At 32.7% G+C, this 120,776-nt stretch overlaps 10 protein-coding genes and 4 pseudogenes across 21 annotated transcripts; 7 read left to right on the top strand and 7 right to left on the bottom strand.

Annotated features, from left to right (window-relative positions):
* Positions 1-7,737: 7,737 nt before the first annotated feature.
* On the bottom strand, positions 7,738-9,477 carry LOC120174667. Its single transcript, XM_039181444.1, has 4 exons — positions 9,069-9,477; positions 8,826-9,016; positions 8,223-8,668; positions 7,738-8,086 (listed from the first exon to the last, which is right to left on the bottom strand). The coding sequence occupies exons 1-4, from the start codon at positions 9,475-9,477 to the stop codon at positions 7,738-7,740; spliced, it is 1,395 nt and encodes a 464-aa protein (XP_039037375.1).
* Positions 9,478-12,320: 2,843 nt separating this feature from the next.
* Positions 12,321-14,719, top strand: LOC120174609 (probable RNA-binding protein ARP1). Of its 3 annotated transcripts, none has more exons than XM_039181413.1 (6): positions 12,321-12,649; positions 12,753-12,897; positions 13,018-13,147; positions 13,451-13,493; positions 13,835-14,066; positions 14,509-14,719. In XM_039181413.1, the coding sequence occupies exons 1-6, from the start codon at positions 12,467-12,469 to the stop codon at positions 14,547-14,549; spliced, it is 774 nt and encodes a 257-aa protein (XP_039037344.1). In that variant the 5' UTR covers positions 12,321-12,466; the 3' UTR covers positions 14,550-14,719. The 3 variants fall into 3 exon arrangements, with proteins under 3 accessions (XP_039037344.1, XP_039037345.1, XP_039037346.1); XM_039181414.1 differs by having other exon boundaries at positions 12,322-12,649; positions 14,515-14,719; XM_039181415.1 differs by having other exon boundaries at positions 12,322-12,649; positions 14,489-14,719.
* Positions 14,720-16,531: 1,812 nt separating this feature from the next.
* On the bottom strand, positions 16,532-24,130 carry LOC120174601 (mitochondrial substrate carrier family protein C-like). The gene is made up of 9 exons (XM_039181405.1): positions 24,060-24,130; positions 23,877-23,971; positions 22,499-23,731; positions 21,579-21,999; positions 21,018-21,162; positions 20,141-20,256; positions 19,964-20,042; positions 17,198-17,431; positions 16,532-17,065 (listed from the first exon to the last, which is right to left on the bottom strand). Exons 3-9 carry the CDS (start codon positions 23,628-23,630, stop codon positions 16,766-16,768), a joined length of 2,427 nt encoding a protein of 808 aa, XP_039037336.1. The 5' UTR covers positions 23,631-23,731; positions 23,877-23,971; positions 24,060-24,130; the 3' UTR covers positions 16,532-16,765.
* LOC120174602 (elongation factor 1-alpha-like) lies at positions 23,672-34,781 on the top strand. Of its 2 annotated transcripts, none has more exons than XM_039181406.1 (3): positions 23,672-23,711; positions 32,957-33,435; positions 33,546-34,781. In XM_039181406.1, the coding sequence occupies exons 2-3, from the start codon at positions 32,974-32,976 to the stop codon at positions 34,425-34,427; spliced, it is 1,344 nt and encodes a 447-aa protein (XP_039037337.1). In that variant the 5' UTR covers positions 23,672-23,711; positions 32,957-32,973; the 3' UTR covers positions 34,428-34,781. The 2 variants fall into 2 exon arrangements, with proteins under 2 accessions (XP_039037337.1, XP_039037338.1); XM_039181407.1 differs by lacking the exon at positions 23,672-23,711 and adding an exon at positions 31,967-32,037 and having other exon boundaries at positions 32,954-33,435.
* On the bottom strand, positions 23,672-54,402 carry LOC120174600. 8 transcript variants are annotated; one of them, XR_005521188.1, is made up of 8 exons: positions 53,828-54,402; positions 52,282-53,145; positions 49,970-51,082; positions 46,207-48,932; positions 46,110-46,113; positions 45,911-46,052; positions 24,306-24,310; positions 23,672-23,682 (listed from the first exon to the last, which is right to left on the bottom strand). XR_005521188.1 is itself a non-coding variant. In XM_039181397.1 (7 exons), exons 2-7 carry the CDS (start codon positions 54,000-54,002, stop codon positions 45,973-45,975), a joined length of 4,962 nt encoding a protein of 1,653 aa, XP_039037328.1. In that variant the 5' UTR covers positions 54,003-54,123; positions 54,197-54,402; the 3' UTR covers positions 45,714-45,972. The 8 variants fall into 8 exon arrangements, 7 of the variants coding, with proteins under 7 accessions (XP_039037328.1, XP_039037329.1, XP_039037331.1 ...); XM_039181397.1 differs by lacking the exons at positions 23,672-23,682; positions 24,306-24,310 and having other exon boundaries at positions 45,714-46,052; positions 53,828-54,123; positions 54,197-54,402; XM_039181398.1 differs by lacking the exons at positions 23,672-23,682; positions 24,306-24,310 and having other exon boundaries at positions 45,714-46,052; positions 53,828-54,103; positions 54,197-54,402.
* LOC120174603 lies at positions 35,963-44,906 on the top strand (annotated as a pseudogene).
* An 8,652-nt stretch (positions 54,403-63,054) lies between the features above and the next one.
* LOC120174547 lies at positions 63,055-64,084 on the top strand. Its single transcript, XM_039181358.1, has 2 exons — positions 63,055-63,784; positions 63,869-64,084. The coding sequence occupies exons 1-2, from the start codon at positions 63,146-63,148 to the stop codon at positions 63,959-63,961; spliced, it is 732 nt and encodes a 243-aa protein (XP_039037289.1). The 5' UTR covers positions 63,055-63,145; the 3' UTR covers positions 63,962-64,084.
* A 795-nt stretch (positions 64,085-64,879) lies between these two features.
* LOC120174546 (probable serine/threonine-protein kinase PBL7) lies at positions 64,880-67,189 on the top strand. The gene is made up of 5 exons (XM_039181357.1): positions 64,880-65,049; positions 65,261-65,442; positions 65,585-65,774; positions 65,851-66,242; positions 66,585-67,189. Exons 1-5 carry the CDS (start codon positions 64,950-64,952, stop codon positions 66,843-66,845), a joined length of 1,125 nt encoding a protein of 374 aa, XP_039037288.1. The 5' UTR covers positions 64,880-64,949; the 3' UTR covers positions 66,846-67,189.
* Positions 67,190-68,810: 1,621 nt separating this feature from the next.
* LOC120174556 lies at positions 68,811-72,037 on the bottom strand (annotated as a pseudogene).
* Positions 72,038-81,062: 9,025 nt separating this feature from the next.
* LOC120174666 lies at positions 81,063-84,462 on the top strand (annotated as a pseudogene).
* A 9,623-nt stretch (positions 84,463-94,085) lies between these two features.
* On the bottom strand, positions 94,086-96,446 carry LOC120174620 (patatin-like protein 6). Its single transcript, XM_039181422.1, has 2 exons — positions 95,281-96,446; positions 94,086-94,362 (listed from the first exon to the last, which is right to left on the bottom strand). Exons 1-2 carry the CDS (start codon positions 96,394-96,396, stop codon positions 94,090-94,092), a joined length of 1,389 nt encoding a protein of 462 aa, XP_039037353.1. The 5' UTR covers positions 96,397-96,446; the 3' UTR covers positions 94,086-94,089.
* A 3,846-nt stretch (positions 96,447-100,292) lies between these two features.
* Positions 100,293-104,682, bottom strand: LOC120174621 (annotated as a pseudogene).
* Positions 104,683-105,971: 1,289 nt separating this feature from the next.
* On the top strand, positions 105,972-108,534 carry LOC120174581. 2 transcript variants are annotated; one of them, XM_039181380.1, is made up of 3 exons: positions 105,972-106,307; positions 106,532-106,931; positions 108,087-108,534. In XM_039181380.1, the coding sequence occupies exons 1-3, from the start codon at positions 106,169-106,171 to the stop codon at positions 108,373-108,375; spliced, it is 828 nt and encodes a 275-aa protein (XP_039037311.1). In that variant the 5' UTR covers positions 105,972-106,168; the 3' UTR covers positions 108,376-108,534. The 2 variants fall into 2 exon arrangements, with proteins under 2 accessions (XP_039037311.1, XP_039037312.1); XM_039181381.1 differs by having other exon boundaries at positions 105,975-106,307; positions 106,535-106,931.
* A 2,976-nt stretch (positions 108,535-111,510) lies between these two features.
* LOC120174715 (auxin response factor 18-like) lies at positions 111,511-114,118 on the bottom strand. The gene is made up of 3 exons (XM_039181484.1): positions 112,948-114,118; positions 111,946-112,844; positions 111,511-111,868 (listed from the first exon to the last, which is right to left on the bottom strand). The coding sequence occupies exons 1-3, from the start codon at positions 114,040-114,042 to the stop codon at positions 111,799-111,801; spliced, it is 2,064 nt and encodes a 687-aa protein (XP_039037415.1). The 5' UTR covers positions 114,043-114,118; the 3' UTR covers positions 111,511-111,798.
* Between the last annotated feature and the right edge of the window lie 6,658 nt (positions 114,119-120,776).

The following is a 120,776-nucleotide window of genomic DNA, read 5'->3' as shown; positions in this document are numbered from 1 at the left end:
TATTTTACTGCATTGACAAACGAACCACAAAAAGAGATTAAACTATTGAAAGACCACAGACAAATCGCAAATCAGAGTCAAACAACGTGGAAAATTTATACACGAATGCAAATCACATATCCAAATCCATTTTGAGGGTCCAAATAGAGAAGATAAACATGATAACAAATAAGCACTATCTTGATTAGTCGTGACAATATCAAGTTCAACCTAAGAAAAAGGATAAACGAAAATAATGATCAAATGATTGAAAATATACCATAATGACTGAGGTATTAAAAAAATAAAAAAAATAAAAATAAAAATATAATAAAAGAAAATAAAAACAATAAATACTGACGGTCGGCGAGCAACATCAAAATTAAGTCTGTCTCATGTCATAAAGATGAAAAAGAAAAGAGACCATTGAGGATTAAAGAAAAATAGAAAAAAAAAACTAAGACAACCAGAAAAAAATATCATTTCATATATTTAAATAATCTTAAATCTAACAACTTATAATTCTAAATATGATACATAACAACATTAAAATATCGTATTGTGAAAATACTACGTTATCCAAACAATTATCATCATTAACAACAACTAAAACATTAGGAGAATAACTTCTCAAATAAATCAGTTCACTCAAGAATACCTTAAAATAAAAAACAGCAAGAGATAAATAAGGAAAATTAGATATATTTAAAAAACAATTAAAAATATTGATATTAAAAAAGTATTTAAAAATAAATTAAAATTAACAAAATTATGTAAAATTATCCTTAAAATGTAGGATTTTGTCAAAAATATTTTGTGGTGTTTTAGATGTGAAAATCGTTGACCGTTGTCGAAGTTGTGAGTAATTGTTGGTGATTTTGAATTTGGTGTAAATCTTTACAAATCACACATTAATAAGATATTCATTTTTGTTAATATTTAAATACATTTTTTATATTTTATTTCATTGGATGATTGATGTTTTGTCTATATATGCGTTTTATTATCTGATCCGATTAATGTTTGTGTAAACATATATGTGTGACACGTAATAACACTTTTTTTCCCAATATTTATAACCAAAGTCATCGGCATTGAAATGATTTTAGCAGAATCATTAACAATTCGAATCTCACGGTGGACAATTCATAATTCTGACTGTCGAAGGTCTCCCACAGAAGCTGCTCTCAACCTGACGTTGGGGGCATCCTACTATCCTACCTCCCCTTATCTCATTACATATGAGAATAGGGTCAGCTAATTAACAATTCGAGATAACTTTACAAATTAATGTTTGAAGTGATTTATTTTCTAAATAATTTTCAGTTCAATTTCTTTATTTTTTTAATTCTTTTATTATTTCTATAAAATAATCAAGGGTAAACTATACGTTTAGTACCGAAACTATTATTTTTATTTTATTTGGTACCTAAACTTTATTTTGTTTCAAAATCATACTTAATGTTTAGTTTATGTTTCATTTTGGTACCCTGTCATTAAAAACTTAGCATTAATGTTGGCATGTCACCATAAGATATTGCCTCATCATCATTGAAAAAATTTAAAAAAGATTCACGTCAATAATTCTGTTAATTTTTAACAACGAGGTACCAAAATAAAATCTAAACTAAATGTTAAGTGTAATTTTGAAACAAAATAAACTTCAGGTATCAAAATGGAATAAAAGTAACAGTTTAGGTACTAAACATGTAGTTTATCCAATAATCAAGTGGGTATTTACCAGGTAATGTGCGCATATATCCCACGACGTGAGCATCAATTGTTGATGCACGAGGCAGGCCAGCTCACTCCCTCCACACTTGTCACCCTCCCCTTTACTTCTCAATCATATTAATCTTAATTCATTATTCAATTAATATTATTATAGAAATGGATCGAGGGAGACAGTGAAACAGTTACTCCCATTTTTTTAAAAAAAAACTTATATATATTTTAGAGTTTTTATGTTTATTTTCTATTGATGTTGAATAATTTGATTTTCCTTATTATTTGATCTTACATTCATCCTTATGTATTACAAACAATTTAAAATTCGTGAGTTGGAACATATTGAAGTGCAACTGTAAGTCTAGTAATAAAGATTTTGATCGAGGATGAAAATGATGAACTTGGAAATGGATATCTCATCACGGATCAAGAGATCTTAGTGGTTAAAAGATTTATTTTTATTTCTTGAAGTCTCGAGTTCGAACATCGCATATGTAAAAGGATATGAGTGTTAGTCGTCAAATGATTGAGAATCTTTAAACATATATTATTCACTCCAAATTTATATATAAAAAAAATGGACATCCCAAAGATAAGAGTAGTTAAGGGCAAAAAGGGTTGATGGAAATGATATTATATATATGTATATATTATGTCCTACAATATGATCATGTTGGTTGAACCTTTGCCAACTCAAACCCTAAAAGGCACCAACTCACACCACTTCCACCCTAATTGATCCCTCATCTCTCATTTTCTTTTATAAATTTCTCTCATGACAGTTGGTGGTTGGCCAACACATTCACCCCCAACTAAGAGAAGAATATTCACCCCTAAAAATATAGGGTTATTATCCCATTAAGTGATATCAGAAAGAAAGTTTCACAATATCAATTTGAACGATATATTAAATCTCTTAAATAAGATTATGAGATAAAACTCTAATATTGTGAATAGAATAAATTATGTTGAGAGATTAACTCTTATAATGTGATACACGAATTAGGTTAATCGATCATTGATCAGATACTGATAGATAAACCTAAAGCTCTAAAATTTATATCACTAAATCTTAAATAAAATAATAACATTAAAATCTCTCGTTTATAAAATATTTGTCACCGTGGTTGAATAATAATTTTAAAAACAATATTTATTATTATGTTTGATAAAATTGTATTTACCAAATAGAGGAACACAATGGGATTTGGTTTCTGCAATACAGTTGGCCACGTTTCTTGTGTAATGCAAAGATAAAGAGGGATGAGATATTTGAATGATATGTACCTGTGCACTCCTCACGTGGTCTGCCATTCTTCTTTGGATTAGAAAATTTATATGTATGTGAGTATATGTTTCGTATTTGTTTTACACTAATATAAATTAGGGTAAAGTACACAAATGGTCCCTCAACTACTTTGTTGACTCCCCCAACAATTAAAAATTACAAAATAGTCATCTGATTATTCATATGTTCCAGATTCATCATTTTTCGTTAAAAAATTGACGTTAGTCTAAGCTGGACGTTAACCTGATGCATGAGATATGATAATTGTTTGAGATTTTGTGATCATATTTTAAAATATCTCAGTTAGACTATCATCATTTTTTTAACGAAAATGACGAGTTTGGAAAATATGAATAGTCGAATGATAATTTTGTAACTTTTAATTTCCGAGGACTCAATAAAACAATGCCCTATAGTTGGAGGACCATTTTGTAACTTTAATAGTTGAGGGACTCAACAAAGCAACACCCTATAGTTGAGGGACCATTTGTGTACTTTACCCGATAAATTATTAAATATATTAATTTTAGATTAAAAAACTAATTTGACCCCTCAAAGTTTTTAAAAGTTCTCATTAGCTTTTAATTTTTTTTTGAATATTTTTAATTAAGTCCTCTTTTAATTTTCTTTTAAAGTTCTCATTAAGTCTCATTTAAAAAAAAACATTGTTTAGACTTGTAAAATTTTCAAAAATTTGAAGTAGACCACTCAAATTGTTCATTTTTTAAAAAAATTCAAAAAAATTCAATTTTTTTTTAAATTGTAGTTATGATTTAAAGAGTAATGTTATTTTTTCTACTTTAATTGGAGAAAAAATCAATTCTAATAATATTTTTATATATTTTAGATTATTCATAAACTCAATTCATTCTACCCACAATTGAAATGAGTAGTTTTCTTCTTTCTTCTTTTAATTTCCTTCTTTCTTTTTAGTTATTTCCTTCTTTTTTATTTAATTTTCTATTGATGATTTTGTTGTAAAATGTCTAATTTTTTTTATTGGTTTTTCAAGTTTCGGTCGTTGATAAGTTGAGTTAAATTGAATGTTGGGCGGTGAGGGGTGTGGGTTACGGTTTAGCAAAATATGGTAAATTGATAACGTAAGTGATTAAAATATATATTTTTAAAATCGTTAAAAAATTATACACAACTGAAACGAAAGTTATGATTCTTGTAGTTTACTTTTTAAATTTTAAAAATAAATGTTAAAAAAATAGAGTATCAGCTCAAGTTGTAAAAGTATATCTCAAAATCCAGATCTTTTTCTTCAAAAAGGTTGAATTTTCGGATAATCCAAAAACTTGTTCCCATTCAATTTTAGTACAATGTTGCAAAGTAGATAGTTTTATAACAAGTAAATGAGGCGGTAATTTAGGTTTAAAGACAAAAACACATGGGGGACACCATTTTTGTATCACATGGATTTGTAGAAGAAACATAGAAAGGACAATGAAATTTCCAATTGCAAGAAAGTGTTGCAACCAATTACTTTTGGTCATGAAAGATTCCCCCAACCCCAATCTTCAAAAAAAGAAACCTACATTCACCTTTCATATCTAACTCCTTAATTTGCTCGTTCATTTCTTCTTCCTTTTCGTATCTCTGTCCATAATGGGAGTTGATGATAGGAAAATGCTGTAGATGCATGGATTAGGGACGGTAACAGAGTAGGATTAGGAGTCGGCATATATGATCGTCTCGATTTTGATTTGAAAGTTAAATGTATTCAATCGATTCTTTCTCGTCTTGATAATTGATGATATTTCATTCGTTTCGAATTTTAAATAAAATCTCATTCTGAATTCGATCTAACACAAATAAAAGCTCAATTTTTAAAATTTTATTTTTGATTTTTTTTAGAGACCTAAACCTCTAGACCTAAAAACAACCTAAAAAAAAAAAAAAATAAAAAAAAAAACTTGAAAAATAAAGAAATCAACAAAAAAAAATCGAACCTTTCATATTTTATATATCATTTTAAGCGATTTTTGAAAAAAATCAGACTCAAGATATCAAGACGAGTCAACTAATGAAATTTGGTAACATTCGGTTATCATCGATGATAAACGGCTAGCGATGATAACGATGGTAACTGATCGCCTTTTAGAGAGAAGACACAGAAAAATTAGAAGAGGAAGAGAAGAAAAAAATAAAGGAAAAATTTAGTAAGTAAATATCATGTCAAAATAATATTATGATTTTTTTATTAGTAGGAGGCGATTACAAGATAGCATATGATCAAAATTTTATTATTTTATTGACAATGTATAATTGCACGCACACTCTATAGACGTAACTGCTAGAATCCAAGACTTTTAAAGAGAACAACATTCTCTTTTGCCACTGAGATCACTTGATGAGTTTAAATAACATTATAATTTTAAAATATAAAGTAAATAATAGATAGGGTAAACTACAAGTTTAGTACCTAAACTATTACTTTTGTTCTGTTTTGGTATATAAACTTTGTGACATGAAATTTATTTTATTTTATTAATATATAATTAAAATAAAAAATTAAATTTAAAATCTAAAGTGATTAAATTAGGAGTAATTTGAAATTTAAGTAATTAAATTAAAAGAATTTAAACTTCAGTGATTAAATTAAAAGTTAGGTTTGATGAAAAAAATAAAAGTTTAAGTACTAAAAAAGGGCAAAAATAATAGTTTAGATACTAAACATGTAGTTTATTTAAATAGATAATATCACATACAATGCATGTAACTTTATAATTAGTTTGCATATGTAAATGAGTAAATGACAGCTAAGGTAAGGGATTAAGGAGTGGTTAAGCATTTTATGAGTCTAATTGGAAAGTGAGACTCACACCAATACTAGAGAAGACGTGGGTTTCCATGTGACCATCTGCATCGATGTTGGACGAGAATCTCATTTCTCTTTGACTTTGACCACTTCTTCTTTTTTATTAAAATAAATAAAAATATTATCTGAACTTCTTATGTCATGTATTTTAAAGAGGGAGATGTATTGTTCATTAGAGTAATGGAACTCATTAATCTTACATTAAAAAGAATAAAAAGGTTTTAGAATTTAAAAATGAATAACGGAGGTCTTCCACGGAAACTGTTCTCAACCTGTCGTTGGGGGTGGCCTATTACCCTACCTCCCTCTTATTCCATTACATATGGGAATAGGGTCAGCTAGCTAGCATATATTCTTTAAAAAAAATGATAAATGTACGTGACAAATGAAAATATATTCTTGATTGTTCGACGTCGAACATTCCAATAAATAAGATAAATATGATGGATCGATAATAAATATGAATTCACGATAAGTGTATTACAAGATTAGATGATGGATGTTACGTCCTACACTCTAAAAGGAACACGAAATATTTATAAAAATAATAAATTATATTAATCCCAAAATAAAAATATATATATGAAAGATCATAAAATTTTAAAACAATGACGTTACGCATATTATCATACACATCTTTTGAGAAAATAAAAATTTTAAGTGACACTTATCATTAGAGCTAAATATTGTCATCATATTAATACGACTATTAAATTTCACTATTCATTATAAAATACATATAGATTTCATTGAGAAAGACTAAAATGTCATTTATTTATAAAATATTTTTAGAAATTAATTTTAATTTATTCCGACAAAATATAGGATTTTCTTTAAAAAATACGTGTAAGATATTTTAATTTAATTTTAGTGAAAAAATATATTTTTTGGATGACAATTAATTAATTTATATGTGTAGATGTGACATGAATTAAGCAAACTCAATAATTAAATGAATGCTTGTTATCTTTAAAGGTCTCACATTTGAACACGATATCTGTAAAGGAATCTAACTATTTTTTGTTAAATGATTAGAAGTTTTTCGAATATACATTATCTTGTAATCAACTAAATTAATAAATAAAAAATATATATATACATATATATATATATATATATATATATATATGTATAGACGTGCATGCAAATTAGATAAAATAGCGAGGCGGGGACATTTCCTTGGGACTTCACGTTGCGTACCTCAAAGTCAAAATTCAGTTAACTTTGTGGGTCTCTTCCCGTTTTGTTCCCCGGGTTTTAGCTCTCTTACCCTCTTTAGTTGTTGGGTAAATTATATTCTAGGTCAGTCGGTTATTAGTAGGATTATAAACGAGTCATTTAACTTTAAAAATATAGAAATTGGTCATATAATTAATCTGATTGTAACAATAAGATAATTACAAACCTCAAAATTCAGTTAACTTTACGAGTCCCTTCTCGTTTTGTTCTCCGAGTTTTAGTTGTCTCTAACCTTATTTAGTTGTTGGGTAAATCATATTATACGTCACTCAATTATTATTAAGACTATAAATGAATCACTGAATTTTAAAAAGATAAGAATAGATCACTCAATTAATTGATTATTACAAACATACTACGTTGTCAGATGTGAATTTTTTAGATATAACGAGATAATCTGATTATAACAATAAGATAATTGTGTACCTCAAAATTCATTTAACTTTGTGGTCCCTTCCCGTTTTGTTCTCCAACTTTTAGTTGTATCTTACTCTCTTTAGTTGTTGGGTAAATTATATTATAGGTCATTAAATTATTTTTTTGGATAATTCCATTTCATTACCCAAGAAAAAGAGAATTGCTACAGTTTACATAATACAATAAACACGGATACATAATCAGCAACCAAAAGAGACAAAATTGCAAACACAGTAAGAGTAGCAGAATAACCGAACTCCCACTAAGTGATACCCCAACTAGTACAAAGAGCTGTATTATGTGGGTCGGAACTGCTAATATTGCATCCCATCAACTGAATCCGAATGACAACTTTGATATCCTGCAGTAACGCATCCATTGGGCGAGCACAACCCCCATAGAGCCTGCAATTCCTTTCCCTCCAAATGCAATAGACATGGCCTGCCCAAGCAAGTCGAAGAATTCTCACAATAAGGGACTTGCCCTTAAGGTAACAGATTGCCCAAGCCAGTTCACTATCCCAGCCTCTAACGCCTCTATACAGACCACATAAAGTAAGAGTAGCTCCCCATAAGTCTTTAGCAAAATTATAGCCAAAGAACAGGTGGTCTCTGCACTCAGCCACAATACCACACATTAGACATTTATCATTCTCGATATTTAAGCCCATACTAAGGAGCCTAACACGAGTAGGGGAGACGATTAAGAATGGCCATCCATACTATAATGTTGTGCTTAGGGATACACCCAGGAAACCAAATAAGATGCTGCCAAGAGACTTTGGGGATATTGATATGCAAGTCATCCCGAATACTTTTAACACTTCGGTTCTGGATTAGGCCAGCAAAGAGATGAATAACAGTAGGTCTGATTTTCAAGATGTACTTGAATGACCAGCTTACATTTGAAGGAATTCTCATCTGCCAGATGTTTGCATCCCCGACCATATAGGCACACATCCAGGCCACCCAGAGAGAGCCCTCACTGTCTAATAATTTTTTGATAAGGCGAACAGTGCATGATTTATTCCATTCGCCTACATCTTGGACACCTAGGTCACCTTCTGACTTCAATGTAGTACAGACCTTTTTCCAGCTGACACGAGCGCCTCTTGCAGGTAAGTCGGACCCTTTCCAAAAGAATATGGAACATAGCTGCTCAATAGAGTTAATTATCTCTTTAGGAAGAACGAGCTGCATGCACTAGAAATTTGCCATGTTGAAGAGAACAACACGGATCAATTGAAGCCTCTCTGCAAAGCTAACGTGTTTGTTGGCCCACAAATTCAACTTTGCCCTTATCTTGTCAATTAAGCTTTGGCAGTCCTTAAACAGTGAGTTTCCTAGTTACCAGAGGAACACCCAGGTAACGAACAGAGAGATTACCCAGTTTGAAACATGTTAACTCCTTAATGGCAGCACATTGTTCAGCAGAAATCCCAGCATAAAAGATTTCACACTTACTAGCATTTAGTTTTAGTCCAGACATGGAGTAGAAAGAGTCAAGAACAATTTGTACACCAATTACAGAGTCCAGAGAGCCTTTGCAGAATATTAGCAAATCATCAGCGAAGCAAAGGTGAGTGGGCCCAACCTTTTTTGCACTTAGGATGATAGCTGAACACTCCCTTCTTAGCAGCTACATTAAGGAGGCTCGATAAAACGTTCATGGCTAAGACGAAAATATAAGGAGAGAGGGGATCACCTTGTCTAACACCCCGAGCCCCTTTGAAATAGCCAACAATAGTACCATTGAAAACAATGGAGTAGCCTGGATTAGTAATACAAGCCAAAATCCAGCCTATGAATTTCTCAGGTAATCCTAGAGCATGTAAAACAATTCTCACAAAATCCCAGTTTAAGTAATTGAAAGCCTTCTGCAAATCAATTTTGAGAGCACATATTGGAGAAATTTTCTTCCTAGAATAACCCCGAACAAGTTCTTGAGCAAGTAGGGTATTATCAATTATGCTTCTCCCTTTCACAAAAGCAGATTGGTTCATTGAAATCATGCTAGGAAAGACAACAGACAGTCGATTCACTAGAATTCTAGTAACAGTCTTATATATGATAGAACAACAAGAAAATAGGCCTAAAGTCTTTGACCATACTAGGATTAGAAACCTTTGGGACAAGCACAACAGTTGTAGGATTGAAGGAAGGGAGCATGAATGAGTTAGTGAAGCAATATCTAATTGCTGCCAAGAAGTCATTTCCCACAATATGCCATGTCCGTTTAAAAAAGAATGAGTTGTATCCATCAGGACCGAGGGATTTATTGTTCCCTTGTCCCATAAAGCATCTTTGATCTCAACATCAGATATCTCTCTGATTAAAGCCTCAGAAGCACCATCGGGAAGGGAATGGGCCCAGAAGCTCCTTTACAGTGGTGACATTGCAACAATTGACCTCAAGATCGATCACCCCCAATGGACATATCATCAAAGTTTCTAAGTCTAACACCTTCTTGATTAAAAAGGACTCTAATGGTGTTGTTCATCCTCTTGCTAGCCACCATGGACTGAAAAAACTGAGTGCCCTGATCACATTCTCTATTCCAGTCAGCCTTTGCTTTTTGTTTATAGAAGAGAAGCTCCATCTGTTCAAGACCTCTAACTTCTCCTCAATCTTAAGTTCATCAATCATGAGGCTGCCAGCAGTAACAACATCCAAATTGGCAAGCTGAATAACCCTCAATTCATCCCTTTTACACAGAACTCGCCCCGAAATATCAGGAAAGTGAGCTCTATTTAAGAGCTTAAGACAACTCTTCAACCACTTTAGCTTTAAGAACATAACATGGGCTAGGTTCCCAATAGCTGGTGCCTGCCACGAATCACTAACAATGGATAAAAAATCTGGGTGCATAGCCCATAAATTAAAGAACTTGAATGGCTTTGGTTTTTTTTGCAGCAACTTCCTTGTGCAGCCAGACTAAGGCTGGACTGTGAAAAGACTCCCCAGGCGCTTGAAACTCAACTTCAGAGGACGGAAAAGCCTCAGACCAGCAATGATTAACCATAACACGGTCTAGTTTGTGGGCAAGGAAGGAGTCTTGCTGCTTGTTAGACCATGTGTAAAATGGGCTAATAAATTGGTGATCAAAGATTCCCAGGTCCTCAACACACACTTCTTAAACTCAATGATGTCACTGCTAGTGATAGAGCTGATAGGATTAGAACTTTCCTCCATTTAAAATGACATTGAAATCGCCCCTACCAACCAGGCTACATCACCCCTACCAACCAGGCTGCATCACCCACAAAGCTATTTATACTACCAAGTTGCGACCAGAGTTGCCTGCGGGTTATGCCATCATTAGAACCATACACTACGAATGAAAAAAGGTAAACCATTGAAGGTGCCTTTAAAGGTGATACACTGCTCGAAAATATAACAGATGGAACAGTCTAAATTTCTTTGCCATAAAACCCTGATTCGACCATTCTCAGCATGAGAGTAATTACAACAGAAATTCCAGCCCTCAAACTTCTTAGACAAAATATCAGCAGCATATCCTTGACTCTAGTCTCCAGAAGACAGAGAATATTAATGTGAAGCCTTTTTGCCCATTTTAGCACAATGCTTTGCTTTAGGGGACTATTGAACCCCCTTATATTCCAGAAGCATATTAGCATGATAAAATTGTAAAGGATGAGGCACCAACCCTTTTCTCTGCTCTTTTAACCTTTTCAACCTGTTCTTTCTTTTTTAGTTTCAGTTCTTGCACAATCTTTGCAACACCCAAAGCATCCCCTCTCTGTTTCTTTCCAGAGTCAACAGGAAGGATCCCAATCAAACTGTCAGGGTCAATCGAGCTTAGGGCGTCAAATGTGTTTTTAGACCCACCTCCCACAGATTTATCAGCTTTAGCAGGCCTTCCCCTGCCTCTCTTTGCATGGGGATCAATAGCCTGTATAGGGAGTTCATATTGTTTAGAACCCTGGCCAATCCCCGCAACATTCCCAGGACAGATCTCAACATGTGCTGAACTATCAACCAAGCTTTCGATATAAACCCCAACTGACACCTCATTAACAAACGAGGTCCCAGGACAACCCCTTCAGGATTTGGAGCAACAACCGGGAGACTGACACAAGCCTCATCAACAACATAAATCAAAGCATTACCAGAACCGAAAGACTTATTTACCATATTAGCACTAGCAGAAACAAAAATGCCATTCAAGCATGCAGGAGCAGTCGATGAACCATCCTTCAAAATGTTTTAAACATATGTAATTTAATTAATCAATTGTTACAGACATATTACTCTAACATTAATTATAATTGAATAACTCGATCATAACCATAGGATAATTGATTGATTTGAATTCGTAATTTCTAAAATCAGCCCACACTTTCAAATGTATATTTCTATCGATTATTTACTATATAAAATATTTATTCATTATTAGAAATAAAAAAGAAAACTTAAATCTCAAACTCTAAATTTGATTTTATTAAATATTTTAAATAGTCTAAAATGATTAGAACATAATATATGTTCATAATTTTTTTAAATCATTGACTACACATATCATATAAGTACAATTTTTCGAGTCCAATACCTCTATAGATAATAATCATTCTTAATAGATTTAATATATCTAATAATTTTTTTCATTGATTGAATAAAAAATCGAATGATTTTAAACCCGAATTGATTAACCAGGGTTAAGTGGTTATGAAAAGATTAGTTAATAAAATGTGTGATCACGTTGATAATGTAGTTATGAGCACAAAGTCTATCTGTATTTGCCAATCTGTCTCCTTTTTGTTTTTCTTCGTTTCTTTATTTCTTTTCCCTCTCTTCCTCCTTATATTCTCCGTTTCCCTCCCTATTTCCTTCTTGGGTTCCTCTCCTTTCTTTCCATCCCAAACCCAAACGCCTTGTTCTTCGCAATTTCCTCTGTTAGATCTCAGTAAACAGCCAGGATTTTCATATTTTTTTCTTGCTTGCTTGTTGCTGCTGCTGGTACTGTTAAACGCAATGACTATGAGTACCAATATTGGGCAATTCGGCGACACGACTTTAACCAAAGTTTTCGTCGGCGGTTTAGCTTGGGAAACTCCCAGAGAGGCCATGAAAGAGCATTTTGAGAAGTACGGTGAGATCCTCGAAGCCGTCATTATTTCCGATAAACTCACCGGCAGATCCAAGGGTTATGGATTCGTGAGTTCTTTTTTTTCTCTCTCGCTTAAATGCATCCGGTTTCAGTTGATTCGTTTCTGGAAATTTCCTTTTTATACCCTTTGCTTTTGGGGGCTTCTTTTAGGTTACCTTTAAGGATGCTGAAGCTGCTAAAAAAGCTTGTGAGGATCCCAATCCTATCATCAACGGCCGCCGCGCCAACTGCAACCTCGCTTCCCTCGGTGCTCGCCGCCCGAGGTCCGTCTCCACTGCTCCTCCGCCACAACAAGGTATTATTTACGTTTTTTTTTCTATTTTAAGGGAAAAATGGTAGGTGGTGGCGTTTTTGTGAATATAAGCATCATGGGGGGTCTAATATTTTTGGGGTTTTGATCAAATGAAAATGGAAGGATCAAACGTTGGACCGAGGGCCACATCGGCTGCACCTGCTAATCACGTGCAGTGGTATTACCCTGCACTTGGGACACCAGCGTCACCCTTTCATCATCGGCAGCATCCTCAGGCCGTTCCTTTTTATGGGTATATATTCCATTTTTTTGTTAAATTACATCAGAACTCATTCAACTATGTTTTAAATGATTATTTTGGTCAGTTAGTTTTTAAAATTTATCGAATTGTTAAATGATGAATGTAATATTATAATTATTGTAAAAGTTTGATAAAATTGAACAATCATTTCATAATCTTTGAAAATTTAGTGACCAAATTAAACTTTTAACATATTTAAGTGAACTCTAATGTAATTTACCCTATATTTTGTATTCATGGTATAAAGGATAGACTTTGCCCTATCTAATAATTGTCTCTGCTCACTTGTTTCAGTTACTCCCCCACCTACATTACCACTGATATGAGCTACAATCATGTAAGTGTTTTTCTGCAGTTTATATTTTCCTTATACATTTAAAATAGGGTAAATACTCTATTAGGTCCCCGAAGTTTGTTTTAGGGTTTAAATAGATACATGATTTTGGTTACATAATTCGAATCGATACTTATACATTTTCTTTGTCCAAATTGATATTTGAACATAGGTTCTGTAGTACATATTGGTACTTGAATTTGATTTTATTACGCATTTTGTCACATTCAGTAGGAGTGTGAGGGAAATTAAATTTAGACATAATCTATCAATGACATCAAGTTTAGATATCAAATAATTTTCGAAAAAAAATCTAAAATTTCTTTTTGTATATGATGCAATAGAAGCTAAGCTACAATGGGGGATCCTACATGAATGGACATTTCTCTCAAGCGTATCCAGCAGGGCATTCTATTGTAGGTGCAAACACATTGATGCCAATGTACCCCTTCTATCATTACCATCAATCACAAACAATGGGGTTGCCGGCATCCGCCACCCACATCTTCCCGTCAACAACGGCCGGGGCCATCACCACCATCCCAACTGCTGCCGCCACTATCGCTCCTAATTCAGGTAAACAATACATTGATACTTCATGATGGTCACTCACATGCTAACATGCTCACCTTCTTCGCATTATATTAATGATTATGTATAATATGGTGTAATGAAATGAATCATGGTGTCACGTGAGCTCCTGTTTGAGTTCTGTGGGGGGTTGGTTTGGGTCCACTCGCCAACCGGCTCTTTCAGGATACCATGTGCGGGGAGTTGGGATTGAGTCCCAACTCCAATTAAAAAAACTCGATCATGATTGAATCATATCGAATCAGAACTTGTCGAATTTATTTGCCAACAGGTTCTTTTAGAAAACCATGTGCTGGGGGTTGAGATAATCCCAACTCGTATAAAAAAAATTTATCCGGACCGAATCAGATCGAATAAGAACATGTCGAAATAAAATGAAATAAAAAGAGCTGATAATAAAAAGACAGTTTATTTGGATGTGGAATAGGTACAGTTGGCAGAGGTGAAAGCTTGAAGATGATTGGCTAAAGAGGGAAGCTCATTAGTTGGCAAAAATAACGTGCGAGGTTGGAAAAGCTGCTCAGACCAACATGATATATTATCTGATCTGTAATTTCCAATTATATTTTTTATGAATACCCAAAAAAAATATTTAATTAATATTTATTCTTAAATAGATGTTTCATAACATTCTTTCATTCTCTTTATCAATCCCTAACATCGAAGCTTGGGTTTATGAAGAAAATAAGCTCTTTGTAACAAAGTAGATGTGATTCTAATTACTTGTTTTTATTATTATTATTATTATTATTATTATTATTATTATATTATTATTATTATTATTATTATTATTTGGATTTTGTGGATTAAGTGTCAATCATCAAACCATGTTTTAGTGGGATGAGATTGTTTTTCATTAAGATTTAGATGGATTTATTATAAGAGACTATTTTAATTCAATTTACTATGTTTATAATATCAAATTTTCAACTTTTAATCTTAAGAAATTTAATATCTCATAATTAAATTAATATATATATATAATTTTGCTTCTCATTCGAGTATTCCTATAAGAGAACTCGTCAAGTGAGCTCAGTGATAAAGAGAATGTTATTCTTCGTAGAAGTCATGAGTTCGAGTAGTTGCATCTGCAGGGTGTGTATGTGTTGTCAATTAGTTGAGAAAATTCTAAACAAATACTACTTTATAATCACCTCAGACTATTAAAAAGAATATATTCATACAAGAATACTTCTCATGTAACAATTACACTTATTAAGTTTGGTAGGATTCTTTTTAGACTCAAGCAACTTTTACAAATATAATAGGGATGGATGAAGGATATGTTGGGAAACAAACCATCGTACAATTAGAATATTAAAAATTTTATATAATTTAGGTATTTTTATATTTTCTATTGATGATATAATTTCACCCTCTTGAAATTTTAATAAAACATTTTAAAATGTAGCACCGCTAACGCAAAACCTTATGTTCCTCCTTATCTTAAAAAATACAATTGGAAAATGAATAAATATGTCATATAACTTTATATGATATAAGTAGATTTTAGTAATAATTTACATGACTTGGTGGTTAAGGTAGGGTTTTCTGTTTATGAGCAAGTTTAAATAGAGAGAATTTTTGTTTGATTGTTTTTTTGTTGTCCTTTCAAATTTTCAAGGTTTTGTTCAGATTAATTTGGGCAGATCAAACGGTCTGTTTTGATGGGTGAATTTTCCAAAAATGATTTTCTGCATATACAAAAACTCGAACTCAAGACAGAGAAAACAATTGTTAATAAGAAACTTAAGTCTTGATTTTAACCTGATTTATGTCCTACTTAGTTGGTACTAAAATTCAATCGTTAATATCTTATTTAATTCATCAATTATAATTAAAATTCTATTTATCATTTTTATAATACCTTTAAAATACGAAACATAAAAAAATTATGATCATTTTTTAAAATATAAAATATTTTATAGTTTTATAATTCTGTATACAATTTCATTTTCAAAATATCCAAAACTTTTAAAATATTTGAATGATATTAACATCAATTATTGCAATTCAATCAATACTTTAAATAAAATATTAATTAATGCCTATGTGACAGTTAAGAATTAACAAAAAATGTCATTTCATCACACAGTTAAAAGAAAAACGGTAGAGTGATAAAAAAAATTCAATGTTTACAGTTCAATGAGTAAATTGAAAAGTTTTTAAGTTTAGTGATCAAAATATAGAAGAGAAGAAAGTACAGTGATAATTTATGTAATTTGCCCTTAAAAATATATACCCACATACTAACACTCATTCATATCATGTATATCCCATCTTACTCGATTGAATCTTAATTCGACTAATGTTATTGCTATTAGAACATACACGAGAATATGAGTTCGTATGCACTTAATCGCACTTTGGTATGAAGGGATGATGGATTAGGATCATATCAAATATAACCTCAAATGAAAAAGTCAGAAGTTACAAAGATTGGTATAAACTGCAAAAGATATTACAACTTTTGGCAAGGAAAATGGGTGGAGCTTTCGACAAATTAAATTTAAACAGCTTGTTTCCATTAGTTTTGGGCAGAAAAGCACAAAATTTCCAGCAGCATTCAGTTGCTTCGATCAAAAAAGAAAATCCCAGAAGCCATTGTGGATCATATGTTCTTACTTTGGAAGGTATTGCACCTACCCGGAATTCGTCCCGGCGAGCTGATTCATAGCCGCGTCTTAATTTTTGTCCATGGCTTTCTTTGCCAACTCGTAACCAGCGAAGTTCATGGCACCTAAGGGAGCAATCCAAAAAAACCGGGGTACTGCTCCTTTAAATAGACCAAGGGGTCCCTCGTCTCGGAGTATAGAAATGGCTATTATCGACATTGATATTGGTTGGCCTCCCGGAGCAGTCATCGTTCTAGTTTTCATGACATCAAAAGGAGTAGTGACAACGGCTGCTAACCCTCCAGATAGAGCTCCAACTGCAATTGTTTCCCAAGGTTCTAGTTCCCGTCTTAGAAGTTGTTGCGCAAGCTAAAGAAGCACGCAGAACCGAAATAGTTCTTAGAAAACTAATGATCAAAACAAGTACGGAGTCTTGGCAGGCATTAAATTACTCAGAGGGGAGAAATAAAAAATAATCGTCGTCATGAAAAACACCAATACCTTTTTAGATTCAGCATAAAGCCCCATCCCTGCGACGTAGAATGGAACCTCGCGGCAAAGAGTGGCCCCAGTCCCACGGAAAAAGCCCTTTAGACCATCCTGGTGCCACGTACCAACAAGAGCTTCTCCAACATTGTCAAATAGGCCAGCCTGCAAACGCTGTTTTAGTACCTCACAAGGAATCCGCACAGCCGTTCCCAGAACTGTGCTGCAGAATGATGCCATGGATTGAACCTACAATGCATGCAAATGACTATAATTAGAGTCATCCCTTTCCCTAATCGTAACATTGTGGAAGACCAGCTTCTTCTCCATGTACAGAATATAAATCCACTCTCATAGAAGGAAAAAGCAATAGCAAAAACAAGAGGAGCAACTACAGCACAAGCATCACAACTTTTAGGAAGATATCGGTTTATTATTAGGAGAATTTCTTTCAAAGTGTCCTTACGGTTATAGGAGTCTATCTTTATTTAGAGTAATTGTTTTATTTGACTTAATCGTTTATTCAAACAAGAAAACCTATGTAACAAGTCTAAGGTCTAAATTAAGGAGGAGATTTTTAACGAGGCCTTCAATTCCTATAAAAAAAAAAAGTCCAAGGTCTAAATTTCATTCGACAAGTTCCACCTGTTCATCATAGATCATTTGCAAGGAAGAAGTAGAAATCAGGGAAAGAGTCCCCTGCTAAGTTAAAACAGTTTTCCGTAACATGGGACCGTAACAACTTGGCTTCAGAGCTTGGCACAATGGGTGATTCTGCAAACAGAGGAGTAGAGACCAGGATGACTGAACGTAACAACCCGTTAAGCCATACGGTGCATCAATTGCCGTTGCAAATACTAGAACTGATGGCTTCCAACCAAAACTGTGAAAGAGGAAAAGGGATTGACAGCATAAAAGACAGTGCCAACCAAACGAGTAGTCAACCAACTAGGCAGGAGAACATGACTGAAACGATAGGTGGATCCGGCGTTGTACTACAATATACAAAGCTAGATTTCCCGATTTTTGATGGTACCCGAAGATCCTTTGATTTGACCACACAAGTGCGGAAAAAAAAATTCAAACCAGAGAACAGCTGAGGTAGACAAACTGGGTTTCAGGACTTTTCACATGATAGGAGAAGCACGACTACTGTACTACCAGATGGAACAAGAAGGATCACCTCCACGAAAACACCCATAGTCGCATCAAAAGCCAGCTCAGATGGAAGCTTGGCATCAGCGAGGGGTTCCGATGATAGTAAGACAAGCCCTCCTGTCTTCAAATAATTGAGATGCTCAAAGATGGTAGAGCGGAGGTCTAAGGGTCTTTGCTACAACTGTAACTAGCCCTACTTAGTAGGACATTAGTGCAAACGATTATTCTGGTTAGAGGTAGTAGATGAAGATGACCCAGAGTTGGATCTGGAGAGGGACAGAGTAAAATTTCCTTGCATGTAACAACAGTGCGAACAGATGCATAGACTATGCAATCCCGAACTCGCAAACGAACTCTTCTTTAGAGAGAAGAGTAATAATACGTTAGCATTAATTACGTTTAGGAAAAAGAAAATACTAATACTATCTTCGGAAGATAGGTTGATTGGCAGCAATAAAATTAGATAAGAATTTATTTTTTAATTGTACGAGATTTAAGATTCTCTCTAACGAGTCTCAGGTCTAGAATTCCCTTTGACGAGTATCACTTGTTTATCCTAGGCAATTTGAGAGGAAGAAATAGAAATCAGGGAAAAAGCCTCTCTAAGTTAGACAGTTTTCCTACGTATTGATCAGTGACTAGATCCCTAACGCGAGACCGTAACACAAACCATTCAAGGATAGTTGGTTAAAGTTCTGTAATTATTAATATTCAAGCATGGGGTGTGCTTTTAGCATGCACCATGCATGATTGTAGGAAACCGGCTAAATATCTTAAGGTAGCCTGTTCAATGCATAACTTTTCTACTTTTACTTAGTTTACATGACAATTCTAGCAACATCAATGAAATCAGGGGCAGTTCTAGGGTGAGGAAGGTTAATTTAAGGTAAAAAACAGTAGGCTATTAAAAATGTTACCAAAACCTACACAAATCGTTATCTAAGACACATAAATTGTAACAACATTATAACATTTTGATTATTGACCCAAAATGTTGTTAATTTTCGGTATATACTCAAAATGTTACAAGATCCATAAACCATCAAATCAATTAGACAATTTAACCCGTCTTCTCTTGGGGGAACAGAAGAAAAAAGCATTCGTACTCTCATAACTCAAGTCAAATAACTCTCAAAATGCTCCAAAACCTTAGGCAATCTTTTCTTGAGTGGTATCTTAGCCCTTTTTGGTTTGCCTCGCTTGGAATCTATTCTGATTCTTCAATTTAATCCAGTTGTTGAGAAAATTGAAAAAGGTATACTAAAAATGTAACAAAGTTTGTAACAATTTATGTATATACACAAAATTGATACCATTTTGGATATATACTCAAAATGTTACTGTTGTAACAATTAATGTATCTTGGTAACATTTTATGCATATTTTGGTTAACATTTTTTGACCTCAAATTAACCTCCCTTTTTTAGAATTCCCCATAAAATCAGGGAAATCTAGTAAACTGGTCATAATGACAAATAACCACATGGAAGGAGCTTGTAAAACAACATAAGAGACTTAGGATATTCCCCATGGAAAGGAAAATTAAGGAAAGCTATGTTACAAAGAAACAAGAGAAATTCAATAGAAAATTTCACAAAATAAAAATAGTGCAGCAAAATGTACCTGGATGTCAGGGAGGTCTGGAGCAACATTGACCAATACAAGTTTACTTGCTTCAAATATTCCTGTTCGAAGACCATGGCTGCAATGTTGAAAGAAAATCAATCACACCCAAAAATGATGGAAAGCAAAACCAAACCAGAGAACAAAGAAAGGTAAACAACAAAAAATATGTAAAACCTTGAAAACTGGCCAATAATGGCAGGGATTGAACCCCTATATAGCCCCCTAACTCCAATTTGTGGAAGCTTTGATATGATTTCTGGGAAGGTCAGAGTTGATGCTTGCACTCGAGTCTGATGAAACAGAGAAATAGAAAAGAGGCGAAACAAATAATCATGAGAAAACCCTATTGACATATCACAAGAAGCATTCCATAAAAAGATAAGGGACGAGCAGAAAAGTCAACAGTTTCAGTAAGAAAACCTGCAAGAATACATGCATGTATAAGCACAAACATTCTTACAACTTCCTTTAAAACTTAAGTGCTTTAAACCTTTAGTGTTGAGAGACTAAAAAGAATTTGAACTACCAAAAAGGTGCCTCCACCAAGGGGTGGAGACAAAATCCTGAGGACAAATATTGATCTACAAGATCTGACAGGAGCAGCGACTAGAAGACACATATAACCAGTTATGCCTAATAAGTTGAAATGCTCCATAACATGCAAAATTACCCAAAGTCCCAACCATTTATCGCAAAAGAAAACTCTGCTATTGGAAAACAGTATCAAAATTCAGGGATACTTGTATAAGGCTTCCTAGAAGGAAAACCCACACTATAATGCACGTGTCTAGCAACATTTGAATGTTTCTAAACCCAAATTTTTTTAACAAAAGCCATTTGCAGCCAGTATATCATAAATCTCAATAAGAAACTGCTTTTCACCGTATGCAGCCTAAAGAATATCATCTCACATGTGAGTACTCTACAGTTCAGTGACAGTAAATTCTAACATGGGAGGCTGCAGACTGTACTCACAGAAATGGATTCTACAAGGTTTTCAAAAACAAGCAGAATTTATTATGTAAAAACAGCATTAAGCTGAAGAATGTGCCTTTATAGTATCAACTGGGTGCAGTAAAGATGTTGAGAGTGCACATGAAAGACCCCCTGCCAGTGCAGATTTAAGAACACTTCCAGCAGGTATTTCCACAGGTGGTGCAACAGCAACAACCGTGGCAGCCTCAAACCAGATATTTCTGTATGAAATACAGAAGGAATTTACTGTCAACAGTTAATCACCAATAATTTGTTCAAAATCAGTGCATGTGCAAAAAATTATACATATGTTCGCTAATAGAAAGGGGGTAGGTAAGCTGCTACAAAAAAGTTGATGACCCTGCACTAAAGTTCTATACAAATTCTAATAATTGATCAATTAGAAATAACAACTTTTCTCAGAAGGTATCCAAACCGATGAAGCACAGAGCACTACTGCAGTAAATATACAATTCCACAAACTGTGCCTACATACTATAATTCAGAGACCAAAATGCAAAACTAAAATTTGGACGTCTAGCCTGAACCAAGATAAGTCATTAGAGAACTAAATTGGAGCTTGTGCTTCAGCCAGAATTTCAGGGTAAGACTCTTCAAATGGAAAACATAAGCTCACCGTGGATCATCTTGAAGAAGCCGGTCTGAAGGCAACAGAAGCATAAAATTGCGGAAGTGTCCATAGGAAATAGATTCTTCGGTGTCTGCATTCAAAAATCTCATCATAGCAACAGCATTGTCTTCATTTGCAGGAAGTCCAACATTTTTAAGTGATGCCAATATTTCACTTTTTTGGAGGGTTCCAGACTTGCTCAACCAGAGAGAAGTATAAGCTCTGAGAATGGTTGGCTCCTTCTGTTCCATCAAGGACAAAAACTGCTTCCAACCAAAAGATTTTGAAAAGAGGTTTCTTCTAGTGCGGCACATGAATTCCCGAGCATATTTCTGAGGCAATTTTCTTTTCTTCATAGCAACTTCAAGATCTTCTAAATTTACTTGGCCATCACCATCTCTATCTAGTTCTTCAAAGAACCTCCTTCCTGAAATAAAAATGCATCAGTAAAAATCAGAGCATATCGGACATGAGTGATATATTACACTGTAGTTAGTCACATTTGACCATAATGAATTACCCAACCTGAAATTAATGCTATGAAAACTCAAATTATATGAAGTTGTGAACTTATTTAGCATAAAAGGTTTGATAAGGGTATTAATGAGTAATAGATAATAGTAGCAACGGCACGGCAAAACACAAAGGCAGATTACTTATGCTAATCTAATAACTTACAAACAGAACCTCCAAGTGCAAGTAGGATTGCACAAATGATATAACAGAAACAGAATCCAAAATTACCCAATTCCTGCACTTTCAGCATGAAGATCCACAAAATATAGAGTTTAAGAAAACTATAATTTGAATTATGCTACTAATAGTCTAAAACTGATTCTGCAATTCAAGGCACCAAACAGAAAATATATATACACATATATATGATGCAACACTAATCGTTTGGTGAGCTGCCCAAGAAACCTTACCTTCAGATTCTGTGTATCTGAAGAAATCCTGGACAGAGAATAACTTCTTCTTGTCAGGATGGTCTTGCAAAGAGCGACCCAAAGGTGGAAGAAGCTCAATTAGTTCTGCGAGTGAGACAGTGGATAAGGTGGATCTCAGTCGCTCCACATTTGATAGAGGAATGCTCAGGATTTCACTCGCCAATTTCTGAGGGGAATTTCTACCTCTTTTTTCCGTGCTGCCGGTAACACCATCATCATCACCCTCTTCATTCACTGAAGAAGCAACTCCTATCATACCCTGAGGAACACCTCCCACTCTAGCAAACTTCAAATTTCCCAAAAATCCATTTACATCAACCTTTTGATTTTCCCAAATACTTGTCACCGCTTTTAAAAGATTGAACTGTGATGGTGGAGATGAAGTCAGTGGACTATCACAATGCTTCTTATTACTTTCCTGTAGAAGTGGATCAAACTTCTGAAGATTTTGAATCAACTGGTCAAATATGAACCCTACAAAGCATTCAATTGATATATTTTTCCCATCATTATGTTCCAAACCCTCATTCTTTACAACAAAATGAGTTTTTGACTCTCTATACTCGAATAAAATCTTTGATTGCATATTATCTCTGTCACCCACTTTCTGATTTCGCTTCCTCCCTGACTTAAATGAGCTTGGTAAAGCCAGGGAAAAACTGTTAATCAACACTGACCAAGTCACTGCAAACTGCAAGCAGTTCATACAAGACCTTTCATCTCCATCCATATTTGTCTCTTTCAATCCTTTTCTATCCAAACCGACTTTCTCTTTGTTCTGCCCATTTGCAGGCGAAAACAATCCCATCAAAACCTTGATGGGAACCTTAATACACCGCCTTTTCTTTCTTTCTTCACAACCAACACAACACATCCCATTACTAACACCTCTACTCTTCTTCACACAAAAAATTTGAACCTTATCATTCCTATCACTACCATTCAAATGAGCAGTCAATTCAACATTATCGCCTTTGACATGTGAAGCTCCCCAACAACTCTGGAGATCTTTTGCAGCTTTCTTAATGCCCAATTCAAGAGGTAAAAATGTTTCTTTTATAAAGTGAATCGAATTTGAAATTGACTCAATTGGATCATTCTTAGACACCATTACTCCTAGTTCCACCACCTCAAAGACTCCTCACTCTTTAGAACAAATTCCCCTTATCTCTCTCCTTCTCTATCGAAGTTCAACAAAAAACCATATTCAACCTACCAAAATAATAATAAAAATCAAAAGACAATTTGAAAAACCCAATCTTCAGCTAATTCAAAGGGTGAAAATAACTTCTTTTACCACTTAAAACAAATCGAAAATGGATCCCATTTCAATAAACGACAGAAAAAAAAAACTCACTTTCTTGTAATGTAAACTCGAAACGTTCACTTCTCCTTAAGGTTCAACAAATTCTCCACACCAATTAAAAAGATTCCACCAATATAGAAACACATCTACAAGTATACAACACAAAAGAAACATTACAAATCAAAATAAAACCCAGAGAAAATTTGCACTAAATGAACTAAAAGGAGATTTTACTTGGGGGAGGAGGATCCGATGGAGAAACTTATGCTGCTTCCTAAAGCGAATCTGCCTTATCTGTACGGACAAAAGAACCGAATGGGTATTAGTTTTTTTTTGGGTCTATTTTATGGGAAAAAAATATTTCATTACCCAACGAACAAGAGAAAAATTATGGCTTTAAAATGGATTCTTCTGAGTGCCTCTTGAAGTGGCAACATGTGTAAGTGAATCAATTTTAGGGGTCTTTATTAAATTAAAAACAAAAACTGAAGGATTATATCGCTATTTAGAGATTATGAATTTTATATGTTTAGAGTGTTTTCAAATTTTAGAAATATTTTAGAGCTTTTAGAATAATAATAACAATTTTACATTGTATGAATTTTACGTTTTTTTAAGTCACTTTACGTATAACATCTTAAGTAGTTTATGAGAATTTCATACACTTAAAATAATAACGACAAAAATATTGAAAACCAACATTGATTAAAAAAACGTTAGACGCGTAAACAAAAAAATATAATTTGAACATTTTCTTAATTAATCCTTTATTTTATTAATTTTGGAGAAAATTATCAAATAAAAATAATATTTAGGGGAAACTACACCTATAACCACACTTAGTTATGGGGATTATATTTTGATCACTGATATTTCGATTTTTTTAATCATACCATTTAAGTATTTAAGTGTTGTCAAGCTATATGTTTTTAATATTTGACGTGATAGTTAAAAAAATTATATATTTATACATATGATCATTATTACTTATATATTAAATTAATTTATTTTAAAATTTTATTTAATAAATTTATTTTTCTAATCAATTAGTGACCTGTGCTACTTTTGATTGCAAAATAAAAAAATTAAATAAGAAATGGCGTCGGATATTGAATATAGAATTTATGAGTAGAATAGACACACCTCTATCACTAAGTAAATCCTTATATTTGTTAGTGAGTTGATACATTTGATATATATCTTATTAAAATTAAAAGAAGAAAAAAAGGAAACAAAAATAAAAGTCTTGATGGCTTCTTATGTAGGAAAAGCCGTTGTCATGAGAAATAATTTTTGATGAGATGTTTTTATGAGTACACGTTTTTCTTTTATATGATATGGGTGTCATCAGTGTCGGAACATAACGGGAATATGTTGGGGTCTTGCCTCTCAAAAATTTGAAAAAAAGTATTAAAAATAGGTAAGTCCTTACAAAATTTTTAAAAATTCATATTAAACTTTAAAATATTTGAATGTTTTTAATTAAACCACTACCATAATTTTTAAAAAATATCATTAATCCTCTCAAGTTTTTTTAAAAATTATTTAAAATCAATTTTAATTAAATATATACATCACCACTGGGTGCCATTTTGAAAATCCAATATTTTTTAATATTATTTGAATAAAAAATAAAAAAATTAAGTAAAAAATATTATTTTAATAAATTGTCCATGCCTTAACCACTAACGACTAAACTAAATATAATATTTAATAATCAATTATAATATTTTATATATCCTATATTAGGGTTTTTCTCTCTGCCGTTTAATTAAATTCTTCCCCTCCTAGTGAATTTAGACCGTCAGATTTCGATACGATGATGGATAAAAATGAGAATTTACATTCTGTTTGGTTTTATTATGATGGGCGGCTGACGGCTTTCAGGCTTAAGACTTTGCTATAAAACAATTTTACTCACCGAGTTTAACAATGTCTACCAATTTAATCCTTAAATTTTGTTTTCATCCATATTAGTCCATGAATTTGGAGACATATTTTTATGGAACTAAAGTTGCTTTACCCCTAATATTTATAGAGTAAACTACATATTTAGTATTCCAATTATCGCTTTTGTTCTATTTTGGTTATATAATTATTTGACTCTTCTTCTTCTTCTTCTTCTTCTTCTTCCTCCTCCTCCTCGTCCCCTTTAACCACCCATAACCATTTCAGACAAAACCATGCAAAAAAAAAAACACACACACACACACACACAACGACAAAAAGATAACATCAAAAGTAAAGACAAAACCATGGTGGCCACCTGTTGTCTTCTTATTTTTTTCATGTTTCAACTACTCCTAATCTTGCCCTAAAACCAGAAGTATAAACCTAATGTATCTTTAAAAACTAAGCATTCCAAGTAGCTTATCTGTAACACCCCCAACCCGTACCCGACCCGGATACGAGTCCGACGTGTCACATTGACTTTTCAAATCTTGACTCTTAAGAAAAATCCCGGGAAATTTAAAACTTTATTTAAAACAAAATACAGACTTGATCAGAGTGCTCGTACTTAATGACTTATTACATGCCAACACTTTATACATAACCAAATACATACTTTGTCAAATACTTCTGATCTGATCTTTTAGTAATGATACTGTCTTTGCCACTTCTATTCTTTCACTTCTCGTTCTTGGTACCTACGTGTAAATTACTTACACGCTAAGTCATAGACTTAGTGAGGCATACAAAACATATAATATAACCATATATCATTTCATATAAATAAAAGACATACATATACAAACACTATCAATAATCCTTTCCACTTACCATATACTCATCATATAACACATATAATTCATGTATGTGCATTCATATCATTGAGTCACTACATATCAATATGCATGAATCTATGGTATGATAACAATATACAATCAGGTCATGCACACATGCAACTTACCTTCTTTTATCACTTTCACTTTCATTTGTTTGTCAATTTCATTGCCCATGTATATTATTGAGAATAGAGGTATGTGAGTACATTGAGGTTATGCACTAATGCTGTCACCACAGCTCGTATAATCCCGAAGGGACCTATCCAGAGGTCACACAGACCCGGTAACTATCCAGAGGTCATAAAGAACCTCGGCAACTGTCCATAGGTCCCAAAGAACCTAGGTAACTGTCCATATGTTCCTTAGAACATAGGTATACTGTCCATATGTCTCGAAAGACATAGGTAAAACCCTCGACTCTTGGCATGCCAACTATACCTATAGCTCTCGTATCATATACTATGGGCATTTATTTATACATTTCGTATCACTTGCTTTCTCTTCTGTACATATCACATGTATGTGTAACCATATATCTCATATATCACATGTATTATATATACATGTATTCATGTAAATCATTTCATGTAATTCATATCACGTATATCACATGTGCATATAAGCTTATAGCTTCTTTCACATATATATGTAGTCACATAGCTTTCTTTCATGTAACCATGCATGTCATGTCAAATAACATATATCATATGTTGCATTTTCACTTAAGCATATAAATCATATAACATAGCATCTATTTCTATGTATTAATGCATACATGGTAATCACATAACAATTAGAAGTTACTTCTTACCATAGTAACTCCATCACTGGCTCATCACAAGCCAATGTTAATTCAATAAAATAAGTACAAAATAAATTGCACTCACCTTAGCTTTGCTTTGATTCGATTCTAATTCCTCAATTATCCCGAAACGATCACTTTCTATCTCTACATAACAATACACAGATTCATATCAATATTCCAATTGATATATTCTAAAACTGTCACTTCTTAGGCTAAGAGAAAAGCCCATTTCCTCTTTCAATGAATGTATGCATCGATGCACTACTTGTGCACCGGTGCATAAAATGCATTCGATGTTTTTTTAATGGGGATGCATCGATGCACTACTTAGCATCGATGCATAAATCCTATTCGATGTTTTCTATTTAAAATCATGCATCGATGCACTGCATGTGCATCGATGCACCTTAAACAATTTCTGGTATTTATCATCGATGCATCGGTGCACAATGAATGTGCATCGATGCACATTGCCCAGAACTGGCATTTTAACACGTAAATCATCAACTCTTCCCTTAATTCTTCTATTTTAAGCCCCTATTTTGACATTAAACTCAACTACTATAACTTGAACCAACTTATATCCATGTAAATCATCTTTATCCTCAAAATCCTATCTTCTTTATGAGATTCAAGAATCATACCAAATTTTCTATATGATCTAAATCCAATTCTATCACTCCAAATCTCTTAATTTAACCATTGACAAGTCAAATTTAACTTCCAATCTAAGAAATGAACTTTATTCCAAGATTTCATTTGTAAACTCTAAATCTTTAATCTCTCCTAACTCCACCATCCTTTGCTTTAAAGATGATTTAAGCTTTCCTTAAGCTTAGTTATCATCTAATAATTAAAACCCAACCTTAAAATCAACAATTCAATTATAAACAAAGAAACTTACCTTTGGCTCTTGGCTTCCCCGTGAAGAAGAAGAAGAGAAAGGAAAAGATAACTCTAAGCTTAGTATATCTAATAATTAAAACCCAACCTTAAAATCAACAATTCAATTATAAACAAAGAAACTTACCTTTGGCTCTTGGCTTCCCCGTGAAGAAGAAGAAGAAGAAAGGAAAAGATAACTCTGGAGAATTCTCTCCCTTTCCATGTGCCTTTATCCTTACCAATCCCATTTTTATTCATTTCTTGGTTAATTGACCCTTTTGCCCTTTATTTCCTTTACTAATTACTAAATAACCTTCATCTTATATATCCAATAATCATTGAACTATTTCATTCTTATACTTTAGTCACTAAATTCTGAAACTTTACAATTTGGTCACTAACCCGGTATTGCGGATGTTACATTATCATTATCATTTTTTCACTTCTATGTTTTGTTGCTCCTATACATATGTCATGTAATGTACACAATAGTATATATAGTGTGTTAATGTTGGATTTTTTCTGAAAAATCTGATATTAACATAGTATTACAAATTTGTAATACTAACTGAACTAGGGCTAATAATCTAATGTCATGCCCATGTGCAACTGCTGTTGTATGAATTCTCAGAGTCTAATGCCATGCTCATATGCAACTGCCTCTTCTTCTTTCGAAAACTCTTTGATGTTCCAACAATTTGCAGTCATACATAATTAACCAAAAAATTAGTTCAAATTATGATATTCATTTACTTGGCTACCAAACAGAACCCGAGAAAATCATAAACAAGGGAATTGTACCTTGTAACTGAGAGAATATAACCGAAAGGAGTCCACGAGGCTACGATCACAGACCTCGCACGATTTGGTCACGCCTTTTTTGAGCCTTGGTTGTGGCCTCTCGTTCAAGAAGACGATATTGGCACTGTTGATAATATACGTTTGAACTCCATATATGTCTAGATACTTCTGTTTCTCGGATCATGCAATCTAAGCAGACATTGTTCTCACTCATGTGAAAATCAACACGGTGCTTGCATTGAACAAATAATTGTTCTCTCAACAAAGGTTTCAACCATGTCGACCACTTGTTGTCTTCTTTGTACGGACCATCGACTCCTTATCAAAAGAAAATCAAAGCCATTAAACACCATTCCAACGAGGAAAATGGATTTTTTTAAGAATGTGAAATTACCATAATTCTTCTGCTCTGGGGCTTGATTTCACGGACAGTAGTTAATGGAAGAAGAAGAATAAGAAGAAGGTCAAACAATCGGTCAAATATACTGAGTCAGTTGGTTTAACATGCCACGTTAACATTCCATTACTACAGTAACAATTTGTTAACGACTGTTAACATCGAGTGATCATTTTGTAACATACGATAACGTCAGTGATAATTTTGTATCAAATAATAACGTTAGTGATCGATTTATGACTTTTCAAACATTATTGGTGGAAACAAATATTTACCCATACATTAGTGACCATTGGCGTAGTTTACCCTTTATTTTATTGTTTAAAATCACTAGTTTTCTTTAACGCGTGTTGCACGTGTATACACACACATGCAAATTTTATTATTTAACAAATTTTCTTATTTTATATAAATATAGTTTAAATATGCAACTGTAGAATATTCTAATTTTTTAAAATAATTAATTCATAATTAAAATAATTGTATAATATTAAAATTTATATTTTTATAATATTTAAAGATATATATTTAACTGGGTTGGGAGGATCGCCCTCGCCTCTACAGTAATCGAATTTGGATTAATCGGTCAATAGATCGGATACTAGTGATTAATTAAAAAATATATAGATTTAAAAAAATGTATTTTATATATTCAAATTTTAATATTGATAGGATAGAATATATTTTTAGTGATAATTAAAAATGATGTTTGTCTCTATAAATTAATTTATATTATCGATTAATATCAATAATCATTCATTTTAGAGTATATGTATCCCCTAACGCATATTTAATGAGAAATAGGTAATATAAATGATTTATTATTAAATTTATCTAAATAAATATTTTTAATTGACATAAATTAATTCTCATTAAATCCTTGGCGAGGTGAGAAATATTCTAGTTTATATAAAATGTTTAAAATAGAAAAAAAATCAAATTATACTTTTCATAGTTGTACAATATTAGAAAATAGTATCAAGTAAAAATAAAAATATATGATTATAACTATATTACTATAAAATAAAATTATACTATTTGATTATCTATATTTTATATTTTTTTGATTGGAGAAATCAGTTAATTAATAATAATATATAAAATCAATGATAATTTAAATTTAGTATGAAATTTAATAAAGTTATCAAATAATTGTTGTGAATTATCCATTTTTAGTCGTATCAATATGTTTTTTCCCTCTAAATTTTATCACGTTATCGTTAAATATCAATTTTGAATTTTAAATTTTTAAAATAATAAAAATCAAAATATAAAATAAACATCTCAATAAAAATTCAAAATTATTTAGATTTATTTTTTTAAATAATTTGAGATAATTTAAACAAAGTTATTCAAAATCTAAGTTAAATTGAATCTTTATCTAATAACAATTCAAGTACCATCACAATTCAATCTCTTTTCTTCTTTTTTATAAATCACAAATGAAAAGTATAATGACATTTTCATCCTTGAACTTTTAAAAAAAATATATTATAATAAATTTGTTTTTTTTCTTTTAACCTTTAATTTTTAATGCTTTTTTCCCTTATTGATTATGTCATATAGGAGAAGACATATAATGTAAGGCACGTTTTTAAAAAAAAATGCATATTCACCTTAAGTAATATAAAAAGATACTGTTTTAATAGTAAATAAAAATATATATTTAAATAATAAAATCAAAAAATAAAACAATTAAACCAAAATATAATTTCCAATTGTTCTCGAAATCTCCCTTTTCTCTGTCCCCAAGTATTGCTAAGTTGCTTTGTCACCAAGTATTGCTAAGTTGCTTTGTCAAAAAACACATCTCTTGCCTATGTGTCATATAACTTTTCTATTTACCCACGTCATTCGGATCATCTAATCTGGTTACGATCCGAATTTGATACCAAAATAAAATCAATATCACTCTCAGGTTAAGCGCGTGACAACACATCATCAATATCAACCGTTCGTTCATATCACACCAAACGTAAAACAAGTGCACATGAAAGCCAACCTCCACGACTTCCTCGTCCATGTAATGCGTTGGAAAAAAGTTTTCCCGGACTTTAACCAAATTATTTTTTAAATTAGGGTGTTTGTTACCGAGATGACAATAAAAATACAATGTGATTTCAATTTTTTTCTGATGAAAGATACATAAATTACTATGTGATTTTAAGTTTTTCAAAGTTAAAAATACATAGATTACCATGCGATTTGACTTTCTAAAATTAGAGACACTTAAAAATCTTGGAGCCTTTGCAAGAGACTAACAAATACCTTATTTAAGGGAATAAATTATGAAAAACACTATTTGAAGAATTCTTTTTTTCAAACGTCCTACAGGAGCCACTTCCTCCGTTCGCCACTAAGAAACCGGAGAACTAATCTATCAAAACAAATATAAAAAGGGCATTTTAGGAACATAAAATAGACAAACCCGACTATAAATAGCAACGAGAGGCACACTCAAATCCCTGTTAAACTCTCTCTCATGCTCTCTTCTATCGACTGTTTCGGCATTTGATCTCTCCCTCTCTCTTTTGAAGGGTTCGGTTCTAAGATCCTCAATTTCGTTTTCGATTTTGTTTTGGACGATCAATTTGTTGTTCTGTATTTCTCGAATCTGATTCTAACGTGTCGGTTTCTGTTTATGATCTTATTTCCGTATTTGTTATGATTTTGATTATCTGTTGGCTTTGATTATTTGATGAGAATGCTTTTGATTTGTTTCTCAATTTGGTTGCGCTTCGATTCGGATATTTTGTTATTAGAAATCATTATAGATCCGATATTTTTATGTGAATTGTTTTGATTTTTTATCTTTAGATATATTTATAGCATGACTAAATCATGAATTATTATAAATTAAAGTACAGTAAAATATCTCGAATTGCGTTTTAAATAAAAAAGTATCCAGGATTTTATTGTGATCGAGTCATTTCTGTGAGAAACTCTGTTTTATTTTTGCTTTAAATCTGCGAGTTTTATGTGGATCATTTGTTTATTTATTTATTATTTTTATGTGAATTATTTTGATTTTTTATTTTTAGATATATTTATAGCATGAATAAATTATACCTAATTATAAATTAAACTAAAATAAAATATCTCGATTTGTGTTCTAATTAAAAAATCGTCCAGGATTTTGCTGTGACTAAGTCATTTTTGTGAGAAATTCTGTTTTTATTTTTTATTTTAATCTGAGACTTCGATGTGGATCATTTGTTTGAATGGAGTTAATGTATTATTTAGGTTTGATGTTTTTGCTAGGCGACATAATTTATAATTGTTTTATATAGAATTAAAATCATTGTATGTTAGATTGCATGCTAGTGCTTGTATTTTGTTCAATTTTGCCAATGATAAAAAATAAAGTGAATATTGATTATTTTTTTGTTTGTTTTATCTGGTGATTGTTTGCACATGATTCTTCTTTAACCTTCTTTTATATTTGTTTATGCAGTTTCTAGTTAATACTCTTTAATGGGTAAGGAGAAGTCTCACATTAACATTGTGGTTATTGGCCATGTTGACTCTGGAAAGTCAACCACCACCGGTCATTTGATCTACAAGCTTGGAGGTATTGACAAACGTGTCATTGAGAGGTTTGAGAAGGAAGCTGCTGAGATGAACAAGAGGTCATTCAAGTATGCCTGGGTGCTTGACAAGTTGAAAGCTGAGCGTGAGCGTGGTATCACCATTGATATTGCCTTGTGGAAGTTTGAGACAACCAAGTACTACTGTACTGTTATTGATGCCCCTGGTCATCGTGACTTTATCAAGAACATGATTACGGGTACATCTCAAGCTGACTGTGCTGTCCTTATTATTGACTCCACCACTGGTGGTTTTGAAGCTGGTATTTCCAAGGATGGACAGACACGTGAGCATGCTCTCCTTGCCTTCACTCTTGGTGTCAAGCAAATGATTTGCTGCTGCAACAAGGTTAAATTTTGCCTTTTCCTTTGTTTAAATGCGATGTTCTATGGGTTGAGTTCCATTTTAGTTATTATTTAATTGGTTTTGTTCTAATGTTTCTGTTAATTTCTGCACAGATGGATGCGACAACCCCCAAGTACTCGAAGGCAAGGTATGATGAAATTATTAAGGAAGTTTCTTCCTACCTGAAGAAGGTTGGTTACAACCCTGAGAAGATTCCATTTGTCCCCATCTCTGGTTTTGAGGGTGACAATATGATTGATAGATCCACCAACCTGGATTGGTACAAGGGTCCAACCCTCCTTGAGGCTCTTGACCAGATCAATGAGCCCAAGAGACCCTCTGACAAGCCCCTCCGACTCCCACTTCAGGATGTCTACAAGATTGGTGGTATTGGAACTGTCCCAGTGGGTCGTGTTGAAACTGGTGTCCTCAAACCTGGAATGGTTGTTACATTCGGACCTTCTGGATTGACCACTGAAGTGAAGTCTGTTGAGATGCATCATGAAGCACTTCAAGAGGCTCTTCCCGGTGACAATGTCGGGTTCAATGTGAAAAATGTTGCTGTCAAGGATCTCAAGCGAGGATACGTTGCCTCGAACTCCAAGGATGATCCTGCCAAGGAGGCAGCCAACTTCACTTCCCAAGTTATCATCATGAACCACCCAGGGCAGATCGGAAATGGTTATGCACCTGTCCTCGATTGCCACACCTCCCACATTGCTGTCAAGTTCGCCGAACTCCTGACCAAGATCGACAGGCGATCTGGTAAGGAGCTTGAGAAGGAGCCCAAGTTCTTGAAGAATGGTGATGCTGGTATGATCAAGATGGTTCCAACCAAGCCCATGGTTGTGGAAACTTTCGCCACATACCCTCCGCTCGGACGTTTTGCCGTTAGGGACATGAGACAGACTGTTGCTGTTGGTGTCATAAAGAATGTAGAGAAGAAAGACCCAACCGGAGCCAAGGTGACCAAATCTGCAGTTAAGAAAAAGTGAACCTCGAGGGTTTTGGTCGATTCAACGAAAGTTTATCATGGTTATCACAATAAAACATCGGTTCAAGTTGGTAGGAGCATCATGCGATGCTTAGTTACATATTTTGATGGTTTAGTTGGGTGTTTTGATTGTTCACCGTCATGTCGAGGATATTGTTCGCAGAACTGGGTTCTTGATAGGCGGTGGAGAGGTTTCATCTTCAGAGTCCATAGTCTTCTTTAATATTTTAAATGTTTTTTTCGAGTTTTATAAAACTACAATGATGTCTAGCCCTGGTCTGTTCTTGGGCTTTTTTATTGAATCAATGACATCTAAACGTTTTATATCATATCCTAGTCCACTAGTTGTTTTATTTCTCTTTGTTATTTGTTTTATGATCTTTTCTGTTTTAGCCGAGGATATTATCGAGTTATATATATATATTCTCATTTAGATTGAAATTTAAGTAGGCCTGAATTTAGTTATAGTTTATTATTAATTAATTTTTAATTGAATTAATTTATAATTGAGTTTTAAAAAGAATTTTAATATTTAATTAAATTAAATTTTAATCTGATCGATAAATTAAAATTAATATTGAGTAATAAATATCTCTTATCTTTCAACAAGAGGAAAGACAAAAAGTTGAAATGACATCTAGTGCACATAATTTTGATGGTTCAATATGAGAAGAGACATCGAGGCGATATGAGATTTTGATGGTGCGGGTATGATTTTCCGCAACTATGGAAGTTTGAGGGACCAAACCGAAGAGACATCAAAATCAATTTTTTAATTGATGATTAAAATCGAATGAATCGATGACATAATAACATATCTAGTTTACCCTATTTTAAATAAAAAAATATATCTTAATAATTATAGAATAAAAATAATGTTATAATAAAGTTAAAATCAATTTAGAAACTATAACGATGTTAACAATTAGATTTGACTAAATTCATGATCATAAATTTGGTTTCAAGATGTTACTTGATATCTGAATATTTTTAGTGCATTAAGTACTTCATCTAAACTTCATTATTTGATCTTAAATGATACTCACTATAAATAATTTATTTGAACCATGAAGTTAAGTTAGGTATCAATTTGAACTTAAAATTATAGTTTTATATCTAATTGGCTAAAAAAGTATCAAAGTGAATCTTGAAGTCAAATTTAGATACCTAATTAGATAAAAAAAGATTAAGTAACAAATTACACATAAAAATCAAATTGAAGTATCGAATGTATTTTTTTTAAATCATATATGTTTTAGAAATTATATATTTTTAATTATAATATTTTAAATGTCTCAAAAATTATAAATGTTGTTTTATCCTTTCATCATTTCTGTTTATAATTGGATTGGGAGTGATCAAATAACAATTTATAACAATAATGACATAAATTGAAGAGAATATAAAATTAAATGATCAAAATAGAAAGTAATCAATAGTTTGATGACTATTCGTAGAAATTGCTCTAAACTGAAATAGAGACAAATGAATCATTTTCCAGCTTTTACTTTCACTTCCAACACTTCAAAAAAATAAAAATAAATGAACGAACAAAGGCGAAGATCATCCGAACCCGCAAAGCTTGAAGGATTTTTCATACCTTTCTTCATCATTATATCCGGTAATCTGTCTCTCATTTCATCTCTTTGGAGTTCATGGTCTTTTCTTCTATTATTTGTTTCCTTCACCCTTTGTTTCAAAAGTGGAATCTCAAATATTGGCCAACTACACATTGAGCTTTAACCTTCATATGATGAAAACCCAGGAGTTATTTGATCTGGGTTTTCTTCATTTTTGTTTAATAAGTGTTAAGATGACATTTGTTTTCCCTTTTTTGGGTAGGAAATGGAAAACCCAGAGGCAAATCAACTTCCTGAAGTGGATTCATTGCAAGATGGCTTTGTTGAGAGTCCTTCAGATCCTTTGGCTGCTCAAAATCCAGTTTTGGAACAGGAAAAACTTTTTGAACCTGATTATAAAGAGGATGGTTTAGTTGCCAATGAATTTGGAGCAAGAAAGGGTCTGAAACAAACAACTTTTCCTTTGCCATTGTCTGAAGGGGAAACTTTTTATAGTTATTTGGACTCTGTTGAAGGTAAATTAGTCGGTCATGAGGCGTCCAGCAGTTCCATTACTGAGGCTGCTAAGGTTGGGGCGACAGGATTCAGTGAGATGAAAAGAGAACTTAAAGGAGAGTCCCAAACTACAGAAAGATGTAATTTTTTCTGAACTTTCAGATGAATAAGTGCATTTTTAGGTGTTAGAACTCTTATATTGCATGAGAATCGAAATGCCGAAAACAAATCTCTTAAGAAGACTGTGTATGTATGCTTTTGTGTGTATGTCTATCAGTGTGTCCAGTTGATCTACAGACTATAAGCGAATTTTCTTTTTCTTATAGTTTCGTGTCTTTGGTTGCCACTCAAAAGTATTGAGAAGCAAAGAGTTCGATATTATCATACTATTACTAGTAATGTCATACCTGATTAAAGAAAAAAATAAAAGAAATTGAAAATAACTTCTATGAGGTGTTTTTCTTTTCATATATGTCTTGTATAAAAAGCCTGTTTAAGTACATCAGACGTACTTCTGGTCAAATCTGCCTCATCCAAATGGATATGAGGTGATTTTGTAATCTAGTGCTGAGGCCCAATGCCTAGGCGCATGCCTTTGTACTACTGTTTCAATTTTAAACTTGTATGGTTTTTAGGTTTTCTATTGCTCATTGGTGGTTTATTTTCGCAGCAATTGAAGGAGGATCAGAAACTAAATCTACTGGGTTGAAGGAAACATATTCATCGGAGAGTGTGGATTCCGTGAAGAACAAAAAAACAGTTAGTAGATCATAGCGCATGACTAATTTATTTTGAATTGTTATATTTGTGGAAAATCCTTTCTGTAATTTTTTTTATCCTGAGGCTGTTAATAAATAATAACTTTTGTCTGGTCGCATAATTTTTTTCTTTTCTGGAGGATAATCTTTATAGAAATTCTAGATGATTAAAATAATGTTCGTTTCAAGGAGAATAGGAAAACCATTTGACCATGCATATTAGAAGTGCTCTTAAGTTACAATGCTGATAGTTGATAGCTATGCCAAGTTGCAATTTTTCCAAAGGTATGACAATCAGCTCGGTGAGGTTCAGTTGATTCAGAGGTTACTTGTATAATGCTTATTTTATATCAGTTTCATCCATATAAGTGGACTCACCGGTTTATTTCGTAGGAAACCACTGAAACCAAACGCAAGAATGCAAAACGTACATTAAAATTTGTAAAGGAATTTCTTGAGTTCTCTTACCAGATTTTATCACTTATGTGCTTTAAACAGGAGCAGAGTGAATGCCATTTCGACGCTGAAAGTGGATGGGGAATACATTGCTGATCCGGGTCAGATTAGAGCAGCTATTGCAGATTATTTTAGAGTGAATTACAATGCAAATACAACTCTGGAGGTGGAGGAAATTAATATGAATTTTGCTAAATTGACTGATGTGCAACAGGAGGGTTTAGAGGTTGATTTTCTGAACAGGAAGTGCGGGAAGCTGTCTTTCATTCGGACAGTGCCAAGGCACCGGGTCCGGATGGGTATACTATGGGTTTTTTTAAAAAATTCTGTCCTATATTGAAAGATCATATCATGAAATTTGTTCAAGATTTTCACAGAGGTAAAAAATGGGAAAACGGGGTTAATCACTCTTTTATTACTCTAATTCCCAAGAAAGTGAATCCAGTGGACATTGAAGACTTCAGACCCATTAGTCTTGTTGGTAGTCTCTATAAAATTATTTCCAAAATACTCTCTAAGAGGCTGGTTGCGGTTATAAATGGTTTGGTAAGTCCTTCGCAGTTTGCATTTATCCCGGGCAGGCAATTGATTGATTGTGCTCTTTTGGCAAATGAAGGCATCGACTATTGGAGAAAATTAGGGAGAAAAGGAGTTGTATTCAAAGTTGATTTCCGTAGGGCTTATGATTCGGTTGAATGGCCTATCTTATTGAGAGCTTTGAAGGTTATGGGTTTTGGGGGAAAATGGATCTCATGGATCGAACGTTGCTTTTCTTCAGCCTCAATTTCGAAGTTAGTGAATGGATCTCCTACTGAGGAATTCCTTATTAGTAAAGGGTTGAGACAAGGTTGCAGTTTGTCCCCTCTCCTTTTCAATTTAGTTGGGGAACTCTTAAACTTAATGCTGATCAAGGTTGTTGATCTAGGTCTTTTTCAAGGGTTTAGTATTGGTAGGGTTGAAAATTCCTTCCATTCGACACATTTGCAGTTTGCTGATGATTTAATTCTTTTCTGCAGAGATTCTCCAATGCAGATTTTAAATATTAGGAGAGTTTTGAGGGTGTTCGGTGTAATGTCAGGGTTGCATTTAAACCTGTCTAAGAGCACTTTGTTTGGTGTTAATATGGATGTTGTCACGATCAATGAGTGGGCTGAGAAAGCGGGCTGTGGAGTGGGGTCTTTTTCCATGACTTATCTGGGTTTGCCGATTGGTACAAGGAAGAATTCTGAGGGTATGTGGGATCCAGTAATCCAGAATTTTAACAAGAGACTTGCAGGTTGGAAAGCTAATTCATTGTCGCTGGCGGGAAGACTTGTATTGGTTAAATCGGTGTTGTCCTCCTTGCCGATTTTTTACCTTTCTATTTTCAAAATACCACTCAAAGTGACTCAGAAGTTGAACTCTTTGATGGCTAACTTCCTTTGGGGAGATGATCATGCTAGGAAACGAATTCATTGGGTGAACTGGAAATCGGTTTGTCAACCTTTTGAAGAGGGAGGTTTGGGAATCTTTGATCTAAGTTTGATAAATAGAGTCCTGCTTGGTAAATGGGTGTGAAAATTTGCTAATGAAAAGAATAGCCAATGGAAAAAGTTGATTTGCTGCAAAAACAACGTTAGTAGCCTGTCTCTTTCTATTTCAAGGGCTGCTTCACCTTTAGATTCTTGGGTATGGAGAGGTATCTTGAATAGCTATGCGAAAAATGATAAGATTGGAGAATGTTTGAGAGTTAATTCAAAGCTACATGTGGGAAACGGTAGGTCGATAGCTTTCTGGACTGATGTTTGGGTTACTAATTTGTCTTTAAAAAATCAATTCCCCAGAATTTTTGCTTTGTCGACTAATAAATGGGGGAAAGTATCTGAGTTTGGTGAGTTTGTAAATAATGTTTGGGTATGGAATATTCAACTAAGAAGAAACTTTTGTGATTGGGAATTAGACTAGTGGGTTGATTTAATGATGTTGATTAACAATTTTAAGCTTTCTAGTTCTGTGGATGATTTTCTGAGCTGGTCGGGAAAGGGGGATGGCTTGTTCTCAGTCAAGTCTTGCAGATTGACGCTATATGGCAGTCTTGAAGGGAGTTTTGATTGGAATAAGTGGGTTTGGGATGGTTTGGCCCCTCCTAAAGTCCAAACTTTTTTGTGACAGATTTGTCATCGCAAATTAGCAGTGAGAGTGGAACTAAAAAACAGAGGGATTCCAATGGCGGATGTGTTTTGCCCTTTATGTCATTCCCATTAAGAAACCATAGAACACATGTTCCTATGGTGTTCTGTTGCTAGGGAAATGTGGATCAATTTTCTAAGGTTACGGGAAATCTCTTCTGTTCTGCCTCAAGATCCTTTGTCCCTTCTTTGTTCTTGGTCGGACCTTAGGCAGAATTCTAATATTTGGAGGTTTATCCCGGCTGTTGTTTTCTGGTCAATTTGGAAGGCAAGAAATCTGGTTGTGTTTGAAAACGGGAAAGTTGATAGATTGGGTCTGTATTTTATTATTAGATTCAGGTTGGCAAAATGGTTTTTAGCTAAACATCCTACTGTTCAGATTCAGATTGACCTACTAATAGAGGATCCTTCGAGGGCTGATAAATTTCATCTTTCTTCTACTCCAAAGAAGGCTATTGGCTGGACTCCTCCTCCTTCGGATGTGTTTAAACTGAATGTGGATGGGGCTGTTTGTGGGGACGGGTTACAAGGCGGAATTGGAGGTATTTTGAGAGATTCTAAAAGTTGCTCCTTAGCCTTTTTCTCTACTGTAGTAGGGCCTGGTCTTCCTATTTTGGCAAAACTGAAAGCTATTAAAGAAGGAATTGATTTCTTCTATTCGTTTGATTGGGCCAAAAAGGGAAGACTAATTATAGAGAGATTGCAAAATTGCAGTGGATTGGATTCTAAAATTGCAAATTGTCCCTATCTTTTTCAATGATCTGGTGGAGGATATTGGAACTACAATTTTTGATAAAGGCTGTGTTCTAAATTGGATTCATAGGAGCTGTAACTTGGAGGCTAACAGGCTAGCAAAGCAGGGGATTGGTTGAGTGTTGAAGGTTTTTTTGATGTACTGTTTTCTGTGTTTACTTCGGGTTGTATAGGCTCTTCTTTTGTAATTTTTTCGCTAGTTTGGTAATCAGGACGCGCCTTCAGTTGCGGGGGGCCTAGCTTTCTAGGTTTAGGCTAAGTTAGTGTTGCTGTTTTTGGTTGTTTTAGGGCGTTGTATGGTTGTATGTTTTACATAGGGGTGTTGTTCTGGATGTATCTTATGTACTGAAGTTGTTGAATGAAATTTTAAGGCGTTCTTTTCTTCCTTCCAATGATTAAAGAGCTTTCTTCAAGCTCCATTAATTAAGAATGAGGTTTTTAATGAGATCTTCAATTCTTATCAAAAAAAATATCAACAAGTTTTAGCAGAAAGAGATGCAGGTATGTTGAAATAACATTTATGAAACATGGGGGTCACTATTCGCTGTATCACATGATATGATGAATATGTAGGTCTAGTTTACCTAAGACTGAATTTTATGGATCCTTCATGATAGTACGAATTGTTTTGCTGTGAATGTACCTTTTGTTGCCAACAATGATACTTGTCCATTAAGTTTGAAAACTGGTTTTTATTTCTGCCATATGCTATATACACAGGGTGTATACAATTTCTGCCTGCTCAGTTTGCAAATTTAAAAATAAATTAATTAATTAAATTTGAGTGTTCAAGTATGATAACTATTGCTACCATCTCTTCCAAAAGACTACAACAATCATGCCTAGTGCACACTTTTACCTTAATGATATCCAAATAAATTTTAACTTAAATGTTGTTTCTTGGAAAGAGCTATTCCTTTATGAATGCAGTTTAATGTCATGTTTTCTTTCTTCTTTTGTTAAATGAGTAGAAAGTCTTTTGACCTCACTGCACCCAGATAGTCCATTTCCTAGGAAACTTTGACCAGCTAAATTTAGAATCTATAGCCGAATGTTAGGTTTTGTATGATATGAACATATAAGAGGCACGCGTGTATGACACATCGGTCAATAGTATAATCTTTCTCTATATCTTTAACATCACGGAACTGATTTTGGTTTCTTTGCCTTCTCGTGTAGCTATTGCCGTACAAGATAAACTTGAATCACTTTGTAGGGAGTTACAACAGCAAAACAAAATGTTAATGGTATGTTCTCTTTGGATGCTTTGTAACTTTTTTATTTATTGCATTCCACTGAGTATTTGTTCATGATACACTTTGCATTGAGTATGTTGACCCTTAAAATTATGTTACAAACCAACCATAAAATGATATGAGTAATAGTTCTGATCTCAACTGCACTTCCTCTATAAAGTTGCACTTACAAACATTTTTTGAACCTCTGGTTTCTTCTGTAAGCGTTTGACATACATCCAATCAAGTGATGGTAATTCTGCAGAACAACCTTAATTATTGAGGAAAGCAACACTCCTTTAGTTTTATCATTAATTTTGATATATTTGAGATCATTGACGGTGCTTTTTTTTCACTGTCTGGTAAAAATCTTCAATTTCCGTGACAAATATATACTCCTTTTTGAGCTATTTGTCTTTCTTTTATGAAGCTGCTGATGGCTTGTTCATGATTTCACAGGATGAATGCAAACGGGTTTCAACAGAAGGGCAAGATATAAGATTAGATTTAGCAGCGAGGTTCCATAATGCGATCAAGGTTCAATGCCCCCATTTTGATTTTGATAGCGATCTTGGTGGATAGGCTGACCTACATGATGACTGGTCCATCTCTCTGTCGCTATATTACTTCCTAAGATAATTGTCTTAACTGCTAAACGTGATTGATACCATGAAAAGGGTTTGCATGGCATATATGTAGCTTAGGTGAACAAAGATATGTTAAAAGCAAGATAAATGGTAAAGGCTAGGGAACTGTGTCGTAATTTATCAAGATAATACTGCAAGTCTAATAGTTGAATCAAGAGTTGAAAACTGCATCTCATGTTGGATGATTCTATGTTAATAGGACTCGAGTGTAAGTGTCGGGTACTAAAAGAGATTAACCCTAAACATCTTTTACTAGTAGTTTCTTAATTTTCTTTTCCCCCCTTCATATAGGATGTGACCAATAAGATGGAAGAGCAGAAGAATGAGTGTCTATCTCAGCTGAAGGAGAATGAGATGTAAGAAACAGGAATTGCATGTCTAATTATAACAAATATTGTTCTTCAAGATTGGTAACATCTATACTCTGAAAGTTATCTGAATCACCAAATTACATATGTTCTGTATTCTGGTTCTTCTGTTTTTTTTTTCCTTTCTTTCTTTCAAATGATCATTTAATTCCGACATCTGATCTTCCTACTTTAGGGGTTTTCAAATATATTGGCTTTTCCAAGTAAATTTCTAAAGAATTCCTGCTATCTGGGAAAGCATCATTGCATTCATATCATTTATTTTGATTTGATGGATTGTTTTACTTCCAGTTTGTTATTACTCATTGAACTTTAGAATTCTTCAAGTATAGGTTAAGAGAGAAGTTGAAGCAGTTTGCTGACCAATATGCTCTCTCTGAACAACATTTTGAACAAAAGGTACGGGTTAGATTTACTATTATAACGAAGGTTTTCTATCCCAAAATACAATCAAATTGTGTTGTCTAGAACTGTGAGCTAAGCCTTATGTTTTGGACATTCAACACAGCTAAAGAAGAAAACTCTAGAACTAGAGCTTGCTGATCTAAAAATTAAGCAGCATGAAGAGAAATTGGTCCAAGAACAAGTGCAGATGAAAGTATATGCAGAGCAAGTGTCACAATTATTGGCAACCGAAAAGAACTTACGCATGCAGTTGACTGCCGATGGAGAAAAATTCCAACAGTTTCAGGTCAGATTCTTTCCATGTCATTTATCATTTCGCTTTTAGCGGCAGTTTGTTTTCTTTTTTTTTTTTTTTTTTTTGTCTCTTTAAGCTGATGTATACAGATATTAGGTATTGAGTGCTTATATCATTTGTCTTGGATGGCTGACAGCCTGACACCGGATTTCAGTGAAGAGGTCTAATTGGAAGGTTTGTTGTCACATGCACAATATCATGATTTAGTAGGAAACTACAATCCAAGTGATTTTGTTAACTGGAAACTAGTGATAGTTTACTTGAAGCTGTGTTGTTCCAGCTCTTTATTTTTCATGAAGTATCCATGTCCAATACCTGTTTCCGATGCATATCTGGATGTAGATATGGGGATACGGACCTTCAAAGATCCTCCAAATACATGAAAAAGCTTTAAAAAGTTGTGCTTTTTGTTGTAGGAATAATGGTGGAATGCTTTTTCAATACCTCTGTAGGCAACTAAGAAGTCACCCATTGTATGCACTTCACCGGTCTGACATCCTCTGCATATTGAATGCCGAGATGCAGCAATACTGAAATCTGTTTAGTGTCTTCATGCCCTTTTGTTGCACCGTTGGTATTTGAACCTATCTCATCTTCATTATGTTTGAAACTCTACTTAATTTTGCAGGATGCCTTGTTAAAGAGCAACGAGGTATTTGAAACATTTAAGGAAGAGATTGAAAAGGTACATTATTTGCCTTTTACCTATAAGAGAACATTTGCACAAGTTTTCTCAGTTTTTCGCATGGCTTGAGTAGCTTGACCCATGCTATGTTGGTCTGACTCTTCGTATTTCTTGAAGCACCCATGTTGTCCAGAAATAGATACGGGGACCGGGATATGATGCTCTACTGGCTCTTGATATACGCGGAAATCTCGGGGGGGGGGACGAATATATCAATGTCTGATACATAATCATGTTAGACATTCGTACCCGAATCCAAGTCCCCATGTTGTGTTATGATTTATGTGCAAGTGACCAACACTTTTTTCCTTTTGTATACAAATTAGATGGGAAAATCAATCAAGGAACTGAAGAAGGAAAATGTATTCTTGAAGAGCAAATGTGACAAATCAGATGTTACTCTCATAGAACTTGTGGAGTAGGTACATGCCAGTTTTAAGCTTTCATTATTTTAGGAATCATGATCTGTTTCAACAAGAGTTTACCTGCCACTAATCATTATTCATCTTTGCTCGAGCAGCGCGAGCTATTGAAGAAACAATTGGAGAAGACGAGCAAAATCATTGTGCCGATCCCTTCAAGCAGAGAGGAAGTGAAGCTTCCCCGGAGACAACAGCCTTGATTCCATAACATATTATTATTTAACCAAATATGAATGCATGTTTTTTTTTATTATTATTTTGGTTTAAATTGACATCTGTTCTTAAAAAAAAAGTTATCGTTCTCCGACTAGTTTTCCAAGTATCCTATTTCACGCATATATGGATATGAATCCGCATATATGATATTTTATGCATTTTGGCTATGAACTTATGTTTTATTTTATTTGGTGGGAGTAACAAATCTTAACTGGAACACATAAAGTGTCTGATTATTTATTTTTGAAGGTATTTATATTTATGTTCATTTGGTGTCAACACTTTTTTATTTGCAAACCAAAGAAAATAGTGGAATAATGCACAAGTCCTTAAGTTCCTTAAAGTTTCACAATTTAAACTCCAAAGGTCACATTAGATTTAATTTAATCATTATCTTCACTAATATTTAAAATATAAAAATATAAAAGAAAAAAATTGATAAATAAAACAAGTCAACAAATCTAATACACCTTTATTCAAGTTCTTTCAATTATTAATAAACACAAATTCTTATATAAAAAAAATAAACACAAATTTTATTCATACTCAATAACGGAGGTAGATGATTCATAAATAATTCGTCCAACTATCTATTCATTCAAATAACTGCAACTTAAGGATTACAGTTCCATTCTGAAGTCATAAGATGGAAGAGTATTGTTTAAGTGATAAAACATATTACTCTCTTTAATTTGTGCTGTCAGGATCAACTTGTTGATAATTTCTTCACAACATATATCTAAACTGAATTCTAAATCTCTGAGGCTGAAGTTGAATAACTTGCGAACAAAGTATCTCGTCTACAAGAAACGACAAATAGCAGGATTGCCCCCCTAAACTTTTGACAGATTATTTGTGTATTTTTCCATCAAATACAAATACAAAGACAGCTGCTGCAACTATTACAAAGGCCACCTAAAATGTTTCTTTCTAACTCAAAAAAAAAAAGACTTTCTGGACTGCTTGCCCTTATCATCATGACATCCATTAGAAACAAATACAAAAAAACCTATTATACAGTGTTCAGCAAAGAGTTATTTGCAAGCGAGGAATTTGGTTTCTACTACCTGCGTATGTCCATGTCCCCCTTACCTCTCCACGACTCCTCTTCCCTCATTCTACTCCCACTCTGCCCACCATATGCTTCCGTTTTCGCAAACTGCATCCTAAGAACCGCTACGGGATCGGAAAGATTTGAGCACGAGCCCCCTACAACAACTCCACTGCCCACTACATTCATTCCAACCATTCCCCTTCCCTGCTGCTGTAAATTTGAGATTGCTTCCAAGCCATTTCGTCTTTGCATCTCGGAGAACATTCCTTGTTGCTGCTTTCCATCTGTGGTAAATGGTTCTACCTTGGTACAATCATGGCCCCTGTACGCTTGATAATCCATTACAGTGCTGTTGCTGTTTATTTCCCTTGGGGTAAAGACTGAAACACCGTTCAAATTTCCGTCAGTATTCCGAACAACAGTCTGTGATGCCTGCTGCTCCATTTGAGACGAGGATGAAGAAGGATAATTAACAAATGCAGCAGGATACTTTGCCACTAAAATAGCAGAATCTGGCAAAGATGACAACCCAGTTTGTATCCTGTTGCCATCCCAGAAACCAAAACTTCTCTTGGGAATATTTTCAGGTGCAAAAATAATGTTTGGGTCGAACTTTGAGAAAGATCTATTTCCATCAGCATTTTTACGACCCGTCAAGTTCAAATCTGAACACTTCGCACTTTGTCTTGAGAAATGGGCCACCTTTTCATCGTCTTGGGAACTGGAATTGAGTATCTGACCGAACAACTTGACATTTCCATTCCTGCAAGGTTTTTCTGTATCTGACAGACTACGAAAGTGGGATTTCTGCCGACTGTTTGCTTGCTCTAATTTTTGTACCAGTCGTGGAAGCTCAGCTGCTGCTTTTTGACCATTGCACTTATGAAGATAATCATGAGCCAAAAATGAACCAGTAACACCCCTTTCTGATGGTGAAAGCCTTTTAACTTCAGGCAACTGACTACGCCCTACATCACCATTTATTTCTTTTAAAGTTGAGATTTGCAGTTCAGAAAGATCCACCAAGGGCTTTCCATAAAATTGATCAGACACATGTCCGCTAACAGCTTTGTGAGCCTGTTTGTCTTCGGTCTCCGGATAAGCAAGTGTTGATGACAACTTATCTTGGTTGCATATGTTCTCACATTGAGAGGTACCAGAATCATGTAATGCAGAAACTTTAGCAAAAGAGCTTTCATCAGGGAATAATAAGATTGAAGGCTTTCCGGCGAAATCCAAGTCAAGAGGGGCTTGATGCAGACCTTTAGCGTCAAAATTTTTATCAATGGACTCATAACCAGTTCTATTTGAATCAGGCCTACATGTAACTTGACTGCCAGTCTCCGCACTGCAATTTGCATCACATTCACCCATACCATTTTTGTACAACAATGTTTTCTGTGCCTCCAAATTATTTCCAAACCCCTCAGTAGACCAGGCAGCATCAGATTTGGGCTCAACCGATGCATCTAAACTAGAAAGACACGGATCAACTGACCCACCATGAGATGCGGATACAGCAAGAGAAACACCCCGTTCACTGTGCTTTCTTAGAGCACTTAAATTGGCCAAAGCAACACTTATCTGAACCTGTAGTGATTCAGCCTGTTTGCTCTCAACATCCATATCATCAGCACCACCTTCAGAAATTGGCCCAGCTGGGTCTACATCAGAAAAAATAGCTTCCGCCGCCTCAGAGTTTTGGTGATCTACTAGTCTCCCATCATTCCCCTCTGACATGATCAGATCAGTTTGCAAACTCACTTCCCTGGTAGGATCCGATTCATCCTCATTCATGCTCAAAATAGTGGGAGGTAAGTTGTCTTCCACATTAGATCCCAACTTATCACCACAAATAACCAAGCTCTCTTGTACACAAGCATCTTCCGTATCAGTCCCACCACCATTGGCATCATCACTCATGGGAGTACCCATGTTTCTTGTTGTTGACTGTATCAAATCAAGTCCAAGGCATTTACGAGCCTTGCTAAAGAAAACCTTGCACTGATCCCTGGTTCTTGTACCAACATACCGTGAAATCATTTCAAAATCCTTACCATAAGATGAGACAGCCTGTATAAAGATGGATTTTTCCTCATCGGTCCAATGAGCAGAAACCATTTCCCCACAACTCTCATCTGAACAAGTATCCTCATCAACATTCTGCAAGACATCAGATGCTGACGGCCTTTTCACCACGAAATCAACTTTGTGGCACTTCCAGTCATGATGGTAACTCTCTCCAGGGCCAGCACTAGTGATACAGGAACTCATTGCCTCTGAAGAGAAAGAACCGCATATACCAGCTAAAACATCAGCAGCAACGGTATCTTGATCACTTCCAACAATTTCAAAATTAGAAGACCTTATAGCACTGCTATCATCAACTCGAGATGTTTTTGAAACAAGCCTCCCTCCTAAAAAGATCCTGCCAGAAGATTTATGCCGGTTTTGAATGCTACTTTTGGCATGAGCTGCTATAACTGAAGCTGCACCGAGAACATCATGGGATGCTGCATTTTCACGGCTCCGTTTTTTCCCCGATGTCAACAAGTAAGTATCCACAGCAGACTTCCCCTGCTTACTGGGATCATTCTTGTTCTTTGTTTTCTCAAAACATTCAGACTTGTGATTCTTGTAATAGAACTCAACACAGTGTGCAGTAGTCTTGTGATCAAGAAAGGATGCAATTTTCCTGAAGTCCTTCCCAAAGGAAGCCAATTTATCTATAAAAATTTCCTTCTCCTCTGATGTCCAAGGATTGATCAAAGCTCTTTCTTTCTCAATAGTTAATGGGTCTTCAACCAATCCATTACTAGAGATAAACCTCGAAACCTTCTTCTCTTTATCATCCAAAATTAATGCTGGCATTTTCAAAGCATTCCTGTGAATCCAGTCATGGGAATCTAGAAGTAGTTTGCTAGCAAAATTGATCATCTCTGCACTAGGTTCTGAGACCAGATTTCCAGCTACAAAAACAAACACAAATATTAATTATACACATCGTCACCGATAACTTCAGCTTTAAGAAACAATTTTCAGAAAGCAGAAACAAAAGACAATATAGGAAAACTGAAGCAATCAAGCAAATCCTAGCTATGATTAAAACATCCAATTTCAAACAATATGATAGATCTTGAAGACCATTCTTCTTTAAAAGATATTAGAATATACATAATAGATATGAATTTGACAATCAATCATTTGCAGAGGTATTAAAATTCAACCAAATCAAATATGATGATCACATTGAAGGCAAGCAACCCGTGCTCACAGTGCATACAATACATAAGGAATTGAGGAAGATACAATTCCTACAATTTACCAAATATCAACAATGGAGGGGGGACGTGGTAACACCAAAATAACAAATTCCAAGTATTCATAATAAGTGGAATGAATTTCACCCGACAAAGGCCAAAGTATGGTTACCTTCTATTTACTCAAGTTACTACTAAATCTCCACTAAAAACCCAAAATCTCTAACACCATTAATGATTGGCCAGTTAGGAAAATGCATATAAAAGCAATTTGTAACAAAGAGATAACTAGAACTCAGTAACACGTCAAATAATGCATCTTCCACCATGTACAGTTGTTCATAAATTTCAACATCTATTTTCTTGGGATGATAGATCTGAACCTAGTCTCCAGTAACAAAAGAAACCTAGCTTATTGTCCCTTTTTCCATTCAATATTTCCCTTTAATTCAAAACTGATTTTCAGCAACACTTCTATAGTAAGTCCATTTCCAATAAAAATTGAAAAAGAAGGGGTATCACAGTTTAATCTTACGATAAATAATCCTCAAGACTTTACCTTACATGCATTCAAGGACAGAAATGATTACAGATAAGAGGTAATTGGAAAGAGATAAAAGAGAAGAGAAGAGGAAACAGAATGAAGTGTTTAGTGGTCTGAAATTATGCCACTCAAATCACATGCAAAATCACAACAAACTGGCATCAAATAAAAACCATTCTAAACAGAGCGTTCAAACAATTACCAGGAGAAGTGACTCGGAAACGAATAGAAGATCGATGCTTTTGGTAGCCGCCATGCGCTGAACGTAAACTTAGTTCATACTTCTGAGACTTTGCACGACATTTTCTCATCGAAAGCAATCGCATATCTTCCTTCCATGCCTTCTGAAATGCTTTAAATTTAAGTGTCAAAACTCTCTCCTTAAATGTTAAGTACTGCTTCCTCATTGCAATTTTTTCCCTGATTATGGTATCAGACTGCATGCGTGCTACATTAGCAATTTCAGAAACTGAAACACCATTGAGCTCTTTTGGCAGTAGTTTATTAAATACTTCAGAAGCTACATTAGCCAATTCCTTATTAGCAGCCAATATTATTTCGTACATAACATTCTCTCCACCAGCATCAGAGCTTGAAGATTCTGAAACAGGTGCATCATTATCAATCTTTTTAAGCACACTGCCTTCATTATCAATTGTTTGAACAGAACCCAAATCAAAAGAGCATTCGTGGAGCTTCACAATATCAGACGGAGAAACTGCTTTCTCCAAAGACGATGGTTCCACAAATTTAGATGTTGCTGTTCCAGGACTATCAATATCCCTGTCTTTAACATCGTTAACTTCTTCCAGGACACCATTACAAAGGGGCAGGTTCTCCACAGCAACATCAGCACAAGTATCAATCTTCAAAGGGGCAGGTCGAGGGATCATACTGGATGCGGTCTCTTGTTCACCACAAGCTTTCCCAAGTTGCTCAATAGGAAGAGAACTAGATGTTGCTGGAAAAGGACATCCATTTCTAGTGTCATCTTTCAACGACTTGAATTCATTTTCAAGTGAATCAATTTCAGATTCAGTCATTTCCAAAGCCTTCAACACATCACCTTTCAACAGTAGCAACTTATTTATTGCAGTAGACCGAACAAAACTATAATCTAAAGTACAAGGATCATCAGGCTGAAGCAAATTAATAAGTGAAGAGCCCATATTATTAATTGAATTGATATCCAATTTATCTAAATTAAAAGATGGTTCTTCTAGATGATTTTGAGAACGAATACTTGGAGAACCACATAAATTACTAATATCATTATCAATATTTGCAGCTTTGCCAAATGATTTTTCTTCGACACCTGCAAAAATTGGAACCATTGTGGGAATAAATGAGAAGCATTCTCATCACGATCAATACAGGGAAAGGGTAATAATTTGACATTCTCCTATTAATTAAAAAAAAACTAATTCGGACATGGATTGGAAACTATAAGTGCAAACATCCAATATAGAACCAACTGTTAATGGGTTGAAGGACCCAAGTTAAATATTAGACAACAAGAAACCCAATTCTGAATAAATGTGAGATAAAAACCACTTAGCACCCCCAGATGTAGCTCCACAAAGGCCTCCATGTGAACCTCACTAGGGTCGGAGTTATCAACCACATATAGAGAAAACAAAAAGCAAGGCTTTAATACCAAGTTAAACAACCAATATATAGAACAGAGGCTTTAAGTTTCACATTCTTAAAAGCCCAACTGATTCTTAATAAGAGGGATAACACCATTTAAGAATGTGAAACTTAAATAAGTAAGCAACTACAGGAAAAGTTAGTCATAAAGCAATGAACGCACAGAAAACAAATGTTTCTTATAACACATGGTTACAACATGGGTCAAATTCTCAGCTGGGAGCAACCAATCTAGCCAGATATCTGACTTTTTCATCTTAGTAACAAGGCCCTATAATTTGTTATAGATAGGCTACATGCATCGATAACTGAAGCCTAGGAACTCATAAAAGGAAAATTGCTATCACCTCAAAAAATCATAGAGTACACATATAGAGTTTGCTCTGGGGGAACAGGGAAGTCAGAAATGGAGAGTCAAGAATGCATAAGTACTAAAATAGTGGTTACTAAAGCATGGGAAACCAGCAAATTGTCATGCCAATGAAAAGAATAGCATAACTGTTGAACTTTGTCATGGCCTTCAAAAGGTGTATGTACAACGTATAATGACTATACCAGTGTTCTAAGCATAATTTAATTGGCATGCGGGCCTGCTAAAACACTTGTGAATGCTTGGAACACCATCCAACCCTATAATATTCAAGTTGTTAAAATGAAGTTGTTAAAATGGTCAGGGTGCCGTAGAAGTGACGAATCAGAAACATATTATCAAACAAACAGTCATGCTGAGTTATTGCTGCTATATAATCGAACAAGACAGTCAAATTATTGCTGTTATATAGAGAAAATAATCATAAAAAGCACATTTGTTTTAGGTAATCTGCTTAAAACTGAATAAATATTTAAGAAAAATTAGTATTTTACCAGGTGAGGAACTGCAAGCAACAGATGAAGGAGTTGCAGGAGAAGCACAGTCAGAAAATCCAAGGACTCTAGGGCTCTTCTCTGCCAAGTTAGAACTCAGAGAATTGTTCGACTCTGTATTACAGACGGAAATCATAGCCCCACCTCTCTCTGTTCTTGTATCAGGGCCTTCAACTTTCTTTTTCTCATACTTAGCCAGACCCTCACCCCATGCAAGGCGTGGCTTCTTTCTTGACATTGTCTCATCAGAAGGTGCGGCAGATGTGACACAGGCTGCTGCATCCCCAGAAGGAGACTGGACGGGAGTCAAATTTTTCTGTTGCAAGTCAAGTTTCCCTTCACCAGATTCTACACCTCCTAAGCTCTTTGAGCTACTTGAATGGCTGAAGCCTGAACCCCGTGAAGACAAGCTTCCAGAGCGACTCCACCTCAGAGGCTTCCAATCAATTGAGCCTACTGAATTCTCTTTCTGACATTTTTGTCCTGTGCCTACCCCATTTACAGCACTTGTCTTATTATCATGCTGGCTTTTTTGAAGTTGATCCCATGTTTTCACAAAGTCAGAATGAATATGAGAATAGGATGACATATCATCCATGGACCTCAGCTCATTATTGACGTGATGAGGCCTCCCAGGAGTGCTTGGGGACCCATTGCAGCTTTCCCAAGAATGACCTCTCCAATCTCTCTGGCTATAAAAACCTCTGTTGTTTTCCCTACTGTTTCGACCATATTTCCCATCTACATGAGAATCTGACTGACGGAAATTCTCATCAACCAAGATCTTGGTACATGATCGCGATGGAACATATCCATGACCAGCATTTTCCTCAAGCTGGTGCCAACTGCCCTGCCTACCATGACCTTCATAAAATTTAAAGAGACACAGAAAAGGTAACAAATATTAACACATGTAATGTACATATGTATCTTTCAAATCAGGGGCAGAAAGGGGATATTCAATAAATCTTAAATTTTACACCCACAAGAGAAAAAATAGAAGAAAAATAAAATTCTCCATTTAATAGATCAATGGAATCCAAGAGAAAGAAAAATCAATATTTTCTATCTCCAAAGAAATAGTACCCATAAAACCCAAATAAACGATTTAGAATAATATAAATAAAAATAAAAAATCCAATTTATCAAAATCAAAGTATAAGTTCTTCTATAAACCAGAAACGGAAAACAAAATTCCTACCCCTGATGAAAGGAAAACACTAACCAAAAAATCAAGAACGTTGATTTCTTAAATAAAGGAAAACGAGAAAAGAAAAACTAACTGGGAATAAAGAAAAATCTCCATTAATTAGAATGACTGTATATACAATCTCAAATCAAATACACCCAAAAGAAACTAAACCAAAACCTTAAAACCCACGGATCTGACCAGTCCTTAATTCCTAACACCAAAATAAATAAATGATAAACCATCCCGCAAAAATTCATGCTGGTAAAATACCTGCCATCAAATAATGAGGAATACATTTTAAATAAGAAACTTAGGGTGAAAGACATGGCATAAAAAAGTATAGAAGGAATTTACCAGGAGGAGGACGGAAGTCAGCGGATCCCCAACGAGTAAATTCTCTAAAAGATCCATGCTGATAAGGCAACATCGAAGAGTCTCTCCATCGAGCCGTCAGTGGCTGCTGTGGCAGCGACTGCGTCCTCTCCTTGTAAAAATCCTTCCGATCCCAAGGCAACGGTTCAGGCGGCATCAAATCGCATGAGGCAGCACCACCCCAACAAAACGCCACCGTTTTCTCCTTTTTCTCCGAATTACCAAACCCTAAAATAACCTACCGCTTCTTCCAATAACCTAAGAACAAAGACAATAACCTGCTCTCACTAAGGTTTCTCAGTTCCACAAAAATTGAATAAACCTACGGCGCTTTTTCAAAGACAAACTTACCAAAACAGATTTCGCGGTCTCAGTGAACGGATCCAACTCCGTTGAGAAAGTGGTGATCTCCAGCTTCAGAAATGTTTTCTTCAATCGGGAGAACCGAAGACTGAAATACAATGGGATTTTCTTGGCGTTTCTCAGTCCTTGTTTGGAAAGAAAATCTAAGGCGAGAAAGTGAGAAATTGAAGAAGGTAGAGCCGATATGAGACACAGAAAGCCCTAGAGAGAGAGATAAGCATGGCAACCGTAACTCAACGCTGCTATTTAACCAAATTTTAATTAATTTTCATGTCCAATAAATTAAAATATTATTCTTTTACAAATAAATTAAAATATTACTTTAAAAACTTTATTTATTTAATAATATAATTTAATTACAAGATAATACATGTTCATAATTTTTCTATAATAAATACACACACTTTAATTCTCTAAATAATCGCCTTCCTTTTTTTACTATTGATTAATTTAATGAGACAAAATTTAAATCATTAAATAAAATAAAAAATTATATCATAAATGAAAATTTGAATTAAAAATATTATTTTATGATTAATATTATTTTATTTAAATTATTTTATTAACAAATTAAATATTAATAGTTATATAAAAAATATTTTTAAAATCTCAAATTGGAGTGTGCTTTTTTATTAAAATATAGATAATATATATTCATAATTTTTTTAATTAAATAATAATATTCTCTTTTATCATAAGATCTCTATGAAAAACAATATTCTCTTTTATCATTGTATCACTTGATGAGTTCTAATAAAAATATTAATTTAATTTGAATTTGAAGAACTTTGATTTAATATTTATTAATATATCAATAATTGTATTAAAAATATTTTTTTGGTTCACGATAAATCACCATATTTTTGTTATCCAGATTAAGGATGTTAATTTAATCTTATACTGTAAGATTAATTTTTTAAATAAAATAAATTTTAATTAAATTTCAATTGATCAAATATTAGTATTTATATTTAAAAAAATGATATTTTCTTCTTTTGAAACTGGACCTACCCTCATTTATTATTGTAAATTAAGGTTGTAAATGAGTTGAGTTAGATTACGAGTAACATTAGATCAAATCAATAAATACTCGGCTCGAATAGCTTTGACTCGAGTTCAAACTCGACTCAAGTTCTTAACGAACCGAAACGAGCTACTTCATACTATACCCGAAAAGCTCACGAGCTACTCAAAAAATAATATACTAGAGTTTATTTTTTTAAAAATAAATTATTAATAATATTAACATTTATGTGTTAATTTAAAAAATATAGTATAAATGTATTTAAAATTCAAGTTCGAATTTAAGTTTGAGCTTTAATCATGTTAAGTTTAAAAAAATTATTTCAATTTTTTAGAACTTCAAATAATGATTTCGAGTTCAAGTCGAACTTAAAAATTTTAGACTAGTAAATTTTTGAGTCGAGCCCTTGGATTTTAGTGAAATTTACAGCGATACAAAGGCTCAGTTTCTCAGTCACTTCCTTTTTTTCAATTGACTGGTTTGCCCTTGCTTATCAATGGATAAATAGCATTTTACCCCCTAAACTTGGCCTTTTTTAATTTGATCCCTGGATATTTTATCTATATTATTATAAGAACTTAACAACTTCCTCATCTTGATCTTTGAACATTAATTTTTTTCCTGATATTATATAACATCATCACTTAAAAAATATATTTTTCAAAATTTTTAGATAATGATATTATATTATTTAAAATTTCATATAAAAATGACCAAAAATTCATATCAATTGGTATCGAGTAGGATTGCAAATGAGATGAGATAGATCATGAATTACTTGAGTTTAATTCAGTTGAAGTTTGGTTAACACTCGAATCAAATAGATTTGATTCGAGTTCTTAGCGAACCGAATTGAATTACTTGATGTCTGACTTGAAAAGCTCGCCAGCAACTCAAAAAACTAATATTTTGTTTTTTTTAATTAAATTGTTGATGATATTAATATTAATATTTTATTTTTTAAAAAATACAATATATGACTTTCATGTACTTATAGTTCATGTTCAAACTAGAGTTCAAGCTTAAATCGAGCTCCAGTTTCAACTTTAATTGAGCTAAATCTGAGAATGTTTCGAGTTTAAGTTTTTTCTAACTCGTGTTAAGCTTCAATTTTAAATTTCGAATTTGAGTTAAACTTAACAATTTTAATCTCGCGATCTTTTTAGTGGAGCTCAGTAATACTCAAGCTTGTTTATGGTCCTAGTATTGAGGGTAGTTACATTTATTGAAAACTTTAAATTATTATATAATTTAAATTTTTGTATTGACGATCTAATTTTGTATTCCTAAATTTTTATAATTTCACACTCTTAAATCAAAATTTTGTAAATGTACGTCTAATTTATTTTATATAAAATCATTTTATAATTTGATTATATGTGTATTTTATTTAAACTTATTAATTGAGTGTTGGTTCATTAATATAAATATTCTATTTTATAATTAATAAAGATGACAATAAAATAATTTGTGAATGGCCCACAGAAGCATGATTTATGTCATTTTCGTCCCTTGATCAAAGGAGCAATATCTGACAGCGAACTTTATCCATTTGATCTGACAAACGAATGGCCTTGCATCAACTAGGGACCATTTGTTCTTGAAAATCACCGATGATGTACTGATAAAAGATATTATCTCAATTTTAAATAATATTAGTTTTTATATATAAATTTATAGGAAATATAAGATAATATATGTTCAAAAACTTTTTGTTATTTAATGATAAATGTTCATACCCCTGTAGAAGCGGTACGTGAACTTAATGCTTTAAGGGATAACAATCAATCACTTAACCACCGATATTGTTTGGTTTGTGCTAAATAATATTATGTCTTAAATTTAAAGAGTAATAAAAAAGATAAATTATAATAAAAAATTATCTTTTTAATTAATGGTATTTTAATTGTTACAATATGGTTTTTAAATGGTTACAAAATGGTCCGTTGTAAGTTGTAACGTTCAAATAACAATGAGTTTCGCTCAGTTTAAGGACTATTTTATAGTATTATGATAAATTTAATAATTATTTCATAACCATTTTAGAAGTTTAATGATTATTTTATAATATTTAAAAAATCTCTGATCGAAATATCATTTTTACATAGTTAAGTGACTTCTAATATACTTTATCCATAAAAATCCAAATTCAGGAATTAAGAGTTATTTTACGCTTGTTGTATTAAAAAAATCATTGAGGATTAAACAAAAAACCACATTGAGGTAAATATTGTATTAGAAAATAAAAAAATATTATATTATATTGTTTCAATTTGCTTAAAAGTTCACAAGTTCAAGGTTAAGAATTCGAATTCCGACGTTATGAATGAGATTAATTGGATTTTATTAACATTTATGTAATATTTAATTTAAATTAATCGAATAATAAATTAAATATAAATAAGTTATAAAAAAATTCACAAGTTTTGCACATCAATTTCTTTATTAATTTGTTAGTTCACCAATTTCTTTATTAATTGGTTGGTTCATCTACCAATGACAATATTTTCTACGTTGTATATCTACTACTCTACTAGCGTATATGTAATATAATGCTTGTATGATTAATATCCATAAATTTGGTGGATTCAATCACAAATAGATTTAGTTATGTTAGAATACATTGAGTGATATCGGTGGTTAAAAGAAGTATTGTTCTCTTTCAAAGTCTTGGGTTCGAGCTGTTGCACCTACAGTGTGGACAAGTTGCCACTGGTTAAAAAAATTATGAACAAATACTACATTTGAATATCCTCAAACTATTCAAAATAAAAAAAATGATTTATAGTAAGTCTTTAATTAATGTTTGGGGAAACAATCTATTTAATTACCTAATTATTATTAGGTTTATGCTTTTATCACTTAATTTATACTTTTAATATTTTAGTCACTATTGCTGTGTTTTCATTTCATTTTAGCCATTGATTCTTTAAAAATTAAAAATAAAAGGAGCTAATTTTATTAAGAAAGAAAAAAATATTCAATTATAATGAATGTTTACAACTAGATTCGTAAACTATCACATAATTAAGATATTATCATATAACCATTAACCCAAAAAAATTAACCACTCAATATCATATAAGGACCATACAAAAAAAAAGGGAAAACCCCATCTAAAAACTCAAACAATAAGTAGATACGAACAAATCTGACTGCTACAGCAAACCAACCATAACAACGGATTTAACTACTAAAAGATCATCGATAAACGTAAATCAGAGCCAAACATCATGAGAAAAATATCCACAAACTCAAGATGCGTATCAAAATCAAATTCAAGAGTCAAAAACAAGAAAGATCAACGGGATAATAAATGAGCGTCATATTTATCAGTCGAGGTGATATGAAATTAAATCCTGATTATATGATTTGGTATAATAATAGTTTTACTCTCCATAAGTTACATAATATATCAATTTGATCTTAATTCAAAATAATTTAATAAATTTAATCCTCAATATTTAAAAATTCTATCAATTTAATCCTTAAACACAAATCACGCATCAACCGCTAAAAATTTAACCCCAAGTACAACGTCAACAACAATTGATTCCCAGCTACGAGCCCTGAATTAGATCTCACTGGAAGGCGTGGTGGCTCACATTTTAAAATTTTTGCAAACTTCGAAGCATTTACGGCAGCAATGTCGTGAACCAGCAAATAATTAGATGAATCACAGTAGCAAGTCGAAAAATTGAACGAGAAAATACATTATCAAAAACCGAACCAGAAATTTATTAAAGATGTCATAATATCATTTTATATTTTAGAAATATAAACTTTTTAATTGAGAAAGTTCGGTAAAACTTATTTTATTTATTTCCCAAAAGTATAATTTTTTCAGTATTAATTAATATTAAAAAATTAACTGGTAGGACCAAGGCTCCTGTCGATCCCTGCCTAATTCCGCCCATGACCCGGATTTAAGTCTAAATAAAGTGAAAACACAATGCAACAACTGTCGTAATCAGTTTTCGTCCGGACATAAATTTTTTTGATGAAAAAAATATGTGAATGAAATAAATGATTTTTTAAGAAAATATTTTAGAATCGTCATTAATTTTTTTGAATTAGGTAGATCAAATACCTCAATACACTTATATATATGATTAGAGGTGTTTAAAATTATCCGATATGACATATTTGATCTATTGACCCAAACAAAAATAATAGGTATTTTTCTTCGTAAGGTAGGTGCCCGGCTCGTTAATTTTCACAGGTCGGGCAACGAGCCACAATTTTTGACTTGTCGGATACCCGACGACTCGATTCCCTATTTGTTTTATTTTTATTTATTTTAGATTAGGTTTTCCATTCATAATTTCAAAATTATTTCTCCTAACATTCTATGTCTCTAATTTCCCAAAGTTATTTGACCATAACATTCTAAATTACTTTTAAAATTATTTCTTTAAACCGCAAAACATAATAAATTTAGTCGTATCTCTCTATTTTTTTATTTTGAAGTTTTATCTTTGGTTTATGTAATTTTGGATTTCTAAATTCTATGTTTAAATTATTTATGATGTACTTTTAAGTTTTATATTTTTCAAAGAAGATTTTTTAAAAATAATATAATTTGAACATAACGGTTCTCAATCATTTAATATTGCCCGTTCATATCCTTATAAACGTGGTACTTAAATCCGATACCTCAAAAAATTACAAAAATTACTTAACAATTAAGGTAGCTTGATTTATGCATATATTTTTTATTTTTAAGATTCTTATAGCTTGAATAAAGTTATCAAGTCCAAGTTTAGAATAACTTTAATTAGTCGAAAACCTATTGTCCATTAAGATTCTTGAAAAAGAATATTTCTTTTAATAGACTAAAGATAAAGATTTTGATGGCTTGTGTTTGTGTACATCCTTTGAGATTCCTTTCTTTTTATTTAAGAGTAATCAATTAAATATTATAAAAAATAAAATAAAAAATATATTCTAAAATTGGAGTTTAATTAGATTAATTTATAAAATTTTGATTTTTAAGATTTTGTTGATTTTCTCTTCAGCATCCTGTCATTGTCTGTTGAGAGTGTAATGAGGCTCCTTACTAGACCAGGAATGGTGGGATCCCTTGGAAAACTTAATGACAACATTGGAATTTTGGGTGATAAGTACATGGAATCAGAAGCAAACAAAAACACTCTTTTGAAGCCTACTGACAGTGTACCACTTCCGTTCCTACACATGTATAGATGTGGCAATTGTAGGTATGTGTCGAATGATCCGGATTCCTTTTGTCCTGATTGTGAAGAATTTATGAACCGTAATCCGACTCTTGTGAATCATACAAACAAGGGTTCGTCATCTGGTGAGGGGGTTGAGTGAAGGGAGTTGTCACTTATATGGTCACGGATGATCTGGTGGTGAGGCCTATGTCCACTATTTCTGTATCACTTTGCTCAACAAGTTCAACGTTCAGGATGTTGGTGTTCTTGAAGAGAAAGTCATTGATGTGGGAGTGGATGAGGTATAGAATCCCTTATATATATATAAGTATAATTGTGTATTTAGTTTCAGTTTTTCATTTTTAGTAACGTCAGCTAAAACTTTGCTTTGTGCAAATCGGGAATGAAGTTGCTGAGGGCATCGTTGCAATCCAAGACGATCCTTACTGATGTATTCCTTGGGGAAGAAGAAACTAAAGCATCAAATTAAGGACCCCTTTCACGTAACCAATCTCATTTGATGCATATGAAGATGTCACAACCTTTTTCGAGGGGTATACAAATGTTGCGGGGGAGTTCATGACCCTAGAGCATGAAGGGCAAGTTGTTGGATCATAATTTGTATAATACAAACAACGGGCACTAGAACCATGAGCATATTTTTTATGACCATATGAACATCTGTAAATTCCTTGTGGTGTTGATGATTCTACTCCCTATTGCACATATAAATCGTTTCTAAAACTTAGAAATCAATTCTGTGATCGTATATGTAACCACCACCTTCATTTGCAGCAAATGAAGTTGAAGCCTTGTTTTGTGGGATTTACCGATGTTGCAGGGCCGTCCGAGTCATTAAGGCAAGAAGGGCAAGACTATGTTGGATCATTTGCGTAATGCAATATGACAAAAGGCCCTATGAGCACTCAAACGCCAGTAAGCAACCTTATAACAGTACCAACATGCAAATAACTAGGTGCTAGAGAAAATAGCCATCTGAGTTCATAAAAGTTTTAACTTGCAAGACAATAAAATACTGAAATCAACAAAAGAAAATGAGCATCATCAATCTCTTGTTCAGAAGCAGCATAAGCATCAATCAATTAGAAGCCTTCTTCCTGACCTTTTGGTTAAGGAATACATCACTAAGCACAGTCGGACTGTAGCGAAGCCTTTAGTAACTCAACACCCTAAAATAAATTTCTGAAAGCAATTTTATATATGAAACGTTCAAAAACGAAGCTCATCTCATCAATGCCTACATCAACCACTTTCTCTTCCAATGCATCAACTTGTTTAATGTTTAACTTACTGAGCATAGTTATGCATGAAATAGTTGACATTGGTGTGACTGTCTAATCATCCAAGACCATATATGTAATGATTCCTTTAACGTAACCACCCTCATTTGCAGCAGATGAATAGATGATGCAGTTGAAACCTTATTTGGGTAGTTTATAAATGTTGCAGGGGAGTTCATGACATTTTCACAGGAAGGGCAAATACTTGTTGGTTCGTTTGCATAATATGAAACACAATTGGTACAATATTGATATGAACATCGATATAATCCTTGTGGTGTTGATGATTGAATGTTAGGCAACAAGAAAGGAACATTGGTTGCCAAGCTTGAAGAATACGTAGGTTTCAACAAGGTGTCCCTGTTTGTTGTCGGCTGAATGTATGCATCACCCAGATTTTCAACGCTCTGGTAAAGGTTTCCAAGGCATCCAACCATGCCTTGTTTTGTTAGCAGCCTTATAACAGTCCCAACCGGCAATAACAACATATCAAATAGAAAATCAACAAAACCTTTGTCACCTTCCGCATAAAGAACTCTTTGACTTTTCGAATCAATCAGAAGCTTCAAGCTCACGGTGGTGGCGACGGCGTCGGTTGCCATAAATGGTATTTCTTTTGTTTCTTTGATCGGAGCGATGAATGGTGTTTCTTCAGTTTCTTCGATTGGAGCGATGAATGGTTCTTTTTGTTTTGTTTTCCTGGAAAGTTTTTTTGGCTTTTTTTATGAAAGCCATGATAGGTATTAGACGACAACCGATATGAGTGAATTGCAGTGAATCCCAATCCAGTTACTGCTTGCTTTATATAGAGAAGTTTCTTCTAGCAGTAATGATGCTTAGCGAGAACCGCAAAGGACAAAATGAACAATGAGTAAAGAGAAGTCTTGAATTTCTACTAGTTCATCTGTACGTAGTTTGAACCTGCCATGAATGTATCATTAATGGAGTTTCTTTACTTCCACATCAAATCATAAATGAATTACTATTAGTTGAATGAATCATTATGGCTGGCATGTAAGCAGTTAATGAACTGCCCCATTTTGTGGTTCATGCCACATTCACGTTCCCATTTCCCTTCTTTTATGGACGTATGATATCAGTAGTTTCAGGTGTTTTTTGATGGCCAAATCACACTTAGAGGTTAGCCAATGTCCCTAAGCACCAAAATCATTCATTCCAAAGCATTTCATTTGAGAGCATTTGGAAATCTATTCCATCTAATTGAGGTTTTGAGTGCTTAGAAGACTTGAATTTGTGCACATCCAAATTTGCCAGTGGAAATTCAAGAGTTCACTTTACTGAACGTTCATTTTGTCCTTTCCAGTTCTTTCTAAACATCATTACTTCTAGAAGAAACCTCTCTATATAAAGCAAGCATAACTGGACTGGGGTTCACTGCAATTCACTTTTTATCATATATTGCCTAATACTATTCATGGCAACCGCAACTACGGTGAGCTTGAAGCTTCTGATTGATTCGAAAGGGCAAAGGGTTCTTTATGCGGAAGCAGGCAAAGATTTTGTTGATTTTCTCTTCAACCTTTTGTTATTGCCGGTTGGGACTATTATAAGGCTGCTAACAAAACAAGGCATGGTTGGATGCCTTGGAAACCTTTACCAGAGCGTTGAAAATCTGGGTGATGCATACATTCAGCCGACAACAAACAGGGACACCTTGTTGAAACCTACGTATTCTTCAAACCTGGCAACCAATGTTCCTCTCTTGTTGCCTAACATTCAATCATCTACGCCACAACAATTATATCGATGTTCATATCAGTATAATACCAATTGTCGTTCGTATTATGCAAATGATCCAAAATCTACTTGCCCTTCTTGCAACAATGTCATGAACTCCCCTGCAACATTTGTAAATCCCCCAAATAAGGTTTCGATTGCATCATCTGCTGCAAATGAGGGTGGTTATGTGAAAGGGGTTGTTACATATACGATTTTGGATGATCTAACAGTCACACCAATGTCAACTATTTCAAGCATAACTATGCTCAATAAGTTCAACGTCAAACAAGTTGATGCTTTGGAAGAGAAAGTTGTTGATGTAAGCATGAATGAGGTGAGCTTTCATTTATACCGATTCATTTATAAAGCTGCTGTAAGAACCACATGTTTCATTGCTTTTGTCTGGTTTTCGTTTCAGGGTGTGGAGCTATTGAAGGCATCGCTGCAGTCCAAGACTGCGTTTACTGATGTATTCCTTTCCCAAAAGGCCGGGAAGAAGCTTTCTAAGTGATGGAAATGCGGAAGATTTCTGCTGCTGTTGATGTGTTGCTGGTTTGTTCACAAATTTACAAAGTGTCTGCAGTTGGCTGATCCACAGTAACTTGTAGTTATCTTTTATTGATTTCAATGTTGTCTATGAAGTTTAAACTATTATGAATTCTGGCGTTTATCATATAAGTGATGGTACAATATAGTTTCAGACTAATGCTTTAAAATAATTGTTGGCTTGGATACATCAACGTATATGATATTAGACCAAGCTTCTTTACACAATGAATTTGTCCCTCATTGAAATTATCAGTTGCCTATTTGTCCAATCTTTTTTTACCATTACTTTATATACCAAATTCACCATTGTAATTAAAAAGCAACATACATATTAACCATTTAACTTCAAAACAGTTTATAATCAGAATAATTATATGAAACAAAAGCAATGATAGCAAGTTAGAGAGGATTTGAAAAAGGAATCTGTAACATTAACGGAGTTTCTTTATTAGGACTAACTTCAATGCCTTCACCTTAACAGCCTGTGTTAAATGGGTTTCTTCTTCTTCCTCTTCACATGTTGTTTAATAATAAGGCCTGGTTTAGAACATTCATTAGCTTTTAATTATAAATATAATAATTTGTCATTTTATCTATTATTTTAATGTATTAAACAAATAATTTATTTATAACAAAAACGCCTTTTAGGTATGGTGGGCGACAAAAATCAGCTCTTGGATATGCTGAATATAGAGTCCCCACTTGCTTTCCCACTGCTTTTTTTTCTTTTACATTAAATATGACCAAGTTTGGTCAAAACTATTCAACCAATCATTATATTTAACGACTAATTCTACTTTAGATTTAATCTAATTGCTTAAACAACTTGATGATCATGATTACCATCTTGTGTATTTTAACTTATTTCCTTCCTTTCCCCTATTTCTTCATCTACTTGTTTTAGTCATTAATGTGAGGTAAGAAAGGGAGTCAAATAAGAAAGTTTTCAAATGGGTTGTTTCCCTTTTGGTGCAAAATCAAACCATAATGGAAAGAAGCAGCTTCCCATCAATAATAACACCTTTGATCATCAGATCCCTTCTACTTCAGGTTCTTATTACTCTTATGTTCCCTCAAAAAATAAATAAAGATTTGATCTTTGAATGAAATGTTATGTGAATATCAATTTGAGTTTGACCCATTTGTTTAATTGTTTCAACTTTTTTTTATCGAATTTCTGGGTTTCCAATGTTCAGTGTGATCTGGTATAGGATTTCAATGGTCTTGACATGAATCTTCTGTATTTTTACTGACATGGTAGAGAAGTTGAAGGTGAATTCTGTACCAAATGCAAAGAAGGATGGTGTGCCCGATCACATTGCAGTACGTACTTTTACTTTCCGTGAATTGGCGGCTGCAACAAAGAATTTCAGAGCAGATTGCCATGTAGGTGAAGGAGGTTTCGGCCGAGTGTATAAAGGGCTATTGGAGGGCAGTAATCAAGTATGTGTCTTTTGTATGACTTTAATTTTAGTATTGTTGATCGGAGAAATGTGGTTGCGATGATATTAATAGGTTGTCGCAACCCATACGAACAGTATGAATACACGAGGACTGAGCGTGACCTTGTCCCCGTTTTTCATAGGTTGTGGCAATCAAGCAGCTTGATCGTAATGGACTGCAAGGGAACAGGGAATTCCTGGTTGAAGTGTTGATGTTGAGCATGCTTCACCATCCGAATCTCGTCAACTTAATCGGATATTGTGCTGATGGAGATCAGAGACTTTTGGTTTACGAATACATGCCATTAGGATCATTAGAAGATCATCTACATGGTATGAACATGTCTAGGATTTTGGTTTCTGTTGCACAATTGAATGTCATGCTTAGTCTTCTTTGCTTCTATATCAGATTTACCTCCCGACAGAAGGCCGCTCGATTGGAACACGAGGATGAAAATAGCTGCAGGTGCTGCAAAAGGTTTGGAGTATCTGCACGACAAAGCTAACCCGCCGGTTATATATCGAGATTTAAAATGCTCAAACATTTTGCTTGGAGAAGGCTATCACCCGAAGCTATCTGATTTTGGGTTGGCCAAATTGGGTCCTGTTGGAGATAATACTCACGTATCCACTAGAGTGATGGGGACCTATGGTTATTGTGCTCCCGAATATGCAATGACCGGTCAGCTTACGTTGAAATCGGATGTTTATAGCTTTGGGGTTGTTCTGCTCGAAATCATTACTGGAAGGAAAGCTATTGACAACTCGAGAACCGGGGGTGAGCAAAATCTGGTTGCCTGGGTAAGATACATATCTCCTCATATTCTGAAAGTGTTTTAGAAGTCGGCAATTATATTGAATAAGTACACAGGTGTATGAAATATTAGCTTATAGCAATAGCCTTTAAATAGTTAAATACTCGCTATGAGAACGGGAGTTATTTGATCATTTAGTCTTAATGACATCCGTGTTCGTGCTTCGATGAGTACCGTAAGGGGAAAAAGGGACTTTTGAACCACCAGATTCGTCCCGAAGAATAAAGTAAAACAAGAAAGAAGCATAATGATCCTTGCAAGTCGTTTTCGTTTCTTTTCCTATTTTGTAACTATGAATCTCTTATGAAATTTGGATTTTGTTTAACAGGCACGTCCCCTGTTTAAAGATAGGAGGAATTTTGCACAAATGGCTGACCCGTTACTTCAAGGCCAATATCCGGTCAGGGGTTTGTACCAAGCTCTAGCTGTGGCTGCAATGTGCGTCCAGGAACAGCCTAATATGCGGCCACTTATAGTGGACGTAGTGACTGCACTCACTTATCTTGCTTCTCAAAAGTATGATCCCGAAATTCATTCGGTTCAAGGTCCCCGCACAGGCTCTTCCACTCCGAGAATGAGAAGGGAATAATACCAGCAAAAGGGAACTAAGCACTATCATACGGTAGAATCTAATCCATTGTCAGCTGATGATGACATCAAGAAATAAGTTCATATGTTTGAAATATTAAGGCCAAGCCACCATCGACAGCGGAGTTTTGCAAGTCGAGATGACAATCACGACGTTCATCCGCACCGTGTCTGATGCACCCAGTATTTTTTTCCCGTGACACCCTTTTGTCATGTCCTCTTCATTTTTGTCCAAGTTCTTTTAATGTAAATTTATCTACTTTTCAATATGTGACATTGCTTGCAATGCTAGATTATATAGTATAATTCATCTACTTGCTAGCTTTTGCTTACAGAGAACTACAATGAGGTATTTATAGTTTTTCCCTCGAAAACTTGCAATCTGAATGTATATATATGAATATTATAAAATAATATCTTCATTACCCTAACAACTGAGCCATCCAAGTCATGGGTTTGCAGATTCCTTTTGCTATACCTATATCTCTCCAAATATACATACATGCGTGCGTGCATGCATACATACATGCATGCATGCATACATACGTGCATGCATACATACGTGCATGCATACATACGTGCATGCATACATACGTGCATGCATACATACATGCATGCATACATGATATACATATAACCATTCAAGTAGTGTTAATAATTATATATCAAAGCTATGGCTGTTGAAATGGGAAACGGTGTGATGGCGTTGTCTCCTTGTGTTATGTGACCTGATTTCTTTAGCGACACTTGATTGACACACCTACATCACATTACCCCATTTCCTGCTTGTGGCTACAAATATTTCTGCGAAGCAAGAGACAAAAAAACGAATCAAACTCGAGAAACTCCACTCGGACTCGGCTGTCAATGGCAGATACTTGTGTGTACAACTTTCAAGATTCTTATGACTCCAATCTTTGTCTGCAACAGTTTCAACCTTTTTCCGTCATTATCATCTTCAAACTTTGCAGAAACTTTTTCCCCCAAAGGTGACATAAACTGATCACGACACCGCCAAAGATTACAACACTCGCCGCTCATTACTCACCACCATCCATATGATGAAAAGAGGACCAAGGTACCACCAGGTAGTTTCGTTGTAAGGCTTTATGTAGAAAATCCGCAACAAAGCCATTAAAACAATAAATCGGACAGTAAATATAATATTGTATAGGCCTGACCATGCTTTGTTTCCGGTGTCAACTAATGGCGAAATACTATGGCCGGAGAAAGGGCAGGAAAAGTTTGATGCTACATGAACCTTACCTTCTTGCAGGGAAAATCAGTGCCAAATAAATTAAGAAAATGCTATGGCTTATGTTTGAAAGAAGAGTAGAAGTACTGAGCATAAACTAGACATATCAACGAAGGCTCAGATTTAAGATTACCAATTCAAATGTCCCACAGGGAAGGCATTTAGCCGAAAGTACATTAACCGTCGTTCATGATTGGCAGAAGCGGAGGAAGTGATCAAGCATGAAAAATATCGCTCCGGCGATTATGCTGAAAACGAAACCACCGACGTGCAATACCAAGACAACAAAGACGACATATAGTTGACGCTTATAGAAGAACAACTCGATGTAGTCTTTCCTCACCAGATGAAGCGATGTAACCCACGAAACCACGCCTGCTAGAAGGCTGATAAATAGTCTTTTCCATTTCGGTAACTGCATAGAAATTTAACGCGGAAATGGTCTTTCTAGTGAGGCTGAATTCGTGTCGATACAGCTCATTTATTCATTATTACTTCCTTCTTATGTGTCTCATATCCATACAGACAAGCAAGTACCGTTTCGATTTTAAAATGGTATTAAATAGTTTAAATTTCGATGAGTTAGATCACAACAAGAACATAAAATGAGAAATAGTATTATAAAAAGAATGTTTACGATGTGGACAAAGCACAATGAAAACGGTCCAAAATTGAATTATGCAAGCAATCAACATATAAGAACCAATACACTTGAAAATAATGAATTTTGCCTATATTATAGTGTAAAGGGTAACAACATGATCTAGGATTGTAATTTCTAATCTTATACAATGGGGCAAGGGGACATGATTTCTCATAACCTTCGTAGTTAATGGATGGGACTTTCCGAGCAATCAAACACGGTCGCTGGCATCAATGTGCGCCTCTTCTGAATTACGTTCGGCAGCCAATTTCTCAGATGCTAATCTCTCCTCCAGTGCTCTAGCCCCTCTTTCCCTGCAAGGTCACATAAGATGTTAGAAACTGATTTTTGTCTTTTCTCTCTCGTAAGACCGCCATTGTTCTTTTCACAATAAAAGAATCTTAACCATACACATCTTCGGCAGCATATGCCAGGGAAGCACCCCAGAAAGTTAAATACTTCATTTTTGTTGCACCCTAGAGATAGAGAATACATCAATTTATCCAACCCGGTGAGGTTTAAGTATTTCGTCTTTAGATTTGTTGCAAAGCTAGGGCAAGTTAGGCATGCAGCCTGGAATTTTCTTTTCCCTATTCTTATTCCTAAATTGTACAACTTTAAGAACAAGGCCGGGATTATTCTACAAATTTCATTGGAATTTGATGTCACTGAACTTTCTAAATGCAACTGAAGTAACGGTTGGTGCCATTGGCATTTTTTTTAATATTTAAGGTCTCGGTTAACAGCATTATCTATGGAAACTTTCGCATTGATAACCTTCAGCATCCTATGATGAATTAAGTTACGAAAACAATGTTACTTGAACATCTTCCAAATTTTTTATCTATGGAAGAATTAAACATAAAGAGTTACCTTCTCCTAGACGCCTCGATGGGATCAGAACCAAGTAACGGTGCACCACCCAATATATAACCCTGAGAATATGAGGAAACTTCAGACTTTCCACAAAGCATCCGGTGAAATATTGATGCAATGGGATCAATGATTGACCTGTAGCAAATCACAGAGAAACACTTGAGAGAAAGAAGAGAGAAATGGGCTCATTTCATAAGCTAAAAGGAAAAGTGGACAATACAGGAGAAATTCAGGGAAGAATGTGGAGAATGCAAATTCTTCACTCGGATCACCCCTAAGCTTTGATTCTGGTTTTCTCTGCAGATACCTGAGGTAAATCCAGGCAATATATGTCCCAAATATCAAAGTTGGAAGATATGTTGCAGGCTTGGGGGTGAAGAAACTTATGATAATTGAAAGCAATAGCACAAGCGATGGCAACCACTGCATGGCATAGGAAGCATCATCAAAGGGTGCGAGGGGGAATTTCCAGCCAGAAAAAGTTTTATGCCAAACTGAATTAAATGGCCTGGAAAAATAAATCTTTATATTTACTTTTATTTTTAGGAGATAAAGCTGTTGGTCAGGTACGATTTGCTTGATGCCAACCAAGAAGCCTGCTAGCCCCCATGGAAGCCAGAAAGAGGCATGTAACTAACAATTATCAAAATGTAACAGTGAAAATATATTAGATTAAATTTTGCATAATATAGTTCCAAGATAAATACACCATTTCCTACCATTCAGTCAGAGAAAAAGAGGAGAAAAGAGTACTTCAATCTTATAACTCTTTTACTTCACGAAAAAATAATTGAGAATACTAGTGGGGGATGAACAGAACAAGCAGAAGGGGAAGAAATAAACAAAAATAAATGCTTCCTAAAAACATAGGAATATCAAAGTACTCACAGGTACTTTTCCTCCATTGTTACATAGTACAAGACAATAGCAGTAACGAAAACACAAACAGACGTTAGAAAATTAATTATGAAGATGAACTTCAAGAATTCCTTAGAACCCCATACAGGCTCAAGCAACTTCCCCATGAAAAGAAGACCAAGAGTACTAACAACCACCTGTAGAAATCAGTAAACATCAGGAAGATTATAACAAGGAGAAAATAGGTAAAATAAAGAGTAAGATGAATGTCAATACCCCATGTACTGATTACTCAATGTAACCAGCGGTTATGAGGTTCCAACCAAAAGGAATAGTCCTGCAAAATAAGTTTCAGATGGTATGAAAATATATATATAAGTCCTTGAAATAAAACTTGCAATTCAAGGCAGCACTCTTTTGTGTCTCAAGGGAAAAGAATATCCTAACATATATTAGTCCACCACCAACGACATGAAGTTACAGGAGCCAGCTTAATCATGTGTGCGAAAAAAAGCATATCACAATCGGCAACTTGATTGGATTATGACCAGATTAATCAAATATGATGTATAAGCAGGCCATTTATTAATATCAAATGGAATGACTTATAACCAGATTTCCGACCTCAAAAACTAAAACTCATTTCTTTAATGGATCTTATATTGAATTTCGCTCATGCTTCAAAGCAATTAATATCCTGTTTAACTAAAAACGGGTCTCCTAAAAAGAGCAAGCAAATTCAAAAAGAATAATAAAATCCTTATAAAGATTGCTAATAGTTTATTTCAAGTACTTAAATCCAGATTTAAGCATTCAAATGAACAAAGTGGTGAGTCACTCCCTTTGAACAATTACAAAGCATAGGCATTTCACTTGATTAGAAATTAAAAAAAAACATCAAAAGTTAACTAGACAAGTTCAAGAAAATGCTAACACAATTTCAAAAGGTCAAATCTAAACATCCAAACAACAAGATCTTAAATCAGTCCAACGAGCGTGTCCAAACATCAACTTTTTTCATTAAAACTAGAATAAGGCCATAAATAAAAATCGAAATCGAAGAAAAGAGGGAAAGAAAGACAAATCTAATGGTATGATTACTTAAAACTTGTGGAGTCAGCAATGAAATTTGACTAAAATCCGACATGAATATTTTACCAAAAGAGCAAACAAAACAAAAAATTAATCATGACCCAGAATTTCTAACATCATATTGAATAAAATTAACACACACAAAAAGATTAACAAATCAAAAAGGGGGAAAAGAGAGAGAGAACCTGGCGGGAATGAGAGCAAGGTAAGTAACAGAAACAGGAAGAAGCTGAACCAAATTGTGTTCACCGACTAATATCACAGCTAATCCCTTGCATAGCTTCGTAAATCCACTAAATATCCCACTTCCCTATAAATTCAAATTTAACAGCATTAGAAAGAAAAAAAAGAGCAAATCAATTCAAAAGTTGCATATATTTCATTTTCGTTTTGTAGAATGCAAACTCGGAGAAAGAGATTAGATTACCGCAGAGCTCATGGCGGAGAATATGAATCGCAGTAGTTTGATCTTAGGAATGATCTATAGAAGTAGGAGATTTTTCAATTTATTTATCTAGGTTTCTTTGGATTGTTAGATTTGATTTTCGGGCTTTTTAATGTTCTTCATTGTAGTAAGACGAAACGAGTTAAGGCGCGTGATTTGGAGTAGCTTAACCCTTACTGAAGGAAAAAAGGGTAAATTCAAAACATTAAGAGCTGAACTTTTTTATCACTCTTATTTCGCTCAATGTACTTTAAATTGTTTTAATTTAGTACTCAATTTTCAACATTGACTCTTTCTAATCACTCCGCCATTAACTTTATAACGACATTATGACGTGACATGATTAAAATATTTTTTAAATTATTATCGCTCAATAAAAAATGCTATATCAATACATAGTTAGGAAGAAAACAGTGGAATGATTAAAAAATTTATTGTTCAAAGTTTAGTGATTAAATTAAAAAATATTAAGGTACATTGAGTAAAATAAGAGTAATAATAAATTTCAGTTGTTAAGTTTTTATTTTACCCAAAAAATGGATAGACTAAACATTTAATTACTTAATTATCACTTTGGTTCCATTTTGATTGTAAACTATTTTTTTATTATTAAAATCATACTTAACATTATATTTTGAAGAATAAAAATGATTATGTAAAAAAATATTGATTAAATTATACTACAACTCACTCAATTATTAGTAAAATTATAATAGGTCACTGAATTTTAAAAAATTACAACTAAATAACTCAATTAATATATTGTTTCAGACGTAGCACTTTGTCGATAAGTGTGAAACAAATGTTAATATTTTTAATTACAATTGAATGAAATAAATATAACAATTAATAAATTGAGTGATCTAACTGTAATTAAAAAACAACATATATTTCTTTTTTAACAATAGAATAATACTTGTAATAATCAGTTAATTGAGTGATCCATTTAAAAAAATTGAAATTTAATGATTCATTTGTAATTGTACTCTCACTAATAATGGAGCGAATTGTAATATATTTAGTAAATATTATTCATGGAAGATGGAATTTATATAAAATATTTTTTAAATTATATGATTTAATTATTCGTCCATTTTATTTTTTCTTTCAAAATTCTAGCTTAAGTTATTTAAGTTAAAACACTTTAAAATTTATTTAATTTTTTAAATAAATTAAATATTTTAAAATATTTAATTTTAATATTGTAAAATAAAGTAAGAGATGAAACTAAAATATTGATGATAATTTAAACATGTTATCCGAATTGGTATACTCCTAATTCCTAAAAATGAATTTTGCCTTCAAATGTTAGCACAGTCTTTCAAATATTGTTCACTCGAAGTGAAGAAGTGGAACACGTTTGATATTGGTCTTTTCGAAAATAAGAAAAGAAAAATTATAAAGAAGCAAGTAGTATATATGTATATATAATACAATTAGAGAAAATCGTTAAATTAAAAGAAATATGTACTATAATTTTATAAATAATTATAATTAAATTAGAATATAAAACTAAATAACTCGACTCAATCCAACTTGAATTTTAAAAAATTCAATACAACTCGAAATATGATTTTAATTAAAATTTTAACAATAAAATATGATTTGTAAATTCGATCAACTCAAAAAATATTAGTTACATATGATCTTAAGCAGCAGCAGCATGAAAACAGGGCCCATTGTTCTGACACCAGGATTACCACACTCGCTTGCCTTCAACACTCTACGGGAAGTTGTAGCGTATTGCGGACTTAATATATGTTTAAAGAAATATATTATTGATTTTGTTATTTTTTAATAAAAGTGGTAAAAATTATCGAAAATATTATTATTTTTATTTAAAATATTATTAAGCGTTTTATCGATCTTGATAATATATTCGGTAAAGCGTTACCTAAAACATTATTTTTTTACCAGATATATTACTAAACCCAGTAAAACAGCCAATAATAACAAAACCGATAGAAATAATAATGTTTCTAGTAATTTTTTATCGATTTTGTTAAAATAATAATAATAAAATCGATAACACATTTTTTTAACCGTATATTAAATTAACTCACGTGATACTTCCCTACACTTGTACACGATGAAAAGAAATCAAAACTTGTACACGATGAAAATAAATCAAAGCTTACTTTATTTATTCCACTTTGAATATTAGGGTTTCCTTTCTTTCTTTCACCACTTACTATTTTCTACAGAAAAAGTAAACTGTATTCCCTTTTGCTAAGTAGACTTGTCTCTTAAAAAAGTAGAAAATGAATTGAGTTTAAACGAATAAATATTATGTTTGTGTTTTTTTATATAGATGTTCGTGTTTGGTTAAATATCTAATATTATGATCGTGTTTGTTTGTTTATTTTTGAAAGTATTCATTTTTGTTTATTTATTGTTCGCGGACTTGTTCGTTTATATGTCCGCGAACGTATTCATTTAGCGTTAACGAACATATTGTTTAACGTTCGTTTATCATTCATTTATATACTCAATATTTAGTTTTACCATTTTATTTACAACCTAAAGAAAAACAGTAAAATTATGTCACTGATGCTTAAATTCCTTAAAATTCACAGTTTAAATTTTAACTTTTACCATGTAATCTAACTTCACCAGTATTTAAAATGTAAAAAAAAAACCCAAGTAAACGAACTTGTTCATGAACATAAATGAACGAGTTGATAAACGAACTCATAAATGAGTTTGTTCGTGAACATAAATGAATTGAACACACCATTGTTAATGTTCGTTTGTTTATTAAATGAACATAAAATTTTTGTCCATACTCATTTATACAGCTTGACAAACGAATATAAACGAATGTTGTATGAACAGTTCACTGAGCGTTCTATTCATTTACACCCCTATCTTTTAATAAGTTTAAAATTGATGTATTAACATCGTCAGGATTGGAACAAGGGGACTAGGGTAGTTGCCCCTGAAAATTTTAAATTATCAAATATTTTATATATTTTGTATTGATAATATATTTTTGCCCCTTAAATTTTATAAGTTCGACCTTTCCTAAAATCCATCGCTTTAACATAAAATTTTACATCCGTACCTAATTATCGCATAATATTTTTATTAATGCAGCAAGTTTTATTTCAAATTATGGACTCAATATCAATACTAAGATAGGTTCAATTCTACCATCATGAAACGAAATTGCAACCAAAGGCCAACTTTATTCAACCAAAAATGATTAAGACGCCGCAAATTTTAGGACCTATTTTTTCTTTTAGATTTAGTTTGATTATTTTTTTCTTATGTAAAATGCCATGCATTAGTCATAATTTGTTACGCATGCACATAATTTATATTTTTATAGTTAAGTAATTATTTAATGCGTGTTTACACTATTTTTATGTAGTTTATAATGATTCTAAACGCCATATCCTAATTTAGGTTTTTTCCGTCTTTTTTTTTCATAACCCTAGTTAGTCTCTTTCTTTCTTCATTTTTGTGATAGGTGACGACATCGATCTTGGTATTATTTACCGATTGTCGATATTCATTATTTTTCTTTTATTATAGTGTATTTTTATTTTTTCTTATTTTTTATTTTTAATAATTCTGCGTTTTTGGAACATATTATTCTGCCTTTATGGCACATTTTTTTTTGCCTCTATGGTAAGTTTTCGTTTGTTTGGTCATTATTTTCGTTTATTTTTTTAGGGTTAGATTTGACATCGTCACGACTGATCAAGATGGCGCTTATTTGATATCATGATGATATTCCCTGCTTTGGACCATCAGATTGAATTTGGATATACGATTTGCATTCGTGGATAGTATTTTCACATCGCTCGATTTTGATTTGTGGTATGTGGTCTTTCAATAGTTTTATTCTCTTTTGTGATTCGTTTGCCGATGCAATCAAATATATTCGTATTTATCCTTTGTTTAAGTTTATTTTGTTAGGTTTTTTTAACATTTTCCTTGTATAGTCATTGTGTGATCTTAAGTGGTTAGTTTTCTTGTATTTAAAAAAAATATTCTTATTATATATTTAGTTTACAGTTGTGTTTGTAAACCTTCATTCTAATTTAAATATTTTCTATTTTTAATAAAATTAGCGGCTTCTATTAAAAATACAAGGATTCTAAACAAAAATAATAGGGTCAAAGAAGTGGAGAAATTGAATTAAACGCAAAGATTTGAGTAATTAGACTCGTGAGCTTCAAACAATGAAGCCAAATGATGATTTAATATTCCAAACATATTGACTGGGATATGACAGTTGTTTGAGATTATGAGATTATATTTTATCATATCTCAATTAGCAGGTTAACATCTGACTTATATCGCCGTTAAATTTTTAATGGAGAATGACGAGTTTGGAATATAATGAATAGTCAAGTGATTATTCTGTAACTTTTAATAGTCGATGGACTCAAAAAAGTAACTCCTTATAGTTAGGGGATCATTTTATAAATTTTAATAATCGATAGACTTAACAAAGCATTATCCTATAGTCGGAGGACCTTTTGTGTACTTTACTCAAATTTTTATAATAATTAGAAAACCTTTATTTAAGAATAAATAAATATATTAGTTAATAATCTCTAGAGCATGAGGTTAAAAGCACTTAGTTGACATCTCACATTAAATAGCAAAATTTTCTTAGATTGTATGTATATGTATATGTATATGTATATGTATATGTATATGTATATGTATATGTATATGTATATGTATATGTATATGTATATGTATATGTATATGTATATGTATATGTATATGTATGTATATGTATATGTATATGTATATGTATATGTATATGTATATGTATATGTATATGTATATGTATATGTATATGTATATGTATATGTATATGTATATGTATATGTATATGTATATGTATATGTATATGTATATGTATATTGGATGTGGGTTAGTTTTTTTTTTTTTTTTGCATCTTAGGGTCTGTTTGTTTCCCGTAATTGGAATTACAGAATTGGTTTTTCCCGAATTCCCTTGTTTGTTTCACGTAATTCGTTTTCCGGAAAATATTTTCCCGTGTTTGTTTCACGTAATTCGTTTTCCGGAATGTAATTCATTTTCCTAGTAACAAAATTTCCTTTGTGTTTTCTGTAAAATGACTTACGTATTCATTTTCCGTAAGTCATTTTCCGAACTTTTCACTTCAAAGCAAAATACTCAAAATAATTTTATTTTATGAATTTATATTAATAAAATATTTAATATCATTTTCATCAAAATATTAAATTAAAATATTTAAAATATATTTATTAATATTTATAATAATAATATTATATTTTTAATATTATAAAAATAATCATATATATAATAATATAAGATATTTTATTTTTAATATATAATAATTTTTTTATATTTAATAATGAATAATATTATTATATTTCAATAATATTTTAGTAAAGATATTAAAATATACTAATTAATATTTTTAAAATATAATATAGTACTATTACTTTAATAAATAATTAATATAATTTATAAAATTTTATTTCACTAAAATATACCGAAAAAATGTTTAAATAACATCTTCTAAACATCATAAAACGTTTTCCAGATGTTTTCCAGAAATGTAATTCATTTTCCAGAAATGTAATTCATTTTCCAGAATTCAAATTCCAGTAATTCATTTTCCAGTAATTCAAATTCCAGTAATTCAAATTCCAGTAATTCATTTTATGGAAAACCAATTACAGCTAAACAAACAGACCCTTAATATACATTGGAAGTTCATTAAATTAGGTTATGGACTAATTAATATTTGAACCCATGGAGTAATTTTTAAATAGAAGAATTATTTTTTCCTAAAGGTTCCAAATTCGAGCAGTTGTGTTTATAATGCATTATCAAATAGACTGAAAAAATATTCACCCCAAAATTATTATAAAAAACTAATTAATAGTGTGATTTTTTTAAAAATATATATTTATTTTTATGTTTAAATAATTTGATATTAGAAACTTATATATTTTATTAACAAATTTGAAAGTAGACTAATATAGATATGAAACGAATTTAAAAAGCAAATATAAAATCAAAATAATATATCAAAACACATCGATAGGAATTCATATCCCTACTTTTATATGGTATATTAATATCGGAACACACTCGATATACTTTTCTTGTAATAATTAAAGATTTAATCATTGGTATTTAATCTATTGATCAATTAATCTATATTAAATATCACAAAGGCTTATTATGTGAATGATTTTCTTAACTCAGTTTATTACACTCACAATGTCATAATTCAAATCTTCAAATTTATTTAAAAGATCATCTAGTATCTTAAGTGGGTATAAGGTACTAAGGTAGTACATGTTTAAAAACTTTCAACTATTTGATGTTGAATATATATATTCCTAGTATACATGATGCTTGAACTTAGACTTTAAAAAATAATAACAATTCCTTAATAAATAGAATAACTTGGTTCGTACCGTAAAATGTGTATCGATTGGATATTAACTACCTTAATATTATTATTTAAAAATGAAATGAATAAAATAAAAAAGAAAGGTGGTAGAGATAGAGAGGAGGAATCCAAGTAATTTCCAAACACTTGAGGACAAAAGAAGAGGATCAGAATAGAAAAGCAAGGTTTGCTTTTAAGACCCAGAAAAAGAGATTTGAAAACACCACATGGTTTAGCTTAGGGAATTGCGTGGTCACAACCCCAACCCACCCTTTCCATTTCTGGACATTTTCACCATTATTTTTAAAGTAAAAAGCTGTTTCACCACATTATCATCACTTTTGCCCTAAGTTTTCCCTATATCTACCCACTCCTCCCCTTGTTTTTATCCCAACTCCCCAAACAAAGAAGAAGAAGAAGAAGATATGATCTCCATGTTCCTCCATGGAACATTCATTTAGCATACTATATCACATGCCACCATGCAACCATGTAGGTATGTATGTTTGTATCATGTATGTGCGTGGTTCTCTTGTTTTATCCCAACTCAAAACATCCATTTGAGGCCAAAGAAGAAGAAGACACCCTTTGCCTCTTCCTATATGTTCCTCCATGGAACATGCATTTAGCATACAATATGTATCATGCATCCAAGTAGGTATGTATGTATCATGTATGTGCCTGGCTCCCTGTATGCCATTTGCTGAACCTGTCAAAACACCGATGGCCTCTGCCAATGGCGTATGAGGAACCAAGCATATATTACTCTACATGTATGTACACATCTTTCTCGCTTCAAGGTACTTCATCTTCTTCCTCCTCCTATTCTTGTTCTTTTTAGGGTTTCTTCTTCTTCTTCATATGATTGTTCTTTTTTTCTGCAGAGAGACATACAAGATACACCGTGTTTCTTTAAGCTTCTCGGAGAGATTTTGATTTCTTCTTGTTCCTTTTTTTTTTTGTAATTACCATATGGGATGTAAAATTATTGCTGTAAAACACTCAACTGTTCACTGACAATGGTGAAAGTATTGTACAGAACTTTACCTAAGTTGTATGTAAATTATTGTTGTTTTAGTACACAACTCTTGTCTGACGGATCTTTCATGTAATCACTTCTACTTAATCATAGCCCTTTGGTTTTATGAAAATTATTATCTTTTTGTAAAATCAATCTCATCAGCTACCATTATTCATAAACTCAAAACTTAAACCTAATCTTTGGTTACTTCCAGTTGCTTAAAAGATCTGAAATATAGAATATTTCACAATCTCATCAGCTACCATTATTCATAAACTCAAAACTTAAACCTAATCTTTGGTTACTTCCAGTTGCTTAAAAGATCTGAAATATAGAATATTTCATACACACATACGTGTATGCATGTATATATATATAATATATATATATATATATAATAGCTGCAGGTTACCAGGCATACGATTCTGGATATGTTAGGTATAAGATGGAAAGTGTCTTCAGAACACATGAAATGTCATGCATCCATGTTATGTTTCTATACATCTTCAGATACTTTTCTTTTACGATTATAGTTTAGATATAGTATAAGTAAGATTAAAATCAATCATTACAATATACAAATGGATAAATTAATAATTTAAATTAAAAAATTATATATAATATCTGTGTATTGATTATTATGAGTGTTTAATTGTATTGTAAAGTATTGGTAACGTAGAAAATATCACATCGATTAAGTATTAATTATTATGAGTATTTAAATATAATATTTTTGTGAACTTATTTAACGACCTTAATGGTTAAAGGGAGTTTTGTTCTGTTTAAAATTCATAGGTTTGATCAACTGTATTTTTAGGGTATATATTGTCAATAACTAAAAGAAATTATGAACTTATATTACCTTATAACTAACTAAAACTATTCAAAAAAATAATAATCTTTATATTCCTTTCATTAAATGATAAAACTTTGTTCATGCATGCCATTGTTTACTTTTTTGTGTTTGTATTAGTTAAACATTCATGTTTTTTTATACTATCACTTTATTTTTATCAAAATATTTTTTTAAAATTTCATAATCTAATATGTATTAAATGAATTAGTTCATTAATATATTAGAACAATTCTAAATAGATCGTCTTATAACCAATAAAAATGAGTTAATAAATTAGATTTTATCTTATTTATTTAGATGTACGAATGTGAAAACTCTGTATTAATTTTAAAGACAATGTCATTTTATTATATTAAATTATAGCAGTTTTTGAAGGTTTCAAATTTTATTATTACCATTTTATCTTCTACCTTTATTATATATAGAAGTTTCATTTTCATTAAAACTATAAGCGATTTTAATAGTAAATGAGAATATCATTATTCTTAGAGGATTATGATTCAAATATTTGTTATTAATATATTAGAACAATTCTAAATAGATATCGTCTTATAACCAATAAAAATGAGTTAATAAATTAGATTTTATCTTATTTATTTAGATGTACGAATGTGAAAACTCTGTATTAATTTTAAAGACAATGTCATTTTATTATTACACCGATCGTAATAAAATTATTTTTAAGACAACATTTATTCTTCTTTATTTTGTATATATTTTAGAACACATTGAAAGGTTTCGATGGTTAAAGTGAATGTTATTATCCCTTGAGGTATTGAATTTGAGTAATTATGTATGTATGATATATATATTTGTAACACTGTGTTCCAAACTGCAGATGCAGTTTCTGCTCCAACGAACTGAGAGAGCAAATGCGTACTTATGGTTGACAGCAACCATGATGCTAACACACTATCTTGAGCTATAAATTCTTCATAGTCTTCATTTGGAACCATCGTCCCATCTTCAGCAGCCAGGCACTCCGGCGGAGGCTTCAACGCGCAATTGTTCAAGCCGATGACTCCTTACTGTGAGAAGTACTTGCTGCTTCCAAAACAAGAAATTTGTTTCATAAAGCACAACACTAATCTTCTTGTTAGTGAACATCTTGATTCTGTTCGAAAGTGAATGTGAATCAGCAACAGCCATGAACACCGAAGCTTATTGCAGTAGAAACGATCTCTCCAGGACTTACGACGATTGATACCATGTTAGGCAGTAGATAAGCATGAACACTGAAGAGTATTATTGTTGTGTATTACTCATAGCACTTACATCATTATATACAAGTAATCCAGAATTACTTGTAACAACCTAACAACTTCAGCAACTAACTACAACTAACCAACTGATTACCAGCTCACACATTCATACACTAACTACATTCTACATATATTATCAATAATTAATAAAAATTATGAATATATATTATATTATTATCACTCCATATTGTTCGAAATGTATACATATCTTATATATTTTATACAAAGGAGTTTGTTTACGGGGCAGTAGGGAATCTGATAATGAAAAAGAGAGGGAGAAAATGGACCACCTTTATTTAACTTTAATTATTTGTTGTTCAAAATATTGTTTTCTGATTGGGCAGCAGGAAGACCGAAATACAGTCAAAGCAGGTCAAAAAGGACAATTGAATCAGACATTGACTAAAGGACCATTTGTTTCAAAGGTACTTTATTTCTTCATATCCTTTCATTTAATAGGCTCTTATTTATATATATATGTAATTCTATAACTACAATCGTGATCACTTAATTATGATGAAATTCTAATCTTATTATTGATCTTTTAATTTTATCAATTAAATCATGTAATTATTTATATGAAATTGATTGAACCAGAGTCTGATTAGATGATTAAATTTATTAAATTAAATTAAAATTGTGACTAAATTTATAGAATGTGGCAGTAACAAAAACTAAATGTGTAATAATATTATTTTTTTTTAAAATGTTCACATTACCTTTTTCGTTAAATATTAATGACTGGTGGTCTGATTGACATCATTTTAATAGTTAAGTGGTATGATTAACAAAACTAAAAGATCGATGATCAAATTAGAGTCATCATAATTAAGTATTCATGAGTGTAGTTTACTTTTAAAAAATATATATTGAAATGTTATTCAATATAACTTTTTAAATATTTTAGTTCAGTCACAAGATAATATATAATTGAATGTCTTATAAATGATTGTATAATTATTAAAAAAAACTTTGTTGACAAATACAACTAATTAGCTTTCACTCATATTTGTTAATAAAACTAAAACATAATATTATGTATGATTTTTTTAATACAACTAAATAGTCGGATGATCAAAACGAAACAAAAATGATAGTTGAGTATTAAACGTGTACCCATTTTTATCATTCGATAAAAAGATTCATTTTCTTCATACAAAATAGGATGTAGAACTGATAAAGATTTATTTTCCGATTCATCTATGGAGTTAAATACCTCATTCAGTAATTATTTTTATCAAATTTGTATGAATCAATAGAAAAGACAAATCTCTTACAATAAACTAGATTCTACTCGATTATTGATAAAATATATAAATCTATCATTTTTTAAATCTATCTTCTGATTCAAAATCTTGATATAATTTATCGTATTTTATATTTAGAATGATCATATTTATGAAATTATAGTTTACTCATGAATCTCTAATATCAAATCATATTTGTGCATGTAGAATATGAATTGTCAAAAGTTACTTTATTTAGAAAGAAAATTCAATCAACAATTACAAAATTTGACTGCAAAGTTGGACGGTGGGCAGGTAAATGTCGGTTTATTATATTATTGAGAACATGTTTTTCTTATGTTGTCGTCTTCTAAACATAATATGATTGTGAAAGTAACTCGAGTTTCTTCTCGTGTAACAGGAGCTTCTGTCACTCTGCCACGAGGAAAAAGATTTTGAAGGACTGCCATTTGACTTCTATGGTGGATTTATTGGTTACATAGGGTATATTGTTTGCAGAAATGTTTTCTTTCGGTTATTCCTCCCCTACCGAAGCAAAAACAAAATGTTACTCGAGCTTGATAGGTTGATCCTATTGCAGGTATAATCTTAAAGTAGAATGTGGCGCGGAATCTAATGCTCACAAATCCACAACTCCGGATGCTTGCTTTTTCTTTTCCGATGACCTTGTAGTTATCGATCATCATTCCGATGATGTTTATGTGATGTCCTTACACGAAGGAAATACAACTAAGACGCAATGGCTGGATGATACTGAAAAGAAGCTTGTCAGCTTGAAAGGTTCTGTCACAAGAAAGTTAGATGAGCGGATTTCAAAAGCTGCGGCAAGCTCTCCACATGAAGCAGGCTTTCATTCCGAGAAATCCCGGGAGCAATACATTAGTGATGTTAAGAAATGCCTGAAGTACATTAAAGATGGAGAAAGCTATGAGCTCTGCCTCACATCTCAGTTTAGAAAATCCGTTGGGGAAGTAGATCCTTTGAGACTTTATCTTCATCTTAGAGAGAAAAATCCGGCTCCTTATGCGTCATGGCTGAACTTTTCGAAAGAAAGATTATGCATATGCTCTTCTTCCCCCGAGAGGTTCTAGTTACATTGAAGTTATGTTCATGTCATACTCTTATTTCTTGAGGTTTAAGTAATTATCTCTCTCTCAATCGATGGAGCGAAAAGGATCAGGCTGAAAATTTAATGATCGTCGATCTTCTAAGGAATGACCTGGGTCTTGTTTGTGAACCGGGCACTGTTTGTGTGCCTCGTCTCATGAAAGTGGAGTCCTATGCAACGGTTCATACCATGGTGAGTACGATCCGGGGGAAAAAGCAGTCAAATGTTAGCACTGTTGATTGCGTAAAGGCAGCATTTCCAGGCGGTTCGATGACAGGGGCTCCCAAGTTGAGATCAATGGAGCTTTTAGATTCCATTGAGAGCAGCTCCCGAGGTATATACTCGGGTTCCATCGGATTTTTCTCCTATAATCAGACATTTGATCTTAATATCGTGATAAGAACAGTCGTCATACATGAAGATGAAGCATCAATAGGTGCAGGAGGGGCAATCGTTGCCCTATCCGATCCGGAGGAGGAGTACGAGGAACTGGTATTGAAAACGCGTGCTTCAGCCAATGCTGTGATGGAATTTTAATCGCGCTTAGTGTCAACAGAATCAAATACGAACGTTCTTTGATGTCGATTTTCACTGTCTTTGAGTTATTGTTACAGGAATATAGGCCGGAATCTGCTGAAAATGCAACGTTAGCATGGGTTTAGCATGTTGTTATACCAAGATTTATGTCTGCCGAAGTTGAACAAAAGCTATTTGTTTCAAACAAACATGTTCTCAACTTTGTAATATAAATTGATGGCAATAGAGATTTATACCAGTTTGTAATATAAAGGTATAATGCTTTAATTAGCCTCAATGTTTACTAAAATGATCATTTTGGCCCTTATCTTTTTATAGAATTTTGCCCCTAACATTTCATTTTAGAGTAAAAAGGATATTAACATTTAACTGAAATAGTCACTTTAACTCTTATTTTGGAGCATTTTGTCCCTTAATATTTCATTTTAGGTAAAAATGCCCCTATTTGGAGCGTACATCGTTTGTTAACCAATGATTTTTATCCACAAAGGGGTTAACTAATGATTTTTAAAAATACGAGATTTATATTATTTCTATTGTTTGTATATTAAGAATGAAGTTAAAAAAGTTGTGTTAGTTAAAAATAAAATTATAAATTTTAAGGTTTAAACTAAAATTTTTAATGGTAAACACGAGATTTGTGCAAATAGTAATTTTGTTCTTTTGTATAGCTTATTTACTATTTTAACTTATTTAATTTTTATTTTCTTACAATTAGGTCTCAATATTTTTTTGCAATTTTTTAGAGTATTTATTTATTATTTCGGTATATTTATTTAGTTGCTTATTTTAAGAAGCTCGTATTTATATTTTAATTAAAGAGATCACATTTTAAAATTAAATTTATATCCGTAACTTAAAATTAATTTTTTTTATAAAGAGAACTTTTAAAGTCATTTTAAAAAGAATAATTTTATAAATATTCGATGATGCCTAACCTAAAAGGATGATTTTTAAAGATATTCTGTAAAATACATCTTTAAAGAATCACCATATTTATAACTTAAAACAATTTTCTACCTATGTAATAATATATTTGATTTATTACTGGATTTCAGCCTAATTTAAAAGACTCTCAATCATTTATCAATGAACATTTATACATCTTTGCATATGTCATACTCGAATATGAGGCCTTAAAAGATGACAAATATTCTTTTGATTAAGGAAGTCGTTTGGTTCATGCATAATATTAAATGTTAAATTAATCATAAATTCAATTTTTTTCTTGCGACTGTTAAAGGATATTATAGGTGAAAAATCTATATATAATGGTGTTGAACACACTTTGATATTTTGATATACCCAAAATGTTAAATAGTTTTAACAAATTTTAAGATTATATTTGATTCGGTCATTCGAATATATAAATTGTTTTTAAGTTTAAAAGCTCTAATTTACTCCTCTTCTCTATTGAAAAATTAAGTCTTATAATGGAAATATTTTTGAAATAAATTTTTACTAAGGGTTTTGAACTTCAATCGAGTCAAAAATTCATTTTAAGTATAGTAGTACCGATACTACAGGAACAATATCGATATTGTTCATGAAGTATCGATACAACTATCGATGCTGAAGCCCAAATTTATGCAGTAGTACCGATACTGCTAATGCAGCATTGATACTGTCTGTAGATTTGTCAAATCAGAATGCTATTTTGGTACCGATACTATTCCAGTACCGATACTACTTTTCATAGTAGTATCGATACTCCACATGGTAATACCCATACTATACTTTTGTTTTTGAAATTGTCAAATTCCAATATACTCATTCGGTACCGATACTAGTCCCAGTATCGATACTATTTATTATAATAGTATCGATACCTCTTGTACCAATACCGATACTACCTTTCCCAACGGCTATATTTTGTATTTAATGCAGGGAGTATCGATACTCAAAGCCTGAATACCGACACTTCAAGCTTCTAGACACCATTTATTGTGGGAAACTATCTCTCAATTGCCCTATTCACTCTCACAACAACCCAAACGATTAAAATTAATAGATGGAGCATACAAATAAGATTTTAATTCATATGTGAAGATAAAAGATCAAAGATAAAGCGGAAAGCAACAAATTTGAGCAAAAAATAAGTCAACATTCATTTTGCTTTCAAAGAACACTTTTGTACTCATCTGTATTTATTTCTCGAGTGTTCTTATTTGTTCTTGAATTGTGCAAACACATTCCTAGTGAAGTTTTTATAACTTTGTAATTTGTAATTTTCTCTTTGATAGAGTGTCTCAAGAATATGGGGTATAATTCTTGAGGGAGTTGTAAGGTTACACCTTATCCTCAAAGGCAGATACAAATTAGTGAATTTGTAAAAATTCTTAATGTGAATATCTAAGGTAGTGGATTTAGACTTTGGTTTATAAAGTCGAACCACTCTAAATTCTTGTGTATATTTTCTCTTCAAGCTTCCACAAAAAGTTTTATTTGCTAATTAATCCCCTCTTAACTATTTCATCCATTTGATTTACTCAACAAATTGCAATACCTTTATACAAAATATAATTATAATGCTAGGTGTTAACTTTTAGTTAAGCGTATTCAATCACACAGTTGTCCTGTATCTAATCATGTCTTAGAAAGGGTATTAGAGACTATAAATCTAAATAATTAAACCACTAATTAATTAATTAATTCAGATTAAATATTACAAAGATCTATTACAGGTAACCCTTTCTACTTAATTTACTACATTCATAATGTTAGAATTTGAATACCTGATCTTATTTAAGGGCAGTGATAGACCGAGGGAAGGTTGGGGATGGTCACCCCACTGAAATTTTCAGATTATCATATATTTTAAATATTTTTTCGTATTTTATATTGGTAACTTATTTGTCGCCTCATAAAATTTTATAAGTTCGTCATCTCTTAAAGTTTTAGAAGTTCATCTCGTAACATGACCATAATGCTTAAGAGGTGTAACATTGTATATTTTAATACTATAATAGTAATAATAGACGAAACTTATTAATCAATTAATTAATTGATGCTTATCAATAGCAACTAGTCTTTATCTACAAGAAGCACGAGTAGTCATTTCAAAGACAATCTCTATTAATAAATAGTATGATTATTATCAAATTGGGACAATTTAAAGATATATAATCTTAATCTATTTTTATGAAGTAAAGTGCAAGGTGTGAATAGGAAAATAAGATGGCCCGATAACCCTAACTCAAGGATATGATCCCTTCAATTATGATAAGAATAAAAAAAAAGCAGATTCCAATAATAATATTAATAATTAATAAAGTTAGGTTATAATCCTGGACTAACGTATGATCTTATATTAGGAAAATGAATTTCTATAATTTTAAGGGAAACCGAACTTATAAAATTTTAAAGACAAAAACAAATTATCAACATAGAATATAAAAAAAAATCTAAAATATATGTTAAATTTTTTAAGGAGACGACTACCCCATATACTTCCTTATATTTATCCCTAGTTAGAACATTATACACCAAAACAAGATGATAATGAAATATTATACTAACAATTAAAGTTCACAATAATGCATTATATATATTTCCAAAAGAATAAGATAAGTTTTGTAAGACAGATGACCTAATGAATAATAAACACAAATACAAACACGCTCTATCCTTTTTAATTATTGTGAAAGGATAACAAGGACCGTTGAAAAAACCGATTACTTTTTTATGTTAATAAATCGAGGATTTGATAATTATATATTTTAATAAGGACCTTGCAACAACTATAATATTAATAATTGCTTTAATTTCTTTAGGTTTGGCTCGCTTTATTTCATTATCCAACTACTAAATGTTGTTTCTTAATAATGGTGGTGATAGGCTCCAACTTCATTATAATACAATAAAAAAAGTATGATTATAATACAATAAAGTATAGTAATTACAAAATCTTGGAGATTCTAATATTGTAACCCCTATATCGACCTATGCGTTACGATCAGATCTAGTGAATTACAGTAAAATTTCTCAAAATATTATTTGATAATTTAAATCCATATTATGAATAAGCACCTTTTAAATACGTAGTTATTAATAATAAGTTCTAATTCGAGTAATATATAAAACCATAAATGACTAAGTAAAAAAAATCTTTCACAAATCGGTATCAATGTAATTCTAATATCAGTCGCAAAAGCAATATACATCGCAAGACAAGTATTTCAAAATAAATAGGCACAAGTCACCCAACATAATGGCAATTCGGAAGATAAAAACATTACAACAAAATAATATTGTACGAATGTATTGATCCTCCAAGTGCCAGGTCTAGGTAACCTATCCAAAGGTATCTGAAAGGGGGGAAAAGTTTGGAAAAATGAGCCTACGAAGCTCAGTGTGTTCCAATAGTGCAAAATAAAAACATAAAGTTAAGTTTCCAAATCAGTTCATTTCTAAGTTATGAAAACATCAGTAGTACTTTTAGCTTAAAATACAGAATCACCCTCTAACAGGACACCATATGCAATTCCCCAAAACTGCATCCATAAAAACTTACCATAGGCCCAAAGGGCGAAGGAGCCAACCTAAGGGAGCACCTTGGGTCCATAAGGTCTTACCCTAGCCGAAATATAGGTGCCCACTTGAGGGGTATACCCTTAGGCACATAAGGACTTACCCAAAGCACATAGCTGAACACTTACAAAGCAACCAAACATCATATCCTCGTAAATCAATGCAACAAATAGCCAAAACACAGTGAAATTTTTTGAATAAAAACGACCGAAAGTTTACCCACGACGGACAGATGAAACATGCGATATCGACGTGACCCACCGGTTGGGTTTAGAGCGCACGGAGGTGGGGAGTTTAGTGGTGGCGGCGGTGAGGCAAGAGGACAATCGTGACGGTCGAAAAACACGAGAAACCGAGGGGAGAACTTGAGTTTTTCTTCCAGCTTTTGAACGCAGGGTTTCGACGAGTGTGGAACCCTGGGTTGCAGTTGGAATGAGATGACACTTCAGTTGGTGTCGGCGATGTCTCTCATGAGGAGTGGCAGCCGAGATCGATGATTGAGGAACCGAACAAATTTCTCATTCTTCGCGACGGATGGTGGTCGAATCCAGAGGTCTAATGGCCGGGGTAGGGTCACGGGAGGATGTCGGTGTACTACAGCGACGACCATAGCAGGGAAGATCGGCAGTTGAAGATTGTGACAATGGGAGGTTGTTTTTTGGGAAAATGGGTTTTAGATCTTGAGAATGGGTTCGGGGTTTCATAAACATAGGAAATGGTTTTTGGATATTAAAATCGAGCCTGAAACATTATAAGATATTTTTAATTAAATTATTTATAAACAGTGACCTAGGTTGGATAGTAAAGGGATGACCGGCTATGCCTGGGGACAAGGGTTCAAAATCTATCAGCCACACATTGGCATTTTTAAAATTTCCCAAACAATCGAGATTGACCCATAATTTTTTAGAACTGTCCATCTTGGTCCCTTAATTAAATAAAATAAAATAAATATATTTTAAATTAAAATTTGGGGTGTGACAAATATCGGTGACCAAATTGACAATTCCAAGAAGAAACGACCATTTTTAATAGCTTTTTCCCCTTTGGTATAAAAACAATTAAATATTTTCATTTTTTAAGCTTTACTTTCCTTTGAAAGGCCTCTCTCGAAAGCTGTTTACCAATTATTTAAGTGAAGAATATATATATATATATATATATATATTACATATCCACGTGTGCTTTTATATTATACTCATAAAATCATCGGCTAAAATAATAATTTTAATTTTTTTATAAAAAAAATCTCTTGAATGATTTGAATCTAAACATATTATTCTTCTTTCATTTTTAAGATAATGCACCAGCAATAATATTATCTTGGGTAAAATATACAAATGATCTCTGATTATTGTGTGTTGCTTTATTGATTCATCTGATTATTAAAAGTTATAAAATGATCCATTGACTATAAGACGGTGTTTTGTTTATGCCCTAACTATTAAAAGGTACAAATGATCATCCGTCTATTTATATAATCCAAACTCGTCATTTTCCATTAAAGAAATAATGTATGTTTCAGTTGGACATTAATCTGTTAACTGAGATATGATAAAATCCTATTATATCGACACATTAGTTGCTTTCAAACACTGACTCGCCAGCATAATGTTTCAAGCATTGGCTCAACGACATAATGAAAATTGTAAACGAAGATTCGATCCATAAAATACAACTAAAACGATATTGGATTAGATTTTATCATATCTCAGTCAACATTTTAACGTCCACCTCAGACAACCACCATTTTTTTAACAGAAAAGACGAGTTTAGAACATATGAATAGTCGTGTGACCATTTTGTAACTTTTAATAATTAGGGGATTTAACAAAGTATCCTATAACCCGTGGACCATTTATGTACTTTACCCTAATATCTTTGCCATTTTTATATTTAATCACACGTGGGAAAGTTCTATCAAGTTAAACCCAACAAGTATGCCGTTTACTCGGTTCATCTTGTCACTTGAAAAAGTGATATGCTTAAAAAGTCTAGCTGGAAAATTTGTACAATTTTAAAGTTTAAGGTTTAAAACGACGTCGTTTTAAACATCAATAGTCACACCAAAATAATATTATTTTGTCAATATCATCACAATGATAGAAATGTCCATCCACGTTATTGTGTCATCAAAATTTAATGATTCAAGGTACAATCAAAGTTAAAAACAAAATCTTAGTGCTATAATTGGAGCAATTAAAGGTTTAGTGATATAAGCGATATACCGCATAAAATTAAGTGATATAGGATGTAGTATCCTAAAGATTATATAAAAATATTAGAGACAAAAATATCTTACAATAATATTAATTATTATTGTAAAATTAATTCTTCATTCATTTGCTTACCAAATTGGTATTGAGTTGATACCTAATTAACCGATGACACCAGTAAAATTTAATCGATAATATAAAAATATAGTTTAACATTACTTTTTTGTTCAAATAATCCAAGCAAGATCTATGTTATTTGTTGCAGTACACGTAAAATTAGTCATGAGAGAATGATAAGATATATAAAATAGAATAAATAATTGAATCTCGTCAGAACAACATGACAAGTTCTATACAATTTTTTTCAGTTCATATGACAAGTTCTGATTTTTTTAATATAATTTGTCATTCTCTCGTGACTAGTTTTACTTATATTGTAACAAATAACTTAAATACGAAAATAATTTTTCAATAAATACAATTTTCAAGAAGAAGAAAAATATTTCGCCCACAATATTTCTAAATTTTATTGGTTTGAAATGTTATATATATTTAAAATACATATAATATGGATTAATAATGCATAAAAATATTATATAAGTATGAAAAAAATTGAACATCACAATAGCACAATATGAAAACAATAATTGCATCAACTTTGACTCGATCTACCAAATCCTATTATCTCCAGGGGCATGGTAGGTTGCTTGTCAAAAGATACTCCACAACCTCCTCCTCCACCATTACAATTTCTATGCAATAAAATTAAAATGAAAAAAGTGACATGAAAAAACAAAAAGAAGAATAATGTCAGAATTAGCTGTCACTATTTATTAAAATAGTCATTTTTACTCTTTTTATTTTTTATAGTATTTTGATCTTCTAACGTTTTATTTTAAAATAAAAAGATTTCTAATATTTGACTAAATAGTCATTTGATCCTTTGTTTATGGAGCATTTTGGATCTCAATATTTTATTATAAGATAAAAATGACCCTTGTTTTAGAGCACTAATTGTTTGTTAACTAGTGGTTTTCATTAATTGATGGATTTTTTACCCGAAAATGAAACATTATGGGCCAAAATAGTAATAAAGGGGCATAATGCCAAAAATAACCCTAATATTTATCAAAATAGTCATTTTGACCCATATTCTTCTATCTTTTTTTGAGCATTTTAACCCCTAACATTTCACTTTGGGGCAAAAAACTCACTCTATAGACAAAAATTATTAGTCAACACACGATTTACACTCTAAAATATGAGTTTTTTTAACCTAAAATGCCCAAAAAGATAAGAGAAAAAGTGATTATTTTATTAAATGTTAGGGGTTTTTGTGCCTTAAAATGAAACGATGAAAGTTAAAATACTCCAAAAAATAGAATAGGGAGCAAAATGTCCATTTTGATAAACGTTGGGAGTTAATATTAGCATTATGCTAAAAAACGGAATAGAGGTGGAAATAACAATTTCAATAAATATTAGAGGGTTAATTTTAACATTATGCCAAAAAAAATATAAAGTTTTCCGTAATTCTAATTTTGTTAAATGAAAAAGAAAAGTCAAATCTTTAATTTATATGGACTTAATAAATTAAATGAATTATTAATTTTTGACTCGATCGATCAATAAATTAGATTCAAACCTTTTAATATAATTGTAGAAAGACGAGTCATGCTTGTCCTCTAATAGACAAAGTATCCCACAAAGATCTATCCCCCAACCCTTTTGTTTACAATAGTTGACATCTTCACTTGTAAAAAGTAAAAGGTGTCGTACATGTTAGTTTCTAATTCTTTTTCATCCTTACTCTTAATTTAAAATAAACATTTTATTTTTATATTATAAAAAATTGATTTAAAACTTCAACTAAATTCGTTTTGATTTAAAATGTGGGTGAAGAATACCTATTTTTTATGATGAAATGTATACTTTAAATTTAAAATGAATCTTTTGTTTATTTAAAAATAATTATATTATAGAATATTTAATTAACAAATCAACATAAATGTAATGGTATAAGGCTTGAATATAAATACGTTTATCTTGTTTTTGATATTCAAGTAATGATTTTTAGTTGAATAATCTAAAGTAATTATAATGTAATATTTATTTATAATTTTTCTTAACCATTAATAGTGTACACATACTTTGGAGATGTATTTGTTCGAATTCATAATCTTAAAATAAAATAACACTTCCTTTAATTACTGAAACCACTTAATGAATTCTTTAAATAATAATTTTTAATTGATTGGATTAAAAAAAAATTTGAATCATAAAATTATTATGTGTTATTAATAATTAAATAAATAAATATTATATAATAATTACAGTTATTAAAATAAAAACTAAAAGCGGCAACCCCTTTTTTGGGACTACGGAGTCGGACAACTTTTATTTGATTGGAATTGGAGATTTATATATTAAAATGACTAAATTACCCTTTAAATCTTTAAAATTTCAAAGCACGAGTGTCGGTCGGCAGACAACATCGGGAGCTGTCTTCCCCACAGCACTATTCCCCCCCTTCTTGTTATTTTTTATTTACTTAAATCGGAGGAAATGACAATTCAGGCCAATGGAACACTATATATTATGTATCCGAGGTTAATAGATAATATAGTTGGAGTAAAATCATTAAAACCCAATAAATATTTTCACGACTTTATAACATTAAAAGATGTCAGCATCTTCTAATAAAACAGATGTCCCCATTTGATCATCTACATTAATGGAAGGGTCCACTATATGATGCCTTCTTCGAACAAACATTAAAAATATTATATATTATATCATTGCATGGAATATGAAAAAGACTATACAATAATTATAATAAAATTATATTTGGTACAATTTTTTTTTAAAGAAAAATTCTTTCTTAGGGAGAGGGTTTAGGGTTAGGTTGCTTGAAAGCAACTGTGGGAGCGATCCTACAACTCCGCCTCTGATGTTCAAGCACGAGTTGAGCGGCGAAAGCGTCGAGTTTCTCGGAATTAGTTTTGTCGGCCAGCTTTTTGCTTCCGAATAACACCGACTCGACGTTCTTTTGCTTCAACATTTCCTCGGCAATGGCCGCCAGCAGCTTTACGTTGCTGGGGCTGGGATCTGTATCTACGTTTGGTCCACATCGCCCTAAATTGCTCCCGTTTGCCTGTCTCACCAAAATTTTCATAGCAACCAAAGAAACTATTATAGCTAGACAAAAGATGCTAGTATCGAACACGAATATTTTAAGAAAAAAACATTACTAAAAGATCATAAATCATGATTCTTATCTATGTTATTTGAATTCCGGATTCGAAAGATATCCATGATAATCGTTAAGTGAGCTAAATATTATAGAAGGCATGCTTTACCACACTACACTAGATATGGTGAGATGAATCACTTCCTGCTTTACTCAAATGGTATGTCCCCACACACCTAACAAAACTTCTACTTCTAATAAACAATATAGGGACATGCATTTTACTCTATTTCTTTTAGAAAAAATCTTAGATCGAGTTAAAATCTTTCGGATTCGAATAAAATGCATATCCCTTTATTGTTTATTAAAAGTAGAAGCTTTGTTGATGTTTTTCTAAAAGAAATCAAGTTTGGTCGTTGAAGGATAAAGTCATATCGAGTGTAAGATAAAAATATTTGATCTAATCAGACTTGAAAATAATAATATAATTAACTTTTTTATATTAAATAATAATTACTATAAGACTTATCATCCATATTTTTCAATTAGATCATTATTTTACTTAATAAAAATAATTTTTTTTATATACATTTGTACTAGATTCGAGTTTCAAGTTAGGTCAAACTTTCTTAAAATCCAAGTTAAATCGATTGAATGATGGAGGAGTATTATGCTCGGGTCATGTTTAAATGGGTTAAAAATTTGATCTAACCCAAACCCAATCCGAATTATAATTATTCTTAAACAAAAGTCGTCAAAAAAAATGTCCAAAAATAAATAATTTATCTAAAATTGACCCTAATACTAAACATTTATTACGAGAATGACTATTTTTCATATATTTAAATTGATGGAATATTGAGTTGGCTGAAATATATTTACCTGAATTCTTATGTAATTACTGCTTCTGCATTGTCCGAACGCCATGGCAACGGCTTGGTCCACCGAGTCGGCTGAACCGTCTCCGGATATTCGAGCTATCGGTTTAGCCCAATCTTTGACCCTCCAATTCTTGACCTTTTCGTACTCGTAGCTTATTTCGAGTAATGAACCGGTCCCCAACGACAGCACCAACAAATCCTCGACTCCTCTGACGAAAGGAAACTCCTGTTTATTATGCAACACGTGCGTGATCGCGGCCACCGTCGGGTTACTCATCGCCAACCCACCGTCGACCGCCACACAACTGGTTTGACCATCTATCGACCGCATCATAACCGGTTCAAATAAACCCGGTTCAGCAGACGTCGCCCGACAGACATCCGATAACGGGAAATCGAAACTGTCCGTCTCCAGTGCATCCGCCCTCGAGAACAAAAACGGCGCTGTGCTCGAAAGATCGTAACAGGGGATCAAAACCGGTTTCAACGTATCCTTCAACGTTAAACTCCTTCCATCCGAACCGTCCGCCTTGAACGCCTCCTTAACCACTTTTTCCAAACCGGTTGAACCCGACCCGGCCGAACCGTTTTTCAAAATCTTCTTCAAAATACCGCCGTTTTTACCATTCCCGGACCGGTACATCCGTTTCCCATTCTCAGCAAGGAACCGCCACGTCTCCTCGGCGGTAAAAACCGGGCGGCTGCCATCTCTGGTAGCGAAAAGCATAGCGGTGAAGATTCCACCGACGCCGGAACCGGCGGCGACGTCGAAATAATCGGCGATTCGAGCATTCGGATTACCGGACTTGGATTTCAACGCGTGTTCCAGATAAGCCAAAGCTTTCCCGCTAAGAATCCCCCTCATGCCGCCACTATCGATGCTCAGAATACAGATTTTACCTCTCTGGTTCTTGATCGCCGACGCGCTATTCTCGTCAGCCGGTTGAATCAACGGCCTCGGTTCAGACGCCGGCAAAATCGGTTTCGGAATCCATAGCTTCTGATCATCATCGTACCCAAACAAAAACTTGCTTTCAAGAATCGAAAATATTTCGTAGCTTAACTTGTCGGTGTCGATGCTCGGTTCTTGCATCTCCGATGAAGCAGTCGACGACATTATCAAAAACCCAGAATCAAAAACACTAAAAAACAAACCAAAAATCTTTTCTTTTTTTTTATGAAATCACACTTCACTTCATCGTCAACCTTGAGATTAACGCCAATTTCATCTGCCCAGATAAAAAATTGTCGAGTTTAGCTTCAAAACAACAAAACAATTAATCAACAAAATTAACATAAAATCAGAGTAAGTATCACCTTATTTGAAAAGAAGGTTCAACCAAATCTTTATCTTCAAAACCATAAAAAAATCTTCAAAATCATATCAATCTATTATAATATCTGATGGTTTTCTATTTGGTTAAGTGATGAGCAAAGAATACAAAAATCCCTCGAAAATGAAAGCCATGAAGACAAAGAACAGAACCCAGAAAAAAAGAAAGGGAAGAACAAGAACGCCAGTTTGCTTCCAGAGGATGTCTGCTTATTTTAGTTTTATAAATAAATAAGTACTTAATTTACCATTTCAAGAACAGTAAGGGTTAACTGACGGATGTGATCGTTTGTTTGTTTTTGATCGAACGGTCACAATTGTTCAATATCACTGGTCCGTGACAAACGGTCAAAATATGTAAAATATGGTTCGGTCAATTTTAGTTTGGTCCCTGTAGTAGGCTCAAACTTTGGATTTAATCTCTACACAATAATCTGACATAATCAAATCTCTTTATTTTTATAATTTTATTAATTAATTTAAATAATCAAATCATTAGCTATTATGGATAAAATATTTATGTGGACGGTAATGGGTCAAAGGGACCATAATTCCTAGAATTTTAAAAGATTAAAATTTGGCTCTTCAAATTTTAAATTTGACTTCTTTAAAAATTCTAATTTTTTTAATTTTTATTTTTTAAAAATATTTTTAATTAATTATTCTGTGAAATTTTTAAAATTTTCACTAATTATCAAAAAAAATCAAAAAATTTAATTTTAAACTTCTAAAATTTTGGAACTTTTATATAGACCCTTCAAATTATTTTACCAAGATACACCATTGATAACAATATAGAAATGATGTTTTAAGAAAAATAAGTGTCATTTTTAATCAAAATAATAAATGATCAAATTAAATTATGAGGATTGAGTAAGTTTAAGCATAGTAAAGGGAGCAAAAACAAATTCGACCAAAAATATCTTTTTTTCGTTTCTATGTAATTAAACTATAAAACTGATGTTTTGATAAAAATAGTTGTGATAAACTTATTTAGTGACATAAGTTATAAAAGAAAATGATATTCTTTTTAAAAGACTCGAATTCGAATAGTTATATTTACAATATATATATATATTGTCAATAATTAAAAATATTATGAATATATATTACTTTAAAATCATTTCAATCAAAATAATAAATGATCTAATTGTATCAAATTGAAGTATAAGGACTAAGTATGGTAAAGGGGCCAAAACCAAATTCGACCAAAAAATAGTTTTTTTAATGTAATTTATTTATAATCTGCCGCGCTTGACGTTAACCGCGTGGGGCCAAAACGCCACCGCCGTCGGCAAAAGAATGGAGGAGCACCACTAATTATGGACTTTTTGTGGACAAATTTGCCCTTTGTGTGAAAAAGTGTTTTCCATTTCGGATTAAAAAATAATGGTGGGGTCAACTTTTTGAAGTATTTTTTAACACAGGAAAAAGAAAGGTGCTTTGTTTTTTAACTGCTTTACTGTCAGTGAAAATAGTGGATAAAAGTTATTATGGGGGGGACAAGTTGGTCAAGAAATTGACTAAAGTTGTCATAAATATATATATATATATATTTACAATTCCAACAATTTGACCGTTTTATTGTGGAATTTCAATGGAAAATATTATTAAATTCTTTTTAATAAATTGAGGAGACAAGTTTTTTTTAATACCTTTTTTAGAAAGTTGTATTTATGAGTCATTATTGTACAAATTCAAAGCATGCACACATACATGGAATATAAATAAAGGATGGCAATTTAATTAATATTCAATTGTTCAGTCTATTAAAAATCTTACTCACTAAAATTTCAAATCTATAATTTAAAGATATTGGAAAGGAAATTTTACCATTTTGAGGTACATTGGCCCATGTCATGAACCTGATAAATTTGATTATCTGAATCGATTTATCCGACTCTATATTTGATATGGATCTAAATATGTTGATTGAAACTTGATCTGAAACTCGATTACCCAAATTAATTTTTTCGATCGAGGTTCGATATGAACCCGAACATGATCAAAACTTGATCTAAACCCTAAAATCAAATTAAATCAAAGCCAACCCAAATTTTAGTTGGACATTACTACACATACCCAATTTGACCCAAATTAAAAGCAACTCGAATCGAAAGCATTTCAAACTAACAATAATGAAAATAATCTGAATTTAAAAACCAAAAATATTTTAGAAACTGGATTCTAATATTGTCATGTGTATCTTATTTAGATTTTAAAATTTAGGATTATAGGTTTTAGAATTTGATATTTTTTTTTCTTTTCGAAAAGGGGATTTCGTACGATTAAAATAGAACCCTTCATACAAAATGAAACATCGTTAGAAAACCTTCCTACCTCTAAATGGAGGAAAAAGAGTGCCCTAAATCGATATTAAAGCCAAAACGAACCTAACCAAGACCAACATGCCAATAAAACTCCACGACAGCACAGCCAGCCACACAAGAACAATTCCTCAGACCACCACGATTCGAGACATAAGATTTAAGGTTTAGAATTTAAATTTAGGATTTTAGAGTTATTTAAATTAATATATCGGATAAATTTAAGGGTAAAGTATACAAACGGTCCCCCGATTATAGGGTGTTGTTTTGTTAGTCTCTTGGCTATTAAAAGTTACAAAATGATACCCGACTATAGGACATTATTTTGTTGAGTCCTCCAACTATTAAAAGTTACAAAATAGTCACTTGACTGTTCATATATTCTAAACTTGTCCTTTTCCGTTAAGAAAATCGACGACTATCTGAGCTAGACGTTAACATGCTGATTGTGATATGATAAAATCACATTTTTAATGATGTCTATTGGCATTGTCGTTGCTTTCAAGCACCGACTCGACGACATAATATTTTAAGCATTAGCTCAATGGCATAATATAAATAGAGATTCGATCCATAAAATACATTTCAAACAGTTCTTATGTCATATTTTATCATATCCCAATCAAAATGTTAACATCCAGCTCATACGTTTGCCATTCTGTTAACGAAAAATGACGAGCTTAGAACATGTGAATAGTCAAGTGACTATTTTGTAACTTTTAATGGTCGGTACTAAATAAAGCAGCTTCCTATAGTCGATGGACTATTAAGTAACTTTTAATAGTCGAGGGATTCAATAAAACAATCTCCTATAATCAGGGTGTGCTTTAATCCTAAATTTAAATAGATATATCTAAAACCCATAAATGTGTTACTCCTTTGTCATTTTTTATTCAAATTTCAAATTTATATATTGGCCAATATATTCGTGCGGGAAAATTAGTGTTGTTATCCTTGTTATTATCACTACCTTTATTGGATCGATACGTTGAATTGAAAGATTGTTCTAGCGGAAACAAGTGGATTGTAGATTCAGATTCAGACATTCGTTGTATAGAATTTTAGTGAACTTAGATTTGGATTTGAACATCCTCAATGCATGATTTAAAATTTGAACTTTTTACATTCGATAAATTTTTCTAATGAACAACCTAAATTGAAACAAAATAAAACATTAAACACCCACTTCTTCAAATTTTACCCAACTCAACCCGATAGTTGTCAATTGGTGTATGAATGAATAGATTAAAAAAGATTATGGGGCCTTAAAAAGTAGTACAAAGAAGATCAAATACAACATTAAAAAAACAAGAATCAACAAAATGTGCAGCTTTCAGTGATGGAGCTGTTAAGCCATACAAAGGGTACTATACTATTACTATTTCACCAATCACCAGCTTTTTACTTGCAGACCAGTTAAGAAGACCAGCATACGTTGCCACCATACATTCTTTTCCTATACAGAATTTACATGTCAAACGAACCCGGACATGACACAGGAATATACAACCGAATAAGTTCTAGCAACAAAAACGTCCCAGCTATGCCAACATTAAAGGATGTCACGAATAACAACCGAGTCTGATCTTCAGGTAGAAAAGCTACCTTCCAATGCTCTTAATATTGCAGCGGTATCGAATCTAAAGTTTCTGAAGCTCTTTCCAGGACCAGTGTCAGGCGGCTTAGCATTGGATGGAAGCTTATTAGATTGGCTCTCTACAATCATTGAGTAACTTCCTATGGAAGTGTTCTTTACTTTCCAAATAGAGATTCCTTAACAATTCGAGAAAAAATACACATCAGAAAACACACACTAAAACATCTCCATGGTACCCATATCTTTAGAGAACATAATAACTGCGCTAAAATTAATCAATCAAACTAATATGATTAAGATAAGGCTTTCAAATCTTTATGTGAGCAAAACTCCAAAAGTAGATTAAGATAAGGCCAGAATGTAAAAGTCACAACAGTTGAGTTAATTAATGACACATCTAAGTACCTAAAACAAAAACCGAAAAATAAAGGAAAGGGGAAAACCTTTTAGAGGCAAATCTGGTCTTGGAGGTAGCGGGGGCGGATTGTTTGAAATCCATGACTTCAGAGATCTGCATAAAGACATCATATATGAGCAATTTACCCAACAATGTAAAAGCATTTGAAAATTAATCATAATCTAATAACAAATTAATCACGCTAAGATGGGGGCAACCATATAAAGCTTTAGGCCAGTGATCCCACGAGATATTACTTCATTAGTTGCTCGTTGAAGATCATCAAGCCGGTGCCAAGCAATTTCCTGCAACCATACCAAAGCTTGCTGTCAGCATTTTACTTTTTAAAAGATACAATATCTTAGATATCCTCTCCATTATTTGCAAAGAAAGTTCTCTAAAGGTCTCTTTTAATTTTCTTCATTTCTGATAGGCAGCAAAACACCAAGTAATAAGAGGTAATACAAATGTCTGGCATCTATTGTTGACAGGTACTGAGAATTAAAAACAGCCCAAATGGGAAGTTGCTTGAAATTTTGGCATTCTAAACACAAGTTAATAGGATATGTGCTCTGAAGTTATGAGAAAAACTGCAAATACATATAGAAGGATTGCTTAAAGTTGGAACTTATCAACAAAAAAGAAACATACACTGATCTCCTTTTTTGTAAGTGGGGCAAAAGCTGTATCATCCTTTACACCAGCAACAATATAGAGCCGCACCCTCTGCTGGCCAAATATCACTTCAATGTATTCATCTTTGTTTAGGAGAGCTGAAACATCAAAGCCTGTTTCTTCTAAGACCTGTATTTTCATTGAAAGTACATTAACAATCATAGATGAAGAAACAAAAGAGAGGTAAAAGAATTCAATGACTAATCAATAGTTATTTGGATTCTCTTATCACCAAAAACAGGATGCATCTTTTTTAGTACGACATCAACTCTGTTAGTTCCCTAAATAAGGGAAACATGCAATGAATAGATTACAGGTAATAATTTACATATCCATTGGCTCCGTGCCAAATAAAGTTTAATGACAGGTTTAATAGAGAGATTGTCAAACCCTACTCTAGCTTTTTCTATTGAGAGGTGAATGAATAGACACTGAAAGCTAGTTAATAGAAAAATGTACATTCCACATTTATTCCTCAGCCGTATCATTTACAACTAGAGAGCAAGATCATTCTGAAGTAACCATTGAATCTATAACCATCTGTTATCTGTACAACTAGAGTTCACTAAAAAAAAATCTGTACAACTAGAGAGCAAGTTCATTCTTAAGTAACTGTTGAATCTATAGCCATCTGCATTAGCTAGTAGAGTCTAATTACTGCTCTCTGAAGAGCTCATACAACACAGAATAGATCCATCGTATGTGCGAAAGGTTAAACCGTCAACCAAAATTCTCAATGTGATTCTTTAGGAATCCGTTTCCAGCCCTTCACAAAAAATGAGTTAATAATAAAAATAAAACCTAATCAATGTGAAATAAGCTTACTTCTCGAATGGCACATACATGGTCCTCCTCATCTTTGTTCTTCTTTCCACGTGGGAAACTCCAGCTTGTCCCTTTCCATCCCTTCACTAGGAGGCACTGTTAAATGCAGAAACAAAATTAGTAAAGACAATCTTATAATGAAAGTCTACTAATTAATATGAACAAATATGATAATCCTAGAAAATGTTATACAACTTAACTTTAATTGCAAAAAATAGCTTTAGTTGAGTTCCATCAATTAGAAAACAACATTTGGATGAAAAAAACCAAGAAATACTGATGCACATGCACATGCACTAAAAGAAAAATCTCTGATAAATGAATCAGAAGATCAGAAATTTGTGGAAAGACTAAAGAGGAATAGGGAGAGAGAACAGGAAAGCTCTGCTCTTAAGCACAGATACACGAAAGTGATTTTTACTCAAAATAAAAACTATAGAGGTCAAAGGACTTTTTTTTTATCTAGAAAAAGGAAGAGACTCACCCGTTCATATGTTTCATCCAAAATAATTGCCCCAGTTACAGGTACTCGAACCTTGTAATCAGTGAAATCTTTAAATATATCATCTATATGAGCAACATAAGGCCTTAAAACATCGCAGCTATTAAACACTGGAACAAGTTAAGGAAACAGTTTTTTGTATTTTGCAAAAGGAAATAGAGAATATTGATGACAGAGAAACAAAAAACAGACTTATGCTACACTTAATAGCATAAATTCTAACTTCCATTTTGGAGCTTAATAGTACAAGCTCAAGCTCCAATCCCTGTTATAAAATAATGGTTTTCCCTTTCCTAATGGTACAGATTATATGAGATAGAAGTTCAGACGTTTGTAATCATGATATAAACTAGGGGAGTATATCACCTATAATAACTGCAATACAATTAACCAATCAAATTTTTTATTTGTGTAGTGGTCACGAAAATATTATGTGGAACTCATGCTTTTAAGTAGTGGACCCTGGTGCTAGCAAGTAGCAACAAGATTACACAGCAGTAAAGATGCATCAACTATAGGGTACATAAAGAGGTGAATTCCTTCAGATTCAGTGACTTAAGCGATGGATTTTTTTTCCACTGTATTGTCTTCATAGAACCAGTGTGCATATTCCACAAGGAAGAGAATTCTCTCAAATGACTGTTGGTCCTCTTTCGGCACATTTAAAACAAACCGACTGCACAAAAATTATAAGCAATAACTTTAGATAAAAATTATAACCAATTTCCTCGGTGCATTTTGCTGGTTTTGAGAACATATCCAGTGAAAAACTGGTGATACAGCTTGCCAAAGAATAATAAGTAGGAAAAAATCTTGTGTTATACTTGGGCGGATGATATACCTAAAAGGCTAAAACACAATCTAACATCTAAAGATTCTTGAGCATAAACCTTAACCTTAACCGGTTAGTCCCACATAAATGCTACAGCTACTCGGAAAAAAAGAGTTATTTTAATCTTAATTGATTCAATCTTCTCTTGCTTACTCAAAGTCTATAATCTAAACAAAAGCACACAACATTCACAGTTTTTTAATCTCTTTTGCGTGAATCAGGAAATAGGAACTGATTCCATATGCCGATGTAGTTTTACAAAATAATTATCGTTTTACCAATCAACGATTTTGTATATAGATAGAATAACCCTCGGTTAGCAAGTACTAATTTGTTAACAAATTCTAATTAAGAATTCCGGATACCAATATGTGCAATATAAAACTATGTTTAGTTTGCATAACAAATCCATTCACTGTAAGCACCTTCAAAACAGAAAATTTCAAACAAGGAACATAAAAATTCATGTGCTAATAAACCTAACTTAACAATTAAACAACTGAATTCAGCTACTTCTTCCATAAACCCCAAATCAACCGAATAAGACTAAGCACACTGGAAATTGAACACCAAATTCTACAGAAACAGAAAGAAAACTGGAACCTGCAAAGATCGTCAAGGAGCTCTTGAGGAGGAAGACCGTTCTTCAATGGCGCACTCGAAGACCGATGTATACCAGACATAGTTCTTTCTAGTTCCGGGGAAAAAAAAGAAAAAAGAGACTAAAACCCTGACCCTAACTAAATTTTAGAGAAAGATCCAGAAGTTACTAGAAGAAGGTTGAAATATTACCGTAGTTTTTTCTTGGGTTTCTAAGTTTATCTGAAAATGGAGGTAGAAAAGGTAGAAAGAGAGGTCCCGCCGGCCGCCGGAATCTCTCAAGGGGGATGGTGAGTACTGAGTAGTGACCCGAAATTAAACCGTTTCTCCGCCTACCTCTCTGGAAAACGAGTGACCTTTTTGTGGATTTTTGGAATTTATATGACCCGTTTTGGATGTTGATGAACCGGGTTTGAATTTACTGGTTCAAGATGAAAGGATTCAGATATTTGAATATTTATTAAGAATATATATAATTATAATTTATCAGATATATATATATATATATATTTAACACTAATCTAACGAATCAAATATATTATTTCTTAATGTTTTGGGTCTGAATACCATGTATACATGGATACGAGTAGCATCAAACACAATTGTTCAAACTACTTTTTAAAAAAATACATGTTATTTTTTTAAAAAATAAAATAAAACAGATCACTAAATGGCCAGCTTCTTTCTCCCATATCGATGATTTTGTTAGATGTCCAAATGTTGTTTCGATCAGGCCATAATTTGCTTGCATTCTGGCTGTGTGATTGCTGTCTGGAAGTCGTTTTTAGTTTAGATCAGAATCAAGGTTCATGCGGGGCTGGTTCCGCGCTCTTGTCTTTGCAGATTTTACTGGGGTTAGCTCCTTGGCTCTGCGGCGCTTGCTTTGGTTCAAATCTTTCTGTTTTTTGGTTTAGCTCGTTGGCGTTGGATCGTCGCAAAGGATCCCTACTTTCGCCGATGCTCGCGTGAGGCTGTTCTTGGAGCTTGAGCCCTTCGAGCTCTGTGGTCGTGTCTCTCTATTATTGTTCTAATATGCAGATAATTTCTGGTGGGTTATGGAGTTTCCGATAGCTATAGAGCTGGAGTTAATTTTATTGGTGTTCCTCGATTGCTGCTTGGCGTTAATGTGGAGTCTGTCTGCAGCTGCATATGTTGTTTGGGTAGTTCCATGGTTAAGCTGGTTCTTGAGGCTTTGATGCGGATTATAATTTCGCTTGAATATTCGTATTTATAAATTCCATCATTTTAATCTTTATTCTTTTCTTAAATTATTTATTCTTCTCTAAAAATATGATAATTTGAAAAAGAAATGACTCATATAGAACATAAAAGAAATTATTTGTTGAGATATGAATGTTATAAATTCGATAGAAAATCGTACATATCATATAACATCTTAAAAAAGATGTGCTAAAAATATAATATCTTTAAAAAAATGTATAGAAAAAACTTCCTAAAATTACATATATTGTAAAATTTAAAAATCTTCTAATTATTTTCTGAAAATAACCTTATAATTTGATCGACTTCTTCTATGCATTATTCAATTCATCCTAATTAAAAAATAATCCTTCTATGGGAAATTGTTTTTGGGAAGGACAATATCCCACACAAAGTACAACGACATTTGTGTCCAGTATTCTCTGCGCATTACCTTTGCTTACTCTTTGTCCCTTGGTTAACAAAATCTATTGCTTCCTTCGTAGTTCACTCTCCAAAATCCCAATCTAACACTCAAACAATCGCCATAGAGATTCGACACAGACATACAAGTGAGTTGAAAGGCACGAGTCTCCTAGAAATGCGGAGCTTAACCTCGGGTCCCTTACTCACTGTGTCCCCAACATCTTCCTCAAAATCCTCTATTTCCATCAAACAGCCCCAACCCTTTTCCCCTCCTCCTCCCAGGGTTTCTCATCACTCATCACTTCCCAAATTAGGTAAAGATTTCGTCTTTAATGGGCATTTATTGGTTTTTGGTATATGTCAACATGTGAACTTAGTTGAAAATGAACTTGTTGGATTTGGGTGTTTTGTTGTTCTTGCATTGACTTTGCCAATTGTTTGATTATATGTCATGTTTTCCGGGTAGTGAAATTGCTGTGATTAGAGGCCATATTTTTTGAAAATGTGGATGTTCATTGTTTGTTTTTGGTTGGGATAGGAGGAGCATGTAGAGCTACTCAAGTTGTCGACCTCTTCCCGGCCGTGTCTCCGGGTATTGTTGTCCGGGAGGCACGGTTAGAGGATTGTTGGGAAGTGGCTGAGACTCACTGCAGCTCGTTCTTTCCCGGATATTCCTTCCCTTTGGATTTCGCGCTACGAGTTAATAGACTGGTGGGAATGCTTTCCGGATTCTCGATTCCTTCTGGTTGCAGGAGAACTTGTTTGATTGCCGTCATTGGTGGTTCGGTTGACAACATGTTCTTAATTGGAGCTGAAGATTTCAAAGTCGGGGCTTTCGATGGGAGATTTAGTCTTAATAAAGGCTATGTGACTGGTATATTAACCATCGATACCATTGCTGATTTTCTTCCTAGAAAAGGACCACTTCTGCAGAGAAGGTGATTTCAATTATTCTCTGCTTTTCTATAATAGTTCATTAACTACTTCTTCTGCAAAATGAAAATGTCCTAAAAGTTTCGGTTTTATGTTCTTGCACAAATGCAGCTCTTGAAATTTACCATATCTGTTAACAATTCCGAAATGCTGCTCTAGCCTGGTTACGGTTAAGACCCTTTTCTGATTATGGTTGAGTACTTATGATCCGTGTGTTCTAGATTGAAATAACTATGGTTGAGCACTTATGATCCGTGTGTTCCTGTTCAAAATAGCTATGGTTGAGTACTTATGATCTGTGTGTTTTAGTTCGAAATAACTATTCTGTAGCTGTATAAATGGCTTTCAGGATCATTAGTGAACTATTTTTCCAACCTTATTTGATTAACTGAACCCTCTGTGTACTTATTCATACCGAAATGCCGGGAAAGGAAAAAGGCACAGAGGTTTTCTCCTTTGTGATGATTCAAAATTTTGTAACCAACGAGAGTCCGAGTGAAGCTAGATTCTACCAGAAGCTGGATATGTTCCAGAGTTTCTACATAGATTACTAAATCATGTTGTTCTAATCTCGATATTTTCGTTTGGTACGAACTATTTCTTGCATATCCTAGAAGGTGAGCAGTGTCTTACAAAATTGGAAATATTTTTGGCATACCTGATCTTTAGTGTAAGAACAAGCTATAGTTTGGTAAGTATGCCTAGCTTCAGTGTTTTAAAAGTAATTTCCGGCACGAGGTTGAATTTCTGTTATCAAAGAACAGTTCTATGATACTATAAGAGTAGCTCAGTTAAACTTCTTTCTCATTTAATGTTGTTATCTGGTGAAAATAACCGATTGTTCTGGCTAGGAAAGAAACTATTACCGGAAAATGGTCATGAGAAGGCTGAGAGGGTGAGAAAAATAATGATTATCAAATAGATAAGAACAGAAGAATATCAATTCACAGTTCCGAACTCGAGGCCTTCTACTGGTGTTCCATAGATGCTATAGTTCCGATTTTAAGCTGGTATGGTAGATTAGATCTGCTGGAAGTGTTAAGCATTGTATATCGATGTTCATCAACTTTTATTCATAATTGAAGTTACTCTTTTCATTCAGAAAGTACTCTAATTATTAATCTTGCGAGTAATAAGTGACACGTGCATCTTTATCGTAGGACTGGAATTGCATACATATCAAATGTTGCGGTTCGCGAGAGATTCCGTCGGAAGGGAATAGCCAAAAGGCTCATAGCCAAAGCAGAAGCTCAAGCGAGAAGCTGGGGCTGCCGTGCCGTTGCTTTGCACTGCGATTTGAACAACCCTGGTGCAATAAAACTGTACAAAGACCAGGGTTTCAGATGCATTAAGGTTCCAGAAGGAGCAAATTGGCCTCAGCCGAAGACTGCGCCCGGCGTGAAGTTCAACTTCATGATGAAGCTTCTTAACTCCCCCACGACCGCATAAATTCCTTTACAAACATAGCAAGATAACTGAAAAACTCATTGAAGATGCAAATATGTATTATATCCGAGATTAGTTTGTATATAATTTAAACATCATCGAATTTGTTTCAGACATTTGTAGTTACTGTGATAATTGTCTGTAATGTTAATGTTTCAATCAGTTGCATGTTAAGCTCTAGCTGCATTCGTCGGGATCCGAAAATGGTTAACAGAAAGGTTCAGATTGAGCATCAGTCAATAGATATGGTAGATTTCTTTTCAGAAACATTGAACATGTTTCTTGCTGATAAGTACAACTATCTCCTGCATGTGTTAAACAGTCGATGAGTTAGGTCGGTGATTCGGTTGCTAGTTGTATGAATCATTTCGAACTCCAAGTTGCAACATTGATTTCAACTTCAAAAAAGAAATACAATGAAGCTTCTTCAACCTCGAAACTACCATTATTACATCAGGAAGTTAAGTAATTGCAACACGATACTCAAAAGCTGGAAGAGAGCCAATTCAGTTTCGGTGGGGTTGGACAAATTTGTCCAAAGCTTGAAATTCCTTCACAGCAGAAGCTACATCGAGACCTAGATCCACGGCGTCTTCATGGCTCGGTGCCTAAGCCATGTTTATATTATTAGCAAATCGATTCGAACTGCCCCACGCTCGAATGAAATGAACTTGGGTTTCCTCCAAGCATTACAATCACAGAGGATAAGCCCACACCCATGCCCTCAGCCAGTCCTTTTAGGACAGGCCACCACGCAGATATTGTGTTATTTGATAATTTAATCTCTCTGTTCTTTTTTGTTTGAAAATAATTCTTGTCGAACAGATCAATGTAAATGGATTTTATTTCTTAATTTGGATCTACGAAACTTAGAAGGTTATGTTAGTTTTAGGGACAATGTCCATTATAATAATTACACAAATCCAGATAAAAATACTTCTAAGACAGTGACTTTTATCCCGACATAATAACTTGTTTTATTTTTTTTATTATTTTATTATTAGTTTATTACTCATTATTCGATGCTAACGTTATTGTTTTGCAGCAATACTATTTATTAACAAACATGACCCATGACAGTCACAACGGACGATCGTGGGAGAACTTTTGAACCTTCATCGGCATGTATCCTCCTGGCACTGGCCAGTAGCTTCCCAAGATTGAATATACAAGTAATCGAAGGGCGGAAATCAACCTTCTAAAAATAAAAAGACAATTGAGAGAGCCAACTTACCGTATTTAAGGTCCATTAACATCCCAGGTTTGTGTTGGTTTCAGTCGGAGGAGGTGACCGGAGAGGAGGTGGCGTCGGATTCAAGGATGCCGATTTTTGTAGAGAATTATAGTTGAAATAATGTAAAAAAATATTAATTAAAAGTTTGTCTAAAATTTAAAGATCAAATTAGAAATTAACCATTTTTCATTAATGTATCACCCCCAAAATTAATTATTCAGTGATTAAATTGTAATAAATCGGTAATACAACTGACTAAAACTTAATTTTTGAAAAAAATATATTTATTATTTTAAGGATTAAATGTTTGTTGACTCTATTTATATATTTTCCCTGTTCACGTGATATGAGATCCCAATGCGATAGACGTTGACTTTTACATATGTGGTCAAATGGTGTATATATGAATTATTATTTTATATATTAATAATAAACAAACATTTCACAAACATATTTATTTTAATATTTTTAATATATTTAAATGATCATAAACTATAAATTTTATGTTTTAAAACCTAAACCCGTACCATAAACTTTAGATCTTAAAATTTAAAGCCCAAAATATTAGCATATGTAAATAAAATACATCATAACATTAAAATCATGTTTGTAGAATATTCCCTTCACCGAGGGATGAACATCCGATCAAATAGAGTAAAACAATTTCAAATTATTCAAATTGATAGATCTTATTTTATAACTTAAATTTTATCTTAAAAAAATTCATATCAAATCTACTAAATTCGAGTCAAGTTGAATTGAATTATTCCATATACCATATACCATATACCATATACCATATACCATATACCATATACCATATACCATATACCATATACCATATACCCTATACCCTATACCCTATACCCTATACCCTATACCCTATACCCTATACCCTATACCCTATACCCTATACCCTATACCCTATACCCTATACCATATACCATATACCATATACCCTATACCCTATACCCTATACCCTATACCCTATACCCTATACCCTATACCCTATACCCTATACCCTATACCCTATACCCTATACCCTATACCCTATACCCTATACCCTATACCCTATACCTATACCCTATACCCTATACCCTATACCCTATACCCTATACCCTATACCCTATACCCTATACCCTATACCCTATACCCTATACCCTATACCCTATACCCTATACCCTATACCCTATACCCTATACCCTATACCCTATACCCTATACCCTATACCCTATACCCTATACCCTATACCCTATACCCTATACCCTATACCCTATACCCTATACCCTATACCCTATACCCTATACCCTATACATATACATATACATATACATATACATATACATATACATATACATATACATATACATATACATATACATATACATATACATATACATATACATATACATATACATATACATATACATATACATATACATATACATATACATATACATATACATATACATATACATATACATATACATATACATATATATTTGTTCATTTTCATACAAGGTATACATATATAATGTAGAATTAAGAAACTCAAAATCAAAGAAACAACAACAACATGCTAATGAGACGTTCCACCTAGGCAATACAAATGTCTCTCTCCCTGTCAAATAAACATATATAATGTTCGTTAAACTCGGAGTTTTCGAACTTTAGCTCGGTTAGTTCATACAATCATCCTTAGAAGACGACATTTAAAAGTTCGAATATGAAATAAACAACTCTTTTTCTATCTCAAGATGTGATCTCTGTATCAAAGACACAAAAATTCAAGACCCCATGACCTAACAACAGGTTGTCAAGGATGTTTTTGTCTGATTCTTGCAATGTTCAAAGGACTAAATGCAAAGAACATGGCAAGGGTTTGGTTTGTCCTAATAATAAAATTGACAAACAAAGCCTTAACTAGGAAAATTTATTAAGCATGCTGCAGCCCTACTACACTCTATGAGGAGCAAAAATGGCAGTACAGTTTCTAGGACTCGGATTAAATGAACATGACGAAGGACGTCGATCCTTTTTTATGTTGAAAGCAAGTTAACCAACAAAATGCGGTTTACAGTTCCATAAGAATGGCTGAAAATGGAGCTTTCTCACAACTACCAGAGATGAAATGGAAATCAAAAACAAAGTCTTGGGGAAAAACTGTACAATTTGCGGGAATCGGTTCATCTCTATCTTTCTAAGTTGTCGCTGCTCGAATCCATAAGAATGTTTAGCCTCCTTGCTGACTTCATAAACTCACTGCGAGAGACATGATTATAAGTCAGATAAATCTAAAGCAAATGTTTAGCGAGGATAAGGAATTGATGCTAAGGAACCTGAAGGGCTCATCTCCGGTGTGTTTAACGGAACCGGAAGCATCGCGGTAGAGCACACTGCTCAGCATCTCTGATCTTTCTATGCCGAACATGTTAGCCAGCTTCCCATACATCTCTTCATATGAACCGAGAACTGAAAGATCGAGGGTTCTTCCTACGTTCTCTGATTCCATGAACACCTTGCAATGACCCGCCTCCAAACCGAGCTCAGTTTTCTGATGCTCTTTGTGCCAAGGAGACCCTTCTTCGGAAGAATTTTCCTGAGCATTTTGATGCAAGGCAGATCCAGTTACATCAGAGGAGATCACAGTTTTCTCTGTATTCCCATCTGACGAACTGTTTCCGACAGTATCAGCTGAGCAGCTCTGAGAAGCCTGATGCTCACTGAAAATGAGTTGACCGAACAATAAGATATGGGGTCTCTTTGTTTCATTGCTTCGTTTCAAACTCCGGGTCGGATTTCCTATTGTTAACAAGGAAGATATATTCCTATTGTTCCCATTGTCGCTGCTAAAGTTGTCACCGGAGAGTCTAGTTGGTGGAGCAGTACGATCAAATTGATGAAAACCAGGTGGAAACAGACCTGGATGCAGCTTGTTGGAGCGGAGATCTGATGAAGATATTCCGAACGGTTCGTGCCTGGCTCCCTGTATGCCTCCAGGAATGTTGTCTGTAATGCAACACACGGGGCTGCTGGACCTGAAAGAGTTGCTGGAAAAAGAAGGCATTGGAATTTGGTATGGTAAGGGCATGTCCGGGTGCTGTGGAAGCCGCATCTTTTTCCTCGGTGGTGAGAAAGGATTGTTAAGATGGATTGCTGGTATGCTTGTGACCAATTCAACCAGCCACGGGCTAACTCGCTTCACATTGTGGAGTAAATCAGGCTCATCCCATGCTACCTGAAAGACGTTAAATCAAACAAATCCATGAGGTGACTATTAATTCTTCGAAAATATGGATGCCAATTATTCAATGGCAATCGAAGGAGTAAAGTTAAAATACCTGCAGAAGACGCCATGGAGAGTTAGGCCAACGGATGGGATCAACAACCTGAGCAGTAGATATCATTCCCATGAACCAGCTAATCCGAGAAGAGTCGTCGGTTTCAAAAGCCATTTTGAACCTCATCCCAGGATACCACTGGATCTGCATTGCAGCTCTAACTGACGAGGCCTTCACACAGAACTCAGGAGTGCTTGCTCGTGGATAGTAAACAACCTCAAAGGGCTGCCCGCTAGCAGCACGAGTGGCAACTTCAATCACCGATTCAGCCCTTACTCTTCCCCTCGTATCCCCATTACAGTCCTTCCTCATAAATTTACTCTCCCCCTCACTTAAGAATGGAGAATAACCCCCGATTTGTGAAACAGAGCTTCCAGCCCCCAAATTCCATCCAGATTGATACTCATGCCCACTCCCTAGTCCTCTCTTCGCCCTACGAATTCCCACACAAAGATCTCCATTATCCGCTCTAAGAAACACAATCGAATCACCAGCCACAAGCTTCTTGTGATTCACAAAATTACTCCACCCCGTCGTCAAAAGATGCCGACGAGGCGTTCCCCTATATATATGCCTAAACTTCCAAACCTCACCATGGACATCCTTTGCAAGAATAGTCTGAACGGGAGGTTCTGCCTTATAATCCAACCTAGGAAATATAGTCTCCGCGCAATAACGCGGGACCGAGAACCCCCCACCGTTGTTAGCATCAGATTGAGTCAACGTCTTAGCAAAGGAAGCTGATTTTTCTGGACTCTCCATCCCAACATTCCCATCAAAAACATCATCCTCAACCCCAAAGTCATTCTCTCTCAAAGGAACCAACATGATTTTGGCATAAACCTCGTCAGTCTCAAGATCCGCCATAAACTTAACCGCGGAAACTCGACATAAGATAAGCGAAGGAATCGGAAGATTACCGAAATCTACATTCCCATTGGCATGCTCAGCATGACCTTGAGGGAAGTAGAACACTTTGGAGTTCATTGATGGCATATGTACCATGCCACCAGCACAGGCATGCCATAGCTGAGGATCTAAGCATTTTCCAGAATTTTTCATCACTTCTTTCCTAGAATCCATGACAGTTATCATTTTTTCTTCCAATTCAATGGGGATAAAAACAACTAACCCTTTCTTTACTCTGTTTCTCTTTCCACTTAATGATTAGCTGTTAATACATCAAAATTCAAGGCAAATCTCAGTAAATATTTAAAGCAACAAAATTTATACAGACAAACACACATATATAAATTAGCTACAATTGAACAAAACCCAGAAATATTTTTTCAATTTTAACAAAAAAAAAGGAACCATCCATTGAAACTTAAAGGGGGGAAAGGAGAATAAGAAAAGGGTTGAAAGGCCTTACCCTTTGAACAAAAGGAGATTTTTCAACCAAAAGAAAGGAAAACCAGATTATGATGAATCAAGAAGAAGAAGAATGCAACAAAAAAAAAACCTTTTCTTAAGGCTAAAACAACATGACCGAATCGATGAATTCAGAGAAGGAGAAGAAGGAAGAAAGTGAAAAAGGGTGCTATTTTAGTTAAGGGAAAAGTGAAGAGGGGAGAGAGATTTTAACACTGAAGATTTTTGTGTTATTTGCCGACCAGGGACTCTGCCTTGTCACTAGTTATATAAATTAATTACATTATTATTATGAAACATATATAATAAATATTTTTTTTCCATTTTGAAATACCTTCTCTATTACATTTTAATTTTTATCAAGTATAAAGTTTTAATATTGTTTTATGAAAAAAACAAATTTAATAAAAAAATTAAACCGAAATGAAAATAAATCAAACAATATAAATTAAATTGATTTTGGTTTTTTATTATATAGTTTAATTCATCCCCAATCCTTGTATTCTTCGGTCTTTTAAAATTTGGTTCCTCTATTTTTCAAATTTTAAAACCAAAATTCCATTAATAATAAATAGTAGAGTTTAACCTAAATCAGTTAATAATATAATTCGTTAAATTTTATTTTTTGAAATAAAATAGATTGATGATTAAATTACGGAAATTAATAGTAAAATAGACAATTTTTTAAATCTGAAAGAGTAGGGGGACTGATGGAAAAATTAGAGCTTAAATTCATTGTTCAGAACTTCATTTTGACAGGGAGTGTCTACCACGCGACAGAGAAGCAAGTGGGAACATATCCCCTACAAAGCAGAAAAGGAAGCATCCAACTAATTAAAAAATAATCACAGAATTCAATTTTATTATAAAAAAATCTCTCTGGTAAATTAATTAAATATTTAATAATCCCCATAAATATTACTAAAATTTTAATATTATTACTATTAAAATATCACGATATTTTGGTGGAAAATATCACGATTTTCATGCAACTCTGAAATCAAGTCTGACTACAGTTAAAGCTTTCATTTTGTCGGAGGCCCTAACTCTTCGGGACTAACCATGGTTAAATTTTTTTTTTTAATTATTATATAATAATAATAATAAATTGAATTGAATTGAATAATATCAATTCAGTTAAGAAAAATCAAAACTATGAAATATATTACTTGTTTGAATCAGTACAATTTAAAAATAATAGTAAATTATAAATTTGATAACTAAATTTTACTTTCTTTCTTATTTCATTCATAGTACTTTAAATATTTCTAATTTTCTCATTGTACTTAGTACATTGATTTTTTTTGGTCACCTGACCGTTGAATAGATAATGTCGTTAAAATGAACTGTTATATAGATGCAAAACGATGTAGTTTTGGTGAAATTTTTTTTCCTTTAAAATGTTATTGTTTTTAACGTCGTTACTATTTAACGACAGAGTGATAGGAGAGAGTAAAATTCAATGACAAAAAAACCCAAATTGGAATTAAGTTTAGTGATGAAATTGAAAACTTTTAAAGTTCAATGAGTAAAATAGGATATAGAGTAAAGTTTAGTGATGAAATTTATAATTTTATCCTAAAAATAATTAATTGTCGCACGAACCAAACGATCTCAATGGTTAAAGAGTTGTTGTTATTTCTTGAGGTCCCGAGTCATATGCAGGAGTACGAGTGTTCAATGTCAAAAGGTTGAAATTCTTTGAACTTATACTACCTTGTATTCACCCCAGATTAAAAAAATTAATATATTTTATTTTTTAAATATAGTCATGTCATCAGGACAAAAGTTTGATGATGAAATTGAAACATTTAAAAGTTTGGGAACTACTTTATAATGAGAGCTATAGTATGAAAATGAACTTAGAACATTTAAAAGTAAATGACCAGTTTAGAATGAGAGTTATAATTTAAGGAATAAACTTAAATGTTTAAAAGTTTAAGAACTAATTAAAATGTGGACATAATTTAAGGATGTGTGGTACAATTGACTCTTTAATTTTTCTTTGAAAAGTTCATTCATTTTCACATATTTTCTCTTTTTTATTTTTATTAGAAATTTTGTGTATTTTAACTTTATCTTATTTACTTAACTTGCATAAATCAAATCTAATTTTATTTAAAAAAGCACTTGTTAAAACGTTAAATTACAAATTTACCCTTTAAATTAGGGTTGTTTTCCAATTAATTTTCTCTTCTTTTTTAATAAATAATATAATGAGTTTGGTAATTATTTAACATTATGGAACAAGGAAATTAATGAATTAATATTTGGACTTGTTCAATTGGGAAATATGTCTTAATTTGATAGGTCAAAAATTAAAAGGCGAGATACTATGCTGGGATTAAGGAATTTAGTTGGTAATTATAAGATGTTGACATTGGGATTAAGGACAAATTAATCAGTTTGATTACAAGTGCTGCATGAAGATAAAAACACCAAATTATTCGGCACTTGATTAAGACCTGGGTCGGTCTTGTTTTGGACCAATACTTTAGGGTACCCAAAATTTTAAGCAACAAATCAAAACAAGTTTTGTGCAAGTGTTTGGCACAACATCCGGTACTTGATACATTAGATGACTAATTTAGATCAGATATAGTAGAGTTTAGTTATAAGGGTTATTTTTCTACTCAATTTGCTCCATTCACACATTAGGATTCAACTAATATGGATCAAGTGTTGTAGATAGTCATTATAGCTGTGACCATGATAATGAGTTTGTTTCATCCACACGTTAGGGTTAAACTAATATGGATCAAATATTATAGAAATTCATTATAAAGGCAATCCTCTCGATCAATTTACTCAATTCACACGTCAAAATTCGAATCCCTAACTTACATTATCTTCTTTTCATAAGATTATTTCATAAAATTATTAAAATGTTTAATTACTTATATTTAAAAAAAAGTACTTATTAAAATGTTTAAAATAATTGAAGTGAAAATTTTAAAACTGAGAACCAAGGGTATAAATCTTTGACAAGAGAATAATCTATGTTATTTTCTCATAAAAAATAATAATTCATGCTATTTATATTTTAATACATTCATGTTTTTCTGTCGTTTGCAAATTATTTATTATGTTTTTGTATTTGACGCTATATTTTAATAATTTGTATATGAGTAAAGTATAAATATGATCAATAAATATGACTTTAACAATTTGATAATTTAATGACTAGTTTGTAATAGTTTCATAAAGCCTAATAATCATTTTGTAACCGTTTGGAAGTTTAATGATCGTTTTATAACTTTTAAAATTTAAATGACTAAAGAGACAATTTCAGCATAGTTTAGTGATCATTATACTTTTTTTCATATATCTAATTTGTGTCCTTAATAATTTGTATCCACAACTACTTAAAGGAAATAATTGTCATTATTGGTTATGAAATTAAAATTATAATAATAATAATAAACTAAAAATTTTTGTAAAGTGAAAATTAGAAGGGGGAATGCTAACAGAAAATATATCATTTTCCAATAATTAATTATTTGATATAGACATGGCACCAATCTATTTAAACTATAAATGGACATTTATGAACTATGGCTAAAACTCCTAAAAGTTACAAAAAAGTATATAAAACTTTTAAAAAATATAAATTAGAAAAACATATTAAATACAATAAAGAATTCAAAAGAATTATTATTTTGTAAAAATATTCAAGGAATAATTACAAACATTTAAAATTATAAAAAAATAAATAAATACAATCATTTTCACTTTTGAGTTTACTTTTGATCGTCTTATAAGGTTCATTTTTATGATTTTTTTATTAAAAAAATGTAAGAAGAAACTCCAAAAATCATTAGTGACAATCTAATAACAAGTTTTATTTTTTAATAAAATTTTATTTTATTTTTGAATTTTAAAATGTTTTGAATAATTTTTTTTGGAAAATATTTTTGAATAAATGAATAAAGTCATAAAAGCAAAGAAAGCATTAGGGACAATCTAATAACAAGTCCAGAGGAATACGACAGTGACCTTTTAACCAGACATATAAACTACAAGTAGACATCAGACACAAACAGTTGGAGACGGAACCAAACACTGAATGTGACTTCAATCTTTGTCCTTACTCTTTCATTCTTCCTATTCCCCTTTTTCACATTTCAATACCAAATATTATAAAAAAATTAGATTAATCGATTAATATATGTGATTATTGTAAAAAAATGTTATAACGAACAAATCACCCTATCAAACAAATTAAAACACAAGTCTAAAATGATATGATATATCAATAGTTTTAGCCTTAATGACTTATACATTCTATCAATTCGGTCTAAATAAATTGAGTGCTTCATTTTTAAGAGTTCTATTATTTTAGTTTTTTTCTTTAAAATTATAAAATCATTAGATTATTTTTGAATTTTTTAAATATGAATTATCAAAACCATTAGATTAATTTTGAATTATCATAAAATTAATAAAATATATCAAATTTTATAATTAAATTGATATATACAAAGTGATGAATATTTTCAGTTTTTCATAAAAATAAACGTAATTTAATTTTGAAAACTGATATAATTAAAGACAACCCGGACCCATATTATTATTAAACAAATAATTTCCTTAGAGTTGAAACAAGCCTACCCCAATCCCTCTCTCTAAAAATGGCTGTCTTCTGGTTGTCTTTCTTGAAGTGGGACTTTGACAATTTTATTTTATTTTATATTTTCTTTTTTAATAATTTATAGTAATTATAAGATAATATTTTATTTATATTTTTCTCAACTATTGATAATACATACACATCTTACAGACACAATTACTCGAATCTAAAACTTCAAGAGAAAATAATATCCCCTTTAACCATTGAAGATCACTCAATGAATTCTCTATTTTCTATTTTCTATTAGTAAATTATTAGAGTTATAGACTGTGAGTCGAAATTTATTTGATCTTAATCGAGAACATTAATTTTTTTCTTATTTTATCTGGATCAATTAGGTGTTAGACATGCACTACTATTCAACTAGTCTAAATACATTTATCTGTCGCACCGACCCTTCGTGTGGTCCTGGAATTGTGTTTTGATTTGTGATGGAGTAGCCACTGATCATTTTGAATTATGTTGACCGGACACCTAAAATTTACCATTTTTCTAATATACAACTTACCAGATATTAGTCATATTAGGGAGTCAATTACAGTCAATGAAAGATGAACACCTATTATACTGCCCTTTTGGTACCAACAAGATTATTCGATTGTCTAAATTGCGAAATTTAAAATTTAAATTATAATTTAAATGTTCAATTCAAATTACTTACCTTTAAAGAATTTTAGTGTTTTAAAGGGTCTTTATTCTATGACGTCTCTTCACTTTCCCGACGATCGTTCCTCCTCTGAGCAAAAAAAAAAAAAAAAAACTGAGGCTAAGTCCCTCCTTTCTTTCTTGATTTTTGTAATTTTTTGTAGTACGTGAAAATGAGTTTTGAGTACTAATGCTTGGTGTCCTTTGTTCTTCGCAGGGGTTTTTATAGCTTCAAAGCGGGAATATTTTCCCTTGAATCCAGTGATTTCCTAGCATGAAAAGGAAATTTCTTTCCTCATTTCGTTGACCTTCTTGTGATTTGGGTTGTTTTGTTATAATTTTGTTGCCATTTTTATGTTTTGGCTCGATCTGTATGTTACTGAAAATACGGGAAATAATTTATTTCCCCCTCTGCTTCGATTCAATTTAGTTTGGTTACAAAAAAGATGGTCCCATGTGCTTCTATTATGAGTGCGTGTGGTCTTCACGCGCCATTATCTGTTGTGTGTCGTTGGGTCACTTGATCAGATCCAACGGCTGTTGTGTTTGCGAAACTTGTGCTATAACATTTTTTAGGATTTGAACCCTAGTTGTCTTCGATCTGGACCGTTGCTCTTCCTGTTGTTCTAATGGCACTTGTGCTATAAAATCACTATCTCGTATGCATTGATTACATATTGATATTGTATCTTAACTTTAAGGACTAAATCAGTATTGTACCTAAAATTTAAGATTAAATTAGTATATTATCTAAAAATTAAGGAGTAAAATAAATATTTTGGGTCGAATGGTCATTGGTGATCGGTGAAGAAAACCAACTATGATCTACGACGTGATAAGCGTCAGTCTATGATGGCAACTTTGATTGTTATTTGACTCTTAACTTTAAGAACTAAATCATTATTGTACCTAAAAATTAAGGTTTAATTAGTATTTTGTCTAAAATTCGTATGTGAAGTTAAAATTTAGGGTAAATTACCTATTTGATCACCAATATATTACTTAGTTTCTATATTTTTTTTAAAATCATACCTAATATTACATTTTGTTTTGATCAACTACAATTAAAATATTAATAATGATAATGATGTGAGTTTTTTAAAATTATTTTTCAATGCTGACATGACCTTAAATTATAGTAACACGTCAACATCACAATCAATCTTTAACTATAGGTGATAAA

The sequence above is a fragment of the Hibiscus syriacus genome, unplaced genomic scaffold (genome assembly GCF_006381635.1).
Source record: "Hibiscus syriacus cultivar Baekdansim isolate YM2019G1 unplaced genomic scaffold, ASM638163v2 tig00112114_pilon, whole genome shotgun sequence".
Taxonomy (NCBI): domain Eukaryota; kingdom Viridiplantae; phylum Streptophyta; class Magnoliopsida; order Malvales; family Malvaceae; genus Hibiscus; species Hibiscus syriacus.
This window is presented reverse-complemented; position numbering and strand designations above follow the sequence as displayed.

What these genes read in the sequence shown, in the direction of transcription:
- LOC120174667 (XM_039181444.1), bottom strand. Translation starts at nt 9,477, where the DNA reads ATGAACCAATCTGCTTTTGTGAAAGGGAGAAGCATAATTGATAATACC. An exon ending in TCATCCTAAGTGCAAAAAAG is followed by an intron (nt 9,017 to 9,068) that starts GTTGGGCCCACT and finishes TATTCTGCAAAG; the next exon opens with GCTCTCTGGACTCTGTAATT. An exon ending in GTTACCTGGGTGTTCCTCTG is followed by an intron (nt 8,669 to 8,825) that starts GTAACTAGGAAA and finishes TAGTGCATGCAG; the next exon opens with CTCGTTCTTCCTAAAGAGAT.
- LOC120174609 (XM_039181413.1), top strand. Translation starts at nt 12,467, where the DNA reads ATGACTATGAGTACCAATATTGGGCAATTCGGCGACACGACTTTAACC. An exon ending in GATCCAAGGGTTATGGATTC is followed by an intron (nt 12,650 to 12,752) that starts GTGAGTTCTTTT and finishes GGCTTCTTTTAG; the next exon opens with GTTACCTTTAAGGATGCTGA. An exon ending in CACTATCGCTCCTAATTCAG is followed by an intron (nt 14,067 to 14,508) that starts GTAAACAATACA and finishes GATGTGGAATAG; the next exon opens with GTACAGTTGGCAGAGGTGAA.
- LOC120174601 (XM_039181405.1), bottom strand. Translation starts at nt 23,630, where the DNA reads ATGGTGTCTAAGAATGATCCAATTGAGTCAATTTCAAATTCGATTCAC. An exon ending in CAGATACACAGAATCTGAAG is followed by an intron (nt 22,000 to 22,498) that starts GTAAGGTTTCTT and finishes TTTTTATTTCAG; the next exon opens with GAAGGAGGTTCTTTGAAGAA. An exon ending in CAGACCTCCCTGACATCCAG is followed by an intron (nt 17,432 to 19,963) that starts GTACATTTTGCT and finishes CATGCATTGTAG; the next exon opens with GTTCAATCCATGGCATCATT.
- LOC120174602 (XM_039181406.1), top strand. Translation starts at nt 32,974, where the DNA reads ATGGGTAAGGAGAAGTCTCACATTAACATTGTGGTTATTGGCCATGTT. An exon ending in TGATTTGCTGCTGCAACAAG is followed by an intron (nt 33,436 to 33,545) that starts GTTAAATTTTGC and finishes ATTTCTGCACAG; the next exon opens with ATGGATGCGACAACCCCCAA.
- LOC120174600 (XM_039181397.1), bottom strand. Translation starts at nt 54,002, where the DNA reads ATGCCGCCTGAACCGTTGCCTTGGGATCGGAAGGATTTTTACAAGGAG. An exon ending in TGACTTCCGTCCTCCTCCTG is followed by an intron (nt 53,146 to 53,827) that starts GTAAATTCCTTC and finishes AATTTTATGAAG; the next exon opens with GTCATGGTAGGCAGGGCAGT. An exon ending in TGCTTGCAGTTCCTCACCTG is followed by an intron (nt 51,083 to 52,281) that starts GTAAAATACTAA and finishes CAATTTTTGCAG; the next exon opens with GTGTCGAAGAAAAATCATTT.
- LOC120174547 (XM_039181358.1), top strand. Translation starts at nt 63,146, where the DNA reads ATGGCAACCGCAACTACGGTGAGCTTGAAGCTTCTGATTGATTCGAAA. An exon ending in TTGATGTAAGCATGAATGAG is followed by an intron (nt 63,785 to 63,868) that starts GTGAGCTTTCAT and finishes TTTTCGTTTCAG; the next exon opens with GGTGTGGAGCTATTGAAGGC.
- LOC120174546 (XM_039181357.1), top strand. Translation starts at nt 64,950, where the DNA reads ATGGGTTGTTTCCCTTTTGGTGCAAAATCAAACCATAATGGAAAGAAG. An exon ending in TATTGGAGGGCAGTAATCAA is followed by an intron (nt 65,443 to 65,584) that starts GTATGTGTCTTT and finishes CGTTTTTCATAG; the next exon opens with GTTGTGGCAATCAAGCAGCT. An exon ending in AGCAAAATCTGGTTGCCTGG is followed by an intron (nt 66,243 to 66,584) that starts GTAAGATACATA and finishes TTTGTTTAACAG; the next exon opens with GCACGTCCCCTGTTTAAAGA.
- LOC120174620 (XM_039181422.1), bottom strand. Translation starts at nt 96,396, where the DNA reads ATGTCGTCGACTGCTTCATCGGAGATGCAAGAACCGAGCATCGACACC. An exon ending in GTAATTACATAAGAATTCAG is followed by an intron (nt 94,363 to 95,280) that starts GTAAATATATTT and finishes TTGGTGAGACAG; the next exon opens with GCAAACGGGAGCAATTTAGG.
- LOC120174581 (XM_039181380.1), top strand. Translation starts at nt 106,169, where the DNA reads ATGCGGAGCTTAACCTCGGGTCCCTTACTCACTGTGTCCCCAACATCT. An exon ending in CTCATCACTTCCCAAATTAG is followed by an intron (nt 106,308 to 106,531) that starts GTAAAGATTTCG and finishes TGGTTGGGATAG; the next exon opens with GAGGAGCATGTAGAGCTACT. An exon ending in GGACCACTTCTGCAGAGAAG is followed by an intron (nt 106,932 to 108,086) that starts GTGATTTCAATT and finishes TCTTTATCGTAG; the next exon opens with GACTGGAATTGCATACATAT.
- LOC120174715 (XM_039181484.1), bottom strand. Translation starts at nt 114,042, where the DNA reads ATGATAACTGTCATGGATTCTAGGAAAGAAGTGATGAAAAATTCTGGA. An exon ending in CTCCATGGCGTCTTCTGCAG is followed by an intron (nt 112,845 to 112,947) that starts GTATTTTAACTT and finishes AACGTCTTTCAG; the next exon opens with GTAGCATGGGATGAGCCTGA. An exon ending in ACCGGAGATGAGCCCTTCAG is followed by an intron (nt 111,869 to 111,945) that starts GTTCCTTAGCAT and finishes TGTCTCTCGCAG; the next exon opens with TGAGTTTATGAAGTCAGCAA.